General features: G+C 38.3%; 1 protein-coding gene and 1 long non-coding RNA gene across 12 annotated transcripts in view; one reads left to right on the top strand and one right to left on the bottom strand.

Moving 5' to 3' along the window:
• Positions 1–20938, top strand: part of LOC108506195 — a 59980-nt gene extending 39042 nt beyond the window's left edge. For 3 of the 6 annotated variants that reach the window (XR_001877712.1, XR_001877715.1, XR_001877710.1), the window contains 4 exons: positions 18007–19689; positions 20326–20393; positions 20476–20547; positions 20632–20938. This is a non-coding gene — a long non-coding RNA (uncharacterized LOC108506195). Of the gene's footprint in view, positions 1–17981; positions 19690–20325; positions 20394–20475; positions 20548–20631 lie in introns of all 6 variants that reach the window. The other 3 variants (XR_001877714.1, XR_001877711.1, XR_001877713.1) reach the window with 3 other exon arrangements.
• A 37537-nt stretch (positions 20939–58475) lies between these two features.
• On the bottom strand, positions 58476–129251 carry PTPRC (protein tyrosine phosphatase, receptor type C). Of its 6 annotated transcripts, XM_017832937.1 has the most exons (31): positions 119301–119384; positions 119098–119215; positions 86258–86284; positions 85678–85815; positions 84826–84912; positions 83440–83469; positions 82384–82599; positions 81692–81793; positions 80706–80873; positions 79724–79855; positions 78249–78410; positions 75276–75475; positions 73374–73434; positions 72525–72633; positions 71310–71341; positions 70036–70151; positions 69414–69504; positions 69242–69318; positions 68980–69016; positions 68451–68548; positions 67401–67526; positions 65830–65987; positions 65225–65360; positions 64479–64628; positions 63946–64036; positions 63504–63637; positions 62515–62649; positions 62070–62192; positions 61328–61506; positions 60527–60662; positions 58476–59765 (listed from the first exon to the last, which is right to left on the bottom strand). In XM_017832937.1, exons 2-31 carry the CDS (start codon positions 119162–119164, stop codon positions 59493–59495), a joined length of 3591 nt encoding a protein of 1196 aa, XP_017688426.1. In that variant the 5' UTR covers positions 119165–119215; positions 119301–119384; the 3' UTR covers positions 58476–59492. The 6 variants fall into 6 exon arrangements, with proteins under 6 accessions (XP_017688426.1, XP_017688427.1, XP_017688428.1 ...); XM_017832938.1 differs by lacking the exons at positions 119098–119215; positions 119301–119384 and adding an exon at positions 129152–129251; XM_017832939.1 differs by lacking the exon at positions 84826–84912.
• Positions 129252–144179: the final 14928 nt, after the last annotated feature.

The raw sequence follows: 144179 nt of genomic DNA, 5'->3' as shown, positions 1-144179 counted from the left end.
AACCTTTAATGTTTAGTTATTTATTCACAGAATATAAATTGGCTTTAATTGTTGTTAACACTGCATGAATATTTCGAAAAGAGTCCATCCACTTAGCCAAAACTGGAAACAGATAGTATTTACATGGTATAGCACCACATTTACACACAATGAACCAGTTTAAAGGAAAAAAAAGCCTGAGATTTACAAAGGCACTCGAACAGTATAAAGAAATAATGCAACTATTATAACAGTCTCCTGCTAGAAATGGTGGAGCACTTTAAACAAGTTTCACTTACACAGCATTTCTTCTCCTCCTTTGAAATTTTCTAAAAAAAGCTTCACAATTAACATATTGTACACATTTTACAGGGTTTTCAAAATCAAGGACTGTTTCTGGATAGACTCACTCTACTTGCAAACAATTAGAGCATACATTACAGTAAAGGTGCATTAAATGTTTGGCATCTGTGAGGGTACAAAAACATGTGCTTATTGCTTACCCACAGTTAAGTTCAATAATCAAAATGAAGTCAGTTATAATTTTAAATGGGGGTAAAAAAAAGTAAAAAAAAAAAAAAAAAAGGAGAGCAAGGGAAAGGACAAGAAGTCTAACAGGCAGAAAACATTACAACAGCCAAGTGGAAACAAATGAGATATTATAAGCAGAGTGCAGTCACAGGACTATGTGTAACTCTGTTACAGCTGAACACCAATAGCTTCTGGTGAAATTAGTTCTGTGTGCGACTCGAGTCAAAATATAAAGAAGCATATTCAAAAGCCAACGAGCACAAAGCAAACATAGTCATGACTATTCACAATGGCAAATTCTGTGCTGAATGTGTGAACGGGACATGAGTGAAGCAAAACACAAGCAGCGTCCCTTTGCCTGGGATCTTTGTAGTGACACAGGCCAAGAAATCTGAACAGAAAACGTCTCTCTGTGCTAGGAGGGGAAGACATAAAACACCATAAAAACAAAAACTGCTTTCCTCGTGGAAGAATAGTAACTTTGGACAACATTTGGCACCACAAGTTCAAAGGGCTATTTCATCTGCATTGTAAGTACAGACCCAGAGATTTTACAGTATTCCTGCCTCCATGCTATTGTTTTTTGTGCCATTAATGGCATTTAAATTATAGACCTGCTGCAGCCATGTAGTCAAAACACCACATCACCCAATGAGACACTATTATAATGTCAGTGTGTCTGTATTTTAGCTGTGCTTTCATATACTGTACTTCCCTTCAATCACCCTGTTTCTCTGCCAAAGAATAGATACAAGAGACAAGTCTATCTTTAGCTTCACTGAAATTTCTTACTCAGGCAGCTGCAATACTTCATTCATCACATATTTAAGTCTCTTTATATCAATGACATTTTTAGAGGTACAAATAGTACAGAGGCAGATAAATAAACATTCATGGAGAATTTAAAATCAAAATGTAGGATGCATTTAGGAAGTTAGATAGAAATAATACACTTTAAAGCAAACTAATTTTTGAACTAGATCAGGTGGCATTTTTTGTTTCTTTTGGGTTTTTTTAAGTATTATGTATTTTTGGTTCCCACTTTCAGTAAAATATTCCAGATTGCTGAAACACTATTTCCCAGAAATAGGTATTTATAGACTTGTACATGCAGTTATTCACAATAGTAAATATTGATTAAATAACAACTTGCACTTTGACAGCATGTTACAAGAGAATGCATTGAAATTTTTAAACAATTAAATGCAAACAATTTTGCATGACAAAATCAGAGACATTTCTTTTTCTAAATTATTCTACCAAAAGAGCTAAACTAGTCATATGAAGTCACTATAGAGCTAGGTAGCAAGTTCAGATTTTCAGTCAGCATTCAAAACTTTTTTTCATCTCAAAAGCCCTGTTTCAGGGTCACAAAACTGCTGGGGGGGGGTGTGTCTGCTCCTATAAGCTGGTCTGCTGCTTGTAAGCCTCAAAAACGCATCTCCACTTAGGATGTAAGAATTTATTTATATGTCTTCAAGATTGCATGATTTCCTACTTTCTGCAGTGTAAAGTATGGGCAATTCATCAACTCAAACACTTGGACCCTCAAGTTAGTGTTTCAAAGTATTCACATTAAAGAAAAAAGACCACCTTAAACTACAGTCAGCTATTTTTATTCTGAATTGGCTTATTTCTTATTTCTAACGCCATATGCAAAATAGCAGTGACTTTTGCTTACTAAAGGCATAGTCTCAACTCAGAAAAGCTAAATATCAGGAATCCACGAAATTTTCTGTGCATGTTCTAAACTTGCCAAGAATATCACGGGCAACTGAATATATTCAACAGTTCAACTGAACTTTAAAAATTGTTCCACTGAGCAGAGGGAAGAAAAAAAAAAATCAGCCTACTATTTTCTTTTGAAATCTTGAAATTATTTTACTTTTTTCTAAATGAAAAAAGTATTTTATATTTAAAAGTGACATAGCTTCTTTATTTCTTTCCATTTCCCTTCCAACGCAGTGTGATTTATTTCCCCCTATACTCCATTTTCAACATCATCCAGAGTTACAATGATTTGGCATTGAATAGCAGAGCATGAAAGCATAAAAAACTCTGCCTAGCTATTCACTCACCCTTTCTCACAGTCAAGCAAACAAAAGCCCACCACACTATAGGCATTGGAGAAAGTTATGCACACATAGAAAGATCTCAAATGTAATTTTTTTAGAAGTGTCAACAGTCAAAAAGATGTATTTACTATTGCTGACCTTTAGAACAGAAAGCTCAGTATCCTTCAGATACAGAAACTCTTCTCAAACAGCTGACAAACACATGTAAATCGACTTTAAAGTCTTGTGTTGCCTGAACTACCTCTATCAACAGAAGTGTCTCAGATGCAGTTCCATCAGTCCTTGTGGATACTTACTCTGAATGACTGAAATCAGAGACACTCCTGAAATAAGTGAGGTTAGAAGGGACCTCAGTCCCTCACCTAGCCCAGTGTCCTACTCAAACCAGAAGAAAAAGAAATTTAAAAAAAAGAAAAAAAATTCAAAAAAATGGGTGTACTACTACTTTAATTCATGCATTCTTCAATACTTGTATAGAAAGAAAAAAAATAAGTGCTTAAGTCAGTACATTTTCCAACAGATATTATTAATAGGGTGCTGATGGGAATAAGCATTTGCAAGAATCAATGCAAAAATATTTTGATTTTCTTCTCAATTACATAGGAAACTACTCATTTTTCTAGTCGAAAATCCAGCCACACATTCAATCATTTCCTTGCACAGTCCAGTAGCAAGCATGTATAGTCAGGGGCATGAGATGGGACTGAAGGAGACCAAATGAAGTAGAAACTCTCTGCCCAATATCCGCTTTTCACTGCTTACCATCGCTCAAATGCACAGGGCTGTAGAGAAACTTGTAGCAGGGCTACCATATCTATAATTTTTTAATACTGTTATAGATTTAGTGATATGAAAATCTACTAATTTGAGTAAAATTTAAGCTACCACACTAGAGAAAGTTTGCATATCAGTTCAATAATTGCTTTTATAATAAGACAATTTGCCATAGATACTCTCTAGAGTGAGCATGAATTAGCATAATCTGTGAAGTATTTTGCTGAGCTCATCCAGACACCACTTTTTAAGCTGCAGTTTTAGACACATTTTTAATCACATACATGGCAGTTGAAACACTGTCAGTTTTCATTATTAAATATCTGTGCTTAATTTGGAGAATTGTGGAGAGCTGTATTTGAAAAGAAAAGAAACCAAAACCAACCCCAAATGCAAAAAGACTTCCCAAATCCATAGAAACATCTATGCCTGCATTCTGGTCCTGAAAGAATACCTCTATTTCTTGATGTAGGAAAAGCTTTCTGATCATAATTTTCCCAAATATAGGAAAAGCAGGAAACTATGTGAATATAGTATGATGAAAATGCCAAACCTAAATAGAATCAAAAATGAATATTCATGACAACTTTAACAAGAAATTATACAAATAGTGCACTGAATTATCTTCAGTTTATAATTACCAACTAGCTATGAGCCACAGACGCACAACCCCTTGCATTCCAGTTGCCCGGTTGCCACAGTTCACAACAGGAGGAGAGCTCCAAAGCTGTTATTTCCCTTTTCCCCCTGCTCACCGTGCATTTTTTTGCAACATATTTCTGTGTTTTATCATTAGAGTTCAGCTGGAACCACGTTTCTGTTGCCAACTAGTATTCCTCCCCCATGCAGGGTAAATGTAGAACAGTGGTGCAGTGGTGGGAGAAGCAGGGAAGGTGAAGGGAAGAAATACAAAAAGCAGCTCTACCAGACTTGTATTAGGCAGCATCCCTCTTAGTCATACTAGCTCCTCAACTGCACCTCATAGTAAGCTATTACACACCACACCTCTCACAAGCATAGGCATGTTTTCAATGTTTCTGCACCCTCAGTCTCATTTTACATAAGCAACCTTTGTTCTCCTTCATTGTCTCAAGTTAACGAATGAAAAATCAAATGAAAGTCAGCAAGACTCATACTATAGCACATTCTTACAAGTAGTTTTTCCAAGTATCCCTAAAGGCATCTAGAGAAGAGCAACTATGTTAATTTCAGTTACCTGATCTTCTGAATATTAAACAAAAAAATATCAGCCCAAAGTTTCAGTAATAAAGCAGTGTAGCAACATACTCAAGCAGCCAAACATGCAAGGAAACTCAAAACTCAGTTAACTTATTCCAAAGTCAATTAAAAAGAAAAATCCCTTCTTAGAAAATCCCCACCTAAAAAGGAAAGTACCTCCTTATAAGACCAACTGGAGCTGGCGTATTCAGAGTAGAAGAAAACTGCACTTTTTAAGGTTCAGCCTTGCAGACAGGAAAGGGTTAGAGCTCTCTTACACTGAAGGCAGATCATAGCATTGAAATAAAGTTTATCAAAGGAGAAAAACTGCCTTAATGGTTACAGGTTGCTTCCCCTAGTAATTCTCCATATTAATAATATTTAAACAAGAAATTTATCTCAGAGCTGTTTTCCAACATTTTATCTCCAGAAATGAGCTTGTAAGGTATAATGAACCTTCTGTTTTCATCTGGGCCATCCAACTGCTTGCTGACAGAGTAATAAATAAACTCTGCAGTTTGCTACATATGAATATTATTTTCTTTTATCTTCTCAGGTTTACTTTCAGTGTGACTTAGCTAAAAGCTAATTTGCATTCTAAAAATCCTTTTCAGACTCTCAAATTCATATGCTAACATTTTCAGCTATCAAAGTCATATGCATAAATACCAGGTTCATATGTTGTATTTCGAGAATTAGCAGTTGAAGCTAAGCCTTTTGATACTGGGAACAGACTTTGGGGCTCTGGTTTACCTGCTAAACCTCTTCCTGGAAAACTATCGAGCTGGAGAAAACACATCCTGCATACAGATTTCTTGGCTGCGCCGTGTCAAACATCACCCAGGAGCTGTCACTTCAGCAGAAGGAGCAATATCAACTTAGGCCTATGAAGAAAGCAGAACATGCAGAAAAGAATACATTAGCCTCTCAGTTAAGGACAAGAAGAGTCAACCATAACCCAAGATCATTACATCCATTTCCTAATTGGAGAGGAAGAGTCCTGAAAATAGGTTCGAGCAACCAAAGGACTGAACTTACAGAAATAATAAATGCTGTAGTTATCTTTGAAGCATCTATACCCAAAATATCCATAGAGATTTATATCTAGGCAATATATATATCTGTCTAAAGAACTATACACACAAAAAGACTCTTAGAAGTCTGTAGGTTAAAGATAGTCCTCCTAAATTATACGGGGGAATAATGAGTCACACATCTAGAATTGCATCCTTGAAATTTTGGATTTAATACTGCTGGTCTTACAGTGAAATGGCCAGGAACTGTCTCCTGGAATTTGGCAATGAAAACACTTATCTTCCAGCTGACAAAGGAACAGGCACTTGTATTGCTTCCCTTTCAAGGAACAGTTTGCCCACCCAGGACACAGAAGACCTGGGATTTAAACATAAATCCACCCCCAGCTACAACCAGATATCATGACTGAGAGATGCTCTTAAATGATTCCTCAATAAGCTTTCACAATTTGCAAAGAGCAACTAAATATTCAGTTGGCAAAATAGAGAATATGCCTGGCTGCAGCTTGGTAATTGAGACACCATGTTCCCTTGTCTTTAGGATTTGCTCTGATGGCTGCTCATAGGAGCAGAAAGCAGAGGGGAAGGGAGCTGTACGCTCCTCCAGCCTGCTGTGCGAGACATACTGAAGTGAGGCCAGGGGGCACTTGGGCAGAGGGGTGCTCAGCACCAGCCTGGCCTGAGCACCAGGGAGGTCATCTGGCAGATATTTTGGTGACCAGCAGCTTTGGGCTCCTCCAGTGAGACAAGCATTGAACAGGGTGATTTGAGAATTCAGACTGAATTTTGGTACTATGCATTAATTAAGCACCTACACCAGCTGTGGAACAATTTTAACAAAAATAATGCAGCTTGATCAGTTTTACACTAGGCTAATTTTGTAATGATTGTTTTAAATGCCTACTAAAAAATATCTGCATATTGTGAGATGGAAAAATTAATTCTATTCTTTCATACACAATCAAATGGCTCTCAGTATTTTTAGAAATGTCCCTGAATTCTATAAAAATGGGAAATGCCATGAAGGATACATTCACAATTATGAACGGATTTGTTTGCACATTTAGCTTCAGCATTACTTTTTTTGAGTTCAGTTTTAATATAACACCACTTCAATCCTCAGTATGCCAACACTGCACAGGCGTCATCTCGGTGGTGAAAGCTGGGGGCAGCTGAACTGCTTTGTAAGTGCTCTGCTGGCTGGCACTCTGAGCGTGTGCAAGGCAGCATGATGCTGGTGCTTAGACTTGACTGGAAGCAAACCACTTTGTCTGAAACAGAGGAATTTCTAAATTCACAAAACTTAAATTTTGGCAAGTAAGGAACTAAAGGACAAATACCACAGCAGCTGAGAATAACGGTGCTCCATGTAAGATACCCGGCCACCATTTGTGACCAGAGACCAGTTCAACTCCTTAACCACGCAGGATGGCAAGACATTTGTTACATAACAGCAACTTCAGATGGCATTTTTAAATCCTGCCATCTTTTCACTGAAGAACAGAAGATTAGACTTCTATAGACTCTGAGAGACAGGGATTGGAGCCAGCAGCAATATTTAGCACAGAGTGACTGATTTCTGGCACCATCTAGCTTCCTCTGCAACAGGAATCTGGCAGCCTGGTAGGTGCTTTTCAAAGACGTTGATTGAATAGCTGATACTAGTGCTATACAAAGGCTCAAGACAGCACAAGAAAGAATAAAAAAGAGTAGATCCTAAGCCTCAAGACTACGTTATTGTTTTTTCCTAATGAAGATAGTGAGGAAAAAATCCTGAGCAAAATGCCAAAGCCTAGAGAATTCAGACTGTTCATTATCCAGCTTCTGACTATGCATCTCTGCCAAACATCTATAATATACACGAAAGCATTAGACACAAAGAAGCCATAATGCAAGAAAGACTAATTGTTCATTTTCACAAGACGTGGTATAATCTGAAAAGCACGGATTTGTTTTGACCAATAAAACTATTCCTAATTCCACTCAAGAATTATAAAATTCTGATGAGTCTTCATACCTATTTGTACTCATTCACTATTCTTACAAGGGGTTTTGAACTCTAGAAACTTGCTATCAGCTCTGCATGGAAAACTGCTGACCATTTGAGAAAAGCAGCTATGATTTGTTGCTGAATGTCAAAATTCATTAATTAACCACCTTTGAGCACTTGTGCACTGTAAAATTCTACAGAAACACATTTACTTGTCGGCATATAGACATGTTTACAGACTTACACTTTGCAAAAACAGAAGAGAAGACAAATAAAGTTGGTTTATATCCTCAGTAGAGAAGGAAATGGCAGAGAAAGAGGAGAGGAAAATCTTTCTGGACTATACCAGAAAAGCAAGCACAGTCTCTCCAATTCGGAACCTTTTTCCAGTTCCCACAGTGAAACTTTCTTTCCATTTGCCTGAAATCACCTGTAATGTGCTTTAAGAGCTAATCCCTTCACATTTGGTTTACTCGGCACGGGCCCAATAAAAGCAAGGATTCTCAAATGCACGACCAACCCAAACCACTTTCTCACTTTGTCTTTTCAACTACACACATTCGCAGCTACTGAAATAGAAAATTAGCTACATTTACACTCAAGTCATACATAGGAGTCTCCTAATGGAAAGAATGGAACATAGTTACACGCTTTTTCCTATAATCCACTTGAAGTAATATTTCTCTCCCTCAGGGTCTTGACTTAACATATTCAATCTGTACAGGCAGTTTCTCAGTAAAGAGATCTAAGGTTATTCTGCTGTAGATTCACTTATGATCAGCTTTGTGTTTTGTGATATCATCTAATAACTGAAGTGTAAATCCAAGGGAGACAGAGCTGCCCATTTGTTTTAGTGTATTTCAAAGGTTTTCCTTTAAAGAAGAGTCTTACATTCTCTTCTCCTTAAATATGTAGGTTTTCTAGACTCCACATTTTCCTCTACTTTTGATTGTACAAGACTATGAAGAAGCATATATTTTCCATGATGTAGGGACAGGTGATGTCTGAACATTAGCAACTCAGTGTTTGGTGTGGCATGAATAAGAGTATCCAAGTTGGAAGGAATTCCAAGATTTAAACCTGAGTAAGAACTCAAATGAACCCAATCTGAACTGCAGGCATAAGTCCAAACTGAAGTTTGAAACTACTCTCAAAGTCAGCACCTGTTATTTGAAGACACTTTATGCTCACTGAACAGTTACAGATCAAAATGAAAGAGCAAGCAAAGCAAAATCAGGTAATGGGAGCAAAGCATAGAACATGTCCATAATTGGGAAAGGAAAACTGAGACATCTGTCAACAACATATAACTTAGATGTCTGTTAATGGTTTTATATTCAGCTACATGTTATTCAGTTGTAATTACTATAAAGTGTGAGTGTTCACATAGTTTGGATGAGCCAGCAGTTCTAGAATTAAAGTGTTCACTTGAAAGCTACATTGCAATGAATTTAACACATTTCTGTGATATTTTTGTACTCAGATTTCACTCTTTATGGATGCACAAAAGAAGACACTGGGATTTTTACCAGAAATTCCTCTGAAAAAAGAAGGGAATTTTTAAAATCCCTTAGTCCTTTCAAAATTCTCTGCATGTAATTTCAGGGGAATATACATTGTTTTAAAAGCCTGGTAGGTAATTTTCTTGAAAGCAGTAAAGAACTTGCACTAAGCCCTTCTCCCCACTTCCTTTTGCCTGATGGGCTGTTAGGCACAGCTATCCCAAAGTAGAGAGACTTGAACACACACACACACACTCACACAAGCTCTTGGCTGCCTTTGTGCCCACATGCTTTAGAGGCAGCATGACCAATCTGAAATCATCTGCCTCATAGCTTCTCAGGAAAAATGCTCCCATGATTTTGACTGAAGGTGATATGGCATTGTGCATGGCCTCTAGAAAGAGAGGAGCTCTGCTGTTTTCTCCCACGTGAAGTTAGATTTCCTGGCATGCATATATGATAACCTCCCCATCAAAATGAAGTCAGATGTGACCTTCCTGTCCCCTGCATTCTCATGTACCAATAAAACAAGTTGAAAACTTAGCCAAAAAACATAATGTATTTATGTGAATATTTTCAGAAGACACATGCTATGCAGGTAACCCAATACAATCATAAAGAACTGAATGAGATTCTGATCCCAACATTCAGGTACTCCATATAGGTGCTTGAGAATAAGTATTGGAAAGAAGGCAAAGAACAGAGGAAAGAGAAAAAGTGCTAAAGCATTAAAGGAACCTTTATATATGATATTCAGGAGGAGTTTGTCATGAGTAGCCCACTCTGTTTTTGCACTGAATAATTCCCAGCATTTCTATATCACATCTCAGATGCACATATTGAAGAAAATTTTCTAATCTTCCAAGTGTGGTTAGAGAGAAGGAAGAGGAGAGCAAAAAACACCAATATGCTTCCCCTCCCCTTTGCCCTCACATTACTGGAAAATACTTCTCTTTTTTCCAAATACCTGAGGAATTCACTGACTATACAGTAGAGAGAGAAGACTGAGAGGAGATAATCAATTTGTATGTGCATCATTATGCTTGTGGTTTATAATTTAAAAATCTATTGTATATGTGTATTTCTCTAATAACAGTTACAAAATGGCAGTTCCAGAGAGAAAGTTATCTAGGATTTGTCACTCTTACTGATTTTTTTAAAGGGATTTTACATATTAGAGAACAATCTAGATCTCAGAAACTATTTTTCTTCAAATTCCTTGCGTTTTTTACCCCAGAAGTGGGGCAAAGCACTAAGTATTTTATGTGTTTGTTCTCCTCCCTCACATCACTGTGTTTTAGATTATATTAGCAGTGCTGTGAACACCATCTGACAAAAATACTGAGCTCTTATGCAAGAACCTCAAGGCAAGGCCCTCACATGCCAGTTAAATGAGTTACATTTCACAACAAGAAAATTAGGTTCCAGAGACATAAGAGAATGGTTATACTCTTTCTTTGGTCATATAATATTCTTCCATTCTATTCACCAGTGTATTTCTTCCTCGGTCTTGTATTCCATCTCCCTCAGCCTTCAGTGACAGTCTCAATCAATGGGATGAGGTCAGCCATCAGATCCATGGGACCAGCAAGATAAGAGCACATTTATCCAAAGTCCAAGTGCAGTGCCCTATTCAGACAGCTATGCTGCCTGCTAGTTATTGGGTTGAATTGAAAACAAAAGTTATATTAAAAGACAGCAGGATCATTATTTCTCCTTTCTGCCCCACCTACTCAAGAGCCTGAGGTCATTTTCCACAACAAAAATGAAAGCCCTTCTTGGAAGTGTTTTTGTGCTAAACAGCAGTGGTTAATTTCTTGCAACTAATTAGTTATTCAAGTGAAAGTATAATGATCCTCCAACATGATTGAAAGTGCTTCAACTGAGTTTCCTGCTAGCAGCATACTTCTAGAAAAGATGCAATAAATCAGCAGGGTTATGGAAATCTTTAAACAAAGCAAGTCTGCGACAGGAGCCCATTAAAGATATAGCCATGTAATATTTATGTACCTAGCTGACTTATGCTTTTAACCCAGCACTTTCAGCTATAGCTTTTTAGCACCTGGGTCATATTCAATAAGAATGAAATTCACCCTGTTTGCTAAGAGCCAGCATAATGTTTCTGCACTGGGTGTTTGGAATATAGTGTTGCCATAGGACTCAAAGAACAGAGCCTTCCCACCAAATGGAATTTCACCCAGTTTTTTCTAAATAAAAATACAAATAGAACAACTGAGCAGCACAGAAAATTTAATCTGTGAGTCTCAAGCTCCCTGATTACCTTTAACAAGAAAAGAGGTAGCTATCAAAAGAAGAAAGGTTGTATAAATCCATGAAGGTACTGAAAAACAAAACGTTTCAGAATAGCCAACATCACCTATGATTGTTCAGATTATGATTTGTTAATTGGGAGTGGTTATTGAGATGGTAATAGGAGACCTGAAGATTTTTAGAGAAGGTGTTGACTTCATAAAATGTCTTCTACTTACTCCAAAACCAATTTATTCATTGTAGTTCGTGTATTTAAATGTATTGGGTACTGAAGAAAAGCAAGACCCTGGGGCGTAAAAATGCATTTTGACTATGTTTGAGGTTTCTGGATGTTACAAATGTACTGATCTGCTTAAATCTCCAAAACAAAGAGTCACTTCCCTTTCTTCTGTCACACTGAACAGTGTCTGCATGGGTTTGCATGTATTTTTAAACTACACATAAACATACTATTTGGCTATATGTGCCTTCTCTCATCCCACTCACTCATCTACTTCATTACCAATCTCCCAGTCAGTCTTCTCAGGGTTTTAAGAGACAGAATTTGGATTTGAGGCCCCAAATATGATTTACTGGCCTACCCTTTGTTACCATAGCAAATAGCTGCAAAAAGGCAAATCTTGCTGCTGTGGGGCTGGAAAGAGGAAACTTTGGGAAGAGATGTAGGAACTGCAGTTTACTTGGGACTCTGGGAGGTCGGAGGAAGCAAGAGTGTTATAAGAAAGGGGAAGGAGAAGGGGATTGAAGGACAGAGGAAAAGAAGACTGGACATCACTCTCCCTTTCCAGTAAAATCATCTTTACTATCACTGTAGATTTTTGGGTCAATGATCACTTTCAACTTGCACCTTCTGTTGGAAAAATAAATTAGGAGTCCAGCTTTATTTTGTCAATAGAAAGTTTAAAGTGGTCACTGGAGCACAAAGCTTTTCAAAGGGCAGCTGAGCTTAACAAGGACAAGGAGGAGAACGTAGAGGAAGACACAAAAACAGGCACATTATGAACCATTAAAGGGTGCACCATTTTTCAGTAGTAAAGATAAGGCCTTTAGAACAGTTCTGGTAATGTTGTATCTCTTTATTGTGCATTATTTTTCTTTAGAAGAATATTTATTACTTAAAAATGCCTTTACCAGAGCAGAAAATAAGTAGTTTGTATGTGTACGTTGGTCTTGATGAAAACAAAGCCACCAGAAAGCAGTAAACTAACTAGGCATTTGCTTCCTGAATACATGGGATTATACTTTGCATTTGTGCTGTAAACCATTGGATCCTGTACAAGCAATTGCACTGCAATGGGTTTTGCTATGCTAAATATTTAAACTGTGTGCCCAGTCCTTCAAAGTCTGAGCTTATTCTGTGTTCAGAGCTTTTTAGAGTTGAGTCAATAGCATATTTGTTTTGAATGGCTGTTCCTAGATAACAGTAACAAAAATCCAAAACTTGTTTACATCATTTAACATGCCTAAAAGCTTAGCTCAAGACATTAGAAAACCACACAACAAGCAAGCAGAAAAATGCAATTCTTTAAAATAGTCTTTGTTGAAAAGAAGTTACACCATCAAAAGGCAAAAAGAATGTTTTGCCAGCTCTGGACCAAGAACTGTTTTGCTTTTAAACTGGAGCAACGACGGGCATAAAAAGATTTCAAGGAATTTCCTCTTCTCCCTGGAAATAGCCATGAGCCTTTCTCCTACCCCAGACTTCATGTTGTAGTGACTGCAACATAGGTAGCCCTTATTTATCAGAGCATGAAAAATGTGTGAAAGAGTAAAAAAAGGGGCAAATAAGGCAATTACATCAATCCTAAGAAAACTTCGTTCTCATCTGAACAGTACCTTCAGCTCTGATAGACAGATGTTACATCAGCTGTTTAGCAAGTGCCTCTCTACTATTTTCTTAGCTTGTATTGCTATCTTGAGAAAAAGATTTCACCACCATTTACACACAGACACTCATGGAGTGTTCAACATACTCTTGAATTGTGTCTGTGGTCTAAATTCTGTAAAGTATGTTGATATTTTTAGGAAAAAAATGAAGCATAATCTCTCATCTGTTTCAAATTACACAGGAAAAATACCAAGTATATTAGCAACAAATAGATATGCATACAGATATTTCACAGAGGGGAAAAACGCAGGAATGCCAAAATACAATTACAGGAAAGGAAATAATGCAAACAGGCAATGATTTACCATCCTCACATTTTCTAACCAAAAGCTGCCTGCCTTTAGTTAGTATCCAGTGCAGTGTAATAAATGCAGTGTTTGAAAAAAATGTGCTTTTTCATATCTATTTGCTACCTAGAAAGCTCCCGATACCTAATCTGGAAGCAGACAGAACTCAAAAAAGGTGCCTCTTTTCCAGTGAAGACGTGACTTCCCCTCCAAGGGCCTGGGGCACTGTGCCTCAGATGCTAATAGCTTGGGTTGTGTGCAACAGCCCTATATTGTTTATATAGCACTTCACATGTTCAAAGCACTATGAGATATCAGCCATCACTACACTTTTATGAGGCTGTAAGTATTACCCACTAAACATCAGGGTTCAAATGACTCGCTCTTGATCAAAAGAAACTTTGTGCTGCAGGACCATAATTATTTGAATTTGGTAATTCTGGCAGACCATTCCTATGGCAACACAGAATGAAGAGGGGGATGGGATATTAAAGCCATTTGCTATTGCACTCTGCTCTGGCAGCGAGATATGGACACATGGAGGATCTCTAAAGCAAACCTGCACTCAGCACCTTTTGATTAAAAAAAAATCAAGAGCACAAAGTAAACAAAAGATTTCAAAAGCCCGGAAGAGTGTTTTTATGAATATATCTATTTAATATAATCACTGCAAAGAACCTAAAAGACAACAAGCAAACAGTACTGAAATACTCCAGAAATCCTAACATGGTGTTCCAAATTCATTCTGAATCAGTGTGGCTTTTTTTAAACCAAGAGGATTTGTAGGCAATTTAAAAGCAATCAGTCCATTTTCTTCAGATAAAGAACTACAGTCTACTGTCTTACAGTTGACTAAAGAAGGACTCAATAACTTTTAGAAATATAGAATATTTTTACTGTCCATATTTATACATACTTTCTTCCTACGAAAACTCAGTTTCTGTGCTGACATTCATAACTGTAGCCCCAAAGTATCAAGTCTCCATTCCCATAAAAAGAATACAAAGATATTGAAAATCAACCAATGAATCCACAGTATATATAACAACTAAATAAAGACTTGACATAAATGCTAAACAGGACACAATCTGAAGATTCTTCCCTTTACAACTGAAAACATTTTACATAAAAATACTAACACTGAGATTGAAGACAGAATAAGAAAATTTATCCTCTGCTTTTCCACCCAGTGCCCATCCTATCATACAACATTGTCTTTCCCCACCTCTCACATTTTAACTTGCACACAGTCTTGGTTTCCACAGATACCACGTGTTCTCAGAGCACAACTTCCCAGTTATTGGCCTTAGAATCTTGCCTGCAGAATCACGTGGGAAATAGATCAGACTACTAAGGCAAAAATGTGGACCACTACACATAATCCAGATTCATCAAATAAAAGAAGGATGCCTGTTTAAAGCTATAACAGGAAGAGGGAGGGAAAGAAATTCCCTTCAAAGGCAGTAATGAGTGGAGAGAATGACTTACAGAATCTCTTCTGTTTTAGTCAGGTTGATCATGTTGCTATTAATGTTTACCCCCTCTACCTGACAACTTTCACTTGACATTTTTCAGGTATAGGCCACACAGAGCTCTATACCAGACTGTGCTTGCAATTCATTTTGTCTTGAATTACATTGCCTGGAAAGTTAAATTACTGAAATATTTGCTAAAATATTAAAGTTTAAGTATAACATCAGTAAGTGAGCATTACTTCATGGATATAAGTGTAAGAAGCAGTTACCATACTCCATCTACTGATCTAAAGAACAGATGTTTGGTATGATTTATGGACACTGAAATGTGTCCATATCTTCCATAAATAGTAATGTGTTCCAATGACAAAGAGTGGAGAACTGTGATCCAAAAGGTTGGGAAAATACAGGCAGTATAAGAATTTATTTACCAATTTCTTGGCTTTAAGTAAAAAGCAAAGCTTATAGAGCCAGGGCCTCAATCCTGTATGTTGGAAAAGCTCTTACGAGTTCAAAAAGGACTAACGACATGAAGTAATAAATTGCATTCAGGCTCAATAAGTCAGATATAAAAGTCTGTATAGAACATGAGTGCAACTATGATTTGTTAAATAAGAGTAACAATTTATATTGATTGAAGCACAATAAATCTAAAGCAGTACACAAAAAGACAATATTGCCTTGGGTATTTTTACATTAAATTTGGGGTTGGAAGGGTCTTTAATATCAAGATTTAACACAATACTAATCAGGTAAAATTCTAATGGGCAAAGTACAGTTTTGAGCTCTGCAATTAAATTATTTCTGGAAGTGCAATCAAATATTTGATTGAACTAATATCATTGCTGCTCCTCACATTTGTTCTGTGCCTAAATTAGCTTGGCTAATCAGCATCCCACCTCATAGCCAGTGTTGTAGACATGTAATATTAGCTGATGGGTTCAATTTCAAGAGCACAGTCAATTTTTGGACAGCAAAACCTAGTCAAAGGCTACAAACACATGAAGTAGGTATTTGTAGATGTTATGGTTTCTGAGCCAGCAGAACTCTGATAGGACTCAGTGAAGTTCAGATCGCTCTGTGATGGCTATACATGTCAAACAAGTTTTAATTTAATTTAAAAAAAACAGTCTCGGGGATATTATTTCACCTCAAAGTGTTTTTTTTTGGTGGGCCAAGATATTTTCCATCCTCTTATTCTATGAGCAAGAACTAGGATGACTCTGCATATCTTTAGATTTCTTCATATCACAACATACAAAAAAGCAGCCCTGTAGAATGCAGAATTCAAACAAGGCAATCCCAGTTTTTCCTCCTGTCTCAGGCTGGCATGCACTAGTGCTTCAAGATGTTATGCAGCTGCTACTTTTCCCCAGAGATGGGTGTAATCCAGTAAATGCTGAAATACTCCCTAAAACATTTCTTTTTTTTCCCAGCAGAGATTAACAAAGATGTTTCCATAGGTTTAAGACAACATGAAAACATGGCGATTGTCTAGTTGGATTTCTTGAAAAGCATTAACCTTAGATTTACTGCATCAGTAATTAGGAGCTGATGCTATACTCCAACACACCACAAAAACAACTGCAGTTAGCGTCTGTAGAATACAGTGACAATCTTAGATTACAGTTACAGTTATTTCATTCTGTTCTTGAACTTTTTAAGACCACAGAAGAAACAAAAACTTTTCATTTTGTCAGAAAAAGGACTTCCTCTTGATAGCTGCACAGATTTTTTTACTTTCAGCTTATAACTGAATGTCACAGAAGAATAAATTGAATTTCTAATAACTACAGTCAGCTGGATTTAATTCCTTTTGTTGGAAGCACAGCAGTGTCAATACTCAGAGATTTAGTATTATGGCTAATTTATTGCGAGTAAAATGTCAATACTACATGAAAATTTGTCATTTTAGAAAGGTTTAATAAAAAAAGATGAACACAACACAAAACCCAGAAAATATAAGAGCTGATAACTGATCGTTCTACCTCACTTTTTTCCAGATGAGCATCCAGGTGCCAGCTGGTGTAAACGCAGATGCCACTGACGTCAGTGGAGCTGTGTCAGTTTACACGAGCTGAGAATCTGATCCCAAGTGTGCTAGTGCCACTTTTAGATGCTGCCACTGGAATTCACTTTTGCAAGACAATTAAAAAAAAAACCCCACACATTGCATTTCTTCCTGTCCCCAAGTGTATAACTGGAAATCTGTTGACAGACTGTGGGAGAGAGCAAGCAGGAGGTGGAAGTAGCCAACAACTGTATCCATGAGATAACTTTCCAGTATCAGTATTAACACTGTTTTGTTGTCTTCCTTTTATACAAATGAATATTTGTCTTCAAAAAGTCTGAATTCCACCTTCCAGTAAGAATTAAATGTCGGCAAAAGAAAAATGATTCTGTAAACCGTGCAGAGTATCTGTCTCATAAATATGTTAACATACAATGTTAACCAGCATACAATCTGGATAGATTGTTCTAATGCACCATTAGAAAAAGTATCTAAAACTTGAGATCTGTGTATTCACCAAAGTATTTGTTCCCAGGAAAAAAACTCCCTGCTGTACAGGCAGTAAGACTGGTAAAAGTTCTAAGACAGTTGTTTGAAGTGGCCTGCAAGCCAGACTTCTATCTGCCTGACATCTATCATTCATACTTCATCTGGCATTTATATGTGGGGAGAGAGAAGGAAGAAGGGAAAAGGTGAGGCAATAAGCAGGGCAGAGTAGTATTTGATAGCTCTACCACTTCTAAGCAGGGATAGGGAGCTTTTGCTCCTATTTTACATAAGGTTGTTGTTAAACATGAGTGCACTGTGCTACAGTTGCCAGTATTTACCAGTACAGTGATGGAACACTGGTCTTTTAAAGCAAGATAAAGGTCAAAACAGAAAAGGTAACTAATTAGAACCAAAGATGCAGTTCACATAGCATTGAAGTAATTGTCTGTTTGTGCAGCACAACACCCATATCTTCAATTTAGGTCAGGCCATGAAGAGGAAGAAGAGGACTGAAGACTGAGGATGAGATGCTCTACTTCACACAGTTGCCCTCTGGAAGGACTTGCAAAGGCAGTCACTTAAATTAAGTACAGGTCATCAGACAAGATATCTAATCTATTCCTAAGACAGGCAGCTCTAGCAGTCCAAATCCCTATGGCCTTTGCAGCCACACGATGAACTATTTCCTCATGTACCTCTGTCAATTCACGTTAGGTTCCAATTTTTTTAAAGCGATATTTCATGTACACCACGACCCTATTGCTCATAGCAAGGAAAGTGCTTTGGTTTATTTATGACCTACTAACCTTAAATAAAAAAAAACAAACTACATCCAATATGAATGTTCACATAAGCTTGCAGATCTGAAAAAAAAATTTAAAATAAACCTGGCATTTGTAACAGCCAGCTAAGCCTGGTAAGGGATTTTAAAAAAATGAAAACCGGATGAGAGATGATGACAGCATATTTACCCTGCATAACCTGCACACATCAGGAATTAGGGTTGGAACCCAGGAATACTTTTTGTACCTAGCTTCAGCCCATTTCACAAGTTTCAGCCCATTTCAGAGGCTAGATTACTAAGGAAATCCTGAGGTTTTTCCAGTATATGGGGTGGGAGGCATTAATAATAACCTGTGAAAGTAATTCCTTCTAAGATGCAATCCATCCAGCCACAAGCTCTATGCAGCTTCTCTTCTTCCCCTACCCTCCATCCTGATTGCCAGATAGCAGCCAGGCAGGACCCCATATTGAAATATGAAGTGACAGATGGAAGCAGGGAATAAGAGCATAAGAATAAGTACTGAAAGAAATGACGTACAAAAAGCAAGCTCATAATAGGGTGGATCTGAAACATAAGCAACCCTAAACCATAAAGTCAGTTCATTTGGCTAGAACAAAGTTGAACAGATGCAGATGCACAAAAGACTGAGTTGGAAAGCCTTATTCTCTCATCACTCATGCTGGTGTACAGAAGTCTTCTCATAATATCCATGGAATTAAACCTTTGAAAAACCACTACAAAGAAATGGAAAAATAAAAATAAACTTCAAAGCCAAACTATTGGCAGCAAATATCCCATACAGTTGTATCAGGAAAGAAAGATGCACTGCCACATTTGATTAGAATTCAGATATATTCCTAACCACAGTGGCCTTCCTAAACGAAATACATCTAAACTACATAAAGAAAAAAATTAATGGATTCCATTCTTATCTAGTTCTCCAACAGACTATATTAATGACTTTGTCTTTCAGTAATATTAGATAAAAATAATGTTGAGTTAAATGATGTAATAAATACCTCTACATGCAGAGCAATTAGTTGAAAGAAACAGTCAGAACAAAGTCCTTGTCATGGTGTTTGTTTACAAAATAGACACAGGTACCATACCTATGAGCTCCAGCCTTTTGGTGCGAGTTCCTTTTACAAAGTAGAAACAAACCCCCCAGCATTCACAAAGACTTACAAATAATCAGAGATTGATGAGAGAGTATAAAACATCTTTTACCAAAAGATAAGTAAACAAACAGCAATTCACAGAAGTCAATGAATCAGTCACACAATTTCAGCACAGAAAGAGCAGACCTGCAAAAAAGAATTCTGACCAACTGAGCATTGAGAACACCTTCTGCAGAAGAACTCCGCTCCCAAATGCAAATAAGGTAAAATTCCTAGATTACCTTGTTTTACCTTCTGATACAGCCTCTAAAACCCTTCTGCAACACAAACATTACAATCCTGTTTTTTAAATTGTTATTTATTTTTATTAATAATTAAGACAATTGATTGGGAAAAAATGTTATGTTACTGTGGAAATTTTTAACAATAAGGACTTTACTGTGTGATGAGCAGTACTGGATATGCACAGCATGCCACCACCTAAAAAAATACATGAAAACAAATTTAGGTCAAGTCTTAATATACATTCACTATTTTTTTCTCCTGAAAACTATCATAACAGGTTCTGCATGTGTGACAATTTGTAAGGAAGAAAAGTCTTCTGTCTCTGTAAGATGTTTATTGAGAAATTAAACCTCCTTTAAAAAATATATATTTTTCATCAATCCTAAGCAAGTTTAAATCCAATTGAACCATGTCAGCAAAAGAAATTTTGCTCTAAGTGGCAACACTGATTCATAACACTCTTAGCCAGCTCTGTTCATATATGGAATCTTGTGTTTCATTTTGCTATGAAGTTCAGTCTCAGGAAATAACAGACAAAATTAATCCACTTGTGCCTGCATCCCCAACCTTTAATAATAAAGCCTGAATAAGTGAAATATCTTTTCTTTTCATAGAAAGAAGTTTGGGAAACTGCCAGCTCCTTGCACAAAGACTGAATTACGATGGGCAGAGAAGGGTGTTGGTAAGAGAAAAATGACTGAAGTTGCATCATCTGTATGCTTAAAATCATTGTGTGAATTTTGATTTTCCCCCCCTCCTTTCAGACATTTGAGGATGCGGTCAAGTCAATGGAGTTCTGTTGTAGTGGTTGCTTCAGTGAACATTCAACGCTGTCGGTGAGTTTGGAATTAAAGTGAAAACCATCGACCGTTGATTGTACCCTCCAGCTAACCATCCTCCTCCTTACTTCATGCTTTCAGGCCTTAACACCGAAGATAGCAACCTAACCATCATATGATGTTTCTCCCCCACCCTGCCAAGCTTTACAAAAAAGGTCACAATCAACATTCATTGCTGTCGGTGGGTTTAACTTTGTGGACAAGCTCACTGAACAATGAATGCAACTGTGGCCCCACATTTTACAGTTGCCGTTGAGAGGAACAGCAGCTCTGAAAGCAGTAGTGAGAAACAAACTTCTTATAAGCTACATTTTTCTGGTCAGAAAAACAGTTGGGAGTATTCACTTTTTGCTTGCTTGTTTTTAAGTGTATTTAACTTAGCTGACTAGAAAAAAAAAACACTGCCTTTTTCTGGAATATTGTCCTTAAAGGGTTGAGTATCACTGAAACCATAAAAACTCTTATTTAGTATGTGTGCAGAAATAAATAACTGTACAGGAAACTCTGTATATCCACTCCTAAGGACTCTGACATAGAAGGAAAGAATATTTAAATGCCATTTTAACTAGGCATTGTGGAATACTTAAAAAGTTTTTTCTATACTTGTCACGACAAATACAAATGGGAGCAAATGAGATTTCAAAGTTATGGATCAAATGTTTTATCAAATAAATTAATTAATTTTACATGAAATTGTTTCTGAGCACATAAATATTATTAGACAACCCTTACTATTGCATCTGGCTTTTTCAGGCATCTGAACAATGACAGAGAAATGTATATTCAGAAATAAAAATGGAAAACTAGTTAAATTGTAAAATTACTGTAAACTGAGTACCTATGTCACACTCTCAGTATTGCAGATACTAATAAGAAAATAAAAGTGTAAATAAACTCACATTTTTGTCCTTATTTCCTTACAACCCTTTATTAACCTGGTCAGACACACAGAAGGACCAGTCTACATTTCTCACATCACACAATCATTCAAGGTAAGTTCAGTCTTTAGACTTGGTGCAACTCAAATATTTTGCAGCAAGAATTGCTTACAAAGGTTAGGTAATGCCACAGCAGTCATGTCGTTCTTCCTCATTATGAGGGGGTTCAAAAATAGTACTTTAGTTTGGTTATTTACAAAGTTCCCTCAGCACATCAGTTACACAGCAATTTATCTTGTGTACTGTAGTTGCTTTTCTTAAGTTTCACCAGGTAGCAACTGAACAGGATACAAATATCAAGGTTGTCATGGGACAATGCACCTATACTTGAACTTTGTGTTATCAGTCTAATTAAATGGTAAAGATATATTTCAATCCTGAAAGAGATCAGTCCTTTGTCATATGCAAAACTAATATTTATAGAAAAAAAATCAGGCCCCCTTAAAGGTGTAATCACACTAGCACAATAAATCCTGAAATTATTTGGACATTATTTAAAATTGATATTTCAGAAGATTATCTTTTCTTATTCCAATATTTACTAGAGACGAACCCACAGGGTCTGAATGCTATCATGGTCAGAGACAGAAGAGTAAAGTATTAAAAGGAAGAGTTGCTATGGATGAATGATTTCTCAGCAATGCTGTTCAGAGATAAGCCTGTATCTTTAGGTTTACCCATTTCTACAAAAATGGGAATTTGAATTACTACAGACTTACATATTGCAGACAGATAAAGATCATATTAAAAGCAAGACTCAAAGGTATACATTCTATCTAGAAGGAGAAATTTTCAAATTAAGCTGAAGCTAGTATGATTCATGCTGTGGCAAAAACAAAGTTCCTTACTGAAACCTAAAACCCGGGTCTTGGTTTTGCAATACATTTATTAATGCTAGTTATAGATAAGTTATGTATTTTTAACAGCGAAAATACTTATCAAAACAGAAGATTCTGGAATTTCTCAACACTGGAAAGAACCAGTGTCCTGGAACATGAGTGGTTTCTGTATGTTTGCTGTGCTGATAATGCCTGAATGATTAGCATTAAGGAGAGACAGACTCCAATGCAAGAAAAAGATAAAGTTATATCCTTTTCTAAGGCAGTACTAATTGAAGATCAGTGATTCCTACCTTACTAGAACAGGGTGCAGAAACCTCAGCCAGCATTGACCTAGGCACAAATAATCAGCCCATACCCATTACAAATATAAAACAGATATTTTCACCTAAACTACAAGTTTTTATTGGTTTCTGAAGAGGTGACTCTGCAATAACAGTCTTTTTTAATGGTGCCTAGCATTATATTTATCAGTGATTTTAGTTACATCATGTTTTCATATACAAATAGAAAAATGTCTTCTTAGTGTACAGATACATAGTGTTTCACACAGCTTAAAGTCAACCTCTACATACTAGTTATTTAATAATGTTCATTGGAAAGCAATACTTTTATTCCACACCCCACAAGAGATGCTGGCTTGCACTCATCTTTCCTTATGCTGCAAAGCCACAGAACAATCACAATTTGGTGACGATTGCTGTGAAATACTGTGGGAAGGTTTCATGGTAATTTTCCTGGGTTTTGTTAATATGATACATATGTACTCAGTGCAATGCCCACAGGCCATAGAAACATTCTAGAAAATTGCTCCTCAGTGTCATTGTAAATAATTCACTCACAGCAATATTTTTAGGTCAAGCATATCAAAGTTGCAGCAAAGGTGATGGACCTTGACATAATAGGAGCACTGGTTTTACAGCAGTGCAGGGCGAGGAGAAGGAATATACTTCCCATACAAGAGAGATTAGTTGCTGTTCCCAAGTGTACACATTACTGTGCTTGAAGACAGCAGAGGTGGTACTAAGGGCTTGTTATAAGGTTTGGAGTTGTTGGTTTTTTAAATTACCTCCAAGTACTTTTTCCCCCTTGCTTCTGGCATAAGACGGATCAAAACACCTAATTCAACAGCTTCTGCATTAAGTCTATAGCTTCTGTTTAGCAAGTACAGACAGACACCTGGTTAAATCTCTAAAACTACAAGTCAAAGAATTCCTGTGATAGAAATAGTCTGTGATATTCAGAACCACGGCAGGATGAACATGATAGACTTGATTTTTGGCACAGCTGACACCACTATACTAACATCTCTTACTTTACAGATGGTGAAGTGACACTGTAAATTAAAGAGTTAAATATAGAAGTAGTTTATAGTTGAAATGGAAGCAGTATCTAGACAATTGGACTCCAATCGTGTCTTTTTGGGGAAGAAATAGAGAATGATCTGCAATCCTGACTTTTGTGTCACGTGAATACCATGTTTCTCTTGCTGACCAATTTTTTTTTCCCCTCTTAATGTATACCTTTGTTACTTGCCAGAGTTACAATGGAAACCAATTATTTTTTTAAGCACTTGCTTGGTGACATGCACTACAGAATAAATTTTACATTTTGCCCTTTTATTTAGGTTTGTATAATTTTATTTTAACTTCACATTTTTTCCTTCCTGTGCATCCTCCTTAAGTGTGAGTGCTAGAAATGCAGACCACATTCCAAAGAGCCCAGCCAAGGCTAGATGAAATAATCTGATGCTCCTTTATTTTACAAGCAATCATTGCTCCTTTTCAGCCAAAAATAGCATTTGTAATGGCACCACAGAGCTAACACATTTAAATTTATCTAACATTATTCCATAGATACAGTGTCCACAAGTTCTTTCGTAGTTTAAAATAGATTATTTCATCCCCTTGAAATGCAACACTTGCAATTTTTTGAATTTAGGGATTTTTGTTTTCAAAATATAGTTCCTCCTTCCTCCAAAACATCATTAAGGTTTTGAAACTTAGTGGCAACAATTACACAGTTGCATGTAGTAGTACTTTGAATACAAATACTTTGAATACAAGCAGAAGCCTATCATGACTTAATAAAAAAACCCCAATACTTAAACTTGCCATTGTATTTAATTTCCCTCACATTATTTTCATTAACTGCAAAAGAGGCAATAGAAGCACAATGATTTACTTCCCTTCCTGCTGCCTGCACCCAAAGTTCGTTTATAAGCTCAGTATTTGACATTGCCATGTTAGAGCCTTCACTTCATAACAACCAGTAATCACAAACTGAACACAAATATGTCTGACAAATACATGTAAGAGAAAGTTTATGTTGGAGTTTAGGAATTATTGATCTGAGGATGAAACAGGGCAAGTGTTCAAATTGCACAGCTTCCAAATATGGTTCTTATAAAAACTGATGGAAACGCCCATTTTCCACATTTTCTGCTTATGAGACTGCCTTCACATTGCCACTAGAAACAAAAATACAGTCTCCTCCTACGTTTGGATGTGAACTGATACCAAAAATTTCAGGAAAGCTTCAGGTGCATAAACTCTAATCCACATAAGCCATGAATTAGAACAGAAACTTTATGCCTATGATACATATTCTGACTTTTCCTGATTTTACTTCATGAGATACAGCTGCTAGCCTTAAAAGTTGTGATGTTTTAACAAATCCTCTTTAATCTAACAAGCTCACAAATAGACTATCAAGAGATCTGATGATATAAGTTGCTGGGTTATATTTTGTTTGGTGTTTGTGCTCTTTTTAAAATAATCATTATTTTTTTCCATTAGAAATCTCATGCTAGGTCTTTAGGATGAAAAACAAGTCTAAAACAGACCAGATAACACAAATCTATGATACCAGTGTTCAGAATGTTCAGATACCAGGTTAGGTAATGAGGAGAAATAGCTGGAAAGTAACATGCACCTGGCCATCAAGATAGTGGAAGTTTCACCTTGCACTGAAGATAACCTACCAATATACATAACCTATGTATCTAAACTACAGTATCCTCTACAGGTTATCCCAATAATCATGCTATTAATCTAATTGATTGCATAGATCTATTACTTTGTAATTAAACAGTTAAAGTGCTTAGTCACAGGCATTTTGAAACTCTGAAACAAAAAAAAAAATTAAAAATATTAGTTTTAGCTAGCGAGAGTTGAATCCAAGTGGTTGCCCTCAAAAAGTCAACATCACCATCTGATGTGTAAAACATTCCTAATTCTCATAAAGTACACCCTGAGCTGATTACTGTGTTTGCCTCAAAATAATGAGCCATGACAAAACATTATCAAATCTCTTAAAAAACCTAGAGTTCATGACAATGGATTTACATTTAAATGCCATCCTATTCACTCAGTATCAATATGCTGCTGTTACCAGACTGACAGACATGATGAAATTAGTGTGTGCTCTCCTACAGACAAGGACAGTAGACACACTTTAGGGAGGCCACAAACTACTATAGGGATAACAAACCCAGAAGAACTTTGAGAGAACATTCACAATGTAATTGTAGAAGACACCAGAAAAGAAAAAAAAAAAAAAGACAATAAAGACAGCAGCCAGCTGTGGCCTACAGCATATCTTAAAGGAAGCCTCCATAGACTCTCCAGGAAGATCTCTTGTACATCCCCAAAACAACTGCAGTACATTGTTCCAGAAGATCACACGGATCGTGGTCTGCTAACTAACGAATTCAGATTCTCTGCTGGTTTTAGAGTCAACATACTTTTATTGATTTCAGTGGAATTATGCCAGTTTGTACAAGCTGAGGATTTGGTAAGCCAACACACAAGAGAACTGTAAAACAAGTATGGTCCCGCACATCCTACACAGAGGGAAAAATGCAGAGGTAGATGTCACTGTTGGGGGAGGGGGATGAGAGAAACAAAGAACATGTACTTGGAAAACACATGTTTCCACCTACAGAGAGAGCTTTTCTGCCCACAGACAAACTGTGGGTGGCCCTGGACATACAGCACTTGGACACTTAACTACATTTGTGCAAATTGCTACTTTGCAGGTACAAATAAGGAGCTTCGTAACACAACAGGCAGGAGGATATTTTTGGGCAGAAACATCACACCCACATTATGATAATCTGGCCTTTGCCACCACATGACAGTCTCCTGCGCTTCATGAAGCTTGAGGTATGTGGGTGGGAAAGAGCTCACAGCTTATTTTTGTCTGACGATGGCTCCCACAGCACAAGTGTATGTACTTGAAGCAATGGCAGCTTGTTTCCTCTCTCTCCCTTCACACTGTGCACTTTCCATCATTTCATCCATTATTTTCATACAGAGCCAGCAAAACTAAGCCATTCATTGGCTGCATTTGAGGAAAAAAAAAAAATCAATGCAAAACATTATCACATCTCTTAAAATACCTTCTGTCCCAATATCCAGGAGCTTCTTTATTTTGGGTGCCTATTGGTATCCCTCTCTGGCCTAGAGCTACATATGGACTTCAGATTTGTATCAGTCTTCACAAGAGATGATTTACGTTCTACAGAATTTTAGGTATTGCAGGTACATGCACAAATGGTTGTAGCTGCTGACTGAAAGTGCCTTCTGGAACCAGTTGATACACATCAAGAGTGAGATAACCAAACCTCAGGTCTGTTCAAAGTGAATACCACAAACTGACCGTTAAGAGTGAATTCTACAAACAAAACAACAAATCTCCCTCCTCCCCCCGCCCCCAAAAAAACACAACCAAAAAAAAACCCACAAAAAATTTGCTTTTTGTCTCTCCATTCCTACACCACCCATCCCCATCAATGCTTTTTTGAACACAGAGAGACACCTTAGAGACTTCATACTAACAGGAGAAAAAACAAATCAAACTGAAAAAAAATGAAGCACCAAACCCTTACTCGTTATAGAGGCTGTTATCTGTTTGGAAACATTACTTCTGCTTTAAACCTTTTACTGCGATTCCAAGGGACTACTGCATCTATTGCTAGGTAGTCAGCAGCACTGCTCAGGAGAAATCCAAGTCTAAGACATGCATACCTGCACAGAAGGTTTTGTTTGCTAGAACTTCAGTGCATGCCTCTCCAGCCTTAATGTCCAGCACTACTGGCTCCTCTCTACTCAGGTGAGGTACCAGAGCTATATTTTTCTGAAACAGAAGTCTTCCTGCCTTACTCATTTTCTATGAGGACACCATCAGATTAGCTCAGGATACTCACTACAAAATTTTTCACCAGGAGGGCATACCAGCCTTTGCTGAACTGGAACTGAAAGGTAATTCAATGAAAATGCCTAAAAATAACAGACCATGTTTTAAGGGCTCCTTGTAGTCAGACTAAAACTCATTAAAACAGATTATTTTGCCATCTTTCTACCACAAATGAATGAACTGTTACAGGTCAAGTCTATAAGGAAGTTTTTACTTGAATACCCAAAGCAATAAGATTACATTAGCAGCTTGCTGTGCTTGAGTTCACAGGGTGCTGGTGCCACTGTCCTCCTCTAACAGGAAGGGTTTGAACAGGCAGGACCCTCGAACTCGACGAGAAATAAAGTTGGTATCTCTGCACCACACCCAGACGAGACTGGTAGGTTCCTGAGCTGACTACAGTTTATGTACCTTTATCATCATCAGAAACTGTAACAGCCACTGTTAAAGTGAACACAGAGCCTGCCCAGAACAATGCAATATGTGCTAAGGCTCTATGTTCACTCTAAGATTGTTGGCTGCTACATTTTATCAGCTCTTTTTTAAATAAGGCTGCTCACTAACTGCTTTCCAAGCTTTCACATATGTACCATTTCCATCAGTTACAAGTGTAAATTTGCAAGCAATGGGAACACACACACGCAGTCTGATGGAATCTGTGGAGAAGGTAAAGCTGTCACCAGATGGCATTTAAGTTTTACAAAGCCAGATATTCAGAAGCATCATCTGAATTTTAAACGCTTCATTTCTAGTTTTTTTTTTTATTTTCTTGCAAACTCCCAAAACACAGCATTTGGTCCTAGAAATAATCTTGTGATATTTTGTGGCTAAACCTCCAACAGCTCATTTTTCATGACTACATACCTAGACTATAGGAGCCCTAAATTAGTACTTGGGTACAGACTGCTCAAAAATTCAGTCTATAATGTCAGTAAATAAACTTTTTATGAATATAATTTTGAGTCAGCCCTAACAGTAGCAAAAATAAGTAGGTTGCCTGTTCCTTTCCTACAGGGAAACGTTGCCAAAAATATATAACTGTCACTTTTCATCTTTGGAATAATGTTAGCTACTGAAAAAAAGGATTCACAATGAGCAATTATGTCTTCAGCTTTCATGTCATTTTACATCATTCCACTATCAGCCATGCTCAAAAGCTTAGAGGCAACATTCTAGGTCAGTGACTTTTGCAGGCAGTGTATTTGCTGTTTGGTAATTAAATTAGATACACTTTAAATAACCAGATTCTGAAACAGACAGCCACTTACAAACACATGACCAAATGTATCACTGGCACTGTTGACACTGGATGAGGAAAATAACGCATGTTAGCAATCATTAACTATCACTGAGGATTATAAATTTAAGGATTATGATATTAAGAATAACTGGATCAGCAAATCACTGCAGAGAAAAATCTTTAAGATGTAGCTAAAAGCCATACTGAAGGACTGACCTACTTTTCATCACAAAGTTTTATTTATGCATGTATAGAATTTTTGTTATGTTATGGTTAGCAAAATAACATCTCCCACCAAGAAAGCTCTCAACTATTAATAAAACTAAATAGAAAATGCTGCAGTAAATACTGCAGTAGGTGCTCAGCTTTTAATAAGGTTTTAGCCTGCATCTCAGGCAAATAGCCACTAGTGCTGTTTCAGATAAAACTTTAAACAGCAAAACAGAGACACCAATTTTCACTTTATATGGAATTTTTATGGATAAATTATTAACTCTTAAGATGTAAAATCAGAATGTTAGAAAAATATTTCATATCAAACACAGCTCAGAGGTATCTACTGTGTAAAAAGTATGCAGCTCTGCTACTTTTTCAAGCCTGCACTCAGAAAACATTTAAAAAAATGTTTAAAAAAATCAGAAAGAGATCTGATAGGTGCTATAAGATATGTTCTTTGTAAAAGCAGTTCTCATAATTCTTCAAGGGACATCCATTGAAAAAACAAACTACAAAACCCACAATCCCAAACAAAAATAACCAAAAGCACAAACAGCAGCTTAAGGAGGTACTGTAAAAAGACAATTTGGCCTTCATTTTGTGTGTGTTCAAGGAGTGATGTTAATGGACCAAGGCACGCAAATGGTAAGAGCACAGAAGGAACACAAGTTCAAGCCAGAGTCTTGTAATTCACACAAGTGATCTCACTTATTCCTCCACAATAGCAGGAACTATTGGTATTCCACTGTTTTGAGCATTCATTTTTCAGCCCATCCACAAGGTTCCACTCTGTTAGCTTAGTTCCCTTACCACCTCGCCCACAATAAGCATTCATATGGAAGTCCTCATTTGTGACAACTGTGCAAAAAGGCCCAATTTTAAAATCCCATTTTTCTTTTCTTCTGGAAACTGACCCATTGGCCTTTTATTTCAAGATGGACACAAGCTACAAGGCACAATCGACAGCCACAGACTATTAAAATATCCTGCCCACCTAAGTATGCCAGCAGACCACTAAGAACATTGAAGTCAGCCCCACAATCTAAAGATGACACAACCCAATTGTAGCATTGCCATAGTTACTTCTAAAGCACTGAGCTGGAAAACTAGTCTTAATGTTTGCAGGTATTGCTTTGGCTGAAACACATGGAAAAACTGGCTTTGAGGAGGAAAATGCAACCCACCGCACATATATTTCTGGCCATTATAAAACATGAGACCGAACAAGGGGTTTCTGTGTCCCTTCCTGTGCCATGGGTAGAGGTTTGCAGTGGTGTCACACTCGCTGCCAGCAGGTGTTGCAATGGGCAGCCGTGTAAAGCGCCTATTCACTGAACTCTGTCACTCCAGTTATGTGCTCTTTATGGCAAGGAAAACAGAGAAAACAAAGAGGCTGTTATGCTTTAACTTCAAAGCCTTCATACCCCAGGCTTCAGTTCTGTACCTCAGGCAGTGCAGCCCAGAGGAGAGGCAGCACAGTCTCAGGTAAAGATATTTTTCTGCTCCAATAACCTAGTCTCTGTAGTACTTATAAGACAGATTTGATTTTGTTTAAAAAAGGAAAATCTTGATATAGGCACACTGATAGCAGAAGGTCATGTGACATTTGCCATTTGACTGACAAGTAAATTCTGTCCTTAAGCTTTCCAAGTTCACAGGAAGGTTTTGTCTGAGACGTCATAGAGAAATCTTAAGTTGACTTGTAAGTGCCACAAGAATCAATGCACAAGAAGTTGGGAGATACTGATCTTCCCAGTTTACAGTTCCTGTTGGAGTTATCATTCTCCAGTTGCACCAACTTCCTCTTCATCGGGGTAAAGCTTTTATGAGATCCCTAAAGCCTGTGTGCAATATTTATTCTGTTAGTCTAATTAAAGGTATTACTATGTACATAGTTACTGAATCTGTCCCCAGTGGCACTTCACATCATAAATAACAGATGTGAAATGTACTCCTATCGGGACAATCACTAGTATCAATTCTTCTTATGCTATCTCTTTAACCATTACATCACCTCACCATTTTTTAGGATTTTTCTTTGAAGAAAAAAAGATACCATTAAGATAATATTAGTTTGGGATAATTAAATTTACTAGGTCTTCTCAGGCCCATATGAAGACAAGCATTTTGAGAGGTATTCAGTTTACCATAATGTAAATTGAAATAATTTTACAATATATGTCAGCAGTACCAAATTCTGATGTTTAATTGCATGGGACTGTCCCAAGATAAAGTTACAACTTTAATTATGCATTCAGCAGTATAAAAGGCTTTAATATTAGTCCATGAAACATCTCGGGGTAAACAAACTAGCAGCACATAGCATTTTGGTTTTCCACTCCAAACTTTAGAGGTATTCAGGCTTTGGATTTGGAGTAATCCACTTTCCTTAGAATATGGAAGCACATATTCTTTCAGCGAGGAGGAGAGAGGCTGTGACTATACAACTGAATTCTCTTTTCAGATCCATAGAGATTAGAAGTCCAGTGGATGTGTGTGCTTAAAACACTAATTCAGCTGCCTAAATCTAAGGCAGTTGATCTCTCTGCTGCAGAACCTCAATTGCTACATGTATGCCCAGCTATACTTCTCACTCAATAGGGGTTCAATAGTGTTAATGAGCTATTGTCCAATACAACAATTATACCAGCAATCAAAAACTGTAGTAACAATTTCCCCCTTTATTTTGTACATATAGAATGTATATACTTATGTTTTCACCTACAACAATTCTACTCTACCTAACATTTTTAACAGAATGTGGCACTTTGAAACTGTAAGAGAATTTGAGAAGTCCCATCAAGTCCATCTAATTTTTCATGTTATGATTAAGGCTCTAATATCCTTCTGGGAACAATGTTTCCTCTTCCTACATAGAGGAAGTTTTTATATGTTAAGACATTCACCTCAGTTTTCCTGTCTTACGCAAAGTGCTCAGATGCTTCCAGTGTAGATATGTGAAAATTTTCAATGATCTTTTCAAGGATCTCCACATTTAGAGAAGTGGCACATCCAAGATTTTATGAAGTAATTTGGGTAATGCATTACTACTACCGACTACAGTAGATACACTTTCCAACCAATTCCTCAGTTTCCACCAATATACTTGCAGCTCCCTTTTCCCAATTTAATTCTTAATTATAAAGCTAGTCAAGATGCTCAAGTTCAGCATCAGGTTCTCAGTGAAGCTGTTGAAGAGTTCTGGACTTGGGACAGAACCTTGCACACCAATGTTTAATAGCTTTTCATTTTAAGAGCAAATAACTAATAACTACCTTGAACCTTACTAGTACAAGGCTATGTTATGGCTTCTCTGTTTTCTACAAGATCTATTATCCCATTTTAATAGAAATTTCATGGTTTTCTCCTTATAAATCCATGATGACTCATTCTCCACACATTTCAAGAGACTTTTAAAAGTTGGACCATTTATTCCAATATTAATTCAAGGAATTTAGCTTCAGCCAGCAGACAGACAATTCTGTGACTCCTCTTACCCTGTTCCCATTTCTTAAAGATGTGAAAGATGTTTTTCCTTTCTAGGCAGCATTGGTCCTCCACTAAGCTTTTCAATCTTTACTTGGCAGCACATCTTTCAGTCATTTTTTCATGAAAAATTTTGGGAGAAAAACTAGAGAGCTTTACAAATGATTGACACTGTAAGCACAGGACACTTGGCAATGAAAAATAAAAATTACTTGAGCAGAAGTATATCAGAACTGAAGAAAAACTTGTAGACAAAAATATTTCACCCACTTTCTTATTGCAGACCAATAGCAAAATGGAACAAGTGACATTTAGCATGATGCAAGCCTGCAGGCATCATTGCTGGGCTAAGGTAGACTTGTTTTGGGACAGCAAGGATGTGCTTGAGCGACTTATGCACTGTGGACACCGATGACATGGGCAGTTGATGGTGCCAATTAGGTCAGGTAGGAATGGGAGGAGGAGGAGGCATGGTCAGGGATGAAGGAAGTGTAGTACTGACAGACAGGAAAAGAGCACTTCATAGACAGATTCCAGTGAGAAAAAGTTTTAAAAAGTTCTCTGAAATGAAAAGTTGAAAAAAAGCCATAAGAGAAAGAATACAGAAGCATCAGATGGTGTCTCAGTATAGAATAAAAAATATAATTCTGTAAAAGGAGGTGAGACATTTTGCAAGAATGGGGAAAACAAGTCAACAAATGTCTCAGAAAAAAGGAGCACAGAGGGACATGCAGTAAATGGCATGTAGCTGTCGCATCCCTCTTGCTCCCTTCCATATTTGCTCACAGACCTTTGCAATATTAATCCCTTGGATGGTTTAGCAAAAGATGACATACTGACATCCAGCTGGGCTTATCTCTGCAGCAATAGTTCCACAAGCCCACGTATCCACCTTTTCCAGACCACCTCAGATTTTCTAAGTTTACAGTCAGGCTGAGTTGCCTTGCTGTGATTCTACAAGTCAGTCACCCACTCCAAAGGCAGGTTTATAGTGGATCAGAGGCTGGCAATGTCTAGTACGTCACTGGCCTTATTCCCTTACAGACAGCTAAAGCTGTCTGTCCTGCTCCCCCTGCTCCCTGAAGAAAATATCAGTGATAGGAGAATCTTTGCTAGCTTACTTTCAAAGTAAGCTTTCCTATTTCTAGTATTGCAATAGCAACTGAGTTAAAAGGATCAAAAATTTAAATGCAACTTGCTTGTACAACCACCAGGTTTCCTTCCCCTTCTTGGGAGTATTTTTCAAATTGAAGGGGTTAGCCATAAAGGAAAGTAACACCTGAGAAACCCATCGAGAATTCTGGCAAATCAATATTAGTCCTTTTGTAGCCAGACTAAGGATCAAATAGTTAAATTTTTCATTGCTCTATTTATTTATTGAAGTGTTTTGTTTCTGGGTGGATTTTTTGAGGAGGAACATCCCATTCCTGCCAGCATGCTCAGACAGCTATGCCCATGCACAACTGCTGATCCCATGTCTCATGTGCAGCTGCCTGTACTGCCACAGCAAAACAAATAATATTTTTGTTCCCCGATGTGATTAATCAAGATTTTCTCATTTCTTTTGTTTTGAGAGATGTTCACAAGTTAGACTTCTCCTATAACAACTCTTTACTTCGGGATGTTTTCATATGCAGAAGAAGGAGGGCCTCACCCAGGAAGCACACCCTGTTAAACCCCATTGGCTTTAGACAAAAAGGTACTGCAGTACCTCACTAAATTCTTTCATACACTTGAAATTGCTTTCTCCTAAGACATTAGTAGTCAGACTGCTTTTGCTTTCTGCCTCAAAACTTAGCAAAAAACATAGAAACACGTGAACAATAAAGGCATTTGTGATATTCTTACGTGTAGCAAAAATTGGTTTCCAGGAGTTAATTTTTTTCATCTCATTTCTCTTTTCTTTAAGCCAATTTTCTTTTTTTTCCCAGACTGTTAGAGTTCGTAAAAAAATAAAAATCTTCTGGCTTCTAGCAAACTTATGTTCTACTTTCATCTAGAAAGGCATAAATGTGTTAAGCCAAAACCACAGTATTCACCACTGTTTGAAACAATCTGTGTAGCTTTTTTACATCCCTATTTGTAGAGTCCCTGTACAAGATTCAGTACATAACCACTGCACTAACCTTTCCAACTGTCCACACACATCATCCTTTGGGTTAACAGTCATATATAGCATCAGTCTGTGGAGGTTTTTTTTATGACTAGGATCAAAATAGCTCCATCAACTAGTATGTGTGAATATTGCCTTTATCATATAACTGAGACTCCAAAATTAGAATTACAGTGGGTATTTCTGCTGATCTGAAAGATTTAACATCTCTTTTCTCATAAAAAATTCTATTTGAAATAAAAAATTAATGCTTCCAAATCTAGTATTACTGTACACAATGTAGGAAAGAGACAGTAATTCGGTATTTCAATAAATTTTTTAAAAGAATATTGAGTCAAAAACTCAATTCACACAAATGAGACATTGGAGAAAATTAAAATAAGGCTGTATGACAGGTTCATTTTTTGTATTGTCTCATATGGACAGACCTGACATTCAGTGCAACTCAAGTTTAGAAATCATTTTTCTCTCAGATCCTCTATCTTGTGGAATATATAAAGTAGTTAAACATGCAATGAAGTTCAAGCATTTAGTTTAACTGGACCTCCCTGCCCTCCTCTTCCCCCCCAATAAAATAATGAATTAATTGTAAAAATATTTACTCAGTAGCATAAGTCTTTTGTGATTTCCATTCAAACTGCATGATCAATAAATCAAAACTGACAGGGGCAAAACTGGGATCTGAGATTAATTTGATTCAGTATTTTCAAGCAAAAACATTGAACATTTTAATCTTAAAAAAATCCCGTCTTTTAATATGGATTAAACAAATATAAAATAATTCTTAAGTTAAAATATTAACTTCAGACCATGTATTTAAGTCCACAGAAGAGAAATAGATAGGAAAGCTAACCCCCATCTTCTTCCATCTGGTTTGGTTTGTCCTGAAACCATTTCCCCTCTTTTTCTTTCCAATTCATTAATTCAATCACTGAACTGTAAAAGTCCGGCTTTATTTAACATCTGTGCTTTGATGCACATGTATAACTGGAAGACTGCAAAGCTTTTTGTTAAGCAGTATTTAATTCTATTGCAAATAACATCTTTAAGTTTGTTAGGATTTTATTAGCTGTTGTCAGAGGTCATACACCAAAGTGGCAGGCTGGGGACAGAATCCATACTAGTTTTCTGTGGGCACCACGAAAAAGAATGTCTGATAGTGTACAAACCATCACTTCAGGGACCTGTTGCACTGTAAATTCAGACAAAACTAAGTCACTTTCTTGCTCCCTCTACACAGCTTGCACTCCAGTAAGCTCTACTCCTGCTGTCAGGAAGGGGCCTGAGCTGCCACAGTGAAAGTTCTAAGCCCCAGATTGTCTTTTTCACCCAGACATTCAGTACCTCCAAGAGCACAAGAACAAACATCCACATTAAAAGACAGAACTATTTTCACTCTTATAAGTCCAAATTTAATGTGCAGGAAAGACAATTACAACCAAAATGTGAAGATATCATGATAAATTATGGCACTCATTAAAAATTATCACACCCCACCACCACTAGTTAAAACTGTTTCACTTTCTCTCCCAGAAATCTTCCAGGGCACATTGAGAAGCCAGTCTCTCCTTCCTGAATCAATCTTTACTCAAAATCTGAGGAGCCTGTTCAAACAGCATAGCATCTTTTAATTGTGCTATAGATCCTCAAGGCTAAGGGGAGGTTGCATGGCACAAAGTTATATAGAGGAGCATTTTTATTCACTTGCAGCTTGCTCAAAATTCATTTGGTTTCTATATTTACTAGTTTTAAGAAGTTATAAAAAGGAGGGTCCTTATAAGAATGAGCTAAGCTTTCATCATTCACAAGAAGCAGCATAGAAACACACCTCACAAAGCTGTTTGCAGGCAACCAGGGTTTGGCTGTGTTAGAACGAAATCAAATGGTGTGGTAAATTAAGAAATATTTTGCAGGGTAATTTCAACTGTGCACAAGACACAGAAAACTCATGTGTTTAGTTGCTGTTTGGGCTGGGATTTGTAGTGTTATAGAAGTGAAAACGGAATACATGACTTAGTCACCTGTGAAAAATCCAAGTAATAATAAAACAAACAACAGATAAATGTAATCCACTATTTTAGTTCCAAAGACCCAGCATTTGTTTTCTTCAACCCATTTAATTGCTCAGATACCAAAAACCTGATGAGATGACCTGCTTGCTTGCCATTAGAAAGGAAAAAAAATACCCTTTTCAGTCTCATTCCAGAGCTGTTATCCTTACCCTAACTTTCGAAACTGAAATGAGATCAGTAGTAATTTCCATCACTGCTTCTGGAAAATGTTTTCTTCTTTATGTGCAATACCCAATTCAATATTACATCTGAATACTTTTGATATGAAAATGCCAAATGATAGTGCATATGAGCACAGAACAACTAAATCTGCACAGCAGAAAGCAGAAGAGAGCATGAACTGGCATCAGAAACCCAGACTGGAATTAACATCTTGACTAATGGAACTTGCAGTTCACTTTTTTTTGGGTGTGAGATTGGAGGGTGGTGGAGTTTTTTAGGGGGCTGGGGTTTTTGAGATTAAAGAGCCAATGAACCTGAGATTCTAGGTGAGGTTTCTTTGGCAAAACAAAACACATAGTGCTTAAAAAAAATAAGGAGTCTTAGTTCCTTAATACATCCTGAAAATAAATTATGCAAAAGTTGACAGAAATCAGACATGAACCTGGGTTACGATGAAGAATTTCTCATGCATAATTGTTGCATATTGTCATTAAATTAGCTGTAGAGTTCTCCAGATTTACATAGGATAAAATTTTTAATCTTAACACACTGTTTATATCCCTTGCTGAGACTTAAGATTAGTCCTAAGTATGAGTGAGTGTGCCCATACTGGTTTCATCAGTGAGAGACACGATTTGAATTCACCCTGACTAACCAAAGATGCTGGACATTCAGGAGAGTGAAGGACATAAGTTTGCTGTATGAGCCACCTTATTTAACTTGCAAGAAAAACAAACAAACAAACAGAACACATCACTGTGGAACCACAGCAAGCAGTGACCTCATGAAAGCGGAGACTGAAAGAAGGTGATGCAGGATGTTGCTCACTGGCATCCTTTTGCTATATCTGTCACAGGTCCCACACAAGACAGGAAAGGGTTGTGCAGACCCACTGCTGAAAGACCTCTGTTTCAGTCCAGCAGTAGTACAACTAGTGCTTCACCACACTTGGGTTTGCTGACCTTCCAGCCAGCTCCCCAACCACAACAGGGGATACAGCTGGCAGCTTGTACTCTGGGTCAGAGAATCTCCAAAGCTTTTTAAGGAGAAGCCACAAAATTGTATAACATAGATGATATTATTATTATGAACTCCAAACAAGCAACAGATCAACTGAAAAAAGAGCAAATATCAAGTTCTGAAAGTTAGTTCTGGAAACAGTCAGTGTCCCACACACTATTCTTAAGCCTATATTTTAACAGGAGAAAAATAGTCCCGAACAGCCTCTCCTTACAGAGGTGGATGAAAAACGCACATGGTAAGCAAAGTTGAAAAGAGAAAATACAATAAAGTTTATTTTTAGTGTGAGCTACAGCAATTTTAATGCTATGAAAGACTCAGGGGAAAAAACCTTCAATTTTTAAGTTGAATTAATCATATCAGGTCCAATAAGGTATGGAAATTAAAGTCTGAAGTCTCAAATCATACTTAATGCTACATAAGGCTTCCCCTTAAAAATATATTACTACTCTTCGGTAAATCTAAGAATTTCCCAAGCACAGAAAATGACCCTGTTAAAAACACAGATATAATACTGATCACCCAGCTTTCAAATATTATCTAAATACATGGTGTGTTGAACTGGTTGAGTGGAAAGCCAGCTCTTTATCAAATTGCCCGCCAGGCTTCAAATGGACATTATTTAAAGTAAATAAAAAAATAATTAGGTTAAGTCAAAGTACTGCAGATTATTATCAACCCCAGATATCAGATTAGGTAACATTCTGATAGACCCTTATTTAGGGGTTCACTGGTTCCTCATCCCTCATTGGGCATGCTGAGATAGGTGCTAATTAAGAAAGTAGTCGCTCAGGCAACAAAAACTGTTACAACTTCAAAAAGGGGTCTTTGAAAAGAGAAAACTCTCACTTCGTGTCTTTAAGCAGCTGTTAAAGACAGAGTCTCATTTCTAATTCTCAACAGCTCTCAAAAACAGGCACTGGTACTTCATATCATGTACTAGAAAACTTCACCCCTTAAAGCGATCTTTCACACATTGCTTCTATGCTTATCTATAAATAAAATGAGCAATCAGCTCCCACAGTGGTGCCTTGCTGTCTGTCTAGAACTACTCTTCTATTGTAAAATTCTCAGACAGTGCTTTTGCCCATTAATAAACAAAGCAGTCAGGCTTGCCTCAGAGTTTAATCTCAGAATATCTAAGCTGCACACAAACCCATATATCTTTATGAGAAGATATTTGGAACAGAAACAAACTTTAGTAGAGATCTGCATTTCAAGCTACAAATCAGAAATGGACTTTTTGATGACCTTTCTTTATATACATAGTACAAAGTACACCATTATTAAACAAACATATGCCCTAAATTCCAAGAGTTAGCTTTATAGAAAAGCTGTCCTTATGAACACAGTGTTAGGTCTCCCTCAAAAACCACATTTGCTTAATAAAGAAAACTGTGTGGCAGAGTACATCTGCACCTATAATACCAGAATATATATATATAAATTGGAGACTACTTTAAATTCATATTCGCAAGCCTTGTGATACAATGTTTCATTTCCTATCAGTTTAGCCATCTCCCCTATAGGGACACAGTTGTGGATCTCTTATTTCTCTTGAGCTTGTCCATCCACATTTTAAATCCAATACCTGCTTTAATTCATTTTGTATTTAATCCACTAGAGGTTAAGAAAACTCTTAGAAAGAGGCCTTTCAAGTTTTAACTATTGGAATTCTTACCATGGCACCAGGAACATGGGTGGCATATTAAATAGTTACAGTACCAGATATGGACACCATCCTGTTTGAGTCGGAAGCTGGGATCAGCTACAGGAAAAGGCTAACGGGCAGTCAAAGACAAAGTGTCTGGATTCAAGCAGGGCAGACATTCATTGCAGCTTTCCTGCAGATGCACGTAGAAGAGGCACCACCTGTTTGCCCACATGTTTACATGCTCCTTTAGCAGATAACTAATCAACCAGCTAATCAACCCTCATTGTGTTACAAGAATTTTACAATTAGTGGATACTCCACATAGAAAACAACCCCAAAGCTTATTGTATTTCATCTACCCACAGTAATCCCATGAACTTGTAAAAATTAGTTGCATCCATGCTTAAAAGAAATTCTGATGGAGCATGAAAAAGTCCAAACTGAAGTAAAGCTGTTGAAATTTTTTCAGGGAAGCTATGCTCTCTGTAAGTTATTGTACAGCTTGGCCTCCTTTTTTTTTTCCAAAGGGGTTTCTCAAACCCAAGACAGGCACTGCTCTGTTGGCTTTACAGGGACTACAATTATGCTATTCTAGTCACACAGCCCAAGCTCAGTGACATCATTCACGTTACATAGCTGCCCATTTCCTTTGTTACTGGTATTAAAGGCAAAATAAGTGTGTGTTATAATGGAGTGAAAACTGTGGCACATTACTAATGCGAGCAGAAATACCTAAAGAAAACCAAAACAAGACAAATCAGCTTAGCAAATCTTAGATACATATGCTTAGGTTTACTACAAGTACTTGAATTAAAGTATCACTTAGTCTCAAGTTTGAGAATTTTTTGTAGATTAGGAATCTATACAAATATTTGCACCCTAGTGAAGGAGGCAACTTAAAACCAAATATTTCAAGAGCCAGTTAATATATGCGTATTTGCAGTTCATACACATTTGCTACTGTGTGTTTGAGATCATCTGAACTGATCTAACTCAATTGCTTTCCTTTATAGCAAACGACAATATGTGATATTAAATTGGTATTTGGTTTCAGATATTTTGGGGTGTTGATATATTAGTTCAACTTCCTGGTTCAACTTTTTTGAACCCTGTTTACTATAAGGAACTGGAATGCTGACACAAACTGAATACATACCACTTCATCTACACAGATTTTGTATGTTTTTGTTTATAACCAGTTTCTTGTTGAAGGGAAACTTACAATAGTTATGGAAGAAACATAGCCACAGATTTAAGGCATACAGATTATTTATCTTACAAATTACACAGAATAAGACTTCTTTGGAATGCCTATTTCATATGCTGTTTTGTGGGTTTTTTTTGTTCCCGTAGCATACACAACAATGTTAGATAGCCAAGAGCATAAATTATTGCAGTATTCTGGGAATCAAAGTTCCCTGAAGATCCCAGCTAATTACTATGCTACTTTTAATTCTCTAATTTATATAATAATCATTTCATGACTGAATTCTTACATCAGTAAGAAGTGATTTTCCTAGAAAAAGAACAAGGTGTTGATGAACACCACCTTACTTAAGCTTTTGATTATTTCAAGATTAGGTTCTCAAACTGCACTTTATTTTGACCTTAGTCTTGGTGTATAAAAATTCCATAGCTAGAATTTAACTCCACAAATGGGAATAAATTTGCTTCCCTGCCTGTCCCCTCCCCCCTTAATCCAAGCAACAACCAGTAAGTGCTTTCAGGTGTAGCTCCAATGTAAAGGAAATGCACATTCATATTCTATTTCTTTGTCCATACTGCAAAAGTAAGAGATAAGAATTTTGGAAACCATGTAGAACTGGTAAGGAAAAGAAAAAGATAGGAAAATCTTCTCAGTACCATGAAAGAAAAACTGTATATACAATTGGACTGTCAATAGTAGATATCTTCGAGAAGGAAAGACATACTACTGAAGATTTCTCCTCCTTAAAAAGAATCAACACCTTTAGCTAATTTTCTGAGGCCTATTTAGTATAAGAATATCTTACCTAAGCTCATATCTGTGACAGCAGCAGAAAAACAAATCCTTGTGAGACAACCAGCAATACCAAGAGCACGTACAAGAGATAAGGGCACCAGTCAAACTTCACTCATAAACATTTGTTAGGAATCACATCACCCTGCAATTAGAGCACAGCTTCACCAAAACCTTTCCCAACTTTCTATATCGACATCATTCAAGGACCCACTTGAGTGTGTCACACGCACAGCCACAGTGTCTCCAAAATGCAAACCCAGCTGAATGAAGCAAAAAGCCCAGGAACAAGAGAACAGAGATTGGGCTTACCTAGGAGGTTTTCCCAAACACACACAGCTGCAAGAACAGCAGCCTTACTCTGAATGTGAAGCCAGAGCCTGCAAAGTCTCAGACTCCATGTCACCTCCAGACAAGAGGAAACCTTCCCCTCCCCTGCTCCCCCCACCCACACAGCTACTACAGCAACCCAGGGCCATAAGAGATGTTAGGAGGAGCAACCTACCTGAGTGCACCAGCTCTTCCAGAGGCACTGCCTGGACACGTTCCCTGAAAGGTTTGCTGCTGGCTGGAGACTGGTCCTATATAGCTTCTGCCAGTGCCTGGGGGCAGGCTGAGCCCAGGTGCAGCCCCTCAGTTCTCAGGTGCAGCCCCTCAGTTCCCAGGTGCAGCCCATTAGGTCCCAAATGCAGCCCCTCAGCCCAAGCAGCCTCGCCCTCAGGGCCATGCCATGTTGCAAACCTCTGCTAAAGCTACTTCTCAAGCTTACTGCGTGGGGATAGGGGGTGGAGGGGTTACTTCCTGAGCTACAGCAGGTGTACCCAGTGGGTGCTGCTGAGGGCTCTCGGAGGCATTGCTCTCAGCACTGGTGTGGAGAAGGATCCGTGCTCTGACATGTGTTCCCAGCCTGGAGCAGTCACTTGATTGACCACAATTTTTTTTTTTAATTTATGTTTTAAAGACAATTACAAAGCCTAATGTCTCCTATACTGGAAACCGTTCAACTGCCATATCCCTTCCTGCGTTCCTCTTGGTCTCAGCCCATGTCACCTGTTTACATAGTGGTCAGCTAATGTGAGTAAGCTTTTTCACAAGGGGAGTTCACTTCTGATATTAAACAGCAAATACATTCCACAGTAGTCTATGGGTATAGTGAGATGTTAAAAGTTTTCAGAATACTTTTTGATTCATGCAGACAAAGAGTTTTACCTCCTGAAGCCATGCCTATTGGGGCTTTTTTTTGTGTGTGGTGTGATCAATCTTTTGAGTTACACCAATTCTTAATTATGCAAAGAATCTGTATTGCCTAGCAGCTCTGTCCTTCTGTGACTTTAAAAAAGATTAATTCCAAATTTTTTGAGCATTGCAAGGAATTCAGAATGTTTCTGTATTTAATACCAGGCATCTGTCTAGAAAACATATCAATCATATGATCACAAACAGCTGTTGCATTAGACTTTTAATCAGCCATGATTTTCAAAAGAGACAAAGAATGTTGGATGGGATGACGGAAAGTTATTGCAGAGAATGCCCTACTTGAGAACTCCAAAATCCAATTTTACGGACTCAGAGCTTTACTAAGCATTGTAAAAACTCTTCATGTATAACATACATTACAGACAGTATAGTTATCTGATATAAATAGTAATAGAATGCTCTGACACAATGCACATACAAGCAAGACTGTAGAAGGTGCTCCAGTCAGGTACTTTGTTATTAAATATAAAAGTTATGTACCACTAGCTTGCATAGATTGCAAAGAATAAAGTTGTTGCTCAGCAGTCTGTTTTCTCTTCAAGTTTCATAAATCTCATTAATGAGGTGTTATGAAGCCTTGTTGGAGATACAACATATCTCTTTGCTCAGAAAATGTTGATGGCAAATTTCTCCTCTCAGTAAAGGTAGTGTAAATCTGCATTAGGTCTGTTGGATTCAGGAGATACTACAAGGTAGCTCCTGACTCTTTTTCAACAGAACATGCCAATTTGAAATAGTAATATGAATACTCTGTGTTATCCATCTGACATCAAAACACAAGACTGAAAAAAAGAAAGGTTACTTCTAGAATTCCTTTGGGTTTTTGTTTGGTTTTTTTATATCCCAGACTCCCGATATTCAGCTATTATAAATAGCTTCATAAAGTACTAGAAGGGATAAATGATGCAATCCCTTTAAAATACCTTTGAGTCCAGAGCCTTAGGGCATCCTAAACATATCCTCATTGGGAACATCAGGCATGGTGTTTGCTCCACTGTCAACCTGCATAAGCTTTCTCAGTCTTTGACTTGATCCTGCCTCACCTCCTGACACATGCCTGACTTAGATGTTGCCTGCTGACCCCTTTTTGCCCAGCAACAGGGGCTGGGTGTCCTGCCAGCCCTCTCCTGGACTGCCTATGCCTGCAGCAGAGGTGAAAGTTGCAAAGGCTGGCACAGCTACATGGGAGCTTTGTGTGAGGGATAAATCCTGAAGCTAAGGACTTACATTAACAGTCAACAGATGTAATGTCCATCAGTAAGTAATATAAAGTTCCTGGCAATAGTCAAAAGCCTTTACTTCTGCTGAGGTCCATGTACTTCTGCTTTCCTTACTCTTAGGCGGGTGAGGACTCTCCTTCATTTTGGGTGGCTCAGGCTGCTTGAGGGAGCTCACTGCAGCTGTTTCTCTGTCTGTCGTTTTCCCCCTTCTCCACCTGCTTATTCTTCCTATGCCCAAAGCAGTTCCAGGTCAAAACACCATGAATAGCAAAGGCATGCCCACAAAAGCCACTCAGTCACTCCCCTCTTCAGCTGGACTGGGAAGAGAAAATGTAGCAAAAGGCTAATGGGTCAAGAGAAAGACAGGGAGAGGTCACTCATCAATTATTGTGACAGGCAAACCAGTCTCAATTTAGGGAAATTAAATTGTTACCAATCAAATTGGAGTAGGATAAGGAGAAATAAAACCAAATTGTAAACAACTTCTTCCCATCCCTTCCTTGTTCCCTTGTCTCCTGATTTCTCTATCTCCTTCCTGCCAGCAGTGCAGGGGGATGGGGAATGGGGGCTGCTTTCAGTTTACCACATGTTGTCTCTGCCACTGCATCCTCCTCAGGGGGAGGACTCCTCACCCTCTTCCCCTGCCACAGTGTGTGTCCCTTCCATGGGGTGTAGTCCCTCAGGAACCGGCTGGGCCCCCACAGGGTCACAAATCCTGCCAGGAACCTGCTCCAGCATGGGCTTCCCACAGGGTCACAGCCTTCTTCGGGCACACACCTGCCATGGTGTGGGTACCTCTGTGTGCTGCAGGTGGATCTATGAACCCCCATGGGCTGTAGGGGCACAGGTGCCTCTCCATGAGCTGCACCACAGGCTGCGGGGAAATCTCTCCCCAGCACCTGGAACACCTCCTTCCCCTCCTTCCTCACTGACTTCGGTGTCTGCAGAGTTGCTTCTCTCACATATTCTCACTCCTTTCTCTTCTCTCTATCTGTGATTGCACAGCATTTTTTCCCTCAGAGGTGTAATCCCAGAGGTGCTACTATTGTTGCTGATGGGCTTGGCCTTGGCCAGGAGCAGATCCATCTTGGAGCTTCTGACACCTTCTCAGAGAAGATACCCTGTACACACACTCCGTACCAAAACCTTGCCATGCAAACCCAGTACAATAGAATAGATTGTAATGTAATTTATGATGCTGTCTCTCCCCAATAAAAAACCCACGGATTCCTGAACATTTCAAACCATCATATGAAAGACAGATGGAAAACTCATGGCAATGAGTGTTCTCTGGTCTGTCAGAGGTTTTTCACACAGTTCCTAAATAATGTGCATTTCCGAAGGGTTCCCAAACATGATCTTAATTAAGACTATAAATCAGATTCATAAAATCAATAAAGTCATAAATCAATAAAACTTGTAGAAGTACATAAGTGTGGAGTACAGAATGATTGTTAAAAAAAAAAACAACCAAAAAAAAAACCCACTAGCATTTATTCCAGGCAAATTAACATGGAGCTACGTTACCTGATCTGCCTGGCTGGCCAGAGTTCTGGTACCAGCACCAGTGATTTACAGAGTTCTTTCTGGAAAAAGTACTTCAAGTATTTCAGATGTGATCTGGGGACCTTCCATTTTCAAAGCCTGAGTGTCACCATTTTCGCCTGCCTTCATGACCTCCTTTGTGAATGGGTTAGTACTTCATAATTATAATGAAAATACTTCTTTAAGGTACAAGGATATGTTTTTTAATATTGAGTGGCATGAATCAGTCTCACATCTTTAGATGCCATAAGTGCAGCTGGGAGTGGGCTGCTTCTTGAAAAGAAGGTAACCAAACTGTGTGCCGTTTTAACCTTGTCATGATAAATATTGCCAATAATAAGTCAGCAGGTAAAATAAAATCCTTGAACCCTGTCTTAGTGCTTAGCATCAAAAATTCTACCTTTTCTCTACCACCCTTACTTCAAATTCAGAGAGAACTTCCAGGTGAAAAAATGGGAAAACAAAATCAAACATGAAATGACTGAATGTTTTACTAGCAGGATGTCTAAAAGTTATTAAAAATACACAACTATCTAGTTTCCTTAATGTCATGCGCCCAAATGTTCTACCACTGCAGATGACTGGCCACTAACTTTGAGGAGCAGAATAGCAAAGTTGACAAAAATTTCTGAAAGTCATGCTTAATTTCCACTTCTGTTCCTCAAAGTAGCCCCAGTGAAATGAAAAAGTAGTTTTTTGGGGCATTGATCAGTCTCATTCAGGAAATAAAATCCTATCAAGCCTTTTGTTCCATTGCAGTAAGAAACTGATCCATAAATAAAAACCAGTATAGCACTCAGTAAATAAAAGTGACAAGAGAGTGGTTTTTTCCTCGGGCAATTAAAATTATTCTGAAACATATCAAAAGAAATACAGGAAGATAGGAATTGCTATACCAAACCAGATCCAAGACAAAAGCGAAAAAACTCTGCACTAGGAAAGTCTGAGGTGATCTTTCCACTCTCTCCAGTCCTGGTTCCTTTTCTTAAATCAAATCACTTGATTTGAACCCCATTGTGTCTGGAAGTCATTTATGTTTTCCCTGCTAATGGCCATTACTTTGCATGTGTATCCTGACTGACCTTCACTTCTGCTTACAGTTCCCTCTTCCACTTAAGTCTCCATATTCAACAAGAAATTAGAAATGGTTTCTTAACTGTTAGTACTCACTTATAGTCATCTTGGAAATTTGTTACACCTGGGTTGCCAACACCATGAAACACATGTCTCTGACAGCTTCTTAATTTAGGTGTGTTCTCAAGAAAAGCATGTTCCAACAGCTCTTTCACTCTCCACAGTTCCTGCCTGCCCACATTAATGATATGAATCAGCACTCCTGTTAACATGTCTCCCCATTAGCGCTGCTTCTTGTAGAAGTGTTTGGGTTGTTCTTTTTTTGGGTTGATTTTTTTTTTTTTTGTAACACAGTCTTTGTACGGCACATTTTTGCACAGAAAACTGCAGACAGTATCTGCTACTTTCTGAACTACCTAAACCTTACTTTGTATTTCTCCAGGGATTCCTGATTGAGATCTTCTGTCTTGGATTTTTATTCCATTAACTGAATTGAAACAGACATGTAAATTTAATGGATAGCTCTGAAAGTCCTAATTTCTATTCTGTACTCACTCTGCCAAACTACAGCAGCATCTGGCCCTGAGCACTTTGTAATGCAGCAGCAGCTGTGTGGTACATATATAGCTCTACAGAAGTCTCACCTATGAAACACAGACTTTGTTGTAGTACCAAGAAAGTACTGCTCAATGTGAAGGATATGGGCAGGAATTAGCCTACCAGAGCAACGTCTCTTTATGATCCCATCAGTCATATGCATGTATGTGTATATAAAATGCTTTCTCTCACTCACATTTTTGTCCTGCTTCCTCTTTGATTCTCACAAAAACAAACCGCATAACAATGTAGGGTATTTTTTCTAAAATGCTTGTTTGTTCCCCAGTTACTGAAGAGAACTTCACAATCTCTCAATGGTTTTTTTTATCTTAACACTTACCCGTATTTCAAGAAATTATATTCCTCACTTTCCAAATAGCTTTTGTATCTTATTTCCCAGAGTGACTTGCCCAGAATCACACAGGAGGTCTAGGGCAGAGGAAGGAGCTAAGCCTCCACCAGTGGTCCCTGGTGGGTAGACATCTCTCCAGGTCAGTCTTCTCTGCTCGAAGACAGAGTTACCAAGCCTGGCAATAACAGCTCTGATCCACAAGAACACCATCAGATGAAAGGCTCACATTACCTGGAAAGGTCTTATCAGATTACGTTTCCAAATTCTTTTCTCCTGGAAGCAAATGCATGTGAGTTTGTATGCTTAACTATTACTTAGCTATGTAGACTTCAGAAATAAAATACAGACATACTGTTTACCGGCCATTCATTTAAAGGATTCTACTGAAGTAAAATTGAATTATTATAGATTAGTGGGTGTATGGATCAATCTTAGATATATCTACTTTGATACTTTATACATATCTATGTGTTCCCACTTCTATTTCCGTTTTTAATATTTGTACATGCATATGATATGGGAAAGGGAACTGCAACTTAACCTTTTTTGCTGAATTCGTACAGAATGGCTTTTCAAGCAGGCATACTCAGACTATTGCTTCTCTTGAATCTGTACCAAAAAGGAAAAGCATAGGAGCAAAACTGTTCTAGATACAGCCTTCTGCATATGTCTTTGAGACAACTGATCTAATAAACAGTGTGATCTGGCACCATTTAAGTCAGTACAATTTTCTCAGCACTGACAGCACTTCCGTATTGCCCCAAATAAACTGGCTCAGGTACCAGGCTGTATAGCTGCTCTGTCTGTGCAGTCTGCCCAGCCAAAATCTGTCCTGCCTCTCAGCCAGGCTAATTAATTCTGATGAGACTACAGGAATAACATTGTTATGCTGCATCTAATTCATGGCTCCAAGCTCCGTGGTTCAGCATTAGCTGGGGAGCTCCTATGCTGTGCTCCACTGTACAAAGCATTCAGATACTGCATTTCGCTGAACATATATTGTACTCAGAATCCTAATAACATTCAAGCTTTTGGAAGTTTTGCATTAGTTATATGGGAGATATAAAGAAACCAGTGGGTGACTTGCAGCTTCCCTCTTCCTCTCAAAGAGTTAATATCAGGTACATCCAGGAAGCTGTGAAAGGTTTGGCACAAACACCATGTTCTCCTCATCCACGGCAACAAAGATTAAATAAGACTCCACTTTATTTATACAAAAAAAGCAAAGTCTATTTGCTTTGGTAATTCGTATTCGATATATTTGTAATTTGCGGGTAAATGTTAGTGAAGTTTAGTGCTCACAAAAATGAGATATTAATCCTGGCCAGAACAAGGCTTGATGCAAGTGGACCCTGTGCAAACTCCCACACATATCTCTGTCAATGTACCTCAGTCAGGAGTGGCAATGAAACGTCTGGTGTCCCAGTACTGGACCTCTCCTGAGGGGAGAGTGCCAAGTCTGCTAAAAAACTCAATGGTTCACTTGCTTGCAAATAGGTTTCAAGCCCACCAGAACAGCACATTTAATTCCACTTGCCTGTTGTATAGGTCTGACACTGTAACAGGTATGCATGTGTCCTCCAACTATGCTCACATAATTGGCTCTATCCAGAAATAAACCATGAGATACCAGAAGTTGCACCTGTGATGGTAGGGTTTGGGATTTTTTTATTACAAGCCAGTGTTTAGTTTACTGGACTTGATATAACAGAAGCCACTTCTAAGAGGAAATTCTAGTTGCCTCTTGCTTTGATGTTTTACATGTAAAAAAAAATCCCAGGAAACAACTGATGCAGAGGAAGAGAGCACTGAGAAATAAACAGGTGTATGACTGAGAAACAGTATAACCAGGTCAGTAGGAATTTCCCACTGGCTGTTCAAATTGCATGCCTGTTTGCCAAGGATTCAGGAGTAACCACATACAGTTTCCCCTCTGTGTGCTGGCAGGGATCTTATCACTGAAGCAAATTATCAGGAAAGCATATTCTTAGATTGCCATTGGCTAAGGACCAATTTGACAGTAGGGTCCAGGTAAAACTTAAACCAGATTATTATTTTTACCTTTTTTTTTTCCTCAAAGAAGCAGAACACAAATGATAACAGAGTCCACCACACACATACCCTGTTCTGTTCTCTACTTACAGGGCAGCTGAATCCAAGAACTGAATTATTTCAAGGCACAGTAGTGTGCCAAATGCACATTTTTATGTAGATGACCTCTGTTACTCCTTTGGTTTTGGGGAGATGGAAGAGTTTATTACAAGGAAGTGCTTTTGACAGGAGGCAAACTTTCTGCATAGAGGCAGTATCTCTGGGACTAAGAGGAAAAAACATATTAAATGTAATTTATTCACACTTGCTTCTCTTATTTAAGTCCCAACTTACTGCACAGCAAAATCACTGGACATAATCCTACTAATTTCAGTTGATGTAGGACAGAGTCCTGGCTCAGAAGAATGGTGTGATCATATTGACATCACTGGGCACTTTTAAGCAATATTGCAAAAACAGTTTGTCCATGGAACTGCTTTCCCCATTCTCACGATGTGCTTTGTGGAGCAAAAACCCACACTGGGAAAACACAGAGAAGGCTATAACTCAGGGAATTGCTTACGCATTATCCTGTTGGGTCAAAAATTTTGTTTTTCAAGAGAATGTGAAATGCATTGGGCTTAAAAAGCTCTCACTTATATAACAGTTGCCAAAGGGCAGTCTATTCATTAGCCAAGACATAAAAGTAAAAAGGCTGCTCCAAGGCCTTGAGGCAGCACAGTTTCTTGAGCTGCACTTCATAACAGCTGCCCTCCAAAGTCTGGTTAAACGTCATCAAAAATGCTCTTTAACAGAGGACTAAGATGACACACTTACTCACAACATCCCCTCTTTGGACAGAAAAAGACATCCTCCGTTTCCAGAGCTCTTCTTTCCAGTGCTGAACTCTGACATACTGGTCTCTTCCTTTACCTCAAAGTAATCACAGCAGGAAAATTTGCTCTTTTCTTCTTTAATATAACCTTCTGCTCTCCTACGTCCTTGATAAACAATGGATTTATTATAGCATGTACTGCTGGCCCTGCATAGTTCAGTCCTCTGTGAGGAGGCTGCTTTGATCTTTTGAGGATCAGGAGCAGCTCTGTAGAGTATGTATGCTTCAGTTTTACAGCAAGTAGGGAGCAGTACAAGGGAGCAAAGGGAGTGAATGTGTTCTTTCCTATCACATGATTTCATTAATTTGCCATAGAAATTATTAGTGCATGTTGCAATTTTTTCCCTTAAATGCTGCTATAAAATTATATAATTACCTAAAAAAAAAAAAGTCTTCCTGTCTAAATCTGTTGTACCTTTTTCCAGTTTAGAAGTCTAGCAGAACAGCTGGACTCCTGCATTTGTTTCTTACATACAACCCCCTTCCCTGCCACAGAGATGTATCCCATTCTGACTCCTGGGCTGGGTTACCCATGCTACCTTCTAACAGCCCTTTACACATGATCCCCACCTGTGAACCACTTCAGAGGAGCCATCAGCACATAGTTGTAGCTGTTCAGAGCAGTCACCATCACATGGTCACTTAGTCGTGTTTGTGATGTCTCTCAGCCAAGACTGTCAGGTTGCAGGGGAAAGTACTGGCTGGGATGTCTACTGTAGATCAAGCTCTTGCCAAGGAAACCTGAATAAACCTTATAGAAATATTCTCTCCTTCCTATTTATCTTAGATTTTTGAAGTTATAACTATTTAATTTATCAGACTTGATTTACTGAAGTATTTACCTTGGATTTTGTTGTACTTGATGGTTATGAAAAAAGAAATTACTAATTCATAATGACAGTTGGATGCAAAAACTTGCAGCACCAGGAATTAACTAAACAAACTCTTGATTTATTTATATTTTTAGCTACTAGCAAAAGCTTAAAATAATAAAGTGCTGGATGCAATTTTTTTAAAAATACAATGCAGAAAAGAACCAAAGCAAAACGTCCATAAATAAAAGGAAAACCATACCCACCTACTCCACCGAAACACTCTGGAGGAGAAAAGGGAAAGGAGATTGAAATGGCTGCTGATAGCATTCGTTTGGTGACTCCTGAGTGTTTCTTTATAAGTGTGGGGCCATCTCGGTTCAAGCTGCCTTACTCCTTCTCCAACACTGCCTCCTGCCATGCAGCTGGCACCACTGCTGGACTCATGCCTGCTCTGTTTGGGCTCAAGGAAGCTTCTCACTATGAAGAGGCATCTACAGGAAGGCTATGGAGTGTCGTGCCAAAGACAACATTTACAAGTACGCAAAACTCAGTAAAGGGACCCTGATATCCTTGAAACCAAGCTACACTCATTTTGTCCAGTTGCACGTATGGCAAGCAGTTTAATTTGCAGAACTATTGCCCTGACAGCAGAATAAACTCTTCCCATGTGACCAGGACTGAGATGGCCATTTTACACCTCATCAGTTCATAGTTGTGCCTCTCACCTGCGCAGTGGACAAGAACAAGGGCCTAGGCTTTCAAGGACTATAAAACTCAAAACAGCTTAAGACCAAAAAATTGCTATAGCCAAAACTTAACCACCTGCTTGTACTGAAATCTCTCATGAGTTGTGATGCTGCCTGGACACATATAACTGTTGGGACAATGAACCTTTTTCTCCTTGTTTGGGCATAAATGAGGAAAAAAAAGAGAAGTAACTGGTATCTCAACTCTCTCATTTCTTAAAAACAAAGAAGAGGGAAACAGCTCCCAAATATACAGCACATTATACAGCTTTGTGCTTCAACAGGAGACCAGAAAACGAGACTAAGTGCTTGTTAATACAGTGCAGCAATGCACAGTTCATGACTTCAAGAATACTGAATTAGGAATTCAAAATTAGCAAGCTTGAGGCTGTGGTTCTCACAAAACACCATCAGAAAGCTGTTGCTGCAAGATGGAAATGTAGAGAACAAAATATCTGGCTTGTGACTATTTCTTTTCTATCTTGTCTAAGATGAACTTTCAAAATAAAACCTCAGCTACCAGATGATGGGAGGATTCACCTAAGATGCAAAAGATGCAGATGTGGCTCTCAGAATGGAAATGGGCCTTGAAAGAAAATATATACGAGCATCCTATCTGTTAGCCAATGAACTCAAACTTGCTTTTTTCTCACCTCTATACATTTAACTCTTAATTCTAAATTCTGCACAAACTAATACTTTTTCTCAATACAGTTTTGAGTTTTAGTCCTAATATTCAGTTGGCATCCATGGCATTGATTTTACAAGATTCAATAGTTTTCTTGTCAGCTGAATATACAAGACCTCAAATATCAGCACCCTTCATGAAGCAATAAAGCAGGGCCCATGGAATTGTGCAGTGTGATACAACAGCACAACTATTGAGAGGCCATGCTGACATCTCTTATTTCACCATTCTGGTATGAGGTCTTCATGAGTCAGTATGGCACAGGCTCTGACAAATCCCGTGCAATGACAAGCAATCAATTTCCACAATGTCTGGCCAGGTGGCATGGCCACTTTACAAGACAGCAACTCCAAAGTGGAGTCCAAGACCATGAGAAAAGAAGATGTAACAGAAACTTGTATCTTGTCACAGGACAGGAAAGAAGAGGCGGTAAGGTAAGGAGCCCTGCCTAGGATTGCTGAGCTGTAGGTCTACCTGCACCTGGCCATGCTCTTGGCTGAGCCTGGCTCACCACTCCTTGGCCTCAGAGCTGCACCATCACTTTGCAGTTGCCTGGCAGCAGTGGACTGCTGTCTGAGGCTGGTTACTGTCACAGCCCTGCTGTGCTCCCCCTGTTTGAGCACAGTGGGACTGTGCCCATGCGGGTGTTGTCTCTCCCCTGCTTCGCTCTTGAGCTGGGCTCTGGTTACCTGGCAGGGCAGCTGGCTCTTGCTGCTTCCTGGCAGCTGGGATGGGGGAAGGAGCAGGGAGGATGGGGATAGGGCTGGGCTAGGACATGAAGGCTGTTGTGGAAAACAGGTAGCTCTTCAAGTCAATGAAATGCTAGAGCTTCCAAGTAAGGAGAAAACCTAGAAAGCTGATAAAAATATTCAGATAGGAAGAGGTCACAATTCAGTAGCTGAAGCAAGAGCTACAGAAGGAAAAGTCAGAGACTTCATCTAACTGGACTGTGGAGACGAGGGTAAGGCTGTCTGCAAGGAGGTTGGCTGTAAACCTTGTCTGCCCTGCACTGTGACTGGACCAGGGCAAGGCCTTATTTGATAGTGGAAATGCCTTGCTCTCTCTGGAAGGAGACATAACTCTTTAAGGAATAATTTATTAATGCCATTTAAGAAATTGAATTCCTGTTCTGTGAGAATTTTATTTATGCTAAATCAATATATGAAGTCAGAATTTCATTTTATTGTTGAATAGAAAATATATTAAGAAAGCAGCATAAAGAAAGGAAACACTTAGCGATACTGAACTGTTTTAGTCTCAAAGTGGTTTCAACGACACAATGATATATTAAAGATAATAAGTATTAAGTATTTCAGAAAATAGCAAGAGCAAAAGAAACTACAGTGCTAAACTTAGAGACAGATACTTTTATTCTCAAAATGACATATTAACATTAGTAAAATAGGATTAAAATGATTCATCATTCTTTTCCTCAAGAAAAAAAAAACCAAAATTGACACTTCTTGCCAAATGTCTGCATTTGGCAAAACCACCATTTTCCAATGGTAACTTTCTATTGTCATTTTTTTACCATTTTTCTCTGCAGTTGAAGAGCATGCACATTGACTTCTATTGCAACATCAGGAGAGCTGACAAATACTTATTTAGTAGCCACTGATGCCAGCAGTGATTTAGTCTGTGACAACATGAGCACTGTGAAGGCATGCAGTCTCCTGTACCTCACCTGTGGCTTACTTTTTGCAAATTCATTTCTGAAAAACACTATTATAAAGCCCATCGGCTGCACTGCCCCACAAAAAAAGTTAGTACAGGCCCACCATGTCAACCCTGTTTTTCTTTCTTGAAGACGAGCAGCTGCCAAATCAACAGCTCATCGGTTTCTGGCTCGGGACGTAATCTCACACTCAGGGCTCTGAACGATGCGTGTGCACACCCACGGAGGCACGTACACACTCTGACTCTGAGCTAGCACTTGGTCTTGGACAGGCACAATCTCTGCAGTGCTGCATAAACAAATGCCATCTTCATTACCTCAAATGGCTCCATGTTACTGAAAATGGAGCAAGCTGGATGCACTGCAGGAGGCTTGGAAGAGAGCAAAAGGCATTTGAAGAGTTTCAGCACAGCCTGCTGGGAAGCTCTGAAAATACAAATGGTCTGCCCCAAGTATTGATATGTGTGAGCTCTGGCTCTCAGCTAACTGCCAGGCAAGGTCAGGCTATCATGAAGGTTCATCTCCAAAACCAAAAATTTGATTCTAAGTGCTAAAATTGATCCAAAATAAAGTTCCTTTTATTTTTTCCTCTGTATGTCAGACAGTCACATTTACGACTACATTAGCACTGCCAGCCATGGCACTGTGCAGATGTGGGATTCAAGGGACAGCCCACCTGTAAATAATTATCCACCTATTCCTCTGAAAAAGGTTTGTTATGTTAATTTTTAAAAAATCAGTAACATTAAACATTGCTGATGCTGGCAATCCTGAGTCTGAGGACATAATTATTTAAGGTTAAAACAATGAGATTAATATTTTACAATAGCTTGTACTAGGTATCCTTCCCAAATAACTTTTTCATACCTAGAAAGATCTCTGAGCATCCACTTGCTCAGTACTTTTGTAGCCATCACCTTTCTTTCTTTCACATTGAAAAGACAGACTGACTTAGAAAGCATTGTATAAATTGTTGCTGTACCTTTCAAATGACTGGATTCTATTCTTCAGAAGACTGAAGTTTTTTCTGAAGTAGAGCTGGTGTATAGAGATATGTGCTGTATCCTATAACTGATTTTTTTTCTTCTGTTTTAGTTTTCCCTCGTCTAAAGCACAGCATGTTGGTTCTTGGCAAGCAGTTGCTTTACGTATGGAAAAATAACTGTGGTACATCTGTGTAGAGCCCTCAGGGAATTTCTGATATACTTTTAGAGGCAATCTGCAGAATGTACAATGTCAAAAAACCCCTGGGCCTTTGCAAAAGCAAGACATCTTGTCAAAGAGATAAGCATTGCTACTGGAGAGTTTTTCTGAGGAGTGTTAAATAAAGGACACAACTTCCAGCTTAATGAAACACTTGTCTGGAGCCACTACTCTCTACTTTCTGAGCTATCTCACACAAACAAACAGCTCATGATGGTAGTATTTTGCTTCCCTTTTTAACTCCTGTCTTCAAAACTGCACGTGGCTCAGACTTGCTATCCAGCTCGGCTTGTGCCTCTCGTCCAAGCTTTAACCCAGGTCTCCCGGTTTGCAGCAGAGCTCAGAACTCGCTGCCTGCTTCACTGCAGCAGTGATGTCCTCACGATAACAGTGGGAGGTGGGGACCCTCCAGGCCTGGTCCAGCCCCTCGGGCTCCTTCGTGTGGCCACGAGCTTCTCCCCTGCCCATCAGTTCAGAGCAAGGGGACAATGCTCTCCCTTCCCCAGGGGAGGGAGCTTAATGCCGCTGGAGCTCTCTCCGGCAGCACCAGCCGGCTGAGAAGTGGGACAGCGAGTTCATTCATGGACACTGCCTGAACGAACGGGTGGGAAAAGGAGCAGGCACAAACATACCCCACAGGACCCCAAATGCAGCAGTGGAAGCTGAGGTGTGGGAAGGCAGCAGGGCTTTTACCACTTCTGGAAGGGCATCCCTGACAAGTAGGGCTCTGTGTGCTGGCCCTGTTTTGTGGTGCATCGTAATGTACGCTCTGAAAAAGTTTTAATCTTTAATCTCTTGCTCATTATAGAGCACAAGAAGCAGGAAAAAAACTAAACAAAACCTAAACTAAACAGAAGCAAACACACACAGTCCTTTTCCAGTGCAGTTATCTGACCAAGCAGAATCTTTTGTAGACATCTTTCCACACCAGACTCCACGGTCACTTTTCCACGCCCTCTTTTATGTCAGCTTCTACCCAGAAAACTGTGGGAGAAATCCAGCCCCTTTGGTCACATAAACACTTGATTACCTTAATTTGTTTCTTAAACTCCTCTCCCAGCTAATCCGCTGCTTAGTTATTTTTATCCTGGACTTTAGATTACAAACTACTCTCCAACAGCAGCTCACTCAGCTTGAGGCAGTGGTTAGCAGTCTTTGTGTGGCTTAGCTCTACTCGAGGAAACCAGTATTTTTCATCTTACTTTGAGTGTTTGTTTCTCAGCTTTTAGGCTATGCCATGTCTCCAGTGTGCTACAAAAGTGTTCTTGCCCTGACAGAGCCAGAGCAATTCCTAGCAAAACTTATTAGTTTGGGCTTGATGACTCACCTGTAAAATGCTTCACTGTGTTCCTGGGGAACCTGAAATTAAGCCTAGTGACTATAGAGCATCCAGCACAAGGACCACCTTCTACAAGCTCTGTGTCACTACCTCGTGGATTTTTGGAATCCGAAGGACAATAGAGAAGGCAAAAAAATCATCCCTGACACACATAGAGAGTTCCTAGAAGCAATGAGAACTTCTAAGCTGTGTTAAGACAGGTTCCCTCAGTTGTCATACTGAGATTTAATGAGATTGAATTGCACAAAGTGTTCTTTAATTTGAAAATAATTAAAAGCCAAGAGCTCAGTTTATCTCCTTGTGACTGTAAAGAACTTTACTGCAAAAGTGGTTCCCATTAGGCGTATATGAGCACAGTATAAAGCTCTGTTTCTCTGATTAGACTATAATGAAGATAAGCATGAAGCAAAATTTAAGATATTTCAGGACTTTTCTTTCAAAATACATGCACAAATCAGGAGTTAACTTGGCTTTTTTTTTTTTTAAATATGCCATCAAAAGAACGTCAAAATCATTCTAGAAAGTAATTTAAGAAAACAAAATTCCCAAAATTTTTACAGTCATGTGGTTCAGGAGCTTAGAAACTACAAGAACCAATTTCTAAGGAATTGAGGTGTATGAGTGCCTCAGATTTAACACAAAATGAAAATTTTGGTGTAATTTTTGGTTTGGAAAACATTTCAGTTATTCCTAAAAGCATGACTAGTCTCTGTTTCCACACATTTACACAGGAAGCAGCACTTGCCTCTTTATTTTTCTACCTCAGCTAGCTAGAGAGGTTTTAAAGTGTCCAAATCTTAAAAGAAGGAAAATAAATTAATTGTTCTGTGTCATGCAATAAATGCCAGTGAGCTAATCTGCTTCCAAGGCTCTCTATCCATTTGATCTTCAAGTAATGCTAAATTTGCAATTTTGACATGTTCTTCTAAAACTAGCCAACAGATTTTGGGCCTACAATACTTTTCAGATTTTCTTCCCACTTAGTCCACAGATGACCCCCTCAGCTTTGTTGGTTTATCACCTAACACAACTCCAGCTGAAAAGACAGTTCAGCTGACAGCCAAGGGGAATCCCACTGCCTCTGTGTCTGCTTGCGGCCACTTATTCAAGCAAGACTGCCAGGAAGCACTTGTCTGAGCTCATAATTGTGAATGAAATATTTGATCTAGAGTAACAGCACAATTCAATTAGTGTTTTAACCAAGTGTGACCGTACATGTTGTTTAGGCAGCTCTCTGAGTATTTTCAATTATGTTTTGTAATGAGAAATTAGGAACAAGCAGTGATAAACTCGGAGCACTGAATTTTTTGCATGACTGTTCCTTTAATGGCTTCAAGTAAAAGGAAAAATAAAGTTTCTTTCCTCTGTTCTGAGAGAGTCATGACACTTACCTGGGCATACACACAGTTTTATAAGAATTAAATGGTGTGTTTTCCTACTGAAATTTGTAAATTTTATCCCTGTATGGGACAGCACAAGATTTTGTGCATTTAGAAGCAAATGATAAGTTTGCAGACATCCAGAGAACAAAATAATTTCCATCTTGTCAAATATTAACTTTTTTATTTGTTCTAAAAACAGTAGGCTAAAATTCAGCAAGAAATAGTAAAAATATCACAACTGTAACATACAAAATCTCATTATGAAAAAAAAAATCCTGTACCAATTAAAATCTACAAAGTTTTGAGGAAAAGTATCAAAGCATTTTCCAATTCTGCCAAGCGTTTGGATGCATACACGAGAGTAGTCTCTTTAAATAAAAGTAAGCATAAGAAATAGATGTGCAAGCATGCAGTATTTTAAGCTCTAGGAGTAAACAGAATGGGCTTTCTATCAGAACTGTTGCAATGATTCAAATGCTGATCCCCAAGCTCTTATAGGAGTCTGACATTGGGATATCAGATTAATAAAATGTGGAGCAACAAGGACACCTTGAGGACAGTTAGAAAAATGCAAAAATTTCTCTTCCTCATTGATATGGGAGGATTTAGATTCCTTGTAGGTCTAAATTCCTTGGAATTGCCACATGATGTAAACTATAAGCTTCTAAAAGTCTTTGGCAAAGTCCTACAAGTCCCACAAGTCCCACAGAGTATTATTAATGCAGAGCTTGGTCAGCACTCCTGAGATGCTAGAATATGTGCTTACCAAGTAGGTTAACTTACTTGCTAAGAGTTTTGAGGACAGACGTGTTCTTGCAACACACTGATCTTGCTGTTCTGAGTTGCTTTTCTCCTTGTTACAGAAGTAAAAAAATTTTCTTCCCACTGCTCAGCATAGTATTACACTGTACATATTTTTAAAAAGAAAAGTATAAAAATCGTAAAAAGGTTTCTGAGGAAGTATTAAATGAAAATCTACACACAAATTAAACTTCCACAGTTCTTTGTCCCTCTCTACAAGTTTCAAGTATTCCTTTAAATTTGTACCTTTAAAAAAATGATATAACTAAACATTTTCAAATTAAAAAAAAAAAAAGGTGGGAAGAGGAAGAAATCTTATACTTATTTTGCTTAAGAATTTTTGCACTTGAAAAAGCATTTTTTCTTTTTTTTTTAAGTATAGCTCTAAGTTAGAACTGAAGTTGTGGGGCCGTTTGTAGAGCTTTCTGTTCCCTTAGTGCTCTCTGCAGCTTTAGAATCATCATGTATTTCAGGTGGCTCATTTTCCTCTGGTGTTGGTGGAGTAAGATCAATAGTGATCAAATCAGTTTCCTGATCTGTTTTTCCTACTTCACTGCAAAATTCAACTTTATCTTCCTGTCGACTGTTCTTCTTTATTTGTCCATTCTGTGCAGGGTAGGTACTGGCAATGGTGTCATACAGAAACTGGTAATGGTCCTTAAAGATAAAGCAAAGAAAGTTAGTGTGAATGGAATGCTCAGAGTCCAAGAATAAACCCATTCTTTCTCTGTTTTCTTGAATTTTAGAAATGTAGCATGTAGTTGGACATGCTAGACTGCATATGAAGCAGGCTGCACAGTTTTTGGCATGCAGAGTGTTGCTCCTGTGGTTTGTTCCGATTTCATGTGCATGTAACGTCTCTGAAACTGCCTGCATTGGACATTCCAAGTTGTCACTCAGTGACCTCCTGGTTGATAAAGTACCAAAAATATGTTTTTTAGAGTACCTAAGTTGTAAACAACACATATTGTAAGGAATTTAGGAAAGTCACCTAATAACGTGCCCCATATTAGGTCTGGTTTGTTAGTAAATGCACAGTGTGTGCCACAGAGCCAGTTCCTCTGAAGTGGCTGAAAGAAAACAGTCAGTGCAATGGAGTGAGCCTCCTAACTGCAGAACTCCAGGGACACTGCATGTACATCCCTGAAGCAACTGCAGGAACAGCAATTTATGCAATTTACAATTTCATACTATGGAAACTTTCCTAAAGGTGTTACAGAATTGCAGCTCTGGACATCTCACAGACTCATTCATTCCCATCAGTAAGGGCTGATGCCCAAATAGTGGTAAGTGGCTGTGAATGCTCTGGTTAGAGTAAGTGTTCTGTATACAGCAATTATGCATGAAGTTATGAGAACATTCGTGACCATGATAAGTAATCTCATAATTTTTTCTGTTAATTTGTAAGATTTACTTACAAAGGTGGGGACCACTCCCAGCCTGGTGCGACGAAGAGCTTTTACTACTTGGAAAACATCTATTACTTCTTCTGTTTCTGCACTTTCCAGGAGGGTCATTAAAGCACAAAATACACCAGTCTGCTGTGATCCATCACTAGAAGACAATGCAAAATGTACATGTAAATTTACAACATAAAATCAGCAAGTCTTCTGACTTAATGTTAGATATATTTCAAAGCCTTCATAAAGAATTACTTTTCCAAGGCATTTTTTACTGGACTGAAATTGTCCCAATTAAGTGTAAGTGTGGGACTTGCACAAGACATAGTTTATCTAGAGGCTACTTGGATCTCAAATGCCACTTAAAGGGAAGACCGAAATTCAAAATTTCAGATTTATAGTCTCAACTATTGTTAGCAGGATTATCTTTTGGTTTAGATGTTATGCAAGTCTACTCCTGGAAATGGTCCTAAAAAAGCAGACATATATTGGAGCGAGAAATGAACCTAAGAACTCTACTGGATCTTCCTTAGTGTATGCTACAAGTGCACTCTGACATAGCATTTCACCAGAAAATAGCAGTGCCAGCCAAGAGCAGCCAGCTCTTAACACCTATTCTGCACCCATGGGAAGCGTGCTTGCTTTTCACCACTATAATCCAAAAGGTCAAACTTGAGCAATTCAAGGAATCTTCTAGGGAGAGCTGAATCTCCAGACATGGAAAGGCTTGGGGGAAAAGGTAGGCATCCCGGAATTATGGTTACTATGTTTATGCAGAACTTAGAGCTAGTTGAACAAGTGTGCTGAATTTAGACCCACCGGCAGTGAACGACGAGTGGGACACTGCGGGTTCTCCTGTTGTCCTCAGTGACTTGTCTGGATGGAATTTTTTGTTTAACTTTCTCAATCATGCTGACTAAATCTTTGGGGGTTTCCGGAACATCAAAGCCACTCCACTTATGATACTGATACTGATACACCTTCTGTGTTTCTTTTGTCTGAAAAACAGCAGTGGAGATGTTGTCAATGTTCAGGTTAAAATAAAGATTCATACAGTACCTCTATTGCTGCTGATTTACGAAGGAAGAATTATATTCCTGAGGAACTGCAGAATGATGTGAGTTCTACCTCATGAATATGAGGTAGGTAGACATCCAGGCTTTGCTCAAAATACAAAACACAGTCTTTAGACTCCACTACCACCATCTCAGCAACTCACTAAATAGGAAACTTGAGCTAATTTATCATGATTAACTTCTGGTCTGGAAGAGAAACTTGAGATTAGCTCAGCTGGTTAGAGCATGGTGCTAATAATGCCAAGGTTGTGGCTTTGATCCCTGTAAGGGCCATTCCTTTAAAAGTTGGACTTGATGATTCTTGTGGGTCCCTTCCAACTCAGAAGATTTTGTGATTCTGTGAAAAATATTTCAATTTCTTAGAGCAGGAGGTAACTGTAGTGGGAACTGCCCCTTCTCTTTCTTTAGGCTAAGTTTATAAATTTGTTTTCAAATTGAAAAATTCCTTTAAAACTTCCTTTTGGAATTTACAAAGAAACTCCTACCTTCAGATGTGTAACATCAAATGCCCGTATGGTATAGCTTGGACAATGGTTGACATCTGTCATTTGAACTTCTATGCCATCATGTGTTTGTTTTTCTTCTCCCCAGTACTGTGCACAGAGTTCCTAAAATGGATAAAAGTACAAGTCAGTGATTACCATTCAGATCTGCTTTTATTTTGCCTTCCACATTCAATTACAGAATGTACTGACTTTAAAGCAGTGGGAGTTTCACTGTATTTTAAAATATTCAAAATATATTTAAAATATAGCATCATGGACTCTTACCTCATTAGAATGTAAACTAAGTAGGTAAATAATAGAACAAATTATATTGGAAATACAAATTCCTCATCCTATGAAACATGCTTAACTGCAGCAAGGGAATGAGAGAGTGCAGTGCAGTGTTTTCTTTGCATATATGTCAGTGTGCAGACGATACCCCCACCTGATCTCCTTCTTTCAGCTCTGTGAGCATAACAATGACTTTGACTTTTCTTTGGAACACCATTTGCCAGAAGTCAGAAATAGTTTCCTGCAGTGGTCCCTGTGTTGCAATCATGGCTTTCGAACCCCAGTAACCCTAAAAAAGAATTTTTTTCTCTTGAATTCATTTGAAATGTAATTGTCAAATAATAGAACTTATTGTCATTTAAGGAATACACAGTGAAATAAACTAATGAACCATTTTGTTTAGAGGGAAAATACACCTATCACAGTACACAGTGGTCTTACAGGAATTCTACTGTTCAACTGACATTAAACTCAATCCTCCTAACAAGAATATCACTTCCAGACTGACAACAAGGTACATTGATGCTGCAGTGGGTGAGACCTCACCCTGCCATTTTTAAGGGCTAAAACATTCAATTCTACACAGCCATTTAATTTTGCCACTAAGATATTGTATTTATACCACACAAAGTTGGTGCACCAGTCAGTTCACTCTGAGCAACCTAAAAATAAAGATACATTTACCCTGAATAGGGATCCTAACTGTGTAGAATTTCAAAGTATTCAGACAAATGGAACTTAGCTAGTAATTCTATTAAAATCCATTACTTCAATAGTGACTGATATCTGGTCTCCTTCTTTGGATGTATAATGATACCAAAAAACTGATGGCTATAATTTTAACTAATAGCATTTGGTATATGTGAATAACTGTACTCATATTTCACTAGCGGGGAAAATATTAATATGGTTCAACTTGTTGGCAGATTCCCACTAAGAGAAATACATGTTATCATGAGGCCAGTCTGAAGACTAGTGGTTTTGAACATAGATGGATTTGCCAATCAACTATCAGATCTTTCTCCCTTATTCAAGTAATTCCTATTCTATTTTGAAGCCAACAAGAGAGTAGGAGCTCAAGCTAGAATACAGTTTTAGCTGAAAGCTTGTGAAATGCTTATAGTGGATCCTCTAAATACATACAGTTATGAAGGAAGCATTGATGTATTTGCTTGATTCCTCACAGTCGCTGTCCTCATCTGAGGAATCATCTGAATCATGTTCACCCTCCTTATTGCATTCGTCTTCGTGCCTGATCGGCACTCGGTTAAAGTCATCTGCATGAGACAAAGTGTCACCCTCACAGCACACAGCCCCTCAGGTATGGCATTAGTGGGGCAGGGAGGGGGGGGGAATAGGAAAAGGCCAGTCCTTTCACAACAGACTGCAGAACAAAGGCTGCCTTGTTTGAAATAAACACTCCAAATAATTCACAGGTCAAAAACTCATCTCTCCTTTTTTAAAACACTATGAGAAGTTTCTAATTTTACAGTTTGAGAAAACTAATCAAATACCACAGTGTAAGGTAATTTGTTCTTATAGAAGAAAACAGCTAAAATAAGGGAAGGTTCATGGATATACTTACATGGAATTATGTTAGCATTCCTATTTTTGCTTCTATTTTCCTCACGATTCCCAGTGTTCTGTGTCCGCCACCCCTTATAGGAAGGTAATCGCTAAAAAAAGAGTATGTTTGGTATTATACTTGAAAAAAATAGTTCCTGAGATCATTGCCTCCCCTCGACACTCACACTCTGCCTTCACCTCACAGTGCCTCACTCCTTACTTTAACTCTTTAAACTTTGGTCACATCTCAACCACAGTTTAAAAATACCTGCTACACTGTGTACTATAGCACAGGGCATCATGCACACAGACACAAGTAATCATTCTGTGATCTCCAACTTTGTTAAAAATATCAACACCAAAAGCAGAAATAAAATATCCTTAATGTATAGCTTTTTTTCATGGAGGTAAAGAAACTCTTTCTGTGCTAGAGAAATAAAATAGCACCAAAGTGATCTATTACATACAGTATCTCGATCTCATGACTATTGTGCAAGGTGCCTTCTGACATAAGTGGGAAGTAAGGGCAACTCGAGTGTAATGCTTATTTACCTGAAATTCTGCCTCCAGCAGAGAAGGATCACTTGGATGGTCTTTCCTTTTCAGATTGTTAAGGTAGGAATGCAGCTCTGAGAGACTGACCTCTGTTTCTCCATACTGATTGTATTCCACGAGTGCTTGATGAATAAGGATGTACTGCGACTGGTGTTTCCCATTTGCAGAGTTTAAACATAAAGTTATTAAAGAGTAAAAAAAAAATCAGATCACTTTTTAAAACCACTCTAAGGAACTATTACTCCCATGGTATCATTAGTGTTAATAATATTAAGCATTAACATTAAATAGGCATTAAATTCAAGTATTAAATACAGGTATTAAAACTGAAAAATACTTAAATAAGTAAAAAACATACTTCGCATCAGACCACAACTTCTGGTGTACTCTCAACTCAACTGAAAATTGCACTTAGGCAGACAGTTTTTAGAATTTGAAAATTAAGTTTGACCCTGCAATCCCAATTTTGCGTTTGTGAATTCCATGCCAAAAGAGGGATTATCAAATCTAAATTGGTTTAGGTGCTCTTTTCTAGACTCTAAACTTAAAAAGTTGAAGTTTCTAAAACTGAAAAGTTATCTTGGAATCTTTTCTCTCTATTAATATTTTCTGGAGCTACATTTTCTACAAACAGCTTCAACTGAACTGTAGCAGCACCCGAGACTGAGCAGTGCACTTCTGAGAAATACTGATGAAGCTCTAGCAATGGAGAGTTCTAAGTGACAGGAATTTTAGTGAAATACCTCTACTTGAACCATGAGGCATCGCTGCCGACGCAGCTTCACAACGTAGCCGTAAACATCCACTCTGCCTTCTGCATCCAGCCCCTCCAGCATGGCATCGATTCCTATATATGTCCCAGTGCGCCCAACACCAGCACTGCAAAGCACAAAGGGATCTGTTTATTGAGAGGGAATGGCACCCCCGGTCCCACTCTGAGGGCAGCAGTCCTTGAGAGAGGGAAAGTGAAAAAGTGTAACAACAGATTCAACCCAACTGAACACAGTTCTTGCTGTAAATTAACTGGCAACACAAACAGCGATGAGTTTGTATTTCTAGTATCTTTTAATGAAAACAAGGCAAATATTGCGAAATGTGATGCTTATAGCCAGAGCAGCCCAACACTGGCTGTTTTCCAAAAGTCTGTGTATCCTCACGTTTTACCAACCTGAATATCTTTAATATCCTTCAGAAAACAGGCCTCCTTGTGACTCTCTGGCTGCCTCATTTTCAAGTATTCAAACCACAAAATTTGGGATCAGACACTTTTGCCACCTCCCTTTTTTAAATAGCTTCATTTCATTTTTATTTAACATTAAATTTTTTTTAAAGAATAATATGTATTTACCTGCAATGAACTACTATTGGGCCACTAAAAAAGTTGCTGAGAGCATTAACTCTGCGTCGGAGTTTGAGAAGGAGATGTGGATCCTCAGGGACTCCATGGTCTGGCCAGCTTGTGAACTGAATATGAGTGACATCTCTTCCAGCTGTCCTTTCTCTTCCCTAGAAAAAGTGAAGTGTGGGGGTTTAATATCTCTCTATATATACATATGTGTATACATAAATCCAAGTCACTAGAGTAAAGCTTAAAGCGTGTGAAGTCTTGAGTCCTACTTTGATATGTCACTGCTAGACTAAAAGAGGACATAGATTTTGATATACATGATTATAAAACAAAATGAGAAAAACATCTCAGTGACATTCTTTTACTGACTAAGATTTAGTATGGCTATATGAGCATTTCCCTGGTAATGAACCTCCAAATTCTTATTCAAAGTTGAATTACCCAGTTGTGGCAGAGTTATTCATACAATTATTTGCCTTTGTTTCAGTATTTATACATCACTATTCTACCAGAACTGCAGAAGCCTCCACTTTCTTGCCAGGTACCACTCTTAAATTCCACAACAAATATTCATTTTCTCTATATAAATATGATGTCAGCGGAACAAAGGGCTGACAGCTCTAAAAATATCAGCCCTCAACCTGCTGCAGTCTCTCATTTCTAACGTCAGATTGCTCAAGTGATGGAGCAATGTCTTTGTTAATAGTTAATTCTTAACATCCTGATATTCTCACTGACTTAACACTACGTTACAACTGTCTTTCAATCAGATCGCTTCCTGAGTAAATTTTAAAGCAACATGAGACAGCAGAATAGGAATTTCCAGCTGTAATCATGGATAAAGATGGGTGGAGTCTGCTCCCTTCACTGAAGATCTTTCAGCAGATTTACTCTTTGAATCTTAATGCTTTTAGCTATGACTTATGCTCCATTTATCCTCATTGAAACAGTTTCCAAAGGGCCTGAGATTGAGCATTTGGCCTCAGATGGCAAATTTTTTTCTCAATTACACATAGAGCAACTAACATGATTTCAGCTGTATAAAAGGTAGAAATTAGCCAGCCTTAATGATTCTACACATAGATAAATGGTAATTTTAAAATACTTATGCTCATAAATGCACTTGGGAATTTGTGATTGTCCCCCTGTGCAATTATCATGAGGGTAGATAATGGTGATCTGTGAGTCACATTGATTTTAGTTGCAGAGGGTTATGCTGAGATACACACAAACCAGCAAAATTTCTGTGTTACAGAACAAACTAACGTCTAAGGAAACCACAGTGTGCATATTAATTTTTTTACTACTTCGCAAATTAGTAGTTTCATCTTAAATGTAGATTGTAGAAAATTAAGGAAAATACATTTTTAAGTTGGGAAATACATATCTAACTCATATTTCTTGCAAGGAAGGACACTAAGTTTTCTAAGAAGTTTTCTTGGAAGCTATATGTTGCTTGGGAAAATACAGCAGAGTGTCTTCCACAGATATCTGACTCTTGTCTCTTAAAAGTACAAACTCCAAACAGACACTCCAGTTCCAGTCAGTCTCACACTTTTGAATCAACTTACATTTGTGATGTGTAGTTTCTGAATGACATAGTCTGGACATATTTTACTTTCATTGATCTTCACAATGATGTCCCCAAACGTTGCAGATCCATTCTCCATTGATGGCCAGTACTGGGCACACTTGTTCTATGAAGATATGAAGTTAGGTGAGCAGCATGACAGCAAAGCGGCAGAGAGCTGAGAGCTAGAAAAAAGTCTGATTTAAAATAGATGGCAGCTCAGTATAGTTTTTCCAACTTCTCACAAGTCTTGTCCTCTCCTGAAAAGGTAAATAATTCCAAATATCCAGCAATTCAGGTCTCTGACCTGAAGTTTATGGTCATTTTGAATTTAATTTCAGATGTAAAGTAGGGAAAAATACATCCTGTACACTAGTTGAAAAAGTGAACAGCAACTGCTGCTGGTGCCTGAAGGCTGCAGAAACATTTTTGCAGCTATTTCCACGGCTTCTTTTTCAGTCTTCAGTGAGGGATGTTGCTCTTGCCTGCCTATAACATCAACTTGGGTGTGCTGTAAATCTGCATGCTGCCAACATCTTTAAAAGCAGTTAAAACAGCAGATCCCCTTCTTCCTGCTGTACCTGGAATAAGGAACAAAAGCAAGCCAGAAGCACCCAACCTTCCAGTTAAATAAGGGGCAAGGACAACAGGTGAAAAATATTCTATTTAGGATTTACGGAGGACATTGGCAGGATGTCAGAATAGACAGAAGAAAAATACTAACCACACCTTTTATGACAGTTCTGTGAGGAGCTAGAGCTCTACCCTGAGCCCTTTTCTGGGTTAATTAATTGTAATTTGGAGGCTCACCCTCTGCTACTTACAGATGTGACTAAAGTGATATTTTCTGATAAGACAGGTAATTCATAAGGCAACACTGTTTTGTCATGCTTTCCAATACAGGTTCTGCCACAACAACAGAACAGCAAAGAATGAAAACAAAGTACTAAGAAGAAAATGTAATTCAGCACAGCACAGCAACCCACTCTGTTTTCAGACAAAAGAAGGACAGAAAGATAGACAGAAGGATAGAAGGATGAATGTTTCTCACCCTCTTTCCTTCCTCACAGCGAGTCACCATGACAATAATTGTTGCCTTCTGTTCCCAGATCATTCTCCAGAAATCATCTGTGGTTTCATCCTTGGGGCCTAGCAGGAGATATTTTAAGGGACTTTTTCAGAGTGCAGCCCCATGAAAACACACTTGCCTTCTTGACATGCTTAGCCATGCAGTCTGAAAAGCTAAGCAATCACACAAATAAGAGCCACACACTTGATTTCATTATGGCTGCTGCCATGTGGCTACAACATTTTAAACGTCTCATATGTATCTTTAGTGCATAGCTATGAAATCTGAAAACTTTTGGTGTTAAATTATACAATATGAGAAATCTGCCTTTGAAGTAAAATTTATTAATCTTCACAAAATTCCCTAAGCAAAAACTCATTGACAGCTATTTCATATAAAATTTCAAAATTTCAGATTTTCATTTTTTCCTTTAAATTTACAAATAGGCCTTTAGTACTTTAAAAGAAATGGGTGAATAAAGAAAGCATATTCTTTTAAGGTTAAAAATTACCTTGTGCAGCAATGTATTTTCTTGGTTCTTTGAAGCCCTAAAAAAGTACATTGTTATCAACCTTTAGAAAGCAAGCATGAACAGTCAAAGATTTTCAACTTTAAAAAACAAATTCAATATACAACAGTTCAATAATACTGAATACATTACAAAGTTGGAAACAACTCAAATGGAAATCCTTAAAGGTGTTGATGCATTAAATGTACAGACTATAGGATTTCTTCAATAGTGTCTAAGATTTTTTTCAGTAAAAGTCACTCACATCAATATAACTTGCATTGATATAGTCCGATCCTGGATCTCCTGGGATCTCTGAGAGCTCAACACGGTTATGGTCATCTGTTTAAATAATTTAAAAAAATAAATTATATTATCTCCAGGTAGTGAGAAATCAAATATTTATAAAATGCACAAAAATTATAGCAAATACTCACATGGAAGAATATCAATGTAACGGTTTTTGTTCTGATTATGGCTCTTTTTGGCCTCCTTTATAGAAAATTTACTGAAAACTCTAGGAATACTCTGTAAAATACAATTTTTCTTTTATTAAATAAGTGTATATTTTAAATAGCTTCTACTTACAGTCAAATGCATATGGAAATAAGTTGGTATTACTGAACCTGGAAGATAACATTCTACTTTATACAATATTACTTCATATATTTCTTATATCTGAAGTAGAAAAAATTTCTTTCCCTCAATACAGATAATATATATCTCCACAATTATATATTATTTATATCCCCATGGCTATGCAGTAAGAGTATAAAAGGTACTATGCATTAAAAGGTACTTTAAAATGAGAAGTATTTAGACTGCTTATTTTATATTTTTGCTGAAAAACACTTTCAGGAAAAAAAAAGTACTGTCATCTTACAATGAGGAGAGATTGGTAGCAAAACTAACTGAGGCCTATTTGACCTTAGATGAGAATTTGCTCAATTTTCTAGATTATTTATTTATTTCTAACTAGTACTTCAAACATGCTCCCAAACGGAATTTTTCCAACCACCTGGCTAAAAATCTGTGGTATATTTTGAGCCAAGGACAAACCTGAAATTCATCCAAGAAAAGCCTTCCTTCATCTGCAATCTTCCTCTTGTATGTGTCCAGCAATTGCTCTGAAGGTATTGGTTCTATGTTGAGAAGTTGCCTCTCATCATCTTTAACTGTGTCAACAAGTTGAACATTTATTGTTACTGATGTTGAAGATGTACATCACATTACTGATACGTGATTCTTGCATTGTCAGGTGAATTAAGAGAAGGACAAGCTTCTTTGTTTTAACGGTATGTTTATTTTTTTAAAAACTGGTGTTGCCTGAGCCAGCTGTGAGAAGACAGGCCATGGGAATAACAGAACTTTTCCAGCTCTGCTGCCTGACTGGAGACACCTCTGGAGGAGGCCTCGTGCAGGGACACTGCACCAACAGTGCTTTTGTACCAAGTGTCAACTGCCACATTCAGGTCACACGCACAGCCCCAAGGTCACAGGAGTTACACAGCCTTCCCTTCTACTTCAGTTCTGATCAGTTATTGCCAGTGGTACAGGGAAATACTGTGCAAACAACCTACAAATGCAATGCATTGCCTAATTTTCCAAGTTTCCTCCAATTTATTCTCTGAGTTGCAATTATCTGTTATATCCTCTCAAATGACAAAGTAACAACTGAACAAGTTTTAACACCTCCTATTAGACATTTATAAATTTTTTATTTACATTGAAAAGTTGTATTTTTTAGTAACCGTGTATCTAAGCTAATGGATTTGAATCTCAACAGTATGTAATATAGTTAGTTTCTGTGCGTTTAAGTGTTCTAAATAGTTTTTTTCTTTAAGCTTTCTGGTATTGACTGATCCTGTCTTTCTTTGCAGGCTTTGAAATCTTGTGCAAAAAGTTGCATAAAACATTTGGTTTCACATTTGGGATTTGAAAGCCTTCAAAATTTTTCAGTAAAAAACAACTGGCTAATGTTTAATTTCTTGTTTTGAAAAAGGCACACAGAAAACGGAAATTCTAGTTGAAGCTCTATTTGATTCTGGGCTTAGTCTCAGTGTTAAAAATACCACAAACATTGTCTGGGATAATAAAATTGGGTTTGTAATTAAATACTAACTAAGAATTTTTCAAATACTGGCAAACTTTCAGTTCATTAAGGTATAAATACTTGTCCTACAAATATACTGAAGTATTTTTTCCTCTGTATAAGGTGTTATCATGTTGATATCTGTAATCTACATATACAACCCAGAATGTCAACAGTCCAAAGGCGGCAGCAAAACCTGAAACTAATTTTATTTCCACTTGCTAAATATATAAAGACTCACCCGCAACAAGGTTCACATCTTCAGAAGAATTGCTGTAAGAAGCAAAAGCGTCTGTAAACACTTTGATCAGTAAGACATATGTATGATAATGAGTTAAATAAAATCAATTTTGTATGTGAACATCAAGGCTGTTCTTAGCCACCAAACTGCATTACAAGCTCTCTGTGAAACAAGTGCAACAACTGTGACTATGCAGAGTTGTTTAAGATCCTTGTCTTCCTACCCTGAGCACTATTGAGGGGGAGAAACAAGGGGACCATATCAAAAAGCTTTGCCCCTTGCATAATTTTGTCCATATCACCTACTGCAAACTTATCTTTAATTTCTTCACTGGAGTGGCTGCCCGCACCATCCTTATTTCTCTTGTTTGCGATAGAAAACCAACACATGCATAGAACATAATGAAGTTTAAATGCTAAGCAGCCAAAACCAAGTCAGACTCTTTGGAGCTGTACAAGCAAAAGCAGTTTTGCTTCCCTAAGCATAGAAATTTGCATCTGAGCAAGAGCAGCTCCCTATCCCACTAAGGGGAAGGGCAGGGAAGCTAAAGGGGCTGAAGAGATGAGACACCAAGTTCTGTTGTTGCCAGAGGGCTGAAAGGTTTCAGAAGAAGTTGCCCAAACTCTTCTGTCTCTACCAGCAGCAAATGCCCCCTCACATGTTGCACCACCTCCCCTCACAGCAATAGCAGAAGTCAGCCTGGCTCACCAGGACTCTGGCACAGGCACTGGGGAAGGCAATGGCCACTCCTCCATCACCATGCACTGTCCTACAGAACTGCTGAGTCACCTGGAGACTACTGTAATAAATGAAGTCTCTCTCAGATATTGTTTGGGGCCAACAAGTGTTCGAAAGAATTCCATGGAAGTGTGTATTATTTTTGTTGCTTTTGATTTAAATCATGAAGGAAACATTTTCCAGGTATTTCTGAATATTTTTTCACAAAACTAGGGACAAGACATTTTGTTCTAACAGATCAGTCCTTCTGTGCCTTGAACAAGGGTATAGCAGAAAGATTCTGTATCTATTTCATTGTGTTGTCAGACAAACAAAAAAATGAGCTTCTTTTGAAACAATTAAAAGGTAAAAGGGTATCTTTTCCCAGTATTAACAAAACATCAAACTTGCAGCATTTTTCCACTATCCACTGAGAAATCTTGTGAAAAAAACCAGAAAGCTCCTCCCCCACATTTTTGAAATAAACATGAACCTTACCTAAGCTTTTTTTGGTGAAGATCATAGATTTTGTACAGAACCAGTAGTAAAGCAATTGATGTCACAATGATCAAGAATGCCAAGAATATAATCAGGGCTTTAGAATTGTCTGGCAACAGAAAAAGAATATATTTTTATTATTTTAATTCCTTTTTTTTATCTGTATACTTCCTAGAACCAGGGCTCATTGATTTTTTTGTTTTGGTTTTGGTTTTATTTTGAGAAAGGAACTAAACAATTATTTTTATGTGTTTGGTTTAAGTTTACTATTCCAAAATAGAGAAGGGAATTTTATTTCTTCATTTATTCATTTTATTTCTTCATTAAATTTCTGTTACAATTAAGTCTCTTCATTCTTTATTTCCCTTTAAACTCCCCATGTCCACCTGTTAAAATGCTACAACTCACTAGTTCATCGTTACCACACTTGTCTCCTGCTCTGTGTGACCTGTACACCCGAGCAGTGGAGCTCTCACTTGCTCTTGACCTGAACATTGGGAATCTCTGCCAAGCCACAGATGTTCAGCTCTTGAAATGAAGGATCTGAACACGGGAAAGTAATCCTAAACTGAATAATTTAAGATGGAGAAATTAATTTCTACTTGCATTTGAATGTTTCCTGAAGAAACCACAGCTGCGTAATAATTCTGAATTATGATCAATGACTTGACAACATGATCTGTTATATTAATACTTAATTAAGATAATATTTTTAAATGCAGATCAACTATGAACTATAAAACAGGCAGTTTGGATTTTTAATTATGAGCAATTTAATGGAATTCACAATTTACATTATTTATATTATGCTAAAGTCTAAAGGTAAAAAGGCTGTACACATTTACTTACATCTGGTTTTTATGCTCCCCCGTACTGCCTCCCCTCTATATACATTGTTAAACACTGAGATCTGTATGCAGTGGGTGAGAATAATAGAGATGTTAAGATACAAAAAGCAAAAATTTCTGCATACAATTTATTTTGAAAATAAAGCACAATGGATATTGAAATTCATCCATTTATTTTCAATTAATCAATCTCATTGACAGCAGCATCTGCTATATCTCTGTATAGCCACTTATAGTGCAACTCAGGTTTCTACCCAAGTTACAGCAAGATCTAGATCCAAAAATATGGAGATGACAGGAAAAAAAATTAGCAAAACAGGGAACACATCTTACAAAATCAAAATCAGATGCACCTCAAGGAAAAATCAACTTTATCTCTTATCAAGTCTCTCAAATCTAAAAAATAACCACGCAATATATAAAAAAACACTCATTTGCTTCAACAGTACATACATAAATAGTCAACTGAATTTGATATTTTTAATACAAATTTCTGTATAGGAAATAATTAATAGAAGTTTAATTCAATAAGCTGGTTTCTTGCATCATTAAATTTGGGTACTTTAATTGGTGTTAAAATACTAACTATGTTTTGCTGTGTTTATGTTTTGTCATATACTTAACATTTATTCAATCTTTTAAATTTCCTTAATAGAAATTCCTATCAGGTCTAAAAGGCACTTTGTAGTTTGTATGTCAAATATTTCACGTTGTTTTTTTTTCTTGAGTCTTCTATAACTTGACCCAGGGTCCTTTCCTTACCAGCAAAGGTCATAAGGTTTTCTTTGTTTTTCCAGTAAGAATTGGGCAAAACAAGTGCAAAGCAAAAGCCAGAGTTTAGAGAGAGAGAAGCAAATTCCTTCTGTAAGGAACACTGCTCACTGCATGTGATGTACAGGAAGCTTACAAGAATGCAGAGGTCTTGTGATATTGGGTCAATGCAAGGATCTCTTGCTCCTATGGGACCTCATCTTTATTTTCCGAATATAAAGCTCTCTGAGCAGAATCTGTCAGGAAACTGCTGACAAAATCTTGGAATAAAACCGAGAGTATTCAAGTTCTCTGATACTGCATTTCTTCAGGTAAAAACAGAGACAAGAGGGAAAGATTGTGGGAAACGAGTGAAAGTGATTCCTAAGAGTAATAAAACTCCATCATTCTTACTGGTTACTTTCTTGTCTAAACTTTACTGAGAGGAGCTATCAGGATATAAAAAATATTCCTACTGGTCACAATAAGGGAATCACACAAGATCATTGGTTTTGCAAGCAACAAACCCCAAAAGAGCGAAATGTCTGACAGAAGAGAAAATAGAAGGAGGCCTTCAGGAAAGCAAAGGGTTTGACATATTTTTGACGTATTTTGTATGGAAACAAGGACTGGCTTGTAAGAGGATGATGTAAGAACATAGGAAACGATCTGGACTGTTTTACGTCAAAAATCTTCACAGTGAAAAAATCTGAACAGTTTACTTCTGAGCAATTATCTCAATACTTAAATCCCACATTTATACTCTGATTGAAATGACAGTCACATATTCATTAAATGAAATATGTTTTAAACACTATGATATCAGTCATACTGAAGAAACTATTTTAAACCTTTAGAAACCTAAAATTTCTCTCTTTTGCGAGTACAAACAATCTATTCAGTTTGTATTTTTCTTGTTGTCAGAACCTATGTGGAATAGCACACAAGGAATTTCTTGATAGGTTAGGCACACATGCATTTTATTTCCAAAATAATAGCTATTTCTTTACATCTGTAGCCTACAGATCCATAGATTAACTCCTCTGCCACTATATTTGCCTATATTTGCCTTTTTTTCCTAAAATGAAGTATATGCTTCAACAATGAAAATGCTGCAATATTTTTTATATTTTAATATAATAAACCTACTTACCTTAAATGTATAATTTGTCAAGTATGAAAGATCTCCTATTATAAACTCACAATTCTCGCTTCTATTATGGGTTTTTCCATCATTCTCCCAAGTCAACTCAAATATTGTTTGTGGTCCATACACTTTTTGACGTTTGCACTTTATTTGGACAGCATTATCAGCTGTCAACTTTGCTTCAACAGCAGTCACTTTCTCTGGAACTGTACACAAACAAAGTGTTACTGGTACTATTCTCATCATTTCAAACACAACATTTCACACTGTATGTGCTCACATCTGTTTATCTTCTCTCTTAATATAAATGTAATACATTTTCTTCCTTAAAAAATTCAGTCCAAATTTAACAAGATAAGTAAAATCAGTTTTGACTTAACCATAGGCTTATCTGAGCTGGAAAAGGTGTGAAGTGGAACTGAAAAGTCTGGGAAGATCAGAAGCCTACTGACAGTCAGGCTGCAAACACAGTATGATGGCAAATCTCTCTCTTACACTTGACATCACTTTCTCATTTGAAGAACATGGGATGACAGACAAAACAGGAGGACAAAAAGTTTTCCATGTGAGTATTCATTTCAAAACTTCTATAAATGAAATGTCCTGCCAGGAGTTACTGGTGTGTTAAAGCTGGCCTAAAACCAAAACAACTTTTTAATGATACAGAATCCGTTAAGTCTAATCTGTGTTTTCTAACTCTAATTTTGTATTTTGCAGCAAACATGTTTCAGACTGAGGGGCACAGCCCAAGGAACCTTTCACTGAGAGCTTATAAAACCTTTCAGAAAGTAAATAACCCTCTCCATAAGGCAGGCCCATTGGCCACATTTCAGGAGAACATCACCATGGAAATTTTCTTCAAAATAACTTCAGCTTGCAAACTACTTGCAGCTACTTTTTTCTTCATATAAAGAGCTAAGAGGTGTGAGGTTTTACAAGCAGATCAAATATCTCATGTGGGTATTTTACTTGGCTGAGTGTGAGGTTACGACGTATCTGCTCATTTTTATCCACAGGGCAGATCTGTTATTCCTATTCCACATACTACTGAGAGAGCTGTGACAAGGAGAAAGTGAACTCTTTTGCAGGCAATGTGTTTGTTGAAGATGAAAACACATTTTATAAAATGTAGGGGTTTTCCTGCTTCCAAGGAATTGGGCTCTACTGATACATTGTGCTGTTCAAGAAGCCATAAAACTCTCCCACTATCTGCTTGACCATGTCGTAACAGTTGGAGAAGGTCTAATCAATACCATTGATTCATGAAGGAAGCAACTTGTTATTTTCTCAAAAAAAGAAGGGATATGAGGTTGTTTTGAGACCCATAAACCTATACTGTACACTGTAATCTTCCGGAGTTACTAAAACGTAAGTGGAACCACAGAAAGTGGGGGCTTCAAAATATATTATGCTCAAACAAGATTTTCATAGAGAAAAGAATCGTGATCATGCTCAAACTAGGGCTGCCTAAAAATTAAAGCCATTTTTAAATTTCTGTTACAATTAAGTCTCAGATCAAACTGTTTACCTTTATCAATTAATTAATTTATCAGATCTTTATTTTTGTGGGGCTTCAGTTAACAATTCTGATCCCTATATACTTCAAACCATAAACTAAAATTTGTTAGCTCAGTGACCCAGAGTAATCAGGGGATTCTAATCTTTACATGGATTGTCTATAAAACTGGCTGCAAAAGCTCTGCATATTCCACAGAGGGATAGGATTCAAATTCAAAACAATAGTCTGCCAGAAGCCCCTGTATTTCCCAAAGCTCTACAGAAGCACATTTACTAAAAACAGCAGTCAGGTTTAATGTTCTTGTATATCCGTTTCTACAGACTTTCCAGGAGTGCTAAAAGCAACAAAAGACTTAATTATTCCTGTTATTAGGGGAAAAAAAGCAACCACTACTTTAAACTATCATTATATCACTATCACAAAGATAATATTTTATTTTTCACTAAAAAAAGAATCTTTTGCTTATTCAATGAAATTAAAGGAAATATTAATTTAGTATCTTACAAGGTATAAGCCATCATAGTTTTCCTTTAGCTGTATATCTATATTAGCTAAATCTGGAGGTGGTGCAGCTAGAGCTAAAAAAGTACTGTAAAAAACTAGATAAATATGAGGGTTTGGGTACGTTTGGATTTTGTTTTATTGCTTTTTCCTCAAAGCAGGAACTAAAATAGTATGAGGCTCTACATCTGAAGATTAAAAGGGGGAAAAACTCCAACAAAGTAAAAAGGACTGCATCCCTATTACGCCTTTTCTGCATCAGGAGAATATCTGTGAAGTCTGTTGGTTTGGGGTTTTTCTAGCTTCTCATCTAGATTTATCAATTGAACATGTATGGCAAACAGAGAACCGGGACCACAGGGCTAAGCTTTTGAAAGCAGAGTCCCAAAAAGGTGCACAGACCTTTCTGTCAGCATAAGGGCTGGCACACATTTGTCTTTAACCTAATGTTGGAAGGCAACTGTGTACGGGTACACCCAAACTGATCAACACCCAGTACAGACATCAGTGCTGCTGTAGCCTGGGCAATGCAGGTCTGCCTCAAGCAAACAGGTAACTACAGAGCAGAAGGTACAGTCTGCACAGCTTTGTAGCTTGCAAGCCACAAAATAAAACACAAATGTTTGTCATTCTATTTTTGTTTAATTTGAATCTTTTCTTTAGATTGGGACATAATGCTTTCTAAAATCTCGATAAGAATTGCAAATGAATGAAGAATTTTTTTTTAAATCTTATATAAATAAGAACAATACTAATACCAAGTGCATAATTAAAAATAGATTAACATTAAAAAATTAAAGAAGAGACACTGATGAGTGTCAATACAATTATTTTAATGTTAATCAGTTTCTTGGTTAATAGCAATACCATGTATAAAATATAATGAACTACAAGAGAAGAGTACGTATTCTTTGTGTTATTATCAGCCTCATTCATAATAGTTAGCAAATGAGACTTACCTCCTTCTTGTGTTGTAAAGTTATACTTTTTGGGTTGACTCTTAAGTTTTCTGTTTTGTTTGGAGTTTGTATATGCAGTCACCCATACAGAAACATTGCTATAGGGTTCAGGTATGTTGAAAGTCCAGTTAGTCATGTTGATTTCCGTCTCCTTACAAAAAACTGAAAAATTAAATTAATTAATGAAATTAATGAAATCTATTTTATAAGCGCAGGAGCTCTTACACTTTATCAGAGCTACCTAAAACGACTGTCATGTGTATTTCTATTTTAATTGCCTTTTACTTGGTTGCTTTGTCTTGCTTACTAATACTAAGTGAAGGCTCAGGAAGAGGAGGAAATATAAAACCACAAAAGGAAAGACATACTTTCTTCTGCATTCATCCTGGGAAGGGGTTAGTAGAAAGGTGTCACTCTGCACATTGAGCAAGTCTGTACTGGTGTGGTGTGAGAGATGTGTGCTTTCAGTGGTGGCAAGCAGGAAGGAAAGGAATTGTAGGAGAAGCAACTTGGGCAAAGCTATTAACCCACACTGCAAATGAGGCTTTGGTGGCCTGGGAAACTGAGGAGCAATGGCCTTCCCATGTTTCCTTCTGACTGATTCAGATGTGACCTCCCTGCGCCCCCACATTACTACCTCGGTCTCCCACACTGGCCAAGCCAAATCAATCACAGAAACTGGTTCATGGGGCTGCCACCCCTTTGGGTAGTGGTCAAATTCAAGGCATGGAGAATGGGAGAGATTGTTTGTATCTGGGGAACACAGGACCATGACATCCTTTGGTTCCTGTGGCAGTCCAGGTTTACATAACCTGCAGTATGTGAATAGAAAGGATGAATTAAGCCAGAGCTAGCTTAAACCTGACACATATTTATTATTATCAGGCTCTTCAATTTAAAAACCTCATTTTCCAGTCCTTGTTTTGAAGAGAAGCTCACATCTGGAAAATGTTATCCCAGTGTAATGACTACAAAATTAGCCATTTAAATGTAAGATGGCCCAGACCAGCATCTCTGAAAGGAGTGGTCATTTAGTAGAAGACAATCCTCTAGCTATACCTATCTAAACATGTTTATACTAACTGCCATACTCAGGATCCCTTGCTTTTACATACATTCTTGTTACTCAGAAGGCAGGTCCTGGTCTTCTCAGAGAATATATTGACCAGCTATAGCAGCATTTTCTGAGACAGAGAGCACCATTCTGCAAACTGACCAGGCAACTGTCAGAACTAATACTTAATACAAGAAAAATGAGAACTGAAGGTGACCGGGTTGTGTCCTGGCATGGGAAACTGAATAATCTTAACTGAAGGTTCAACTGGAACAACCTCAAAGGAAAGAAATGTAAATGTTTGTTAAAAAAAAAAAAAAAAGCAGTTTTAAGAGATTCCAATATGGTTTGACAGTGCATCATGCTTGGTGCTCCGTAATTATGTACATGCAATGAAGTATTTAACAGTGAATATACTTACCTTTCCCATACACAAAGCATTGCACAAGGTAGCCGTGTATGGGACCCTTTGAAGTGTCGCTAGGTTTCTTCCATGTAACTTTTACATTTGTCTCATTAAATTTTACATCAAGGTTTTCTGGTGCTTCTGGAGCTGTTGGAAAAGAAAAATAACAATAATTAGCAACAAATGAAAATGCAAATATTCCTCTTTTTACCTACTTTGATAAGTTAAATTTCATCAGATACTAAAGCAAGATACGAAACAATGTGAAATATTTATCGTACTCTATTTCATTCCAAGAAATGACACATAAGTATAAACTGAGTATATGTAAAAGCATCATATTACAGCAATTTCATAAATTTAATTAATTCTGGATAAGGTGAATACAACAATATCATATATTACTAAAATTGTCCAACATTTCCAAATATTAACCATTGGTTTTATTCTCTTATAATTTTAACAAACCATGTGTTTGGCCTGCATTTTTACCTGCAGGTTACCTGATTTAGGTTGTTTTCTTTTTTAATTCAGAAAAATAAAGCTAAGCTATTTCCAAGGACAATGCTTTGGAAAAACATATCATTTTATATGGAGATATTCTTTGCAATTCTTCTACTATGCCTTTCTTCAAATCAAGAATTTGAGACCTGTTTCTGACTAGGCCTGTACTTTTCATTATATTTGGCCATGTTCTCAACCTCCAAAACAACAACAACAACAAAAAAAAAATCACAATTTCTGATAGGAGGAGAGAAAGGCATCAGACTGGAAGACTGAGACTGGGCCTGGAGAGGGAAATGAAGTCTGTGACTGCAATCACAGAACAAACACAAGGGGAGGAGACCAGGAGGGAGGAGCTGGAGGAGAACTTGAGCGTGGCAGAGCATGTTTCTCAAAATATACCTTCAACTGCAGGAAACACAGACAGTAGGATTCATTGTAGGGGTTCCCAGAAATATGTGGAATGTAAAGCAAAAATAAGCATTACACTTACCACCATAATCTGTAGTTATGGAGAAGCTTTGGTTGGCAACCACATTTTTATGAAAATACATGGTTCCATAGCAGTTATACCTGCGGTTGGGTGATAAATGGCTCAGACTTTTACATGTCTTTTGATTTGGAGGTATGCAGTCTGGTGAATCTGTAGAGCTTACAGGATCTGTAGACACAAAAAGAGGTTGATCAATATTTTTTCTACAATTCCAAAAGTGCATGGCCCCATTTTAACTGGGATTTTCTCTACCATATTTATTCAGTGCAATTTGCAATAAAGTATCACAATATTCCAAACAGAAAAACATACAGCCTGATCCAATGTACAATCCAGTCCAAGTTTTAGGTTCTTTTGAAAGCTCCTATGATTTGACTTTTTTAGAAAACAGGTTTCCCGAAGAAATCATATGTCATCAGAGTCTGGCAGAACCCTGGAATGGCTTCCTATCTCTTCAGTTCCCTGAAAGAGGAAATTTCCAGCCCCAGACATTCATTGGACATTTTCCTGGGACACTTGAGGACAGTCAGCATCCATATCTTCCCTATCACACCAGCTGCCTTTGAGCCAGCATCTCCTCATGCTGGCTGGCTCCAGGAGCAGAGAGCCTGGACTCCCGCCATCCAGAAGCCTGCACAGCCAGTTGCCCAGGCAGCCTGCAAGGGATCAGCTCACAGCAGACTCACCAACTGCAGGATTTCCAAAATATTCAGCTCTCCATCAGGCCTCCAAGCAGGACCTCAAAATCTCCAGAAGCTTCCAATCTGTGAAGCTGGTAAACTCAGCAAAAGATCTGTCTGGGTTTGAACTTTTCCCAGATCTGCAGTGTGTGGGGATGGTAGTCCCCAGACTGGTGATACCGCAAATTCTAAACTACACTTCCCTCAAACTGGCACAATTAATTTAAATCTGCCAAAAGACTAAATCTGTCATCAAAAGACAACATCAGCATTGCTTTCAAAAATGAATGAATAGAAGTGACTTACCTGTGCAGACAGGAGTCACATCAGCACAGGCGAGTGAGCTACTCCAACATAACAGTGCACATGTGCTGTTTTCTTTCTCAACTACAAAAGGTTTACTGTTGACTGAAACAGAATTAATATTATACATCACTGTGACATTGGCTATATTGATTCTTTAAATAATAATTTGCTCTTTTACATTTTTTACTTGTTCTGCAATATAAAGAAACAACTGGCATAGGGTAATATACAAAGAATTTAACAAGGAATGGAAAGTAAAAGTTGAAAAAGCCTACATGAGATGAAGACATAATGATATTTAAACAATAAATGAAACTTTTAGTCCAAACTTCCAGTGTAAATAGCAGCTTTGAAGTGGTGGCTGGTTTTGCTATTGCTTACTACACTGCATATGGTCAAGGTAGTTAAAGTTCCCTTTTCCCTTAACAATGAGAAAATTACATTTTTTATATTATACTTTAAGAAAATACTGAGGGGTTTTAATGTGCAACTTCAAAATATCTTGTCAAGCACAAAGTATGAAAACCTTCTGTCTGATTCTCTGAAAAGAGACAAAAATAGATGCTGAAACCCAGGGAAGCTGAATGACTACATATAAAAAAACACCCACCAAAATGACAAAAAAAGAACACAAAACAAAACCAACTAAAAACACCACCAAAAAACCCCTGCTAAATCCCTTGTATATCTACCTGGTGGAACAGTAAGATAATTGTCTGGACAGGATTTAACTTGAACTGTGTATCTCATGCATTTCTGAAGATTTACTGTATAGGTGGTGGAATCCGCAGTTATTCTTTTGTTTTCCTCCACAATTAAATATTCTCTGGATATTGTGAGATTTCTCAGCTCAACGTCAGCAGTGTTATTGCTGTATTCTTCAATTATGCTGCTATCAATACCATCACCTAAAAGAAAAATAGCAAACAATGATTTTATGACAATTTTTAAAAAAGCATTAAATGTTTTATGGCACCCCCATGTGTTTTAAGAATCAGAAAATACTGAAAATTAGCTGCTCCTCATTCTTTATTTTTGTTTTTTATTTATCTTTTACTTAAGAAAAATGTTTAGTCAAAACAGAACATTTCCTTAGTAAAATATTCTTTTCAATAATTCTTTAGTTAAGGAAACTAAAAATTAAAAATATGTACGTTCCAGAAATAGATTTACTTTCATTTAAAATGTTAGATCAAAGTGAAATACTTTGTTTTGAAATGTTAGATCATTTGTTTTTGAAACATTGTTTCATTTGACAGATATTTCACATTTTCCTATTCAAAGCATTTCAGAACCATCTAGTAAATAATGGTTATAGTCTATTCTTGAAAATTAGAGAGGCCTGTAATTCTGAAGAGAGATAAATCAATGCCTAAACTTTAGTTCTACATGACTTACGAATTGCAGTTTGCACCATGTGATTATCACGTGATGGGGAAAAACTAGAGAGGGCCTAGTGGGATGAAGTAGATCAGTTCTGCAGCCCTGATATCGACAGCTTAATGTAGGGCAATTCGACAGAACTGTAAGTGGAAGTGAGAAGACTAGAACTGTTAATAACTTTATTCCTACTTCTTCCAGAACTGGAAGACATTTTATAAAATAACCCGAGATGCTAACTGATTAGTTTTTTGTTTTCTTTCCCTTTTTTTTTTTACTGCTTTATCAGCTTGACCAATTTTCTGCATTTGACTTTACTATTTGGTCACATTTCAAGACTGAGGGAGAATAAGAAGTTTGATTCTTACCACAAGGTAATGAAGTTGTCACTGTGGTTCCTATAAGAAAAGAAAACAAAATGAAGGTCTATCTTACCAGGCTTGTTTTTTTCCACAGAGCACCGGAGAAGGGTGACCAATACTGTCCCAAACTCTTCATTAAATATATTCAATGCAAGCAAACTTATTTAGCACTCCTCTCGCATTTGAAATAGGGAAGAGATCATCAGCTATACATAACCCCATTTTTTAACTAGTTATTTTAGAGATCATGTGTCTTTCACAATTTTCCAATGACATCACTGAACTAGAAATCAAACTTATTAATATTTCTGAATACAAAGTTACACAAGAATATTCCAAAATCACACATTCTCATAGCAGTATGATAAGCTATAGCAGTTTTCCAGGATATGTATAGTATGGGATAGGTAACTGAATAGTATAAAATGTCACTAAAGAACCAAAATTTGCCTACTTTTTGCACTACCACTCTTACCTTTGGAAAGAAATTTATACAACAGTACAGATCATTTTACAATAATTGTTACCTAAGATATCCAAAAGAAATTATGAGCTTTATGGTATTTAGAAAATCTGTACAGAATTTCTTCATCCTGAAAACAGTGACTTAAAATATCCTAAGGTATAAATATTACCAAAAGAGACTAATATCTAATTTTTTTTGTAGAAGATAGGCCCTATATTTGCCTCCCCCAGGCTGGGACTCACCTGGCTGAATAGTGGCCCTCATGAGAGGGCAAACTGAGAGGATCCATTGTAGACTTACCAAGATTTTTAGGGGCAGAACACCCACAAATAAAAGCTAAGCTCAGTTTGTGAAAGAGCAGACAGCAGCCTACAGCTGCTTGAAGGGCAGTTAAAAGTGATGGTAAGAGTCCAACTCCTGGATGTACTTTCCTCAAGCACACACACATATTTTACTGACCTGAGTAATTCCTTACAGCCCAAATGCAATTATAATGTGTATAAGTGCTTGCATCATTAGATCCCAAGAAAATACTACTGCTGTATGAAACAAAAGGGAAGCCACCAGAAAACAGAAGCACACAGATCTTGGATGTATTCACACTTTTTTGCTGCTTGGGCAAATTTCTGTGAATAACAAGAGGAGTACTGACACAGTAATTGACGATTTACCCCCCCTACTACGTGCCACTGTGTGTAAATGATTTCTATTTTGCACTTGCTTGACAAGTAGCAAATCTGATATCTTTAATATTACTCATTAACTATTAATAAGATTCCTAAAAACACCCTTAAGTTTAATGCAGCTGTATGCCTAATTTATATGCTTAGGTTTGATAACAGAAATCCAAAATGAATTGCCTCATTCTAGCACATTTTCTGTGCTTCAAGCATCATAGTTGTGGTAACTGTGTGCAAGTTTGTCACCTATTGTGTGAGTGGGGGTGATCCCAGTGTTTGCTGGCGTGCTGACTGGTGAGGTGGTGCTGTGCAAGGATGTTGAATTGTAATCATCTGTAAGGAAATAAACAACATATCAGCATCAAAAGTGAAATGCATTCTTTCATATGGCTATGTCATCAGAAATGTCTTATACCACAGCCCTTCCCCGCTTTTTTTCATAGGGAATTTTTGTAACTTGGAGAAGAGTCTGAAAGAAAAGTGACGTTAGCATAGCAAATAAAACAGAAAATGAGTATTTTAAAAGGAAGCAAATTTTTAGGAGTATACCACTTACAAATGAATTTTCTGATGTACAAGAACCATTTTTGTTTTTCCATTATTTAGTCATAATCCAGGATGGAGTCAACATAAAAAATGGTGTTACAATTTGTCAACTGGGAAAAACTAAAACATTTTCCTATATTCTTACAGTAAAACACAATTATGAATAGTGCTTGTGTTCTTTCAGAAACAAGAACCTTTTGCCAGATCATGCATCTTGCTCACTATATTACTCACTATATTTCAATATTTATCCCTCTGCTTATAAACCAGAGACAGGTTTCTGTATTCTTTTTCAGGCCCATTCCTATTGCTCTTGCATTGGCAGCAGCCTTCTTGACAGCAGCTGGCATTTTGATACTGCTGTGATGACTGCAAGACTTGGCCCTCAGATACCAGATCCTGGAAATAATCCTGGTATTGTCACTGTGCCAAATTGCAGACATCTTTTCTATCTGCTGAACCATAAGCTGAAAAAGACTACCTTGATGTTGAACTAAGTTTTCCCCTACAATTCTGAGAGCAGGGAGTGGCATCTAAAGGAAGACGGCAAACCTGATGAAGGACTCTCGGAGGCAATGGGAGTGCGTGTGGTGAGGGCAGCAGTGCTGTCGTGTGATGGATTGCTGAGTTCCGTGGCAGGGGTGGAGCCTGCGTGCGTGGACAAGTATGTGCTGTCTGCAGGAGAGACACCTGTGGTGAAAGGGACAGCAGTTTTGTTAATGCTTCGAGTCTGCCCAGCCAAGGAGGAACACAAAGCTGGCCACGACACAGGGCACAGTGCTGGAGCACTCGCACACCAGGAATTTGTTAATAAGCGAAGGCACACTGAACACTCAAAGTGTTAAGGGATCCAACAGGTGTCAGATGAACATCCAGTGAGTACAACCCTTTTTGGCGCTGACTGTGCCTCCTTCATGCTAAATGCTGTGTTTTAAAATATACTCAAATGCATTACTCAAAACCAGACTTATCTGTTATTCTTGCCTATGCAGACCGCATATTTCATTTCATGAAGTGAATGAAAATGCGTTATACACCCTGTGAAGTAACCATGTGTGGGTAAAGGAATGAAGAAATTATCAGAAAAAAAAAAATTCAATGCAGTTCTGTCCATGTAAATAAGGTTTCTTACCAGGTGTGGTCATTGTTGTATCTTCTCCTGAAAAAGAGAAAAAGAGAGAGAAAGTGTAAATTAAACTTTCAAGGAATTAAACATAGTCATATGCCAAAAATATGAAAAGACACATTCCTTCCTCCCAACTATCAGCTGATCTTTTCCTAGGGAATTACACATTCTTAAGTAATATTTATTGGATGTAGCAACAACCAGACCCCCTAAAATATCAAGCATATGGTCATAGAATCACAGAATGGCCTGGGCTGGAAGAGATCTCAAAGATCACTTAGTTCAAACACCCCTGCCATGGGCAGAGATGCCACACAGTAGATCAGGTTGCTCAGGGTCCCATCCAACCTGTTCTTGAACAATTCCAGGGACAGGGTATCCACAACTTCTCTGGGCAACCTGTTCCAGTGCCTCAGCACCCTCATAGTAAAGAATTTCCTCCTAACATCTAATCTAAATCCTTCATCTTTTAGTTTGAAACCATTCTCCCTTGTCCTATGACTATCTGTCCACACAATAAATCATTCTCCCTCTTTTTTTGACACCCCTTTAAGTACTGGAAGGCTACAATCTTTTACTAATTTTGGGGGTTATAAAATTCCACTTTGACACAAGAATCCTGAAATCCATCCCCTAAGTTCCCTCCAGACATATCCCTTTAACACAGCCTGCTATGCTTTCAGCAAGGAACAAACCCACTTGTTCATACACTCCTTGCTAGGACTGTTCCATAAACTTTCAGCCACCTGTTTGTCTCTTCCTTTCTCCTCTCTTTTTCTACTAGTTCTTTCCCACTATATTCGTATCTTGGATATTTTTTTTTTTGTGGCACATGTGTTTTTCAGATTGTGCACTCTGTGTGGACAGTTCAGAAGATCAACAACAGCCACTAAAAAATCCCACAACCATGGGACAAAGTCACCTGCCGACAGTGAGTGATTTCTTTGTGCTCAGAACTGTCATGAAGTGTGTATAAGCCATGATATGAGTATGAATGTAAACAAAACCTAATGTCTTGTAAATATTTTTCTAGTGAGCAGTTGAATTTCCTGTGGACTGCAGGTTATTCAGGACCTCTTACTACAAGTTAAAATTTGGAAAAAGTTGGTAGCCTGATATCCTACAGAAAAAGTAGCAACAGAAGTCAAATGAAGCTCAGCTAAAAACAGTGATGCAGAGCCAGCTATTTCTTTCTTTACAGAAGTGGGGAGAGGTGTTGCCTAAAATTTGATCCATGACATGAGGACATGGTCTGCCTACATTTTGCCTGGAATCATATGAAACTGTCAAAATAAAATTGCTCTTAATTGTAAGAGTATAATATCTAAAGAAGCAGTAGACAGACAACAGACTGAACAACATGGGTTTAGAAGCCACTGTATTAGCAGGTCTAGTATGTAAATTCATTCTCCATATATTCTCCATTGAAACACAGACCACACATACTTTTCAAAGCTACAGAATGTTAGCAGATCTCCTAACATGAGAGATGTTACAGATAAGAAACAAAAACGTAGCTGATCTTTTGAACTATCAATTTACCTTCAGCATTTGAAATCCCCTGTCTGGAACATTTCTTTACAACAATTGCATAATGTAACTATATATATTAAAATGCCAAGGAACCTTGTAAAAGTTAGTATTTATATAAACTCATATTTGTTCTGGGCAATTAATTTTCAATGCATTTTCACTTTTTTTTCTAGAATTCAGTGTTTGAAAACTGGCAGTTTTTCACTCTAAATTCCATAATGAGTCTGTTTTCAAAGTTGAAGAATCACTTATTCTCCCTCCTTCCCAAATCTTATTCTGGTTCAGCACATCAAATATACCTCAAGCCAAAACTTAACTTTCTGTGAGCATCTACATAGATCAACTTTCACTTTAAAAACTTTTCCAGGAACAGAATACAAGAATTTTCAGAAAAAGTCCTAAATTAAACTCTGCTCAGAGATTAGTGAAACATTCAGAAATACTTTTCGAGCTATTTACTGATCTCTGATGCAAACATAATGGAGACAAAAATACCCGTACATCAAAGTTCCCTCTTCCAAGTAGTGGGCTCATAAGCTTGTCACAGTGTTGTTTCTGGATGCCTCATTCACTTCCTTAAGATTTCTGTGAAAGAAATTCTCCCCGTCCTCTCCCTTGTAAAGTTAAGATTAATGCTACTAGCTTAAATTTAGTGTGAGGTTTATTGCTCACTCACAGTGACAGATGCTAAATGTTACACATAATCATGGAACTCAAGGTTAGAAGTGACCTCAAGAGATCGTTTAGTCCACCTACCTTGGTCAGACCAGGGTCTTTAAACAGTTTGGAATAGTCCTAGATTGCCCTTTTCCCCCCTCCAACTAAGCACTGGCATTTTTAGCAGAATTTCATGGCAGTTTTACATCCGTCTAAGCCTTTTAAAAGTCTCCCGCTCATCTGTGATTCTATTCTCTGACACGCTTTATTATAGCAATGGAATAGGATACAGTTGAAAAGAATTCAATAGGTGGCACCAGAACACTAAAAAATCCTCTCAAGCAGCAAAGCAGATACATTTCCCTGTGTAACCTTATTGAGAGATACTGGGTAAAATGAAGGAATGTAAAGAAGGATCCCAATACAGCAGACTCTGCTACTCCAAGATTAGAAGGTATATTGCTACAATTAATTTATTTTTTAAAAATGTCCCACAGCACAGACAAATATGTCTGAGCTAACCCTGGGCTAAAAAAGTTAAACTCGAAGACAAAACCATCTGCTCATGTTTATGTTCGAAAACATAACTCTGGAAGACTGAAGGCTGCAATCTAAAAATATCTTTTTAAATTTAATAATAATATCCAATCCTGCAAAAAACATGCTGTGCACTATGAAAGCCTGATGATTACCAAACTAATGAAGTTTGTAAGAGTTTAAACAGGATGCTTTTCTCAAAATTTAAACTGCATCCAGCCATAAGACCTTTTGAAAATAATATGTGTAGGTAATCCAAGGGGAAGAATTAGAGCATATACAAAGTTCCTACTACTGAAGGAACTTTTCTAAACTTCCCTTTCCCTCCTCCTGATTTGGCCACTGGTTGGTTCCTGTTGACTTGACTGAAAGATTTGCAACCCATCAGTAACGTTTGAGCAGATCTGGCCATAAGCAGGTGCCCTGGGAAAAGATATAATCAGCATGTCCCACAGGCAGGTGGGAACCAGGGTAATGGCTTTCATTCCCTTTCCTCTCTGGCTACCAGTTGGCAGACAGAATGCAGCTGCTGGAAGAAAGAGAAGTTTTAGATGGAATGACAGGCTGCCAACAAAATACACCTAAAAATGAATGAGCTGACCACTCCCCACTGAAAACTCAAAGACACACAGGCCCTGTGAGTGAAACACAGGACTACTGCATTATGAAGAAACCTTTCAATGTTCAACAAGAAGAGAAAATGGAAAAACTGTGAAAGAAACCAGGCCACCGAAAAAAAAAAAAAAAGTCTATCACTTCAAAGCCCTGGGACAGCAGGCTGTCTGGGTCATATTTGGGAGTACAGGAGCTGCTACATCACCTCTGCAGTACTGACTGCACCCACTGCACTGAACTGTGGTCACACATAAGTCCAATCATATAAAGAGACAACTTGTTGCTACCCTCTCAGGAAAATGCTTTCCACTTGGCAGGACCAAGCGACTCAGCAGGATACAACTCGGCCCTAGAATGTGTTAGAAGACACTGTATTTCAAGTAAGTCCAGGGTCTGATCTTCTCAAGGAGAAGGAAGTGCCAGCACACATTTCCTGTGTGTGATGTTATTAATAACTCAAACTCCAGCTGATAAGATGGAAATACTGTTGAATTGGCATTAAGAGCCTAAAAATGTTATCATGTTTATAGGTGCAAAAATACATTAGCTGATGACAGGAAACATGCCTTTTAATTCCATTCTGCTGCTTAATTTGCACAGTGAGTAAAATGGACCCAGTTTTGTATTTCCTGCTGGGCTGGGCAGGGGACTGTGCTCGCATGATGATAGCTCAGGCTGTCTCCTCTGAGCACAGGATTGCTTCAGGATTGCATTCCTTGGTACACACAGCATAGAGAAGTGTGGAAAGAAGAATGCCTCTTCTAATAGTGCATTTGGTGTTTTATCTAGCGTGGTACCATACCAGCTGGCTCTTCACATCCAGCTGTACTCTGCATGTCTTTGCCAGAGCTGGGAGGGGGGAGAGGAAGTAATCCTTCCTCTCAGCCTCGTGTCTGTAAAACAGTTGGCAGCTGGGTTTTGCTGCCAGGAAAAGTGCTTAGTGATTCTGCAGAGCTGCTGCCCTTTTCCCAGGATCTCTCCAGCCTTTGGCATATTGGACAGACCCCAGGAACCCCCACCAGGCAGCATTTTACACCAACAGCTTGTGTAGGTCCAGATTCTGTCTTCCCTCTTTTTACAGCTGAACAGCGCTGTTTCAGCGGGGTCAGGGCTCTTCACATCTGCACAGAACGCAACAGGATGTGGTCTACTTGTTCAGATGGAGTAAAGCTCTTTGAGGGGGTCTTCTAGCAAACAGCATAGACATTGCAGCTCCACTGCAAGCCAACACTAAATCGCAAAAAAAGAACAGTTCCTGGTGGGAGGTGAAGGGGTGAGTAAGGCAAGGAGCCTTACAAACTGCTGCCAGCTGCCCTTCTTTGATTTATTTTTAAACTTCAAGTGGGATAGGATGTAATTCACACCTACTTTAAGGCTCCCTTGTGCTGCCAGAACCAGCTAAAGAGACGTTAAAGTAAATGAGCATCAGGGCCAGAAATGTTACTGCTTCTTTTTGCTGCAAACACAAAATAAAGGGATCCATTGCTACTTTATAAACAAATCTAGGCAGACCTAAGAATAGATTAGCAAACACTTAAACATCTGAGTAATTCTACACCACAGAGGACCCTTCAAATTTTATACGTGGGATCATGTGTGCTGAAGTGCTTTCATAATCACAGACTGCAGAATTACACTTTATTCTTTATCACTGTCTCAGGGCAGCGGGGGTGGGGGGAACCCAAATCTGTTCCCAGTTTCTGGACAAAATGCTGCGTCTTGAAAATTGATTTTAAAAATGCCGTATAAAATTCATATTAAAAATATGTGAAATTTTGCATGCTCTGAGTCAAAAAAATAAACTACTCATTTGAGTTTACAGGGTAGAATTTTCTCATGTAACTGCGAGAGCCCTAAAAAAAACCCACTCTTGTGGTCATTGAAGCTGCAGCCATCAAATCACTTCAAAGTTATCCATAATCTAATTGGTAAAAGTCTTCATAGCCCTACAGCAATCATAGGAATTAGAACTAAATAAATATTATAATATCTTTCCCACAGGCAATATTTACAATATTTATTTTCACCAGAAATTAAGGATATAATCTTGGAACAGTAAATTTTAATTTAACAAAACTCAAAAATTATCTGATTGAGAAATGCCAATTGTTTCCTTTTGGCACCAGGATGTAATGTCCATTCTGACTCTTCACAATGATAATTAAAATAGTTTCATTTGATTTCTCAAAACATTTCCTTTTGTACAAGTTCATTAATAATTGCCTCCCATAGCAACTCCTTAACACACTGCACTGTTGCCTCAGAGCCTGATCCTGACATTCTTTCCTACCACCTTTAATCTTTGGTTAAAACGTGTCTGGGGAGTCAAAGGCCTTATTGTTCCCAAGACACCTGCCAGGGCTCAGACCTGATTTGCACTGAGGAAGCCTTGGCTCATCCTGCAGAGCACAGCTCAGGAATAAGTGCAGGCCTACACTACAGCTAATGTGATATTACGGTTTTTGTGAAAACTGACCTCCGAAATTCATGCTTGCTCTATGACCCTCTCCTTGCTGCCCACCTTCCAGGACTGGAATTATCTCTATCCTTCTCTATTTCAGAGTCGCCTATAAGCATTAATCAGCATTAACAGCAATGGAGAAGGTGAAAAATTCAAATTAACCAGCAATCAAGTACAAGGGCAGCAGCCAGAAGAAAGAGATGGAATTAAGAATTTATAGCTGACAGATACAAGGAGGAACATAACACTACAAGCTCAGGAGAGAGGAGGAAATACAAACATCAAAGTTTGTCAGCATTCATCAGCTAAAACAAATTAATACCAGGTATAACTTCTGCTAACATACTGAGCCTGTCTTAAGAAAAGGGTGACGAAAAAAGCACAAGAAAAATCCTGAAATAATATTTTTTCTCAATTAAACTGAAATCAAATAAAATATTTCTAGTCACTTACAAAAAGTAATTTTCTGGTTCTGATTATGCCAAATAAACAGAAGAGTTTAATTTTTCCAGAGAAAAATAAAAACACAGACCAAAACAGACATTTCCATCAAGAAATATTTACTTCATGGAAGCAACAGTTGTTATCAACGATACATAGAATTTCTCAAAACCATAAACCTGAAGTAGAATAAACCCCAAAAGCAGCAAATCAAGTCCTTTCTGTCATGTACACAGTTCTTGCAAACCTAAAATAAACATGCAGGAATATTGTGTACTTAGCAGGCAGAAGGAAGACTTTCCTATCAATTGCACTATACTTTAAATGACATCCTCAGTCTTCATAGGACGACTTTAAATGCAGTAATCCACTTGTAGAACTATAGCTAACGACACCTTTGCTGCTCTGTGGTTTCTCTTATGCTGCTTTACTTCTGCCTTTCTTATACAGAACCCTACTCAAAAGGAAGAGGGTGCAGCTTACTGCGGTTTAGAGCTTAAGTGCTTCCAAATGGTGAAACTGAGTTACCATAGCACCCACATGCTCAAGCAATCAGACCTATCTTAGTGCTAAACCACTTCTCTAGTGCACTCATGAAATTTCCCTATTAACCTCCTTTTCACCACATTTGCATGTGTAATTATTTTTAGTTGTACAAGTTCATTAATTGATGAAGTGGGGAGGGGGTGGCAATCTTTGGGATAAAGTCCAGGCTGCTTTGCAGGGAATACTTGTCACCATGCAAATTGTCTGCAAGAGGAGAATATCAAACCCTGATGTAACAGTTAGTTCCACTATAAAACACTGGCTACTATCCCCAGTCATTAAGAAACACCTGTACATGAGGAATGTGATATTTGCTCGGCAATTTTGTGCTACTCACAAAAGAATATATAAATGTGTTAATATTTGCTTTGCCCTTTATATATTTTTAGTATTTGTGCACACACAAAGTCATGAGCCAGATCCACGTTGTTACCATGATAAACTTGTCTGCTCCCCAGTTCCTAACTTCAGTCATGATTTTTCTAGCTCTGCTGTACCTTCCTTGATCTTCCTTTCCCACATCTACCATGAGCAGAAAGAAACACTTGCTCCACAGTGTTCTTCTTAGTTATACAGACAGGCTGCTTCTAGATTTGCTGAATGGATATTGTTTATGGCAAGCAGAAGGAGGAAAGATCTTACAACTAATACATTGTCCTCACAATTTCTGCTCCCATGTTTTTGCAATTACCAACTCTATTAGTCCTGGGGAGCTATGGAGGACAGCTGAAGGCAGCTCAGTTCTCAAGAGTTTTGATCAGAAAAAGAGGCTGCAGCTGAGAAATGACTGTGATAAAGTGAGCATGAGGTAGGGGTAAATTACTTCATCTCAGAATTTTTCATTGCACCATGGCTTATTTAAATATCTGACTTGCTTCTCTGCATCTCAGAGGCAAATATCTCTGAGCTCTTTCAAGATTAAAGCATTATCTGATTTTGTAGATCTTCCTGATTGCATATTGCTTTTTATGTAATTTTGCCAGCAATAGAAAATGGGTCCCTTGCTTTAAAAAACAGAAACAACTTGAAAATATCTCTCTAAATTACCTTTAATCAGCTCAAACTTCAAACCATGAACAGTTTAGTACCGTATCAAGAGTGAGGGATGGAACTAGATGATCTTTAAGGTTCCTTCCAACCCAAGCCTTTTGATGAGTCTATGATTCTAGGATCGACATTTTAGCCACTGACAACATAAAGCCTGTTGAAACCATAAATATCTTCTGTTTGCTAGAGACCTATTAGCATGAGGTCTTTGCTTCAACAGCTCTATGCTTACTGGGAGCATTATGTCAGTGAGGACTCTAATCAGTGACTTTCAAAAAGATTCAGCCAGTGCTTTTTAAAAAGAAAAGAACATTTCTTTCAAGAAATGACATCTGCCTGTGAGTTATTCCTTTTTGTAACAGTATTTTTCTCTGATCCTCTGCTATGTTAAAAACCCAAACAAAAATAGCTAACTGGCCTGGAGCAGCTGAGGGAGGAGGGTAAACAGTTGATATTCAGCTGCTCTGAACATCTCTATCTCCAATTGACAACACCTGGATTTGCAAATACTTAGCTGTCCTACAAAATGGGATCAAAACACAATCAAAAATGGAAAGAAAACACATAGACTATGAAAAGACTCCCTAATGATTCATTTAAGCTTTTTTTTTTTTTTCTGGTAACCTTAGATACACATTGCATTCTGAGCCAGTAGAAGTTTTAGATGAAAGTCTGAATTTCAAGGTCAGGTTGCTTATCTTCATTTCATATTATTTATAATGAAAAATCATCAGTATTCTTCAATGCTTGAATCAGACAAAGTAGAAAAAAGGGAAAAGAAACATTTCCAATGTTACAAAATAAAGATTAAAACAAAAACAACCAAGCAAAAATTCTTAGAGAAAGCCTATTCTACAAACAGGATCCTCAAACAACATTCTAGTGCTGTGCAAATTCATAAATCCATCCTTTTAATAGCCTCTAAAACCTTCTTTGGTTGCTATGTATTGCATATTTTTTAATGATAAAGGACATATAAATGTACCACAGCAGTGCCATGGCTTCACCTTGGCTGAGGGCTGAGGGCAGGGCAAGCAGGGCTGAATGCTGGCAAACAGTCTCATTCCAGCAGCACCAGAGTGTGATGAACGATGGAGCAACAACCCACCAGAAAGCAACACTCAGTGTTGCTGCAAAGGCATTATGGGGTCTTCCTGAGGGCTGCTCTGACAGCCCCTGACTATCAAGACCCTCAGCAGTGCACTGTTCCCACACTTGTTCTGCTCACAGAGGTGAAGCTCCCAGTAATTCATCACTGCTGCAAAAATTATACTTTTCAGACAGCGCTGTGAATATAAAATTCCTGATACTCCTAGAAGACGGCAAATGGCTCAAAGGAGTGTTGCTCTGAGGACTGCAGTGACATTTGGTGCTACTGAAGCAACTCTCTTAGAGCCAAATGCTGGGGCTGGAGTCAGCTGCTGTCTTTGATGAGAACAGGTTCAAATGAGAATGCTGGAGTCAGAGTTAAGATCTGAGTGAGGATCTGACTTTATCTACTCACAAATTTAAGTTTTAATTGCATTCTCTGATGATTGTTCAGTTCAGGGTTAAAGAAAACTAGCTGCTTTATTCCACAGTGGAGTAATGCATGTGCCATTGCTCTGTACCTCCAGTGCACAGTGCTGGGTTCTACTGTGCTCAGTTACTCTGCCCGCACAGCCCCAGCCTTTGAAAGATTCTTAACTGCCACAGAAAGGCACAAATCAGAATAAAGATGTGGCATAAAAATTTCCTTTTCCAGTGATCTGTCATTTTTATTTCTACAACTTCTTGCTCCGAGCTTAACAGGACCCTCAGCAGTCCCTTTGCTCCCTGAGCTGAAGTCCCAGCCTCACATCTCCAAGCAGCAATGCTCTAAACTATCCTGCTAGTCTCAGTCATCTCCTATGACCCAGATTTCTTCCAGCATGAAGAGAAGATCCTAACCAGCACTGGCTGATAGACAACTAGCTTCTGTTTCTTGAAAGGATAGAGAGTACAGAGGGAAAAAAATCACGCAGCTCAGTGGAGAACTGTTCCCATACCAACTCTGCCTGCTGGGCAGCCTCCTCGCCCTCCCGGGGCTGCCAGCTGCACCCAGCAAACTCTCTTTGTTTCAAGGGAGAGTGATTTTATTTGGCTACTATCCTCACTTTTTTTATTTTCCTCCAGACATTCAGGCCAAACATGATCAGAACCAAATATCCTTCATCAAATATGCTACTGAAAAACATTTTTGCTATTCATAAAATATTGTGACAAACAGTATTCACTGACCAACAGCTAAATCAACTGCATGCTTGTTAGGGTACAATTTAAAATGTGGTAATATATACACACAAAATGTTGACAGGAAGCATCATGTAAGAGTCATATTCTACCACCATTACTAATTCAAAAATTATATGAAAAGTAAATCATTCAGTGAAGCATCTTTTAGAAAAGTGCCTGTTAAAATTTATCAATAATTTTTTATTGAAAATCAGAAATTACCACTATTTAATCAAAATTTCTTGTACTCAGCCAGAATGAGAAAAGCTGGGACTGTGACCAAGTCCTTCTCAGGGATTCCACTTTTTAGTTATGTATTGCATGAGTGGTTGGATGTACCCTTCATTTCTGTGTAACATCCCATGCAAAGTGGAGATAGTGGCATATTGCAATTAGAAATCCATTTAAAATTATGAAGTTTGCAGACAAGGGATCTGAAAGTGACATAAAGAAATATGCTCACATCTGTCTTATTGCATAAAAAGGAACAGTCATAGGGCTACAGCGAAAGAAACTCCTAGAACTGGAGCTCCCCAGAGGGCCGTGCACACACAAACCAAAGCCTCCCACTATCTCCAAATCTTTGCAAAACCTGAGCTCTGTCCCTTCAGGGAAGTTGAGCCAGCACTATCAAGAAGGGGCCTATACTTCATGTCACATCAGAAGCAATGATGAACAGATTTCAGAAGAGAGCTGAGTACACACAACTCCTCCTGAATTCAATAAAAAATGTTAAGTGAAAGTGATTTCTTGAACCCCGTTCCTTTTTTATTTTTCTTTTGAAATCAGATCAGCAATTTTGGTGCCCAACTCTGGGCTGTTCACTGCATTTTAAATGTGTGCTTTTTTTCTCTTTCTCTATTTGCTATTTTCATTATAACAAACGTGAGGTGTGAGCTCCAGCTTTAACTAACAAACCATCTGATAATCATAAGCAAAAAGAGGTTAATCTGATTTTGCTTTAAATCCTGTGTTGACTGTTCTTTCCTAAAAGATAGAGTATGCTGAATGTTTCAGGAAATGAAAATAAAGGCTTGGAATGGAAGGATTCTACTCTGTTCACAGAGATTGTGGTGCCCCATATTCCAGCAAAGAACCTGTGAAATCTAAAGCTCATGTTTCTTGGGATTTGAACAAGACTAATTTCTGTACCACTTAAAATAATTCAAGGCAAAAGGAACATAAACATTCTATGCTTCCATCTTTTGTATGTGGCAAGCAATTTTCATTAGCATTTCATAAATAGTTTCCCTTTTTCATTATAATTTTTTATTTTAAAAATATTAAGTGATGGTCTGGGAAAGAAAAGTAAAATCAAAGACACTAGAAAAAGATGCAAGATAAGAATTTATGTAAGAAAAGGATTTTATGGACCTTTCAATGTATAGGGACCCAGGGAAAGCCCTGAGGCCAAAGTTAAGAGAACATTGAATTTCATGCTCCAAATAATTTTACACTCTTTATATAGGCACAGCTATGCACAAGCAGGAAATTCCACAGACCTGTAAACACTTCTCATGTCTAATAATAGGAAATATGTATATAGTAGCATTACACATCTTATGACAATAACAAGAACAACTACTACTTGGAAGTGGGAGGTCAGAAACCCAATTTGATCTGTAAAACAAGTATCAGTTTGCACACACACATACACATAGATGGAGCAGTTTGGAAGTAGCATGTGTACTGTCTTCTGGGAGGACAGATGGAAAAGCTGAAGCAGAGCGACACAGAATGTGCAAATGTGGGTAAGATTTGTCTCTCTCAAAGCCTACATTTTACAGCATTTGGTTGAAATCCTGATGAGTATATGACCAAACGACCTCATAAAATTAACTGCTCTTTCATTTTTAACTAAGGAAATATGTACAAAATTTCTCAGTTGTGTGGATTAAGGCACTTGAAGACATTATTTATCACGTATTTAGCATTTTAAAAGTATGCCCCACAAATTTGCTAATATGAAAAAACTACAAAAGAGAAAAAGTTTTGGTAGTTGTTCAAGAAAGTACTTCTGCACACAAATTCATCGTTGGCTTAAGTAAGAATTAAGCCCACAGTTTGAATAAAGATGACATGAATATAGACTGCTACAGAGTCTGGCGTGTTAGCAGAGAACACATAAGCACATAAGAACTCCAATAACCCCCCAGTAACAAACACAAATAGGAAGTGGGGACTGACAGTGCTTAATTCAACCTTCAGCTCTGCTGGCTCAGGAAGGCACAGAGCTTTTTCTGTACCTTCATTTGGGGCACATAGACCAACTCCAATATGGAATTACCTGGATTTCCACGGGCTCCTCTGAACCAGTGTGTATACTGTTAGTACTTGGATAAACTGAACTATGATCAAAACCTTGCACAGTTTACAGAACCCACACCCAAACTCTTTGTCAATTTGTCTGTTTTGGTAATACTTGATGCCGCAAACTGAAACTTTCAAGGTAGTTTAATTCATGTTAAAATTATGAAAGACAATTTATAATGGTGCCCAACAGTGCCCAAGGCAACTGAAACTACTATACTGAAAGACAAACGAGCTGCAGCATTTTAGTTAGGATTATCAAGAATATCCTCACATCTAGAAACTCTGAAAAATCTATAAAAAAGTAAAATTCTTAGCTCCCGGATTTCCATTTTTCTGCACAAGATTGTTTTGTAGGAAATTGTGGGAAAATCCAAGGTCAAGAATGCATGATGCTCTGCCCATAATGTCTGCTGCAAACCCAATCAATTCTGCATTGTTAACACAATAGGATCTTTCTTTCCTTTTGGAAATAAATTATATTCTTTATGTACATTTACATAGCCAAGACCTAAAGAAATTAAGGACAGACCAATGGCATCTGCAGTGATGACAGGATAAAGTCTCCTTTAGGTTGACGAGGACAAAGAAAATATTTACAAATATTATTAAACTTCCAAAAAAATAAGGAATGCAGTGATCAGGGACGAATAGCCAGTCCTCCAGGGCCACAGCAGATAACGTAAAAGAAAATTGAATTAAAGGCTGTCAACATATTTTGGCACATATATGGGGCAGACAGCTGCCCCAGAGGAACACAGTTCTCTGATGAATGGAAATGGAACTTTTGAGGTGAGTGGCTAATGGTTGAGTGAGATCCCACTGTGCTTGGTATCACAGGGTACTTCTCAAATTAGAACAGTTGCAATATATTTCACCTGTGAACAAGAGTCTACATTACATGAGGAATGTGGGCCTCTTGCCAGAGCATTTGCTCTCTAGCCAGGAGTGCAGGTGCTTTTACTTGTGCAAAGGTACACAATGCTAAAATGGCTTAATTGCCAAGCTTGATTTGTCTTTCAGTTTTAACTTACTGGCAGTTGCTAATGAAAGTTATCTTTTACCGCATCAACATTAATGAGCTTTGGCACTACACTCCCAAATGTGCTTGTAAAAATCCTGCTTCTGCCACTTGTTGTGTTACTGCTTGTTCAGGGGCCTCTCTGTCTTGCTTTGCTGTACCATGTAGTCATGTCCTTTTTGACTATGAGTCATTACAGTTAGTCAGGCATTTGGTCAAACTCCCATTTCAGTTTAAATCAAATGCAGTTTAGATTTGAGTAGCTTAATCATGGGAGGGTTCCCATTATCTTGTTAAATTTCTGACTTCAGATCTTAGGGGACAAAGCTGAGAGATCAACACTAGTGTTTACCCATTAGTCAGCTTGAAGTTTTGCTCACTCTTCATACGCAGGTTTGGCAGAGATATAGAGACACCACACAAAGAAGATAAAACCTACTGCAATCCTCCACCTCATTAGGAAGAGGCAAAAGAATTATTTGAACACTTAAAAGTAAAAAAACTGCTAAATGTGTTTGGTCTCTAGCAGTAAGTTTGACCAACAAAATGTCTTCATGTGTTCCTTTCCCAGGCTCTGTGTTAATGCTGACACTGACAACAGCTTGTGAAGAAGTGCTGATGGATGAATGGGCTCGGAGGGGGGATTGGGGATAGCTGCAGGTCCTGCAGGGCTCCTCTGCCCTCTGTACATCCACTACCCAACAACGCTATGCTCTTTGCTGGGAAGCCTAAAATTGCAAAAGCCATCTGTGATTGGCTACTTTTTGGTTTCGTTTTTTTTGCCTCCTGCCCCCTCTACCATCCAATGCTTAGAAGCTCCTGATTCCCTCCTTCTGAAGCAGCTTCCACAGATTACCTCTAAACTGCAGTGGTCCTGTATTCAGGGGGCTGGTCCCTTCCTGCCTGGCCCTTCATTATCTCACCATCATGCACCTGCTTATGTCACACTCCAGGAAACTGGCCCACGACTATGGTGATGCCTCCACATCACAAATATCTCCATGTAAAAGATGTGTTCAGTCTTCACAGCCTAAACAGTGACCTGTTCTTACACCAGGGTTTCACTAGGAACTTAGAGCTGCTTCAGAATTGTCATCTAGATTGCCTGTTTAGGGATGCCTTGACAGCTTGCTATCTCTCTGTTAACTTGATCAGAAATTCTGAAATTCAGAGGAGATAAGATCAAAACATCAGTGCAGTCTTCTACAGAGAAAGTAATTTAGGTTTGCTTGCCCAGCAAGCCTGTGACATATAACAATGGCACTAAGTTTATCTTCCTAGTCTTGACCAGATTTCAATGGGATAATAATGTTTGACTTCAGGTAAACTAGAAAGCTTAATTAAAATCTATGTTTCTCTTCAGATGATAACATATTCATTTCCAAATGAGTACTTCGAAAACCCCGTCAGCCCTGTTTAAGTTTATGGCTAAAGAGAAATAAAATTTAAGTTCCTAACATTATAAAATAATAAAAATAAAACGTCAATTTCCCCAGTCTATAATTTCATCTGAAATGTATAGGTATTTCAAAAATAAAATACATTTGAATTTTTCAATAATTTTAAGCTGTGTATTTAACATGTTTTGTGCAAGGATAAAAACAGACATGGGAACTGACAGCAAATAATGATTACAGATGTGCAAGAAAAGTTGCATTAGCTATAAATTATGGGAATGTACTCATGTTCACCTGCAAACCTGATATGGCTGACAAGTAGCCAGAGCTGGTTTTGCTCCTTCTCTGACACCACCAGGAAGAGGCTGGTGGTGTCAGAGACCCAGTAGAAGGTCTAGCTCACAGGGCTCGCTTTCACCTCCACACAGTATAAGGGAAATCAAGCCCTTTGCTGCTTTAACAGTGTTCGGAGCTAATGGACTTCTTTCAATTTCCTGGTAAATGGCAGCCTGCAAGAACTATATGGTGTGACAGGATGTGGGTGCCTTAGTTTTATCTCCATTTTGCAGAGCACTGGTCTATAAGTAGCAAAAACAGCTCTCAGCTTGCATTGTGAGCAAGCACCTTCCCAGTCCCAGGAAGGCTGCCTGTCAACCCGCAAATGAGTGAACTTCCTCACTAAGGTGAACTGCAGCAATGTACAATAACATTAACACTTCAGCCTACCTTGTTAGAAGACACAGAATTTTGCAAAACTGAAGTACCAGAAAGTGTAGCTACCCTAATGATTCATTTTTCATTTTTAGCGTGCTGTTTTAACTACAAAGCACTACACAGGCAACCACCACAATGGCACAAACCTCACGGTGCATTACACTATGAGACAGCTAATATCTAAGAAATAAGACTGTAGTTTACCTTCTATGAGCATTACACAGAATATCCAGTGACTGTCCTGGACTAGGATGATCCAACTTGCCTAGCACAAACATCCAAAGTACTTTTTCCTTTTATGATTCTGCTATGACTATTTCAAGTATTCTTTAATTACTGAAGTTTCATTGATCTAAGGTCCAAAGGTGACTTCTATAGTACACTGAGTACCTCCACCATAGCAACTGATGCTTAGGCAGCTGTTTTTTATTTTTATTGAAAGTTCATATTCATAAGTCCTTCAAGAAATGTTGTGTGAATTGCACAACATTCAGTTCTGAAGCTTACTTTATAAAGACAACACTTATAAGCTTTATGAAGAGTTCTTTCCTAAAAGAAATCTTATGTTAACATCACTTCAGGTGGATTTCCAGCTTCAGAATACCTCTGGTACCTGTACAAACACTCATAACGCAGCTTTTTTTTTTTCTTCTGCCTTTACTGCTCCCTCTCTATTTGGGCTCAGGCACACACTTGCACAGTGTCCTTGCAGGTTCTAGGAGTTCAGTTTATGTTTGCATGTTTTCTTCCCATACATTCTAAAATCCCTTCTCTTAGAGCTAACTTTTAAACACTTGTCCAAGAGAAGACTAGTGCTGATATTCCACAGAAATAGCTCTGGGGATTTCAGAAATGTAACTTATACTGCTTAAATTATACCCAGAAGATAGCGTATATATTTGAAATACATCACATTTATGCAACATACTTGCATCTTTCATTCTCTAATACCAAGTGTGCATATATTTTTATAAGACTGATTTCAAGTACCTATTTTTAAGGCAAAGCTCTTCATGGCACATCTCTGCCAAGGTCTTAAACTGTGCAAGAAGTCCTTTTGTTAGGTATACTGGGAGCTTGATACTACTGAATAAATTAACTCTGTTTCTTTGCATGCCCTTTTTCCAGTCTAACTTAATGGTATTTGCAGAGAGATTCTACATATGTGTTTCTTTTCTACCTTATAATTCTTATGAATTTTTTTTATTTCATAATTTGCACTATTAAGCTTTTGAAAAATATTCCTATTAATACAATTTCTCTAATTTACATAAAAAACTCAAATAATTCTTTCTGTCTGATTAACAGAATTACAAAAATTTAAAAAGAGCAAAAAAAATCAGCTGACTTCAGTAAAGTTGGCCTGATAGACAGATAGTAAATGACATTTAAAAGAAATATAGAAAAGTAATTCTGTTTAATGATTAATCTGCTGATAGTACAAAGGTAGTGCAATGGACCTGGACATGTCCTTGAAATGCCTCTGGCCTCTGTAAGTCAAGAAAGTGGTCAGAATTGTTTTTTGCAGAAGGTGAACAAGCCCTGCATGTCCAGAGAATCCTTTGAAACCCCCAGACCCAGAGAATCTGTCCTGTATGATGTTTAAAACTTTTTTTTTTCTGTAACATGCAGATGACAACTGTCTGAGTTGAGAAACTAAGGAATCTTTTCAACTTCCTCTATTTTCCTCATAGCAAGGCTTCACCTACGAAGAAGGCACGAGCTGGGCTAGTGCATACCAATTGGGTCATTACATTAATAAATTCATCAAAAGTAATATTAAAAACGTGCACCAGTAAGATTGCAAACACTGGACGCTTAAATAATATAAAATCTAATTATTTTTAGCAAAGAGTCATCAAATGAAAAGCAAATGTTCCATAAAGATAGTGAGCAGAGAGACCAAGACAGGATCTGTTTGAAATCAAACTGGTTTCTCCTCCAGCAACTGCATTGTGAAGCATCTAGGTGGAATCTGTGGTCAAGAAACATTCAACATTTCAAATACTCAGCATCACACACTGTCAGTCATTCCCAGCTTTCCTTATTACAAGTGAAATCTCCTGTCTCTGTATGAAAAGGACTCATAGGGATTTGGTTTTGAGCTAAAAGCTTTGAAGCATTGTTTGTTCTGAAATGTGGCATCACAATGAATTTTGTGACAGATCATTTCCCTAATGATAACATTTCCTGTAGTGAGACTTCTCATCTGCCTTTATGACTGCACCAACACTGCAACCACATGCACTCTGCAACACCCTCCACCTCTGGTGAAAACACTATTGTATGTCCACAGATTGAAACAGGACTCAAAGAGATGTGTCACCCTGACCTAATATATGGGGTTAGGACTTTGCACCACCAGCACAGCTGATCTGTTTTGATTTGGGGGTTGTATTTCTTTTACAAAAGTTACAGATGGTAACTTTTATAACAATTTGCCTCACTAAAACCTATCATGATGATCATGTTAATTCTCATTTGCATTTGCCTCCTGCAAGTGCCACAATAACTCCAGATCATAAATTAAATGCAGCTGTTAAACATACTGAGCCCTGCTGCAAAATTATTAGTGCATTATTGTAATTTCTCTGTTCTTGATTTACTCTTGCTTATGCTCCAGAGCATTTGAAAAGTGCCACCCTCTGATCTGACCCAGCTCTCCAAGAAATCCTTTTTATCTGTGCTTCAATTTGATATCCCTGCCTGGAAGTAGGCAGAAAGTGTCTTTTGAAGCTGCCAGCAATCCTCTCCCAGGAAGAAGGGTTAATGCCCTCCAGTCTTTCTGCAATAGTCTTTGCTGAATAGATTAAGTTCTTGTGTCCATCCTTTGTTTGAATGACAAATACTTTATGCAGAATGTTAGCCCAGGATTTCTGCAACTAGCTCAGGTGATATACAGGCCTCCTACTGCTTTGCTAATTGACTAACAAGATTCATTAAATGAATGGTTTATTATGTACAATAATCAACATTATACTCTTGGTTTGGGTTGTTCAGTATGACTTTTTGCTGAGTTCGCTACAAAGTATGTGACTTCCTTTATGAAATAACAGTCACAACCAACCAACTTAAATGGTTGATTTAAAAAATGCTCCTTCTTTTGTCTTCATTTCCCCTCCTTTTTTTGCTTCTTACTCAGAAAAAGGTCTAGAGTATTTCTTTTTGTTCAACAGCTTTTCAAGTGACCTTTTAGAAATCGGTTATCTGGATCTGTTTCCATTTAACATGGATATAATAACTTTTCTTTGCTAAAGTATTCTGAGCTCTGCGGAACAGTAAGATATTTATGAAGGTGCATTGAAGTCCATTTGTGAAGTAGAAATATATCAGCTCTACAAGGTGACAATCTGTTATGATGAACAGGTGTCCCAAGGGTCTTTTCTTTTGCATTTCCTTTAATAACTAATGTTTACCAGCACTTACTAAAACAAATATGTGGTCTGATTTCTGCAAATACTTACTTTTCCCTCTAATGACACAAATATTTTTCAGGGTAATACTGTAATAATGGTTTATGGGTCTTTTAAGGAGATTACATTTCTTTACCTAAAAAATGAAAATTACTGTCTCTGACATTATGTTTCACACACATATGTGTGTGAAATAATCAAGGTTCAGGTACATTCCTGAAAGCAGAAATCTACTTCAAGCCCTTCAGAATTACTGTATGTCTACTAATATACATAAAACCACATGCTATAAGAACTGGCATCTTGTTAATAATTTGGGAATCCTGAATGGTGGCTATGGAGTGGCTTGTGTCTAGCTTGATAATTATGTATTTTACTTTCACTATAAAAAATCCCACTGAAATAGGCTCAAATTTAAAGTAGTGAGTAACTCTTCTCTCTCAATGGTAGAGATTTAAATAAATAAAATAGTCAAATCTTAGTAACACTGATTTTGAAGACAAGCTATATTGTCGCAAACATAGTTTAAAAGCTTCTCCAGGTAAGAATTTTCAGAAGGGACATTACAATAATTTCAGTAGTGCAGCTCTAACCATTATTAAGATATGAATGAGATGCCTTCCTGACTGGAAAAATAATACATTTTTCATAATTATATATTGCTTCTTCTTCTCTGTATTCATTCTGCACAATACCCTCACTCTCTAGAGAAGAGAGACATTCTCAGCTACTTTTCTGAACAAGAATTCCTCCCCCACACCCTTAAGAATTGCCTGTAATCTTTCTTAGAGTGGAAGAATGACAGTATTCTGCCTACACTTCCTGGAGACTCTGCCTAGGCCTCTCTGTCTGCTTTTATCAAAATATCCATCAAAGGTCAGGTAACGTTCCATACTCATCTAAAGATGCTACCTATCTCGATGAATCAATTCAAGACTGTTAGTGCTTCTCCCTCAAAATGAATCAGATATAATCACTAAGAAAATGAAGTGCATTATTTCCATTACTGTTTCCAAGTGGGCTCAGAATTACAATCCTAGCAGATTCCACAGCTTCTTCCACTGTGGCATACCAATCCAGCTCTTCCCTGGCTTTGGAGCTGGTGACAGGAGACAAGGGACTAGCAACAAATCAGAGCTACTTAAAAAAAAAAAAAAGGGTAAAAATAAAATAAAAAATAGGAAAGAGAATAAAAAAAAGAGGAAAAAATGCTATCACTGAAGAAATAAGGGTTATAAGCCATTAGGTTTTCATCCTCTTTAGACTAACATGAAATGGTGATCATACCTTCAATACTTGGTTACTCCTTACATGAGAAAAATCCTCTGATTTTTTTGAGAAACAAATTTTCCTTTTGTTTTAGCATCCAGACCGCAGTTGCTACTAAAAGTTATAAATATGTCAGCACTTTAATTATAAGCCATTGTCAAAATGTCAAAAACCCCTCAGTGACATTGGTTGCTATCTCAGGCCTTGCAGTATGACACAGAGGCTTCCTATCACTGTTTTGTGTCTTTGTCTCTCTGCCTCCTTCCAGCTGTTCCCCACTGCCACATCAGCCCCAGCATCCAACCTCTTCTCTTAAAGAAACAGCTTCATCATCCTTTCTCTGATGCTTTGGGGCAGCAATACTTGTACCATCACATCCTGAGTTCCTGCCCCACAACATCAATGTCCCCTCATTTGGCTTCACAATCTGACCAGAACTTCTTTCTGAAGTTCTGAAGAACTTCCTTCCATGAAGACACTGATTGCATCCACCAACACTCTACAGATCTGGCATCAGCCGTAGATGAGACTTATTACTCTACCAATCATTGCAATGCTTTTCAAAGATTATCTTAAAGATCTGAAGTGATTTTGAAAAAGGATGTAGGGTTACAGTACCTGCTTCCTGCTACCTATGGTTGCTCATTATCACAAGAACAAGCTGCCATAACACACAGAGCTCAGATTTTACATGAAGATGATACTATTAAACAGTTATTACACACATATTACACAATACAGCTCCATTCAAGGCTCTACTTACAGCTGTATTTTATGATCAACTACTGCATTAGCAAACAGAGCCATTCCAAACCCTTAGCACTTCACAAAAAAACCTTTTCACTCAAACTTGCAGTCATCTAGAACCCAAATGTCATTATGACCCTGAAATCCAACACAGCAAATAAAAAATAATCAGTTTCACAAAAAAAACCCAAAAACCAAACCAAACAAACAAAAAAACCAAACCAAACAAACAAAAAAACCAAAACAAACAAACAAAAAAAAACCCAACCAAACCTCTGTAGTACTTGATATTTTTAAAAATATTCTATACTGTAGTATGGATTCATGTCACACTTGAATTAGTTGCATGCAATCTCTAGAGTCTATAGAGTGCACTGTCTGATATTCAGGAAATGTGATTTTTTTTTCAGTTTAAATAAATCTCTTAGGTCAATTACAGGTCAAAATTAATTTATTATTGTTATTACTATTTATGAGCATTTAGATATGAAAATGCTGAGTGCAACCTAAATTTTTTTTTAACTGAACTGAACGTGGTCCCTCTTTTTCATATCCAGATGTTGTTCATGTTAGTTCATCTCCTGCAAGTTGAGTAACTGCTACAAGGACTGAGAATCAGAAGGGTGAGATTACATTCTCTCCCACACAGGACAGAGAACACGTGTATGTGTGTTGGTAACACATCATCTACACATTCTGTTGTTTGTTTACTGTATTTCAGTCACTGGTGAGAAAATGCAACATGTTAATGAAAGGATTAAACAGCTGGAGAAAATAACCATTGCAAATAAATTTAGTGCCTTTGTATGTGACCTGATTTTTTATTGTTTCTATATAGCAAGAGAGGAGCTTTGGAAGACTGTAAATTTTTACCTGCAGCAATTTTATCATTAAATGTTGTTTTTCAGGAATACTTGTACCAGTTGTCATGTAAAAAAGTCATAAGAGCACAATGTGATACCAGTAATACATGGACCTATGTAGGAGAGTGTATTTTAGATCCTGGGAATAATCTATCCAATTGCATGATGCTTTGAAGAAGATGTAGTATGACCCTTTCTCAGAAAAGGAAATAAATAGCACAGGGGATTATGCAAGTTCTTTGGCTGGGCACATATGCTACTGTTACTTTTTCCATTATCTGTCTTTCCTCGTGCCTCTGTACTACTTTTTAAGAAATATCCATGCTGTCCAGAACCAGATCAGAAGTCCTTTGAGGACAAAATCATGTTTGATCCTAGGTTTCTACAGCACCTGGCCCAACAAGAACACTTGATCATGACTGTGCCATTTGCCCTAATGTAGACACATGTCAGACAGTCAGTCACACACACACAGAGAAGCAGCTCCTTCCTGACTTTCCAAGTATTCAGTATTCACAACTTCATAAAAAGTTTCGGAAAATATTAACATGCAGCTGTACACTACAATTTTTTCATGCTGTCTCAGCGACCAACACATGGAAGTCTTCTGAAAATCTGATCATTTTCTTCTATGTAAAAACAGTTCCCAAGTGTTTTGGAGCTTATAGTCAAAACCAGGGATGTCTCCCCCAAACAGTTTTCTCTGGGCAGCTAATAGGAAATCAGAACTTGGAGTTTGAAGACCCCCAGTAGGTTAAAAAAAAAAAAAAATCCTGTAAGACAATTGGAAGCCTTTTCAGAATTTCCACTGATGTCACTGCTAGGTGAAACTCAGGTAAGCAGCAATTCTGTTGTGAAGAGAAACAGAGAGCATCAGCTGCAGAGAGAGAAGTCAAAAATGGCATCTCTGACATGGTCTATGTTAAATATCTTCATTGCTCAGTGAAGAGTGTGTTTTTTAGAAGCTGTGGTTTGCAAGCAATCCTTCCCTTGCCATTTAAGGCACCCTCCTGCAATGACGACACACTTGTTGACATCTTTGAGGCTGAATCACTTCCACGTTGTAAATGGTTCTCTTCCCAATATTAAGACGAAAACTTCAACCAGCTACGGCACCAAACACTTGCCTGTTTATTCAGGGCAGTGCAAAACTACATCTTAGCAGGTCCTTAAGCACAGCATTAATTACAGCAGGAAGACAAATGCAGCTGTCACTTTTTTACTAGCTTTTGGAATAATCTGATCCACGAACTTTGGAATTTTTGGGTGACCTTTTCTTCTGAATTCTTGTACGATTCCTAATTAACTTAATACATCCTGTGTTGATTCAAAAGGCATCTGTAGGTGAGTTCCATAAATCGTATGCCTCTATAAATAATATCTTACTACATATTTCATCACTTCAAAGGCCTCATGGCCAAACTGACCAATCTTCAGAAAAGCATAAAGTGCTAAACTTGGAAGTCCAAAGATCACTGGATTTAATGCAAGTTTCGCCTCTGAGTATTACAAAACCTTGATCCATTACTGTCAAGGATAAATTACTCTTTATAGATTTCACATTCATTTCCTTGAACTGTCTCCCTTGTATTCAGCACAATTCCTCTGTAAGCCTTCTAAACTGTAGGTATGGAAGTTGACAGTGGGTTAAGCTATTATTATTCCTAACTTTTTCTAAGAGTAAGAGTAATGAATGTCTCTCAGAAACATATAATTTTAAGTCATTTTATCAGCAGACTTAGAGAGCAAAATCAGAAATGCTACTAATGTCTACTAATGCATATTTCTTTCTGCTCTTTCACATCTTTCCCTCCAACTTCAACCACATTTCTTACTTCAGACTAACACACTAGACTGCAGGTGTGTGGAGGATGTAGAAAGGTCTTTCACTTCTGTTGAGGCAGCACAGTTGAGCACAGAAGCACTAATGAAGCTGCAAGCAAAGTCAAGCTTTTTTGTGTACTTAGTAGGCAGTCTGAAGCATCACAAATGTTATACTTCCACTCACTCAGATATATTGCACAGGCCTGCACATTCACACACGGTGTTTTGGGATGAGGAAGGTTGTATACCGCACACAAGAGATATAGGGCAGTAATCTCTTACTGCTATCAGGGACGAAGGAAAAAAAATCCACGTAATTTTTAATATATATGTTTCATCATTTAAATTCTCCCAAGAATGTGTGAAATGAATAAAGAAATCCTCAAGATACTCTATCCAAAACTCATTAAACCCGAAAGATTTCTCTAAGATGTACTCACAAGTGATTCTGCATTCATTTTAGACATCAAAGTTCTATCTAGAGAAGATTACCTGAACTGCTGCAGAAGCAACATTGGTCATCTTTTCTTTGATTATGTGAGTGTATGATTTTAAATCATCTGCTAACATGCCTACTGTTAAATTTACCCTTAAGTGTGGAGGATACTTTATAACACGAAGCCTTTTGCAGCTATGGTCTGCTAAGCACACCTTGTCGTCTCATCCACAGACACAGGAAGTAAAAAACTCGCAGTCCCGTTCTTGTGTGCAGTCCTGTTCCTGTGTCTCACAAGACCTCATTAATCAACTTCAGCTATTTCATCCAATATTGGCTGAAATAGAGACTACAGTTGATGTGATGATGTTTTACAGAATTTCAGATTTGCTGAAGTTAAGCACAGTATGGGTTGTTCTTACTCAGCTCTAAAGTATCAGCTCCCCATTGCCAACACCTGTGCTTTAGGACTGAGAACAAGGTAGAACTTTATGCACAAATCATTTGCTTCATACTTTTGTTTTCTTTGCTCAGATACACTATCCTAAATACTCTAATGCACAGCCAGGTTCTTCAAATTAATTAGTGGTAGTTTACATATTGCAAGACACAGGCATAGCTGTAAATATTTGAGGAATTAGGACTCTACATTTTTTAACAAGGTAAGTGGTACTATCTTCAACTGACAGATGATGAAACTGAGGTCTGGAGAAATGAAAACACCTTAAAACTTCACACCAGGAGTTTCTGAGACAGGCTAGACTGCAGCTGACTTCTGACTCTTAAATCTTATTCTAGAAACCGGACTATGCTTTGCCATTTATCATACCTTATTTTCCATCTTCATAGTCTTAACTCACAAGCCTATAGAAACAGTTCAAGGCCTAATACTACCTAAAATATTCCATTCACGTGTTCTGCAATGTATATGATTACCTGGAAAGGCATCACTAACCCTATATTTTTAATACCATCTGAGCTGAGGTTCTGTGTTATACTATATTTCCCTGAGTGTAAAATCTTTCAACTCATATAGGACATATATGCTTCATTTAATGAACTACTATTTCCTTATATATTGTACAAAAAGCTTCATTGTATGGCTTCATTTTTCTATTAGACAGCTAACTTGATTATTTCTCTTACTGTCAGGAAAAGAATCTATTTCAAAAGGCAATTAAAAATATTGCTCCATGGAGCCCACATTTTTGCAACAACAAAAAAGTCATTCATGCACTACAAAAGATACCTCTAGAGCTCTGTGCAGGGCAGTGGGATTATGAATGAAGAACAGATAGATTGTAAGAGAAGTCTTTGAAACTAGAGAATAGAAACCTAAGCAAGCAGGCTAGCCGAGAAGGCACTGACTCAGAGGGAATAACTGGAAGAACAGTACTGCAAAGTAGTGGTATGAAAGAAAAGAAGTGGATCCTGTTAGCTATACAACACTATGGATAATATAAGCTAGCACTGAAGTGCTCACAGTTAGTTTCTGAAATCTTGGCATTGAAGGCCCCAAACTGCTTTACTTGAAAGGGAAAAAAGCCAGGAAATAGATAAAATGCTGTAACAGTTACTGAAACACCAGTGAAAAAGATCTGTTTGCAAGTGTATGGATAGCCTGGAAATACATCAGAACACACAGTCTGAAAGAACAGTCAAGTTGCAGTGAAACAAACAACTTTCGTAACTGTATCTGTTATTTTAATCTTGATATTTACAGGAGGAAGTCAGAGTTTTGCCACTCTTCAGACTTTTTATCATTTTTTTGCACAGAAGTGCCTCAGGGCCTAAACTGAACTTTGAAGAAAGCCAACTACTTCCTCCAAAACATATTGAATGTATTTCATAAGTTTGTCAGAAAGAAATAACTGCATGATTTCTAGTTATATATGATCAAAGATAAATCAACGTGAGCAACAGACATCTCTGCATGATGCAGAAAGCAGCAGAGCTCAGAGACAGTCGCTGTCTCTCAGGCAGGACTGGCAGTCACAGCCCCAGCAGGCACCTCAAAAGGCCTGTCTGTTCTGAGAAGGGCACAAATACACAGCCCAGCTCTAAGCCATTACACTCCTGTAACACATGTGCTCTTGCTAGGCTTTCAAAGGAACTCACAGCCACAAAGAGCTGAACTCACACTAGCCAGCCTTGCCCAGCACATCACACCTTCCTGCAGCGCCTCTCATTACTTTGCTGGCTCATGTTGCAGCTCTGCATCTGCAGAGAGCCACCCCCGTGCTTTGCTCTCACACCCATGGCTCTCACCCCCGGCACTGACAGCACAGTGGTAACAGCACCCAAAGGAAGGGCAGTGACAGTGGCAAGACTTGGAGCAAGTCTGCACTGCACGGGACAACGCAGAGACATTTGAGCCAACTAAAGGAGGTGGCTGACTGAGCACGAAGAGAAGTCAAGCCATGACAGCAGAGAATTCACTGTGGGTTAATTTGCTCTGCCTTCCTGGTGGGCCAGATGTATGCTTATGAATATTAACTCTTAAAACTAGATCAAGAATGTAAACAGAGGACAGAACATTTCTGTGGCCTGCTGTTCTCCTTTCCTGGCTCCCAGCATGGTACAGTGTATACCACGAGGCAGCTACACAGCAAAAGAAAACAGAATAATTTTTAGGCAGTATATACAATGCATTCACAATTTCACTATGGAAACTGCTACTTGTTCGATGCATACACATGCTCCCAGGCTGGCAGGCAGTTCTGTAGATAGGTTATGAGAGTCAGAAAAACAGAGCTTGATTCCTGATAGTAGATAAACTTTGAAAAGTCATTTCATCCTGTTTCCTCCTCCCACTTCTTCTGTCTTATCTCATCATGTAGTGTTTCTAACACTATTGCTGTTGATTTGTTCTTCAGAACCGAAATATATAAACATAAGTTCACCATATTGAAACTAAAGGAAGTGGTTCCAAATACCATGCCACCAAGAGCTGGATTTTCTTTAGAACTGATCTCTGCATGGCAGTTTTTTATTTGTAAAAGATTCTTAGTATATGAATATAGAGGTGTGAGTGAACACAAAATGACTAGAAAATGTCTTTTCCATACTATGTAAGAAAGACCCATTAGTCCAGAAACAAAGTCTGCATGAACAGATACACCTATACCACACTAACAACCCAACCATCTGCTTGTTATATTTGTGCAGGTCTAGGCAAATGGATAAAGAAAATCACATGTTTAGTCCAGAAACCACATAGCTCAGCTAGAGTGCTGCTGAGCTCCGATGAACTTGTGTCCTGCCCACGGCTTAGGTATGACACCATAATGAAACTAAACAGCTTCCAGTTTAGAAGTTGCTTGTGTCTGGCCAGCCCAGGAAGCAAAAGGAACTGCTGCCATCTGTGCGTGCACAAACGCTGTCACAGCTGATTGTGAATAAAGTTTGGAACAGTGCAAGATGTGTAAAGTAAGCAATTTGTTCCAAATGATTAAGAGGTCCCTGAGTGCAGGACTCTGGGGTTTGTGTTTCAAAAACCCCTAAATGCACCACTACAAAAAAAAGAACAGTCTTAAACAGAACCTGCAGTGGGGCATCCGTAAGAGAACAATATAAGAGCTGATACTCTAAAGTTTTCACTTCATTTCCTTTTATTTTAATATACATCTTCCTGCTAGAGCAATTTCCCTTATCCTTTATACTGCACATAAAATGAACCTGTATTACTAAGTTTCTCTTCTTAAAAATTAGGTCTGCCAAACTCTTTCCAAGGGTATAGACCAATCTGTGAGAAAGATTTTCACAGAAAATGAAGGCCATAGGATGAGTTATGCTGATGTCTGTGCAAAGAAAACATAACACTTCCAACTGGAAACCTCCACAGCTGTTGGCCATGGAGACTGTAAAGCCAGATTTCACTCGTAAGCTGGTTTTGGCTGGGGTAGAGTTAATTTTCTTCACATTATCTAGCATGGGGCAGTTTTGGATTTGTGATGAAAAACAGGGTTAATAATCCAGGGAAGTCTTCCATATTGCTGAGAGGCGCTTACACATTCAAGGCCTTTTCTGCTTCTCACACCACCCACAAGAGAGGAGGGTGCACAACGATCTGGGAGAGGAAACCGGTGGGACAGGTGACCCCAACTGACCAAAGTACCATACCATATGACATCATACTCAGTATATAGAGCCAGGGAAAGAAAGAAAGAGGAAGTGGGGACATTTGGAGTGATGGCTTTTGTGTTCCCAAGTAACCATTACACATGATGAGCCCTGCTTTCCTGGAGATGGCTGAACACCTGCCTGCCCAGGGGAAGCAGTGAATTAATGTCTTCATTTTCTTCCCCTATTAAATGGTCTTTAACTCAACCCATGAATTTTCTCACTTTTACCCTTCTGATTCTTTCCCCCATCCCACTGGGACAGGGGAGTGAGCAAGAGGCTGTGTGGGGTTTAGTTGCCAGCTGGGGCCAAACCACAACAGCCCTCTTTGGCCCCCAGTATGGGTCTCAAAGGGTTTGAGATAATGATAGATTTGATTGGAATGTGTTAGATGGAATTTATAGCCATTATTGCTGTTTGGCTGCTTTGGGCAGGGCTCTTGTGCTTGCCCTGGGCTCGACTGTATGAGAGTCTGAGCTCATTAGTGGCTGCTTTTTGCTTGTTGTGCTGCTGATCACCTCGCTCTGCTCTTCCTGGGAACATTCTGATAGCAGCAGTGGTGATGCACAGGGACTGGCAGATGGCTGGAGCATGGTTGCTGTTTGTGCTGCTGCACTGGTCATGCTCCAGTGTGAACTCGAGTTGAAGGGACTGCAACTTATGGATGAGTCCATGTGGGAGCAGGACATCCTGAAGATTCTGAGGGCCATGAATAAGTCCACGTACCAGAGCAGGTACATCTCAAAGCATTTGTGGCTATAAGTGTGCCACAGGAGATCCATCTCTGAAGGCACTGTGGCCCAAGGATTTGCCCATGCCGCAGCAGACACACCTTGAAGCATGCTGTGCGTGAGGTCACACTGAGAGCACCTCAAACCATGTGGCCATGGATAAGCCCACAACAGAGCAGGAACATCCCTGGAGGTGCTGCAGCCAGGGCTAAGACTGTGTTGGGCACATTTACTTCTGAAGAGAGGGTGGTTGTGAGTAAGGCCACACTGGAGCAGGTCTATCTCTGAAGGCACTGTGGCCCATGGATTGGGCCATGGTGGAACAGGCGCCCCCCCAAAGAAGCTGTGGCTGTGGATAAATCCATGCAACAGCAGCTGTCCCCCTGAAAAGACTATGGATCATATACAGGGCTACATTTGGAGCAGGTACAACCCTGAGGGACTCTTTATTCAACAGATAAGTTGAAGCTGGACCGAGGGCAAGGGGAGGAGTTCATTGCAATGCTAAACCTGGTAGGGAGTGGGGTAGAGACTGTAATAGAAATACACTTAAATTGTTGTAACCCCTGATTCAAGTTGCATTTATAGGAATTGTATATATATATAATATATATCAAATGTATGTAATATAAGAGGAACTACCCAAATCAGTGGAGGAGAAGCCTTACAAGAAGCAGAGCAAGTGCAGCAGGGACCAGACCAAAACTGACTTTGGCACCCAATAACCATGCAACAAACCACCTCTCCTGTCCTGAGTGACCACCACAACATGGAGCCCAAAGTCATGAACTAAATGAATTCGATGGACATGTTGTGGACATTTTATGAACATTTGGCAGGGGTAGCCAATAGACTAAGTGAATAATATCTGTGTATTATATCAAAGGGTGGGAAGTCAGGTGGTTGTTAATGTGGTTGTACTGGATAGTGTGGGACATAAATGGTACAGAATAAAGAAGAAATCTCTGTATTACCAACACAGTTTTGAGCACAAATCCAAACCAAAGTCCCATAGTAGCTACCACAACAAAAATTAATGGTATCCCAGACGAAAGCAGCACAGTCTGACTGCTGGAGCTTGGTACTTTTAACTTGGAAAATAAAAAAGTCACACTCAAAACTATCAAGCAATTATTTAGTTTCCTAACATAAAGGAAGTGGCTCAGGGGTTGGGTGAAGGCTTTCGAAAGCTGTCAAATTGCTAACACTTTTGTGGAGGAGGGTGGGAACCTGAAATAATGATCTAATGGAAAAAGTGCTTGTCCAGCAAGCATTTCTTTTTTCTGAATGGAAACGAAAGTGTTTTTCAAGCTTTTGTTGGTTTGGGTTGGTTTTTTTTGGTTTATTTTTTGTTGCTTTTGGATTTTTTGGAGGGAGAGGTTATTGACATTGGTCATTTCTTGGGGTATTGGGTTTTTTTTAATTGAATTGGCTAAGGGCTTTTTGTTGGTTTGGGGTTTTTTTGCATAAACAGGCATTGACGAATTGTATCAGGTATGTTAGGATAACTTTCTTAATTGGGAAGTCATCCTAGATACTATAAAGTGTTATATTATCAAGCTTACACTAAAGATTTTAAGAACTACACATCTGGCAACTAAAGATTTTGATAAAGCTAGCTATTCCATGTAGACAGAAAGACTAACAGTGCACAAAACACTGATTAATTTAATGGGATGTTTCAGCAATGCAAATGTTTACAAGGCCAGACTGAACTCCATGTTTGGTGTTTATTAGTACCATATATTGGTATATATAGGTACATCCACAAATAGCACTACACATCTGTTTCTTACCAGGATAATCAGTTGGATACTTAGTTTTTATTTGAGGGATTTACACAGTGAAAAGGCCTTTGTGCAGGCTATAGCTTAATTTGTTTGGTTTGGTTTAATGTAGTTTGATGCTCTTAAAAGTGGCTCGGTGATTACAAGAAATAAGAGATGTTTTATAGGATGTCTGAGCTTGGGGAGGAAGTTGAACAATCTCAAAATTTCCCCTGTTAAGTTTTCAAAATCACTAGGTACAATGGGCCCTTGGAAAATAATTACAGTAATAACAAAAGAAGTCCTGATGCCCATCCTACACTTACAATCAAGTGCCTGAAAAGTGATTGCCATAAAACCAAAGCCTACACCACCGTTTCAAAATGCTGCTCCCCCATTAACAAACCCCTCCCCAGGAGACTGCCCAGTGTCCCACAGCTACAAGGCAAAGTAATCTGCACAGCAAATGAAGTACAATCTTTCTGTCACTCTGACAGGAGAAGCAACCTCTGTGCCAAACTACATGGTAAAAACAAGGTCTGTGATGTTGGGTACTTGATATTACTGCGGGAGATTTAATTGCTTCAAGTGTGGAAGAGAGGAGTTAAAACTTAGCATTTCTTTGAGGCTCTTCTGTTTAGTAAATGTAGAAAGGAACTGGCTCTAGTTAGACTACTGTGTGTGGACAGAAAAAATAACTATTACTTGAAATAAAATACTATTACCTGTCTATCCACCTTCCTGCCCTCTCTGTTAGCTGACATGTTGACTGACTGTGAAGGTGGCTGAGAGGGCAGACAGTAACCTGCCTTTTCTGGAGAAAAGGGAGCAGCAGGAAGTCTCAGAAAGACTTATAAAATGGAAAGTAGGACAGCAGATAAAAAAAAAAAAGACAGGAAAAGAAAGAGATTTTGTTCTTTTCCTCTACAGTTCAGCATTCACTTGTTTTCTTATAATATCCAGCAGCTATCAACTAGATTTATTCAGTGCTGCCTCTCTTCAGAGACTTTGAAGGACAAGACAGCTAATGCTCAGGCTTCAAATGCTCTTCTTAGCTGGTTACCAACTAAAGGCAGATCATTTTGTTGCTTACATCAGTATAAACCTGGAGTTACTATAGTGACATGAGGATAGAAGGATGCATAAATTCAATGTATATGAAAAGAGATTTCAGCCCTGCATATAACTTACTGCCATTTCAGAAAATATATTTCAAACCACTTTTTAGGGTCAACATTACCCTAGAGAAAAGCCTTTGTGTCTGCCATCAACCATCCCCAATTACATCACTAGCTAAACTGATGGAAGTAAGAATGGAAGTAAGAATTGATATACGTAAGAATGCTGCATTTTCTTCAGAAGAAATATTTTCTTAAACATAGATAAGTTTTTGTCTTTATATGAAGTATTACCTCAAGATTAATTGCTTTTCTTGCTACTAATATTATCTGTTGCATCTATCATGTTTTGCAAGATCATCCTCTTGGGCTCTATCTTTCTCTCATAAAAGTAAAAAAAGTGAAGCGACAAATTCACCCAGAGTGGGGAAATTAAACATTCTGAAGACTCTTTAAGGTGCAGTTTTTATAAAATAAATAAATAAATAAATGATGTCTATTTTACAAAATAAGTGATTTACCAATTGTAGAGATTAATTTACAACATTTAGATTTTTCTACTAACCCCACTGCAGTAAAAAAAAAAAAAAAATCAAAATTTGAGGAACTATAAGCAGATTCTGAGATCAGGGAGTGGCTAACACTGATGGGAAGATTTTTTTCATGAAGAATTTAAGCACAGAAAACAAAGTACTGCACCAGGAGATGAAACCAAACAAAGACTGTAATGAACAGGTTCACATAAGAGATCTAAATGCATTCTTTTTCAAATACAGCTACAAATTGGGGGCTTTTTTTTAATGGTGCACATAACTCTCACATATGACCACGCGGAAGACATTTTAGCCTAGCACATTATGCATTAACCTTCGTGATCTAGGTTCTGATACCATTGCATACAATTGTATTCTAATTTCTGAACCAAGATCTTATTTCTCCACTTTGCAAAGCTTTCCATTGGTTTTACATCTACAGAGGATACTCAGGGTTCAAAATGAGAGAAAGAAATATCAGTTGCTACCTACCTTTGAGAAAAGCATCCTGTCTCAGAAGTGCAACACCAAATGCTAAGAGTTTAAGCCACAAAAACATGGTTATTTCTGGAAATCAGGCGTATCCTTATGAAACAGCATGTGTCTCTCTCTGCAAAGCAAAATAAATGTTATCTGTCCGCAAAAGAATTTCTCCGCAAAACTTGAACCAAAAAGGAGAATAAGTAGGCACATACATTGCCTGCTTATCTGTGAAGGAGTTGCTTCCTTCTTTTACCCCAAACTAACCACCCGCAAACTCGCTGTGCAGTTCAGTGATGTCAGAGACAATTACTTCTTCAAAAAAACTTCTTTCAGTTTCCAGGAAGTCAAAAGGGTTTTTCTTAAGTTCCTGCAGTAATACTCAGCTTCCTTAATTCAAATTAAATAGATTGTTTTTAGCTATTTCTTCCTTTCTACTGAGGAGCTACACAAGACCTAACTTTTCAAAGGACTGGATTTAACAAAGTCATACTTTGTCTTCATATTGCATACATTCACTGAGTGCCTTCTGTGTTATGGATGCTTCTTGAGATTTTTGTTGAGAGAAGGAGAAACTCAAACCATCAGGAAACAGAACATTTAAACTGACAACAAGGCCTTCATAAAAAGGTGCATCCTTAAGTGAAGTAACTGATGATTAAATGAAAATCCTTTAAAAATGGGGTTGGACTAGATCATCTCCAGAGGTCCTTCCAACATTAACTATTTTCTGATTCTATGGGATATACTTCTGAATCTTTCTACAAGGATGACATTTTAGGTATGACAGTAATATATAAAAAATGGATAAGGATAGTCTAATTCTGTTTTCTGTAATGTTCAGTACCTGATCAGGTAGCTCAATGCAATTCTTTGCCACGATAGTGCCAGAGATTTGTTGTCCTTTTCATGGAGGTCGTGCAAGGTACACCAGCGACATTTTCCCTCACTGGATGCACTGAGGTAGTTCTCAACAACTTGATAACAAATGCCCATTATATAGTAGATTACAAAAGGAATTAATGTTAGGATTGCTTGTCTTTTTGAAGGTTTCAAAGGTTTGAAAAGGAACAGCAGAACCCTGTCATGAGGCAGATAAGGGAAGAGAATTCTTTTGTGCTGCCTCTTCATAAGTCCTCCAGAGACTTCCTAGGCATCTTACAGGAAAAAGTTGCACAAATTCAAATAATAATTCACAAATTACATCAGTGAATTGAACTCACAAGATTAAACCCATCTTCTACAGCTTTGAGACAAGTCTTACAACACAGGCCAAAATCTTAACTTCCATTAAGTAGTGCTTCTCTGTACAAACTTGCTGCAATAATAATTATACTGTAAATGCGTTCAGAACAAAACTGATACAGTGATAACACCCTGATACTCCAGAGACTTTGATTTTGATAAACAATAACTTCATCATCCTAGAGTTGTCACAAATTAAATTTGGACTATAGCCATACATTGTCTGCAGCACTGACATCTTAGTCCCTTTTATCCTATCCAAAACCAGGATAACAGCCTGGCTGAAGTGTGCTATCTAATGAATAGAGTGCATGACATCCTCTGGAGAATTTCTCATAAAGGTTCTCAAAAAGAACCAGGCTCCATTCCCACCTGACCTTCCCCAGCAGTTTTATACAACGTCCACTCAACTCTTCAAGCTTTTCTGAATTTGTCCCCAAGACAAATTCCTGCACAGCAGACCTTTTCTGGCTGTGTGGTATTTCTATTAGAGCATATGAAGTCTGTTCCCAAACATAAACTGCAGTCTTCTTCCAAAGGTTAAATACAAAATCCTCCTTTCAAGGGAATGGGAGAGGATTAATTTATTCTACCTGCACATTAAAGAATGGGTTATTAAAATAAATCCTTTCTCAGGACAAAGCCTTAATTTTTCATTGGTCAAATGATTATGTCAGTACATAACTAGAGCAGTTACTTCCCCTGTGCCGGAAAGAATCAAAGACAGAAACATCAATTTGTATTAATAAGGATTTCTAAAATTACATTAAAAATGTGCAGATGCTCAAGCTACCCATCTCTTTGGAAGTCTCTCTCTTTGTAAGTTATGAAAAGAGCCACAGTAGCCCCCAAACAAACAAACAACAAAACTGTGTAAGAGGCAAATATTACTCTATCCTTACAACAGATTTCTGAAACAGATGATTTAAGGAGAGAGAAAAATCAAATTATTCCATGAAAAGATTCAATGAAAGTTCACCTTGGGGTTTTTTTGTGTTGATTTACACAATTCACATGTCCCAGATAGGAATAGCAAATGATGACTAAGGAGATGATGATAAAGGTAGCATCAATGCTTATTCCAAATTCTTTTTCTCTCTCACTTCTGAGTCAGTCCTAGGGCTATTCAATCATCCCCCTGGGTAACCCAGAGTGGGTGGTCTGGTTCTCTCACTGCTAATGAGACCACAGCACTGGAGCAAACAGCTGTGAACCTCAAAACACTACACACGCCCATCTTCCTGCACAACCTCTCATAACACATCAGAAAAAAATGCTGTAGTTACTCAGTGACTGATGTTAGACAGTGCAAAAGCTCTGCCCAGAACCCAAACAATCTTAGAGCTTGCTGAGAGACACCAAGATCTCTAATAGCCTCCACAGTCACTGCCAACTTGCTTTCTACCAGGAGGTGTTTCTATAACTCTGTTTTGTGAGTTGTGCTGAACAAAGGAATGAGATTACAGAGTGCACTGGGCATGGTGTGATCTTCAGATACTACTACACAAAGCATTTCACTTTTTTGCTTCTGAAGGCTTAGTGATGGTCCTGCCTGGCCGTCTTATCACACTGTGTAGGCAACAGCAAAGCCAAGAAAAATTCAGCTGCACATGCCTGATTCTGTGGTTAAGCACATTTCCTTTCCCAGAGTATTTCATCAACTTTTGAACAAAGCCAAAAGGACAGCCTTGGATGTACCTGCTCGTGCAGAAGCTCACAGGGAATGAAATCACCAATAAAGGTAAACCTGCAAAAAGGGGCCACAGCATTTTCAGTGCATCTAAGAAAGGGGAAGGATGAGCAGTAACTGAAGACTAAAAAGGTACCCATGTAGGCCTGACAAATATAAGCACTTCTCCATAGTTCCCTGTTCTACAATAGCTTTACTAGTGGGCAGTTCAGGGTATATGGCATCTTGCTCATTTCAGCACAGACTCTGGCCTTATTTTCCTCCCTCCAGGTAACAGTGAGTCTGTGTGATAGAGAGAGAGGAAGGGAACAAGCAGGCATGCATGACAGTTCTGCCCCAGAACAATTTACCTAATGCAGCTAAAAAAAGGCCTTACTCTTCTTTGGGAAGAAGCTAAGGAGCTGGTTCCTATTCCAATGGAGGGTAGAGGAAAGCAGAGAACAGCCATAAAACCCACCACTACTTACCCTAGAGGCAGGGAGAGCATGAACTCTTCATCCATGTAAGACTATTTTGACACTTTCCTTTTCTACCCCACGAAGCACTCCCCAAACCAGTCCCTATCTCTGCCTGGTACCACAGGACCAGGAGGAAACAGACTGGAAAGATGAAAGGAAGGCAGGAGTAGCAATAACCAGGGTATGAACAGCATTTTTGTACAGCCACAAGCCAAAAAAAAATTGTCTCAGGTTGGATTATGGCAGGTTGCTCTCAAAGATTGGCCCACCCTGTATCTGTCATCAGGTAGCAAACAACAGCCACACTTACCCTGCACACTAACACCTACAAGGCCTGTGCCACCCAAAAGTGATCATTTCTGGTGCTCACTGTGTTCAGTGCATAGGAACTGTGACTGAAAGATGCCAGAGAACCCCCACTCTCTTTATTCTCTCTCCTTACGACTTCATGGAGCTCGGTTTAACCTTGTGTTTGTTTCCGTAAGAGTTTAGCTTGATAACACTGGGGCATTCATCTTCCTCACACAACACAACTTCCAAGCCCAGATTATCAAAGTCAATATGGTGTCACACTGGCATTCATCACAGAGGATTTTAATTTGGTTGCATTTGTTTGTTTGAGTGTTTACTGGGGAGGAGGGTGAGGGTTAATTTAGGCAATGGTGTTCTCCACTAGTACCTAAACCTAATGCTGTTTTGTGTTTATGTGTTTACAAAATGTAGTATGAATTAGTTTTCTCAAGAAAATGTGTTTTGAGAACCCACCTGTGTTTTCTTTTTCTTCAGAGGCCTTGAAAGAGTAAAGTACAAAGCAATAAAAATTAAATTCTCTGCAGACTCCACACATCACTTGGATTTAAAGCATAAGTTACTTGGATTTAAAGTTATGCAGACTTTTTTTGCTTTATATAATTTCCCTTGCATTGAAGTCATCTCATATGGCTCAGCTCAGTTACATTGATATTCTGCATATCAGAATTAAACTGTTCCACAGAAACTGAAGGCACACCTTTGCAAACACTAATAGATAAATTCATCCCAAGGACAACTCTGTTTAAATCAAGGGGAGTTACCTGCATAATGCGTTTCATCCAGCAAAATTAATTTGACAGTGTTACTGTGAAAACGTTGTTCTTGCTAGAGATTATATGTTATAATACTCTTAATTTTTCATTGAATATTTGCTAAGGAGTCGATTTTGTACATACTTTTTCAGGCTTGTTTGCAATTGCCAAGAACTATTTCCTGAAGAAAGAAAACATTTTTACTTAATATGTCATATTGGATCAAATTATTTTAAGGTCAAGAGTAAACAATACAGCTCTTTGTGCAAGCATACTGCTGTGCTGCTACCAACCCTCAGGCAATGATGATTTGACATCTTCACTTCATATGGTGCCTGCATGATCTGTGCTGTACCTGCTCAGGACAGAGAATGTACTCTGGTATCCCTGAGGCACTATCCACAATCTGGCCCAAAATGAGCAATAAGTCTACGAAAAGCTCTCAGAAGTGCCAGGCACCTAATTCTTGCTTACACATAAAATTGTTCCAGGATAACACTGTGATATTTCTTGAATAGCTCCTTTCAACATGTCAGTTTAGAATTTGCCACCCACAAACAGTGGTAGCATACCTATAAGCACCAACTCAGATTTGTGCTGAACATCCTGGTTTTGAATGAGTGCTGGACACTGAGAACAGCTCAGGATTTAGCTTTGTATGTGGTGTTCAGATATTGCAGAGTGAACAAGTTCATTTCCCATTATGAAACATCAAATAAATACTTTTACCCATGATATCTTTTCTTTGTGTTCTTCCATCACCCAGTCTGAAGGGGAAAAGGAAAAGGAGGCACAACATTTATTTGAATATTTGCTATCCATGGACCACTCCTTGTTGAACTCTCATTCAGAAGAGCTCTTCAACACTGGCAGATTTTTCCTTCTCTTAGTCTGATTCTTCTTTATTCCTCCAGTTTCATTTCTCCTAGTACTAACTTCTTAGATTCTTATAGACACTCATATGACTGTGTCTCAGCAAATGAACAACCACAGCTTTAAAAAGCAGTGAGCTGCGTGCCAGACAGGGAGCTGTGCTCTGTGCAATCACACAAAACTCAGAGTATCACCACAGCTGGAGGGACTAAACAAGCTCCCTCTGTGCAGGGTCTCCCCTATTACCTTCACCAAATCCACCCTGCCTTCAGCAAAACTTGCTTGCTGATTGCTTCTTATGAGGCAAACCTGTGTCTGCTAGATAATTTTCCCAAATTATAAGCAAACTTATACCCTATTATATGACACTCTGCAGTAAATGCTGTCTTACCTGCACCATATGGAAAGTCATGGTTGTGCCATGTTTGCAGGAGGCCTGAGAGAACATGAGTCAAAGCAATAGTAACACCTGCAAACCCAAAAGAGCCCCACACAGAAAAAGAAGAAAATGCTTACAGAACAATCCTTCCCAAAGTATTTCCATTCTGGTTTCAAAATAGCACTCACATACTTCACTGTAGTTCACTGGACATTCCCTTATCTCTTGAACATTGTTTCCTGTGTGCTCTGTAGAAAACTTAAAGACATGCCTATTTATTCTAAAGCTAATGCTTGAAATAACCAAACAGGGTAGGTTTTCCTTTTTTAATCTTTTTTTAAAGCTCAAATTTAGCTGAAGCAATCCAGAACCGGTGTCAGGGTAGGCTACTGAACCTGTGTTTTGGGCTATCTTTCCACAATAGGATACTTCTGAGCTAACTGGTGGTTAGTCTGTGTTGTAAAAGAGCAAACCAGTTTGTTTTCTGTGAGTTCTCTGTCCATTTTTCTGTTTTTCCCAAGTAGGTATCTTCTGTGATATTAACTTCTGCATTCTTTGCTTCTAGCCTTGCATCCTGCTTCCCACCTAGAATGCCAGATTCATTGTCACACACTATTAGCTGTGGTCTGCAAGTCCTCCCAGTGTTTTATTATCTGTCAGATTACGGTGCTTATATCCAAGAGTATTTGTGTTCATTTTTCCAATAAAACACAGGATGACTTTATACCAAATATTTTTCTAACATCTCAGCTATGTTTATTTTTTGGATGGAAATGTAGTCCCACAGCTGATTGTAGTTATTATTATGGTAGAGAAGCACAAAAATGCCTCTGAGCAAGGTATTTATAAACATAAACCACAAATATTTACCTAGAAGGCTGGTCTGCTTACAGTGATGCTGTCGGTCGTCTTCTGATAGCCCATCTCTTACCCTTCTTCATATTTTGACATGATTTTTCTCTCTGGGGCTGTCCAAATGGGTTAGATAGATATTTCCAAAGATAAACATGTGGCAGGCATTACTTCTTCCTCAGTGGCTTGTCAAGAAACTACTGTTACACAGCTAAAAGAGTCTAGAAGATTTCTATAATCTAAACTCATAATAACCATCTTTGAATTTGAAACAGTTAGGAAACCAAACTGATCCCATAGATTTACCTTGCACATCAGGGTTTATGTCACATAAAACTCCCTTAGTTTCCATGCCTCTAAGCCATTCAATTTATATGTTTCACACACACACTGTAAGCTATCTTAAAATGTGGCAAGTTCATAATGTTGATACTCAGAAAAAAAAAACCACTCTGTCTAAAGATACACTGGCTGTCTTTGTTTATTCTCACACTATAAAAACAAAAAAAATATTTAGCACAGGGAGTAAATTCAAAGCTTCTTTAAAGCAAAAGAGTCATCAAAACTAGAAGGAAACGTTGAAAAATAATTGACTATAACGGCAGAAAAAATTTTCTGAGAAGTTTTTGTAGCATAAAACAACTTCTGTAATGTGGAAAGTCCCTTGAAGCTACATCCTAGGCCATACATCTTTAAAATACATTTTTAAGGTATTTTCCCACAATAACTTTCTATTCAATCTTGTGAAAGTCCATGTACCTTGGTTATTTGCTCCTTTAGTAGAAGTGCTAAAAAATCTGATATTACCATCCATTTTCCCAGACTGACATAAAATGGGTCAGCGCTTAAAAAAAAAACCAACAAAACCAAAGGTAAGAAATAAAAACAGAGTTGGGGTAACAGAAGTAAAAAATCTGTGAGAGAAAATTTTCAAGGTTGGAAAAGACCTTTAAGATCATCAAATCCAACCATCAACACAGCACCATTATTAAACCTTGTCCTCAAATGCCAGATCCACACAGTTTTTAACACTTCTAGGGATAGTGATTTCACCACTTCCCTGGGCAGCCTGTTCTAATGCTTTACAACCCTTTACCATGATAAGATTTTTCCTGATATCCAATCTAAACCTGCCCATGATGCAACTTGAGGCTATTTTGTCTCATCCTGTCTCTTGTTACCTGGGAGAAGAGGCCAACTCCCATCTGGCTACAACCTCCTGGTAGGGAGTTAAAGAGAGTTCTAAGGTCTCCCCTGAGCCTCCTTTTCTCCAGGCTAAACATCCTGAGCTCCCTCAGCTGCTCCTCATCAAACTCATGCTCCAGACCCTTCACCAGCTCCGTTGCCCTTCTCTGGATATGCTCCAGCACCTCAATGGCCTTCTTGTACTGAGGAGCCCAAAACTGAACCGATGCATTGCAGCAGCAAGGAAAGAAGGTTACTCGATGCATGTTACATGTAGTTTTGGGTCAAAATATTTCAAATTGATCCACTGTTGGCAACAACACTTTTGTTAAACTACTTGCCTTCTCATTTTTCTCATTTTTCATAGTGATTTCATGCTTTCTTTTAATCAAGAATGTTATTTGTCGTGGGACACAGAAAACACTGCAGATGAAAAATTACAAAGAAAGATAAAAACTGAAGACAATATAAGATTATTCAGGAACTTTTTAGATTCATATTCATTTGGCCTTCTCCAAACTTCTAAAGTATTCAGAAAGTTCAGGGAAAATCGTCCTATTTGGGTAGAATATTTTCTAGTCTGAATGAGAAGTGCAAAAGGTAAATTTGAGGAAAACTGAGACTCGGTTAAGTATTTTAATTTTATTAAAAATATTAACATTAATATTATGGAAAAGTCATTTATGCAGCTTCAAATGCTTCTTTATCACTTCTTGTTAATGGGCATAATTAGAGTCAGCTAACAGAGGTGCAGAAACATTGGAAATATATACTTTGAAAGTAACAATCATGCAAATAATAGACTCTTGTACAAGACAAATTTTGGTAGAGACTCAAGAAAATACTCCAGTGATTTACAGACAGGTAAAAGAAAAGACAGCATTGGGAAATCAAACACTCTGAAATAAGTGTTTTTTTTCTTATTTTGGTTTTATAGCTTATTTCTCTTTCTCTGTAGAATATTTTGTAATAAACACTTAAAGACTTTTAGCACAAATTGGCTATTTTAACTGTGTCAGAAAAGCTCAAGAAACATTTTGTGAGGCCCTATAAACACATACAACCTTTTTGCTGCACACAACACAATGAAAGAGCCAAAAATAGCCAAAAGAAGATGGTGGAAGGGGAGTAAGGAAAGCTGGTAATCTATCATGTTGAAACAGTCCCTGCTGTGGTATTCCCAAAACACCTGGAATTCTCAGAGTATGTAAACAATTGAATCACTACAGCTTTAGAACTGTATCATATTCCTTTAGTTCAAGAAAAAAACCCTTTCATGTGTTTCATAAAACAGGTCTCAAAGAAATACCACAATTTCACAACTATTTTTATAATATATGCTCATGTGTACACTGCCAAAAATCTAGTCTTTGTTATTAAAAAAAAAAAAAAAAAGGCCTGGTATTGCTATTGTTTCTTCATTTCTTTTCTAAAAAGTGATAAAATGTTAACAGTATAAATTCTGCTATAGCAAGAATAGCTCATTTTTTCCCATACCAAGCTCAAGCTAACATACTAAGTCAGTAATGTTCTTTCCCTCCCAAGATCAGCATAAAATATTTGCACATCCTCTTTCTGCCCTATAGCAAGTGTTACTTCCTATACTTTGTAAGTTAGGAAATATCACAGAAGATGAAACTTCATGCAACAATTATTTAGCAAGAGGCTCTGTCTGTTTTTGTCTTCTTCTAGTAAGATCCTCTTTAGAGTTTATGAAATTCTGTGTTAAAATACAGAGGTGTTATTTAAAACTGATTTTGATGCAAAACAAGAAAAAATTGTCGGCTTAACATTGCCAGTTACTAGAGCAAAGTCAGTCTGTGAAGGGTGTAAACTGGTAAACAAAAATTAAGTTTTTTTCCTTCAGACAAAGGTATACTGAGAAATATCAACTTCATTTCAGTTTAACATCCCAGCTCTATTTTCAGTTTACTGATGTTCATAAAGTTGGCCAACACTTATCAATGGAGAGACATTCTGGAGAGGTGAAGTTTCTGAGGGACTTTACCCCTTCCACCAGCACACTGTCATTTTAGGTGGAAGAGACCAACCACCATGTAAAAATATAGATTCACAAAGAAGATTTTCTAAGAAAAGCCAATAACTTGCTCATTTTCCTTTCCTTCTTCTACTGTAAACAGGAACATAATTTAGAGACAGAAGATAGTAAACAAAACGAGGCCAACCTGCCCTCACAGTCTCTGACCTGAAAAATCCTTTGTGCTATTCCTTACTCTCAGAACAATCCTTTCTCCAAATTTCCCACATTATCCTGAAAAAAATATCTGAACTACCTCACTACTCTTCACAGATAGCTCACCTTCTTAAATCATAAGCCTGTCAGGTCAGACTTACGTACACTCCATTCTAGCTGGAAATAATACCCGTCACATACTACTGCAATATCCATGCAGTGAGAGCACCAAATACCAGTCCTGAGGAAAACAAACTCCAATCAAACCCTCGAACTCTGGGGAGTTTGGGGTGAGGTGGGGTGTTCAGTCTTCATTCACTTTTGTTTGTGTGAGGAACACAAGGAGGGTGAGAAAAGAGAAGTCTGAAAAGGAGGTGGGAAGAGCTTTTCTCTGCTGTTTCCACAGTGGCCTCTGCTCTACTCCAAGGGGTAACAGGAAGTTTAAAAAGTGTTTTTGAGACAGTCTGGTTTTTATACATGTCTTCGCTCAGTATTAGAAAGATGACCAGGCTGAAAATGTACATATTCGTTGTACAACCATACAACCATGTGAACTCCCTGAACATCATGCATCTTTACTTATTTACCTATTTTAATGAGTGTTATACTTTCATTAACATTGAGATTAATTATGGGGGAAAATAGTTTGTTTTGCATGATCTAAAATAGTTTAATTACGTGAAACCAGTTTTATAAATTATATACATCAGTTTTCAAAACCTCCCAAAATTGTTTATTGAACTAGTAAAAGCTCAAAAGGAAAAACAAAACCCCAAAGTCCTGTCAAATAGATTATTTATCTTGAATCCAATAAATACCCACTTAAACTACTTTGCAACTGACACTATTTTTTATGCTATAATTATCAATAGTTTGTATATTGGAAGCAAGTTTTGTTTAACAGCAACATTAGATACATATAATGCCTTTACTGTCTAATACATCATGAAAGATCATCAGCAGTGTTTTTCAGGGCTGTCAGATGAAGACTATTAGGCCAAATACAGCTAAAACTGAAAAGAAATAAAAACACCTGACTGCTGCTTTCTGCTCTTGCCTCAGCTTGGCCTGCAAAGCAATGCTGCTCTCAGCTTTCCAAGCTGGTTTTACATTCTGGTGTCTGTATGATAATTACCAAGGCCCTGCAAAGGTGCAGAGCTGCAAAATTCATAACTGACAGCCCAAATATAACCTCCTTTTCTAGGTAAGTGAAATGCAAGCTGCACCAGTGAAGCCACAATTTCGCTTACGTTGTCTCTGGTAGAACTCTCTAAAGATGGACTTCCTTGAGGCCAGCAGCCCACTGCTGGTCCCTGAAGTAAGAGATACTCTGGGAGATGAAAACAGCAGAGCTGATATCCTGGCCCTTGATCCCCAATCTCAGTTTAACATATTGAAACACTTTAGGTCAGTGCATGCCTTCTTACCTTTGGAATGAAAAGACTGGTCCTTTGGGGACAACCTAATTAATATCTCAGATTTCATTCTGTACATCAGAGGTACCAAGCTCCTTTTCACCAGCCTGGCTTTGTATCTGAATTCCCACAGGTGCCAGCACTTCCTTACTGAAAGGAGAGAAGTACAGAGACAGATAAATACCATCCATATTTTCATCTAAGAACTACATTAAAGATTCAGCAAAACTTTTTCAGTCAGATGCCTCAGGTATTTCTAAATTGATAAGCTGGTTTCTTAGCTCTTGTCATGATACATTGGATGATTTGAAGCTTGCACTGAACTAAAGCACACACGACACTGACTCCCAGGTCCTGCAGGACCATCAAACCCTTCCCTGGGGCAGTGGAGAGGTTGCAGAAGTGTGCAGACATTTGAAGTTCTGTCCAGTCCAAGTGCTGAGCACATATCTCTCACTCTCCCTGGCCCCTGGCTGCCTTCAGCCTGTCGATGGCTCCCATTTGACAAGATAGGACTTGAACACATTGTACAGAATGAAATGATCCATTATATAGCCCTCCCAATAACACTTTTGGGCAGTACATTCGATGGGATGCATTTGTATCTCAGTGTGTCTTGGCTTGTAGTTTAACCATGTATTTTAAGCTACCTATGGTATACACAGTTACTAGAATCTCCTCCTCTTACCTGCTGATGAAGCCTGAAGTTGGTTATTCTACATTTAAAAAGACAAAGCTGTTGCTTTATGGCTGCTTCTGAAGGATTATTTGGAATAATTCGAACATTTTCATTTTTGGAAGACATACATTACTACTGCAGAGATCGATGTTGTCCTCCTCCTAAGATGGGAACCAGCAGTGACAGTGTCTTTTTTCACCAGATGTTCCCTGACCACACCACTGTTCAGGGAAATGCATGCTTTGATTCATCAGCTCTGTACAGCACAAGTGCTCTGGACAAGCAGTGCAACGGTGTGTGGGAGGGAAGTGGGAGGAGGAGAGCAGAGGAGATGAGCAGATCCTGAAGCAAAAAGTGGTGATCACTCAGAGCTCTGCATATGCAAGGAAGATGATGGTAATAATCTCAGCAGAGAAAGCATGAACACTGGTACAATGCAATGTGCTTTACTACATCCAACTCCATCTAAATGTTAGGTTGCTGTGCTCTACCCTCAGCTCTACAGGCATTTGGGAAGTCCCAAGGAGTGTTCACAAGGGGTAATAATACACAGGATTCTCAGTGTATCTGTAGGTATATACAAGAACATGTACACGAGTATGTAAGCATGTATGAAGCTGTAAAAAAGTCATCACTTTTAGATGAAAGGGTTATCAGGCTAAGAGGATCCTTTACCTCTTTGTGCTCCATGTTACACAGAAACCTTCGAGCATCTACTTGTTTTAAGTAACTCATACTGCCCGGCTCAGCAAGGCTAATGTTCTAATTTGCTGCTAAAACTAATCTTGATAGCTGTTAAAGGGTCACTTCTTGGAAGCTTTAAGCCCTAAGAACCAGAGAAAATACATATTTAGCAAGAGACACGGTAACTTAGATTTATAGCTTGACCTTGAATTATGGGAAAGTATTTTATAACATTCCAGATTTATGATTCTATTTCCTGGAGACCCTGACTGTAAAAATGAGGCTGGACTTAGAGAAGCAAGTTCACTTCTGGTTTTCTTAACAAGAAGGTGTCCTTGAGCTGTAGGAATCTTGTAACAATTCAACATGAACCAGACAAGCTTTCAAGTAATCTATGTGCTTCCCTAATTGTCTTATAGCTAAAGGCTTTAAATCCAAGATGAGGTATGTACTTCTCATGTCCACAATTGCATAGAGACACTAAGCAAAAATTCTAGCTTTTATCATGAAGATTTATTGAAATTATGATATTATTTTTCTCCATATCCAAATTTTAAAAGTACCTTTTCTCTTTTTGTATTTGTAGCCTACAAAACCTTTGCATTTTAGCATATTGGAATTTTCGAAATTATATCAAAAAATAGTCATTCCTAGCCACAAAAAGAAATTCAGAGGTAAATGCCTTAAAGCCTTATATCCTCACTCCTGCATAATGTGTAAAACAGACCACTTGTCCTCCAATCACTAAAATCTGCTAGAACAGGATTTCACTATAGAAAACTCAAATACAACTGTTATCCATTTGGCAGCTTAAACTGATAATGATTCACATGCTTATAATTAATTAATTTCCTCTGTTTAGAAGTCAAGGCAAAAACCTACCTATATGTTATTGCATTATTTTCTGTTACAGAGTTTTGAACTTCTCACTCATCTTATTTACAAAAATACAGGAAATGGGAGCACAAGATGAAGAAGCAGAGAAAGCAGCTCCTAAATGAGAAGTTTACAGTTACTTTCCCTTTCTTGGTTGCCAGAAGTAACTATCAAAACCTCAGATTTTATTTTTTTTCTTCAAAGGGTTGCTAGGAACAGAATTTAAGTTATGAGAGGTTTCCTTTCTTTTTTAGGGCCACTGACTGACCACAAGAAAAATGTATTGAGGCATTTAGATGTATTTGTTTGAAATACCTGATATTGAAATTCAAACTGTTCTTCAAGCAGAATTCCTAACAAGAAGGATTTGTGACAGGGAGTCTACAAGATTTACTTTGAAGAAAAAAATGTGTTTAAGAGACCCTCGAACCTTCAAAAGAACACCTCCTTCAAAAGGCCCCACCTCACAGCTATAAGGGGATTTTCAGAAGTTAATGTATTTACATAAAGTGCAAAGACTTGCAAACTGTACAAGGCAATTACTGGAAACAGTGGTGTAGTACTGAACAAAATGGTCCTGATTTTCCTTAGTTTTTTTCAAAGAAATCCATTATTTCTTTCATCTACACTAAAACTATAGGCCAAATCCTGTAGTTCTTACTGAAAAAAAAGTCATTTTACAGACCCCCTGCTGTCTTCTGTGCAAAGAAATTGAATACTCCAATGAGGTGAAGGACAGAAAGAAAAGGAGCTTGAAAATGCAGTCCATATGAAAGAAAAAGTGTATTTAAAATGCACCCAATAAACACTAAAGATTTATTACCGTGTATTTGAGTAGCTTTTGTTGACATTTATGTAACTGTGTGTATGTGTCTATACAGACACATATATGCACATGTGTACACACACACACACTTCATTCCATATAAAGCTATCCACATTAAAAGCCTGCCCCTTTTTTATTTTCAGTCATAATGCACTGAAACCAGCATACTCTTTAGGATCATCAGCTAATAGTTCCCTGAGATAGGACTTCACAGTGTCTTATTGCTGCATGTTTCAAATCAGCTTTGTGAACTTATTAAAACTGTATTTCAGGAAGAGAGGGGTATACAAGCTAAAAGATACGCATAAGCAGCAGGTAATTCAAAGTGATTAATGCATTTATTTTCTTGGTCTTGCAATCAATCAATGCATTTATTTTGTTGGGCTTTTTTTTTAATTTTAAAAACAATTTTTCTCCCCTTCTTGTTTATGCATAATTATTTTTGCCTTCTGAATCCCACCTTTATGTTTCTCCTTATCTCTGGAATCAGCCTGAAGATGTTTCAGAGAGAGGGGGAGAGACTTTAAAATTATTTTTGCAACAGAGTAGAACCGGTAGAGCTTTTCATCAGCATGTGTGTGCACATGCATACATGAGCACATGTACATACCAACCACTAAACCTCCACTGAAGATTCTTCCCTGGTCCACAACTGCCAGGGACTGTCTTGACTAAAAAAAATTTCACACTGCAAAACACAGTAGAATGACTGTCTGGTATTTTTGTATGGAAGCTCTCTAGATTTCATCAAAGGAATCTCTTCCCACAACTGTAAACACAGTAGTATCACTCAGCCTACACACAATAATATATTTTAATCTGGCAATACTTTCTCATGTGGTAAGAACACCTAACAAGCAAGATAAAGCTACACAATATCTGAATTCATCTCCTTTAGTAATCAGGAATCTTTATTTAATTAAAAATCTGATTCATTTTTAAAACTATCTTAAAAAATTTAGAAATATTGCTAAGCACAAATCAGCTCCCACTAAATCAATCACTGGCTAAATGATTGAGACTGCTTAAAATCATGTTGCATATTTGAAGAGCGAAAGTGTATAAGAGTTCTTTTTTCTACATTTCTTGCCCAGCATACAAAAGGTATGAAAAAATCAAAATCCACATAGCTGACCAAGAAGATTATAGACACAAGCATCTCCTAATTAGTCCCTGTATAATTAACAAGATAACTCTGAAATTCTAGGACTCTGAAGTGACATTGCATTGAATTCTGAAGTTTACTTTATAATTTCAATAGTGAAGAAAAAGGTTTCCATTTATGCCGCTCTGGAGTGGCCCTAACTGCTTTTTTCCCATTCTTGTGGGAATCTGAAATATTTCTGCTGTGAAACATTCTTTTTGATATGAGGGTTTCCTCCAAACACAGAGCCTACTGCCACTCACCTGCTAATAAAACTCTGAACTTTAAAGAGTCTGTGTAATCACTGCAGTAAATGCAGTGAAATCTTCAAGCCATCTCCCAATACTCAGACTTGCTCAAATTTTAAGTCTTCCACTCTACAGTTGCTATGCAGAAGCTGTGTTTTAGTAACATAACTGAACACCATAGGCCTGAAAACCTTTAACTGAGCTCTTGGTGATTACATGGGAAGAAATACAGCCTCTAAGGACTCTACAATTTCCCACGTGGATATTAGAACACGAACTCTAGGAAGCAGTTAGAAGCTAGATGTATGCAGCAGTTTTCCCTCTTTATATGCCTTGAACAAACCTTAGAAATGAAATTTTACTGCTTTTTCCCCACTGCTGCCTGCAACAGTTTAGACAACCTGAAAGACATCATGTGGTACAGGAAAGGACTAGGTCATCTCTGCATCCTCTCTAGATCAGGACACAGACAGCCCATAGACTGTGCAATAGAGGCCCTGTCATGCCATAGCACTCATAGTTCTTGACCCTGGAGGCTGAGGATGCCTCTTTGCTGTCCCATTAATCTGCTGCTTCAGACCTCAAGCAAACTGCTGGTAGATGTGGAATTAAAACATTTTCATCCTCAAATGCTGGCAGGAGTCAATGTGCTCAAATCACGTTCCTGCAGAGAACTCTGGATGTTTCCCTTGCAAAATAATTTTTCAGGTCAGTTTTCTAAAATAAGCAGATGCAAAGCTGCTATAGAGATTTGTAAGCCCAATAACAGCACAACACCTAACCACAGACATAAGCATATTTTCACACAAACCTTTGATGTGTTGGTAACAAGCTTATCAGATACTGTCTGGGGAAGGGGAAAGTTCCCATACCCAAGTCATCCCTTTATATATTTAACCTGCAAACTTCAAAACAGCAAAAATTTGTGTAGAGGAAGTCAAAGTTACTGTAAAGAGTCAGGTTTCTGAATCTCTTACCGTCAGCTCCCCTCCTACCCTTTAATTCACGCACCCATTGACACAACTTTCTATGCTGTAGAGCCTTGTTATTTCTTCAGTATCATCAATACTTGTAATAACAAGCATTTCACATACTGCAGAACTGCAAAAACAGAAATGAGAGAGGATCAGAAGAAAACATTGATATCAAAGAGATATGAGAGGAGGCAATTTATACTGGGAAATTTCAGGGAAGTGATAGCGCTGTACCTGTAACGCTTCAAAGCAGTCCCCAGTGTAATCACACATATTCCTGTTGTATTTTTTCTGGACTATATGGGACATGATATATATAATGACCAGTCTTCGCTAGCGAAGATTTGGGAAAGGTCATTAACCCTTCGAGCCTGCGCAGTGGATTTTTTAGGTGAGACCCAGTGTGCGCTGAACTGAGCCCACCCTTTAATCCTGAGGTTCATCTGCCGGGGCCGAGCAAGCTTGGACAGTGGTAGTGAGGTCCCCAGGACGTAGGTTTGTTTAGAGTGACCTTCTCTTAGATGGATTGCCTTACAGGGCTGACGAGCTCCATCTGCCCGGGGGGCTGGGAATCGAACCTGGGTCGCAGCGGTGAGAGTCCTGCACCCTAACCACTAGACCACCAGGGACATGATATGCACATTATAAAAAATATATCAACCTGTTGTTATTAGAGTCAGTTTACACAACATCCAAAAAGCCTGATACTGTAAGACAACAGTTATTCGATATGTGCAGGTGAGTGCTTCCCTACTTCCCCCTGTACCTCGCTGAAGCTCACAAGGAGATAGCCCTGTCTTTTCATCATCACTTCTATCCCTCTTCTTCCCATGTGGGATTCACTAAAAACACGTCTGTAGGAGCCAGCAAAAGATCTGGCAATGTTACAGCTGCAGGTGGGTACAAAAGCCTGACTGAAGGTTGGACTCAACACGAGGCTCTGGACAGCCTGGACGCTGAGAGGGAGATGCTGGCACCTGCAAAATGAGGGCACTGCTCTTCGCACTGTCACAGGTTATTTCATAAAAGGAGAGTTGTTTTTGTTCTGAAGGCAAGGAGGAGTCAAGTGGCCAGAAAGAGGTAGTAAAAGAGTAATTTCTGAGATTCTCAGTACTTTGCATAAGGTGTCACCCCTGCCTAGAAAAGGGGGAGAAGTGAAATGAACAGATGAACTGCTGTAATATCCTGAATTCTAGGACACATATCTACAATCATCTCCGCTGTTAAGAGGAGGATCTCAGGTGGTTTGGAAGGGAAAGATCCAGTAGAGCACACTGACAGAATAAAAGCTATTACTTGTTAGGCCTTTACTGAAGAATTTCAATGGATTTAATTTAATTTCAAGAGGGTTTTGAGAGCCAATATTGTGTAGTCTTTCATCAAGGGTTACGTTACCATAAGCATGAAGCTTCTTTTTTTAATGTATCTTTTGAGGTTTTTCAAAGAAATGATTTTTTCTTTTGAGAGGTTTCTATTATAGCCTCTGCCATACTCCATGAGAGAAGGTTTAATCCATGCTGCTTTGGCTGTTACCCATAGTATCAAAAAAGAGCAACGCAAATATTCACAATATCCTTAGACAAAAATACAGAGAATTACTTTGTGCTTTCATAGTAGACTAATTCCAATTCTTTCTCTGAAAAAAAAAAAGAAATCTTTCCAGGCATTTATTTCAAAGATAAAATAGGCAGCTGCTCAGAATAGCCAAATTGATAATAATCTGCTTTATTTTTGACTCCAGCACCTCCTGTCAGACCACGTATTTAGTAGAGCAAACTTTTCATATTAACATTAACTGCATACAAATGAAGTTCCATTTCATTTTTTTTTTTTTAAGTCATCCACCTTGTTCGTGTGATGACTTTAGAAAAGCATAGATGGCAGTCAGGCTCCCCTTTTTAAATGCCGTGTGATACCAGAAACCTTGTGGCTCTCTGCAGGGCCCGAAAATACTCCCTGGGGTAGACAAGGAACTTCCAAAATGTTCCTGCTGTACAATACTTTGTTCCTCTTTGTTCTCCCAGAAAAAGCTTGACCCCTAGAACTTCTGTGGAATAACCATAGAATTACAGAGCCAGCATCCCCACACAGGAACTATGAGGGAAGTCTATGAGGAGCTATCCCATGGTGGACCACGCCACAAGATCCACCATTAAAAGCACAATTCCTGCCAGAAATGCATCTTTTCAGTCTATTACACTTCCAGGACAATGACACACATCATTTCTGAACTATCTTTGGATCACCACTGCTGTCGTCTTCCATCCCACACAAACGACAATTTCAAACATCGGGCCAAAAGGACAGTTTGGAGCCAAGGTTCACCCTTCCTTTGGGAAGGTGTTATGAGGGTTCAGCTTCTGCAGCTGGCTCCCACCAGCTTCACCTTCCATCCCAATCCCGCTACCTCAAACCAGGCCCATACCACACCACTGTCTCCCTTCCCTCCCCTCTCCTCCTCCTCCCCACCAGGTCAGCCAGAAGCCCCACAACAGGGTTCGAGCAGTACCAGACAAGGGGAGCTCTGTGGGACTCCACACCTGTCTGGGAGATGGATTATCTCCTGTGTTTCACCAGGAGCAGATCACTAACGTGGTGGCCTTCGGATCCAGGAGCCAGCTCTCATCCACATGGCAGACCTTGTTCCCTGCATGTGCTGCTGCTCTGCCAGCCACAAGCATTGCTGAGCTCCGACTCGCCCATGTTTCCCTTCACAAGTTCAGCCACAGTATTCGCACCTTAAAAATGACTACACATATAAGGTAACAGTTTAAAAATGACATGATTAGAAACACTGACCAGTTGATGACACATCATGCAATTGTCCAAAATATTCACCAGGGCTGCCTTAGGCAGAAGAACCTGATGCCAATTTTTGAGGTGGCAATCTATCAGGAAACCTATCAGGAAGGCCTGAGATACAGCTCCTTGCTGGATAAAGCAGGAAGATTACCCAGGATAGGAGAAGGTGAGGTGCGTGGGTGCAGCTACCGCCCTGCACGCAGCACAGTGGACAGCCCACTCCTGAAGGGGCCTGGCGCCAGAACTCAGCACATGTTCAACACACTGTAATGGTGTTTAGTTTCACTAAGCTCTGAAGTTACTTGCAAGTGAAGTGTTTGAAAGAAAAGCAAAACTAATAGTGAATTTTGACCTTTTTTCCAAGTCCATAAGAGGCACAAATGCTCTACATTAAAACACACAGAGATCCTCGTCAGCAGAATTACCTTCTGCAAAGCAAAACTCAAGCCCCAATGAGTTACCAACAGAACAAAAAAAAAAAAAGGTGTTTACACTGCATGAAGGCTTGACAAGAAAAATCCTTCTACCTCTAAGATGAGGAACTGCCTGACACAAGACTCACTACTCTCACAGCCACATGATGAGCAAGAGAAACGGAGAACAGAAATACCAGAGATGTGATGTAAAGCAGTGAACAGGCTAAAATTGGTTAATGTTCTGATTTCTTTTATGAAGGGAGGGTGAATTCTATTTTTATTTTTTTAATTATAGCAAATATCCTAGAAGGCACTAGGAAGTGGTGGAAAAGAGATTTTTAAATCTCAACACAAAAACGCATCCTTGTGTACACACACATGGTACTAACATAAGTACATGTACGCATTACTCATTTCAGAAACACTAATTCAAAAGCAAGTATTATGAAATAAGGAGAAAAACACCCCCTTTACATTCATAGTTGTATCAGAATAATAGGAAATTTTACAAGGACTATTTTAGCTAAGGCAACATCTACTCTGGTCTTAAAAGACCGATTGCCAGTATGCATCATTTTTTCCACTCCAGGTTTTGTGTCTTACCTTTCCAAATAAAGCTTCCCTTCTTCCTATTAAAGTATTAATATTTTCACTACAAGAAAGGAAATTCTTATTCCTTTTTTTCACTTTCAGTTTAAGCTGGTGTTCCTCAGGGGTGGAATGAAATACAATGAAATGACTGAGTAGAAAATTAAGATTTTGTCAAAGGTCAGAGAACTGGTTAAATGACAAAGCAGTTGCACATAAGTACAGTACAGAGCACTAGAGATTCAGCTCCTCTAAGCTGCAAAGTTGAACTATTGTCTTTGTGGTATATTTGTTGATCTTGACAAATCTAATTTGAGACAGCACTGAAATTTTCTGGTATACTACACTCAGTTTTCTTCAAGTGAATGTTGAACTGTGACACGGATGCGAGTTGTTGGCTAACCTACACAGTTCAAAATATACTTACATGACTCCCCACTTCCCCTCCCTTCCGTGCCTGACTGCACAAACATACTGGTGAAGTTGCAAACTTCTTTTGGGAAAGGCAGCTATGCTAAAAATCATAGAGAGGATGTAATAAGTGAAGAGGCATGATTGTAGTGCAGACCAGTAGGAAAGAAAAGAGCAAATAGCTGCACTGGGAAAAGATAAAAGGAGAAAACTACTTGAAATTAAACACTGGGTGCTGGGTCTGGTTGCGATGGAGTTAATTGCTTCGTTGCAGCCTGCACGTTTTCGGCTTGCTACTAAAATTGTGTTGACAGCACACCAATGTTTTAGATGTTGCTGAACAGGGCTTGCAGGTCAAGGCTTTCTCTGTTCCTCAGCTCTGTCCCCCACAAAAGCAGGCTGGGGCATGCAGGAGGCTGGGAGTGGTCAGAGCCAGGACAGCAAACTGGAGTGACCAAAGAGATACTGCAGATAATGTAGTGCCAAACTCAGAAACACGACTGGAGATTTGGCCTTTCCACAGTAGCCTCTATTTGGAGGCTGACTAGGCATTGGTCTGCTTGTGGGAGGTGATAAGTGACTTTGCATCACTTTGTCTCCTTCTACCCTTTCCCCTCATTTTTAAAACTGTTTTGACCTTGACTCAGAAGTTTTCTCACTCTTGCTCTTTTGATTCTCTCCCCCACGCCACCACAGGGGAGTAAGCGATCTGCTGGGTGGGGGCTTGCTGGCTGGGGTGAATACACCATATACTAAAACCAGGAAATAACCTCAACTATACTGATGGTCAAGTTATAAATTAACCTGGAAGTTAATCACAGAGACTACGCCTTTTTTTCCCTTTTTGTTTTGCACATTTTTTAAATTATTACTATTTACTCTGCCCAAATTTTCACATGCATATTAAAAAAAAAAAAATAAATCCTAATTTTTCTCCTGGAAGTTGAAGAGCTTTTCAGAAAAACTAAGTACATACACAGCTCACACTGGCTTTCTCCGAATGCTAAACTCACTATAGTTGCAAACATAATTACTCATATTAAGACACAGGCCAAATTTAGGAAAAAATATGAGTTGATTTAAAGTAGGTGTTCAATATAGGGCCGTCAGACTGCTATGGCAGCTGAAGCTGTGTTGCAGACTTGGCCAGCAGTCAATAAGCTCACCCAGACAGTATGGCAGCAAGCTGCCTCTAGCAATATTATAATATTTATTCATCTTTGCATACCTATTTGTTCCCATATTTTTCTGGCCTATGGGTGAAATTCAGGCTGCTGAGATGAACTGTGTTGATGACAACAGAGTGAGAATGTCAGTGTCAGAAAACACTGCAGCAAGAATCTTAGCTTGCAGACATAATTACAACTTCAGTACAAAGTTCATAACTTTTTCTTCTAATATAAGCAAACATGGTTGTTGAATTCAGAGAGAAAAGGCCAGGATTTTCAGTTACATGTGATGGGTTTCACTGCATACTTTTTAATTTGTGCGCAATGACTTTTTGATATGAATGCTAACAGGAGCCCATTACTCTTCCTCAGCATGATAGGTCTTACTCTGTTTGAAGGTGTTCCATTTTCATCAGAAAAGCAGTCCCCATCGTGCTGCAGGAAGCCATGCAGGTGTGCACCCTGCTTTTCCTTACTTAGGCCTTTCTAGAGCAACAAAACAAAAGGTGCACAGAGACACAAAAGCACCCGCAGCAGCTGCCCTGCCTTACATGCTGCTATCATTGAATCAGTGTCGCTGCTTTGAAGCTGTATTCTGAACAAAGGTTGCTACTTAGCAGTCCTTGCAGCTCATTTGGAAAGGATTTGTTTTATAATTTAAAGAAGCGATTAAAAAAAAAAAAAAGTGTGTGCTTTGGGAAATACAGTCACAGAGGCAATGGGAGACCTTCTACTTAAACACATTTCAGCAGAAACTCTGCCTGCTGCCCTCCTACATACCAGAGAGTCTGTGCACACTTAAACCACAATAAAAGGGTGCCACAGCACTGCCTTTACTGCACAGCAGTAGGTGGACTGACAAGTTAGTACACTCATTCTAGGTAAGGCTCAATCTGAGTTACAGCAAGCAGATTTTTTTCCAAATAAAATAATCTGAATTACCTGGGGTGAACTTAGCAACTGTCCCTGACCATCCCTCTGCAGAGATAAAACAGCAGCTGCACAGCCTCCACCTAAACTAGAAATACCTGATTTAGAGTGTTTCTGCTTTACAAGCTGTGGGTGAGCAGGGAGAGCTCAGCAGGGTCTCTCATCCCTTGTAAGACTCTTCGTTTCCTTGCTGTACAGCTTTGCTTTGAGGGAGTGAGAATGACAGAACTGAGCCCATTTTTCCCATTCTGTCAGTGGGGATAGCCAGAAAAGACTCAGGAAATTCCAGAGACTGAGATAGGTAGGCCAAATGCTGAGAAGAAAAGGAGTCTTAAACAAAACTAAAAACACTTCTCTCTGCCTTCTCTCACTCTGCTAACACCTCTCCTCCCCCCATCACCAGTCATCACATTGGTTTCTCTTCTCTAATTTAATGAGTCTGGAGCTGGCTTGGAAAGAAAGGCAGCAACTACGACACAAAGAAGTTTCTTATGAGCTTGTGTGATGAAGTAAGAGCCTGTTTGGTCAGTCATTGGCTTAACCTACTTTATTTTAATGAATTATCCATGAAGTGGGATTCACAGAGGTGCCATGTCAACATAGTCTGAGGTCACCACCGACATCATCAGACAAGTTTGAAATTAGTTCTAAGTGGCAGTACTTTGTGTGGAGTCTAACAAAACCTATATATAAGCACCAGCCAAATAAATTATCATCTTCTCCCCTGCATAGGTGTACTAGGTGCCTGATGCCATGAGGAGTGCCAGCATGGCATGCCACCAAACTGTATGTGAACCAATCACAAGGAAAATTATAAACTGGGATTTTTTTTTTTTAATTCAGAGAAAAATTGAATTGTGTGAACTGTGATATACACAGCTCAAATGATCTACTGAAGGACTATATTAATTTTTTTCTCAATAGAAAAGTTTCATAGTCTGTTGAAGGGTGGATTTTTTTCCCATAAAAATTCATTATATAGAACTATTTTCTGTGAAATATTAATTAACAGATTGTAAATATAAAAATTCAGGCTGTTACTGAGGCCCACATAACATAATTACGGCATTGAGAACTGCTCTGAAAATTTAAAAGGTTTGACCCATGATGCTTTCAACCAAGTCCAAAGCTCTGAAACAGTTTAATTTCCTAGCAGTTTTGTAACATTCCTTGTAGCAATGAGATTTGCCTGACAAGACCCTTTGCCTGGAATATACTTTTGATGTCTGAGACAAGCCTGACATTTCCACTTCCTATTTAATTTTTAAGTAACTACTGCTTTAAAGTTTCCTGCCCCAAGTAAACCAAATCTCTTCATTTTTTACTTTCATTTTCCACTTCTGCTTTTCTTTGCCAGTAATATCACTTGTAGCTGAGTCCCAGTGGCACAACAGGCTTCCTAACCCTACAGTTTCCACATTTTCTGTAGAACTGATCATCACTTCGTCTTCTGAGTCTGAATAAAATAAACTTCAAGGCTACGCATTAAAATCTTCTAAAAATAGTGCCATGTCTCTTCTCCTGCAGGTACAGCGAACCCCTGATTTCAGTGCTGGAGATGAGAAAGCATCTCACACTGTTTCTGGATGAAGAAAAAAACATTTACATCAGAAGGTGATCTCTGATTCTGGCAGAACTCTATCTTGAATAAATTTATAGTAAATATACTTGACTAGTGCTATGACATACTTTTTTACAAAAGTAAATCTATTTTAATTATGCAACTTGACAGGTCCCTCTCCTATGCAATGGCAAGAGTACCTTTGAGAGTTGGATTTTTTTTTTCTAATAAGGATTGAGAATATGAAATTGCTGCTTGTTCACGTAGTAGCTCACAAAACACTATCCTTCTGTAGGGAGTGGGATGTGCATCTACAGCCACCTCAGATGTTCATTTGACCATTGTGTGTGTTATGACTTAAACCTAGGCCACCATTCATACCTTCCAAGAGTCTGGATCTTAGAGCTAATCCCACAGCTTTCCACCCCAGC

Source organism: Lepidothrix coronata, unplaced genomic scaffold, assembly GCF_001604755.1.
Source record: "Lepidothrix coronata isolate B3197 unplaced genomic scaffold, Lepidothrix_coronata-1.0 Scaffold209, whole genome shotgun sequence".
NCBI classification, from domain to species: domain Eukaryota; kingdom Metazoa; phylum Chordata; class Aves; order Passeriformes; family Pipridae; genus Lepidothrix; species Lepidothrix coronata.
Note: the sequence above shows the minus strand (reverse complement) of the source record. Positions and strands in the feature narration are given on the sequence as shown.

Excerpts from the sequence above, each read along its gene's own strand:
- PTPRC (XM_017832937.1), bottom strand. The coding sequence starts at position 119,164 with ATGTTTTTGTGGCTTAAACTCTTAGCATTTGGTGTTGCACTTCTGAGA. Across the intron at positions 82,600-83,439 it reads GACAACTTCATTACCTTGTG|GTGATGGTATTGATAGCAGC; the intron begins GTAAGAATCAAA and ends TTTTTCTTTTAG. Across the intron at positions 69,017-69,241 it reads TCAATGCAAGTTATATTGAT|GGCTTCAAAGAACCAAGAAA; the intron begins GTGAGTGACTTT and ends GTACTTTTTTAG.